This window comes from Nannobrachium achirus, assembly GCF_963921795.1.
Source record: "Nannobrachium achirus genome assembly, chromosome: 15".
In the NCBI taxonomy this organism is placed as follows: Eukaryota; Metazoa; Chordata; class Actinopteri; order Myctophiformes; family Myctophidae; genus Nannobrachium; species Nannobrachium achirus.
Window position 1 is genome coordinate 57743455 of NC_137822.1, and position 144179 is coordinate 57887633.

The 144179-nt window shown below is 42.2% G+C and overlaps 4 protein-coding genes across 4 annotated transcripts in view; 1 reads left to right on the plus strand and 3 right to left on the minus strand.

Annotated features, from left to right (window-relative positions):
- Positions 1-8111: 8111 nt before the first annotated feature.
- On the plus strand, positions 8112-20998 carry LOC308299982 (prostaglandin E2 receptor EP4 subtype-like; the record flags this gene model as incomplete). The annotated part of the gene is made up of 5 exons (XM_080743749.1): positions 8112-8204; positions 11275-11583; positions 15575-15904; positions 19210-19347; positions 20546-20998. 5 exons carry the CDS (start codon positions 8112-8114, stop codon positions 20996-20998), a joined length of 1323 nt encoding a protein of 440 aa, XP_080599875.1.
- A 13298-nt stretch (positions 20999-34296) lies between these two features.
- Positions 34297-66125, minus strand: ttc33 (tetratricopeptide repeat domain 33; the record flags this gene model as incomplete). Its single annotated transcript, XM_080743750.1, has 5 exons — positions 66074-66125; positions 64691-64952; positions 54486-54567; positions 45871-46002; positions 34297-34677 (listed from the first exon to the last, which is right to left on the minus strand). The coding sequence occupies exons 2-5, from the start codon at positions 64948-64950 to the stop codon at positions 34297-34299; spliced, it is 855 nt and encodes a 284-aa protein (XP_080599876.1). The 5' UTR covers positions 64951-64952; positions 66074-66125.
- Positions 66126-78940: 12815 nt separating this feature from the next.
- prkaa1 (protein kinase, AMP-activated, alpha 1 catalytic subunit) lies at positions 78941-104770 on the minus strand. Its single transcript, XM_080742496.1, has 10 exons — positions 104639-104770; positions 97858-97999; positions 92944-93037; positions 90497-90641; positions 89230-89317; positions 85558-85782; positions 83651-83813; positions 82757-83113; positions 80008-80134; positions 78941-79412 (listed from the first exon to the last, which is right to left on the minus strand). Exons 1-10 carry the CDS (start codon positions 104736-104738, stop codon positions 79117-79119), a joined length of 1737 nt encoding a protein of 578 aa, XP_080598622.1. The 5' UTR covers positions 104739-104770; the 3' UTR covers positions 78941-79116.
- A 17114-nt stretch (positions 104771-121884) lies between these two features.
- Positions 121885-144179, minus strand: part of aif1l (allograft inflammatory factor 1-like) — a gene marked incomplete at its 3' end in the record, with an annotated part of 45462 nt that continues 23167 nt past the window's right edge. The window contains exons 4-6 of the mRNA XM_080742604.1: positions 139846-139887; positions 136532-136694; positions 121885-121981 (exon numbers count right to left, since the gene is read on the minus strand). Coding sequence (XP_080598730.1) covers positions 121885-121981; positions 136532-136694; positions 139846-139887 — 302 coding nt within the window. The remainder of the gene's footprint in view (positions 121982-136531; positions 136695-139845; positions 139888-144179) is intronic.

Here is a 144179-nt window from a genome sequence, read left to right on the forward strand (position 1 = left end):
TTGGCTAACAAACCACAACCTCCACATGGCCCTCATAGTGCCACCATGAGGCCGATTCTTGCAAAACACATTTTTGGACACTGCTCCTACAGATTTCGCCCTAAAGTCACGCAAAGTGTTACACAGTATCTTTAAAGTTATGTCATCAACATGGATCTGTGCCATATCCCCATATAAGTTTGTGTATGCGACGTGACGGTTGTGTATCTCCCGATTAGGGAGTCTTACTGGTTTTCGTAGACCTGGTTGCTTATTTCTCTTGCAAAAATCTGGCAAAGCTTTCATCCAATCTCCATGTCTGGACCTCAGTCCCACCGGGAAGGCCATGGGAGGACACCCCCCACTCCCCCCCCCCCCCCCCCCCTCCCCCCCGACTGGACATGACAGAGCAGATTCTGCATTGCCTGCACAGGGTCAAGAGCTGACACCATGAGAATCACTTACACTGAAGTTCCCTAAAAAAAACAAAAAAACAAAAAAAAAACACAGCATTTCCCAATCTAATTCTGGATCAGGGCCCTGCTTGAAAATCCCGAAAGCGCTCCTCCCACCCATCTGGCAGCCGTGGATTCTATAAGAGCAACGTTTAATTTCAAACGATCAATCGGTCGATTGTGTTCCATCTGGGATCAATAGAATTGACGTGGTATACTTTTACATTTCAATCATCGACGTCGCAACAAAAGCTATTTTCTCAAAGTTCTAAATGCTATGTGTGGTGGAATTCAGATCAATCAATAATCAAAGAGAAAATGAGGAGACAAGACCATTATATTAGGTGGTGGTGTGGTCAAGTTTATATAACATGATATCATGGACAGAAGTAGGCCTACAGTTTAACACTCTGGGCTGTGGTAAGGTAGTTCTGCCAAGAAGAATGGTCAGACACTAGAGTTATACTGTGTGGCTTCAAGGCCTCTGGAACGAGTTGTACCATTTACCAAAACAATAGTTACTGAGGCCTACTGAAGACCTCTCGACTCCTAACTATCAAGTATTAGTATCATCATAAAGACCTAGATATTAACATAATCAATGAATAGTAATCTACTCTATAACGTCACACATAATCAATCATGATAATCTCTAATCTACTGCAATATTATTCTTTCCAATATTAATGTCATGTGATCCTTTTAGCCTGGATGTCTTACTGTACCACGCGCTGTTTACATGACTGACTGATAATGTTTATAATGATTAATTCGTGTTTTAGTGTTTTGCCAATTAGTGGTTCTACTTGCAATATTGTCCGACGCACCAGTGGGCCCCGGCCGGACCGCAGGTTGGGAATCCCTGCCCGAAAACAATTCACCCATTGTCATCCTTCTGATTGGTTACTGACTGACCAACCAGCAGGCTCTTTCTGCCTTGTTCTGTCCTGGATCCACCTTAATGAAGCTTCAGCGTTAGTTTATGCAGGACACAAGAGTCTCGCCCGGGAGAGTGTTTTTTGCAGGTCTTTCAGTCCGAGTGTATCAAAAAAGTTAAGGCAGCGGAAGCTTGTGATTGGCAAGAAACATGCAACCAATGGGTGCAAAGAGGGGCACAACCATAGGCGAGACTTGACAAAGAGGTTGGTTGACAGATACCGGTATGTGACCATGTGACAGATATTTGGCAATTTTCTCTATCCGACATACACAGTATATTATCGTAGGGTTTAAGCGGTGAGAGAAGTTGGAATAAATCCACACAGAATATTGCATGATCATAATTTACCGTACTCACATTATTAGGGTAACGTTATTTATGACGGCTCTCTCAGCATACGTCGCATTCCACGTTAAGGAGGGGGTTGCAAGATAAGGGAGAACAGAACAGAGTCTTCCCTACCACTTGAACTCTAGCATTCCTGACCCGGAATAGCCCATGAACGCATCACAACACGTAGAGCTGTGTCGTCTGCCATTTTCAGCAAAGAGATTTGGTGTGTAGAGCAGGGGTCTTCCACAGGGGGTCCAGGACCCCTATAGGGGGTCCTCAGAGTTACTAGAGGGGTTCCTCCAAATAGATACTTTTTTTTCCTCCTCCTTTTTTATATTAGTTAACCACTTGAACCCTATAGCGTCCATATTCAGAGAACTTTAGCCAAAAATAGCAGATCTACAAGCTCGTGAGCTTGTAGGTCGGCTATTTTCGGCAAATAGCTTTGGTGTAGAGGGGGAAAAGATCAGGCTAAGTACAGAGTAAAAGGTCAAGTTTATTAGGTATTGACGGTTCAAGAATCCAAAATACACTGATGATTGTGCTGTCAAAAGATGATACTATATGGAATCTATGAACAGGTTGTGGGGGTCCCATGCTTCATCTCTCTCTCAACTAAGGGGTCCTTGCACTGAAAACGTTGAAAACCCCTGGCGTGGAGGTTGGGAAACAACAGCAGACCAAATGCAGAGCCAAGAGAATTGCACGCAACACTCCAGATGAAACAAAAGTCTCAAGGTACACGGCTCAACAATGTCATGAGAGTGAGCTGTGGGAAAATAGCCTAAATGTTACAGTTTACAGTTTAGGCATTTAGCAGACACTTTTAATCCAAAGTGACTTACAATAAGCAGGTAATACACATCACTATAATAAGCAAGATAATATGTCAGTACATTAACAACAATATATAGGAATATCAATCTAGAAAAAACAACAACATAGGTAGACCACGCACCTAATCAGTAAAAAACATCTAAAACCTAAAAATGTTATCTAGCTGTTAAATAGACTAATAGACTCAAATGTTTGGGAGGGACTATAGGGAGAAGAGATCCAGTAGAACTAAATGACAAGTCATTTTATGTTTGATGGTGCTCTAGTAGCAGATCTACAAGCTAGATCTACAAGATCACTTAAAAATAAACGTAAAAAAAGGAAAGTAAAAGAAAACCAGCTCATTAAACACTTTGTTTAAGCACGTATAACCTTGTTGACTGGAGTCCCCCACTACCCCAGGGGTGGCCCCCTCCTTTTTCCCCCTCTACACCTACAGAGAATAGACCATCTACAAGCTCATACTGTATGTATACAGGCCATTAATACGTTGTTTTGTCATTGGATGTTCATAGTAAAGGGATTTTATAAGATATTTGACCAATCTGCGAAGTAAATTGTTACCAAGAAATTTCTTCACCAATGTGTTTCTAAAGGTGTGCAATAATGTGTACTAAAACTAACGGAATGTTTTTCGTGCAAAACAATGCTTGCAATGGATTCAGCATCATGAAAAACCCTAGTTTGACCCCTCACATGCTACTTAAAGCATATTTATTTTTTGTATTTTTTTCCTGTATAGTGAAGTTAATGGGACACAAACACGATTTTTTTTTAATGAGGTTTCCCCCGGGAGTTGAATTTCAACCTTTTAAGTACACATTATTACACACCTTTAGAAACACATTGGTGAAGAAATTTCTTGGTAATGATTTACTTTGCAGATTTTCATATGTTCCCCTTACTATCAACAACATAACAGTGTCAACTGAACTCCGTGACACTATACCACATGAACCCTAGTAGTGTCCCTATATTCTGGGCATGTCATGACAGGCGAAACATTTAACGAAAATAGGGGGGATTTGGGGGGAAAATAGCAGATCTGCAACTTCACAACGTGTTGCAACGAGACGTGTCTTCGGTCTCTCTGACCTGTGTGTGTCTGTGTGTGCGTGCGTGCGTGCGTGCGTGCGTTCGTGTGTGAGAGAGTGTGAGAGTATTGCAGCTGCTGCTGTTGTTGATGATAACAAGCCAATGCTTTTCACTTCAAACGGCGTGTGACCAGATTTGGTTAGTGACTAATATCCTTCTGAGCAGGAGTGTCAAGTCAGCACAGACTATAGACACGGTCCACAGTTAACAGACTGCTAGACCAGCTTTTGTTTTGTTCCAATGGTCCCCAAGTTTGATAGGCTGTCATTGTCGGGTGGAAACCTTGTATGTCCAAAACCGTTCATTTTGTATTTATCGTTTAAGGAATTATTTAAAATAGTGAACATAGCTGCTGTTTTTGCTAGTTTTGTGCGACATGCAAAAAAACATACAAATTTGACAATTGGAGATACAAGGTTTCTGCCCGACAGTGACAATATGCATTAGGAGGCCATGGACCTCATTGATAACCCCCTTTATATATAATGTATATATATCTGGGATCCCAATCTAATATATGCCTACCGTTAAATCCTCAGTGTTAAAAGGTCATTCTGGTGGTCCACTGGGTTCTAAGTGTTTGGAGACATATTAGTGTTTGCACATTAAGTTAATCATCTGGGGACCCACAGGTTGAGAACCACTAAAGAACACAGTCGACAGCTAAACTGAAAGTTCAATCAGAGGGGGTTGAAAAAGAAAAGAGAAGGGGGAAAAAAAGGGTACAGAAAGTATACCATAAACTTCCAGAGAATCACGTAAGTGCTTGTGTGAGTTCACAAACAGGATGTTGTGGTCAACAAAAGGCACTTGGTGTACACAGTGTGCTCTCATCTTAACCCGTGCTAAATGTGGAGGACGTGTGAATGTGTTTGAACTTAGTGTACAACTGTAGATAAATGTGAACTTTCATCATATGACGTTTATGGTCCTGACGTGGTTTGTCTATTCGCTACACAATAACATATCGTCGTTGTCGGGTGAAAACCTTGTATGTCCAAAACCGTTCGTTTTGCATTTATCATTTTAAAAATGATTCAAACTAGTGAAAACAGCCGATCTACAAGCACACAATGCCTCGCACCGTGAGGCGTTGTGTGCTTGTAGAGCTGCTGTTTTCGCTATACTTTTGTGCGACGGCCTTGTATGATGAAGCAGGGCTTTACTTTGCGAAAGAACGTACACATTTGAAACTTGGATATACGAGGTTCCACCCGACAACGACAATATACAGCATCAGCAGTTCTCGTGCCCTTTTTAGCAGGGATTTTGCAATCGTTAGTTGCGCAAATGTGTGCAAAAACAGACTTTTTTTTAGAATCGGCCTCATGTCTTAGGGGTTAAAAGGTTCTATGATCATTAAGAGATCAAACAAAAGATGATCAAAACCTCCACCGGATGTCTGTCAGTCAGTCTGTCAGTCAGTCAGTCTGTCTGTCCGTCACGTCACATCACACTTTTCCCTTACTCATATCTTCACCGCCGTTGACCCGATCCATGCCAAACTTTGCACACACACTCCCTCATTTCTCACATGCCCCTCTTCTAGCACCACCATCAGGCCAATTTTGGCAAAAAAAAAACATTTTTGGACACTGCTCCTACAGATTTTGCCCTAAAATCACACAAAGCGGTACACAGTATCTCTACAGTCATGTCATCAACATGCATCTGTCCCATCTAGCGCCACCATCAGGCCGATTTTGGCAACAAAAAAAATAACATTTTTGGACACTGCTCCTACAGATTTTGCCCTAAAATCACGCAAAGCGGTACACAGTATTTCTGTCATGTCATCAACATGGATCTGTCCCATTTTCCATATTCCCTCCTGATTGCCTAATTGCGACCATAGGTCGCATTTACTACCAAAACCTCCACGGGCTGTCTGTGAGTGAGTGAGTGAGTGAGTGAGTCAGTCAGTCAGTCCGTCACACTTTTGCCCTGCTCATATCTCCACAACCGTTGCCCCCATCCATGCCAAATTTTGCACACACACTCCTTGACTGCCAAACTACAACCTCCAAGGACCCCCGGAGCCCCAGGGACCCCCAGGTCCCTGGGGGACCCCCAGATGTAAAAAATGACCAAATGTGGTCACACGTCACACGTCACACTTTTTCCCTGCTTATATCTCCGCACCCGTTGACCCGATCCATGTCAGATTTTACACACACACTCCTTGCCTGCCAAACTACAACCTCCAAGGACCCCCGGAGCCCCAGGGACCTGTGCAAAAATGACCAAATGACCACCCCAACGGGGCTGCTCACGGGGAATTCCCGGGGACCACCGACTCCTGGTGCTCCAGAACGGATGCAAAAGTGGTGGCGCCCCCAGTGGAGGACCCCCTGCCACTGCAGCGCACATAAAATGCCGTAACTCGGGCTAGGAGCGTCCGGGAGAGCCGGGGCCGATACCTATTCGTCCGCCAAGGCAACGCGGAGACCCCACCCCTCATTTCTCACATGGCCCTATTGTAGCGCCACCTTCAGGCCGATTTTTAAAACACCTTTTTGGACACTGCTCCTACAGTTTTTGCCCTAAAATCACGAATATCACTACACAGCATGTCTACACTCATGTCATCAACATGGATCAGGAAGATTTTGGAAAAACAAATTTTTGCCCTATTTGTGGAGATAAGCCACCTACGGTCGCTTATCTCCCGATTAGGGAGTCTTACTGGTATTGCTTTCTAAAGTTTAAGAATGCGACCTGACGGTTATCTCAGAAAATGTTGATTATAGCCTATACTGTAGATTCCAAAGATGCCCCAGTGGTCTTCTGAGCTATAGTAGCAGGCAGGGGGGATTCTAGTGGGACTATATTTCAATTCCCTGTGAAATTATTGCAATGTTGTTTCAATATTTAACAACTACAAAGCAATTTCTCAAGTACAAACAGGCCTATGACATTTATACAGCTTAATTTAAACCAAAACATGTTCTCATATCAGGATCAGTCAACTTGAACGGGGTCCATGGCCTAATGGAAGCCAATGGGAGTCTATAGCAATGGTTCCCAAAGGTTTCAGCTCGAGACCCAATAGAGAAACTAGTAAAAACAGCTGATCTACAAGCACACAACGCGATGCCTAGCACTGTGTTGTGAGCTTTTTTTATGTAGGAAAAGAAAATGGGATTTTTACAATGCACAATGCCACGCCTTGTGAGCTTATAGATCTGCTATTTTCAAAAGATTCTTTATACAATTTATGCATTTGAAAACGTGTGAAAGGGGACATTCTGCATGAGGAGTAGGGGAGTGCCTGCACGATTGTAACGTTTTTTTCACATTTCAATATTTTACTCGGAGATTCTTTTACCTACATATGTAATATTTTCAGTCAAAGGACCTACACACGTCTGCTATCATAAACCACTTCAAGTTTTTCATTTTATAAAACAGGTCATGAGTTATTAAACCGAAAGTGGATGCTGTTCCGATGTCACATTTGAAGCCCACGTGGGATTAATTGTAACAGCATGATTTACAAATGTAACACAGCTAAAGAACCAACATCATTTTGATAAATACATGTAGGCCTACTTTTAAACTACATTTTGATTAATACATTGTACTTTTAAACTACCATTTGATTAATACATTTGTACTTTTAAACTAGATTTCAAATTCCTGACTTTTACTTCCTCATTGCAGAATTTGCAGTATTGATACGTTTGGGATGGGTAAAAAAGAACACAGAGTTCTTCCACAAAGCAAGTCAAAATCTGGGTTTCCGAGGCCACATGAAAGCAAGTAAAACCACTACAGGCCTACTTTTGTGCGTATGCAGAGGCGTCAATTGGGTATGGCAAGCTATGGCAGCTGCCATACCTTGGCAAGAGAGTATCTACCTTGGCTACAGGGGGAAATAATAAAAATGTACTTTTAATCGTGCCTGTTGCTAAGGTATGGCAACATGACTGGACACCAGTCATATTGCCATAATTAGCTTTTGCTGAACTGACGCCACTGTGCGTATGCCGCCCGTCCCCCCCAGCTTGACGTGTGTGCGCCCCTGTAAAGGCGCGTGGCTACACCTACATAAGGACCTGCTCTTTAGAGGAGTGGCCCCCATATGCACGGCACGCACTGAAAGAGAAGAGAACATGCACTTCCCCTGTCACTTTCTGTTTGGGTACGACGCGCCGCGCTGCTGTCACACACCCTGTCAACCCACCCAGCGGGATATACGACGTTTGTCAACCAGGAGAGTCCGGGATCTGGAACCTTTAAACCGTGCGTAAAAATGGAAATGGAGGAGGTATGGATTTGGGCATCGCTGGACAACTTGGAGAACGCGCCCGAGCGCGACGGGTAAATTACGATCTGGAGTAACTTGGACTGTCTGCGTTGACTTTGATACTGAAATAACCGGAGCGCGTGAAATGGACGCAGTTATGAATGACAACAGGACCGTCGCGGCACTGGCGCGGGCGCCCCGGTCCCCCACCGTCCCGGTCATCATGTTCATATTCGGGGTGGTGGGGAACGTGGTCGCCATCGTCGTCCTCCGGATCTCCCGCAAGGAGCAGAAGGAGACCACCTTCTACACGCTGGTTAGTACTGGGAATATATGATGATCATCGTGGTGGTTTCTATTCGCTACACAATAACATTACAGAATCAGCAATTCTCGTGTCCTTTTTTTAGCAGGGATTTTGCAATCATTAGTTGCGCAAATGTGTGCAAAAATACTTTTTTTTTAAGAATCGGCCTCATGTCTTATGTGTTTGTTTGATTGTTTGATTGATTGATTGATTGATTGATTGATTGAAGCCTTTATTAGAAGTTTGCATAGAAAAAGGTACAGTTTCATGACGCCACAGTTCATTGGTCCAAGGTCTGCTAAAAGGAGATCCTAGAAAAGACTAAGCTTATTTCCACAGGAAACCATTGAAGTATCTCATATAACATTGAATGACGAACGGACGAGTAGAACACAGTAGGCTACTATGCAGTAGATAAAGTCAGTAAAAAAAAGAAAAAAGAAAAGAAAAGTGAAAGAACAAAAAACAGTAAGTTTATACAAACAGAAAGTATACAAATGGTTAAACGGTTCTAATCGATCATTAAGAGAAGCAAACAAAAGTTAATCTATAGGCCTAAGTAACATCAGCAGAAAATGTTGATTATAGCCTATAGCCTACTGTAGATTCCTAAAATGCCCATCTGAGCTAGCAAGCAGGGGGGGTTAATTCTTGTGGGATTATATGTTTCAATTCCCTGTGAAATTATTGCAATGTTGTTTCAATATTATCAATTCCTTGCCATTTTTTATTCTTCTCCAACAATGTGTTTGTAAAGGTGTCTAGTAAAAGTAGCCTAACACATTTAACTACAGACTGAAATTCAGTTTCCCCATAGGCAGCAGCGGCGTCAGTTCAGGGGATAATGTGACAGCTGCTGAAAGTTGGGGTCCCATTAATTTAGCTACTATGCAGGGAAAAAATACAACAACAACAACAATACATTACAAAAAAATAAATCTGCTTTAGGTAGCATATTATGTGAGGGGTCAAACTAGTTTTTCATGATTCTTATCCATTGCAAGCATTTGTTTTGCTAAAACGGCCCAACAGCGCGCGCTCGCGCGCGCGCGCACACACACACACACACACACACACACACACACACACACACACACACACACACACACACACACACACACACACACACATTGTGATGACCTGGCTATGGGCGTTTTTACCCCAGGCCCAATGAGCGTTTTTCGTGCAAAACATGCTTTGACCCCTCACATGCTACTTGAAGCAGATTTCTTTTTTGTTCTTTTTTTTTTCTGCATATAAAGTTAATGGTAGGCTACCCCAACTTTAGCTGTCACAGATTCACCTATTGGGAAACGGAATGTAAATCTTTGAGATGCGTTTCTAGACAACTTTGCAAACACATTGGTGAAGACATTATTGGTAAGGAATAGGTCTGTCACAGTTATTACATAATTGTCTAATCGCAATTATTTGACATAATCACAATCCTTTTTTCATAATCGTTTCCATGTTCCAAATGTTCATATTTGAAACATTTTAAAATAAATAGTGAAAAATAGCCGATCTACAAGCTCACAACGCGTTGCTGTTCTTTTTTTAAGTATAAAGTTGTCAAATATGTCAGTCATTTCTTTGTATATTTAGGATATGACTTGTGTCATATCTGCCATGTGCAACTTCCAACTTCCAAGCCAAAATACAAAACAAGCCTAAATCGTTCATCGCAATTATTTGAGTGACAATTAATTGTCATGTAATTACAATTTTCAATTTTGGCATTTAGCAGACGCTTTTAACAATAAGCAGGTATAATAAGCAAGATAATATGTCAGTACATCAACAACAACATAACAAGGCATAGGAATATCAATCTAGAAAAACAATAACATAGACCACGCACCTAATCAGTAAAACACTTTTCTAAAACCTAAAAATGCTATCTAGCTTTCATGAGTGGTCATTGAGGCCAGGGGAGTGTTACAGTAGTGCTATGGGTTTAGGTGGAGTCTGAAGAGGTGAGTCTTCAGTCCACGGCGGAAGCTAGGGAGTGAGTCTGTTGTTCTAAGTGTGACAGGGAGTTTATTCCACAGTTTGTCCTGGGGTTTTTGTAAAATGTCCCAGGTTCAGGTTCAGTTTTATAGTCACACATATTATCCATACAGGTACAGATACAATGAAATGCTTGTGCCAGGAGCACTCTCAGCCTTATTACACAAAGACATGGTCACAGTGACCGACAGGAGTGTGGACCCACATACCATGCAGGCCACACAAGACAAGTCCCAACAACGACAATACCATACAGTGTACAGTTTAAAAATGCGTGCAGTGCCCATGTTTACATACGTTTCACTTCCATCCCTTCGTTGAGCAACCTGACTGCCTGGGCAAAAAAAACTACTGAAACGAGTGGTGTGCGATTTGATGCTCTGGTAACGTTTTTTGGATGGGAGGAGTGTGAACAGGGAATGGGCTGCTATCTTTCATGATGTTCTGAGTCTTTTTCTTGCAGCGTGTGGTATAGATTGTATGTATAAAATGTCATAATCACGACAGCCCTAGTATGGAATACATTCCAAGCAGTGTTGATTTCATCGACTAAAACTATGACGAAAAATGTTTGTCGACTGTGTTTTTTTCACTGACGAAAACTAAATGAAAACGAAATAAAAACAAAGCTGTGATGACTAAAACGAAGGCTAAACATATTGATCATTTCGTCAACAAAATAAAAACTAGAATAAAACATTAGGGAGGGATTAGTGCTGAAGAGAGTCATTTTATGTTTGGTTGCTCTCAGGTGTTGCGTGCTGAAAATAGCTGATCTACAAGCTCGTAGATCAGCTATTTTCAGCACGCAACCAAGTGTAAAATCAGTCATTACGATGCCTAAGGCCTGCCAAAATACATTTTAGTTGACTAAATCAACTGTAGATTTAATCTTAATGATATTTAGTCGACTAAGATTAGACTAAAACTAAAACCTTTCAGGAGACAAAATTATGACTAAAACTAAATGATATTTTATTCAAAAGACTATGACTAAAACTAAATCAAAATTTGCTGTCAAAAACAACACTGATTCCAAGATCTTTTTTTAATATCCCCCCGACTCTAGGTGTGCGGCCTGGCGGTGACCGACCTCCTGGGCACGCTGCTGGCGAGCCCCGTCACGGTCGCCACGTACCTGAAGGGCTCGTGGCCCGGCGGCGACCCGCTGTGCCAGTACTCTGGCTTCATCCTCCTGTTCTTCTTCCTGGTGCAGCTCGCCATCATCTTCGCCATGTCCATCGAGAGGTACCTGGCCATCAACCACGCCTACTTCTACAACGAGTACGTCAGCCAGAAGCTGGGCGCGCTCACGCTGCTGGCCATCTACGGGTCGTGCGGCGCGTTCTGCGCGCTGCCCAGCATGGGCCTGGGCCAGGTGAGTGTCAGTGGTAGGGAAGAAAGGGTAACCGGTCACGTCGCCAAAAATCCAACTCGCCAAATTGTCCACGCTCATTGGGCAGGCTTGTCAATGCTCCTGGATTTGCCAGGATGATTGGCAATTACATCTACTATGTTAAATATTTTCTGGTGGAGGACCCCCAGATGATAAGTCATTATTAAGTATGTACTTCATCAAATCTGTACACCTACATTTGGCATTTTAAGGCTGAAATTGTACCCATGCTAGTAAAGCAAGCCTGATAAAAGTATCAAACATGCACACAATTCAACAGAACACAGGGAAATATATCTGTTAAGAAGTTTTGGGGGGAGGACCACCAGACCCCGCATGTTAATGGGAATGGAACAGGCTCAGCTCCAGGATGAGATGACTGAGGAGTAAGGCTAGGCGATATTAGGAAAACCTTAGAATTTCGATAATGTTGTTGAATACCTCCATATCGATTTACTCACGATATTAGACGTTTTTATGCTTTAGGTCCACTGCCTGTCTAATTCAGATAATGAATAGCATATCCATGCATGCACACTGCGCAGTACACATAGAATAAATACATTAAATGCCTTATTTCCATTTTCCAACAATGGTTTTATTGAAATAACCACACCTGGTTACAGATGGACTGTTTTTTTGCATGTGCTACGTGCATGCATAGTGTGTCTGTTAATTCATTTGACACATACACCAATACCTCATTTCAAGCCGTCTTTGTTGATATGTACACTATACCTTGCATGTTGATACCTCAAGATCGATCATTTTTCGATATATTGCCCAGCCTTGCGGAGGCAGATGGAAAATGGGCACATAATTGTTTATATAGTAAAACAATATGTATATAAAACTTAAACCGAGGGGGCAGAATTTGTAACTGAGGGTGCTATGCCCCCTGGCACCCTTGTGGCACCAGGCCTGGAATGGAACGATTATTATTATTTTTTTTGAAATCCGCAAATGGCAGATTTCTCCAAAAAATCCGCTCCATTGCCATTGAACTGCATTGGCAGAAGCCGCTTATGACCGTGCCCTTACAAGTAAAAGTCTGCAATTGAACATTTACTCGAGTAAAAGTACAAACGTTGCCTATTGGTATCAAAATGTACTTAAAGTACCAAAAAGTACTCATTATGCAGAATTCATTTCACAAGTTTTAAATGTATAAATAAAAATGTCTTTGAAAATAGCAGATCTACAAGCTCACAATGGGCTATTTTCAAATGGCCGAAATATTTTATAGGGCTGAAGTGGTTAATGTGTGTTTTTTTTGTCATTTAAACAAAATCTACAAAGTAACCAAAGTAACTACAGTTTTCAAACAATTTTAGGGCAGTAAAAGTAGAATATTTGCCTTTGAGATGTAGTGGAATAGAAGCAAAAGCACAGCTAGAAGGTCCTGGGTTCGATTCCCGCCGGGGGACGCTGTGGGTGCTGGGGGCGTGTTTCTCCCTCCGCGTCATCAGCACCCACACCCTAGGTGGGGTCGGCGATAGGGCCTTTCTGTGTGGAGTTTGCATGTTCTCCCCATGTCTCTTAGGGTTGATACCCTCACAAAAACATGCAGTAATCCTGGTCTCAATAATGCCTCCCCCTGGCCAGCCGGGGCGCTTGATGGAGGGGAGAGGAACTGGTTGGAATAACGTGTTCCTTCCACGCGCTACGTCCATCCCGGGGAAATCCCCCCTGTCAGGTGAAAAGAAACAACTTGGACTACTCATGCATTGAAGGAAGCATGAGGTCAGTCTGTTGTCTCCCCAGGCGCGGCAGAGGGAGAGCAGAGCCCAGGATTACATAGGCAATTGGCACTGGGTGAAAATGGGTTGCAAAATCGTGGGATAAAAATGATATACAGTATATTAAAAAAAAAGTACAGAAAATTGGTAACACCAGTAAAGTAAAAGCACTTCAAAATTGCAAATGTACTTTGCACCAGCCACGTGCACACATAGACATCCAAGGGGGCTTGAGCCCCGGCCTTTTTATCCGTCTGTAAAAAGTGCCCTCTCCAGACCATGATGCAAATGCCCTCTTTCCATGCCATACCTGAAGGCAGCATTCAAGAGAATTGCCTTGTCCAAACTCTTGAATGCAGCATCTTATGTTGAAAGAATGTCCTTCTCAGTGTAGAAATCCATGCCGTTACGCAGAAACTTCCTTATCGGCTTGATTATGCTTTGTTCAGTGTTGTATCAAGCACAAAAAAAAAAAAATAGCCGAACACCAAGCGCACAATGCGCGTTGTGTGAGCTTGGAGGTCTGCTATTTTCGATATTTTCACCAAAAAGACCTTTTAGAAATGTCAGCCCATGCCTCTCTAACATTCTCTGCGCGTCCCTGTAGTGCTTCACACCCCTGGGTCCCAGATGAAGCTAGGGGTGGGCGATATGGAAAAATACAATATCACAATATTTTCCCAAGCTGTATCACGATACACGATTTTATCAGATTCTTTTTCACGTTGGCTTTTATGGTTATTTTTCAAGTTACTTGACAAAAACAAGACTCTCTGGGTTCCTTTTGGGAGGTCTAAATTGAACTTTACAGGTATGTAACTCTGACAGTATACAAACGAAACCAAATGGACCCTCACGGGTCCATTTGGTTTCATGTGTATACTGTCAGAGTTAAGTGGAGACCTTGACATTTTAAAGTTTGAGAACTACTGATTTAGACCAAAATGCAGGTTTAAATTAAATCCTGCAACGAATCTCTGTATTAACAATCAAACAGGATGTTTTACAAGGTATCACAATATATATACGATTCCTCTGAAAAGGCATATCGTGGAGACATTGTATCGCAGGGTTCCCCAATTAGTTTTCCCCAAGGGCTGAATTATGTCTAGGGTACCAAGCCGAGGGCCACAATATTGCAGGGGGCGACGGTGGCGTTCCCACTACTCCAGCGACAGTTTTCGTCATTGTCGGGTGAAAATCTTGTATGTCCAAAACCGTTCGTTTTGAATTTATCATTTTAAAAATGATTCAAACTAGTGAAAACAGCCGTTCTACAAGCACACAACGCCTCGCGGTGCGAGGCGTTGTGTGCTTGTAGATCGGCTGTTTTCACTACTTTTGTGCGACGGCCTTGTATGATTTGTGAAAGAACGTACAAATTTGGAGATACGAGATTTCCACCTGACAACGACGATATGCTAGTGTTGTTGCTGCTCTTATCCCACCATTATTACTGGGGTTGGTGTGGGCCAGACAGTAGCCCCCCGCGGGCCGCAAATGGCCCGCGGGCCGCCTATTGGGGAACCCTGTTGTATCGTCTCAACGATAATTATCACCACTAGCCCTTACCCGTTCAAAGATATGAGCTCCGAAATGATGTGCAGTGTGTGGGTTATGGGATGTGCACTGTGCACAAAGTATATGAGGGATGGAAAGTAACTTTAACTGGTGCTTACATGATAATATGTTGGAGCATCAATGTAAGAAATACCCGTTTCGTTTAATGGCTACAGAGATACTGTATACCTATCTGCATGATAGGTATACCCGCACCCACCCCCGCACACACACGCACACACACACACACACACGCACGCACGCACGCACGCACACACACACACACACACACACACACACACACACACACACACACACACACACACACACACACACACACACACACACACACACACACACACACACACACACACAGCTGGTTAAACATCTTGCCTCATGCTAGATGCAGAATAGATATGCCTCAAGCTAGATGCAGAATAGATATAGATACACCATAAAAATGCTAATATACAGCATATGATTTGTGAAACTGACAAACAGGCTTCACAGTTATGTCAGGTGTGTTCATATGCTAATGGTGATGCGATTTCAGATCAATTGCTCCAGCCACTGAGGAGAAACGCTGTGACAGACACTCACTCAGACAGACAGACACTCACTCAGACAGACAGACATTTGGAAAATTATATGTTTGATATCGCACACCCTTATAGGTGAAGCTACAGTTCCCGAACACCTGGTGCTTCATCGACTGGCGAACCAACGAGACGACCATCGCCGCCTTCAACCTGATGTACGCCGGCGTCAACTCCTTCCTGGTTCTGGCCACGGTGGTGTGCAACGTGCTGGTGTGTGGCGCGCTCATCCTGATGCACCGGCGCTTCATCCGCCGCACCTCGCTGGGCACGGACCAGAGGCGCGTGGCCGACCTGGGCGGCCGCCGCCGGAGCTCCTTCGGGCGGCTGGCCGGCGCCGAGATCCAGATGGTCATTCTCCTCATCGCCACCTCGGCCGTGGTCCTCATCTGCTCCATACCGCTGGTGGTGAGTAGATGTCGGCTCAGCGGTGGGTGTGTAAAAATAACCGTTGCAGGCTATATGCACGGCAGCCATATTGGAGAGAAGTTGGGTCTCTTCTCACTTCCTTCAAAGGTGTTAGCAATGATACTAATGAAGGCTCTGGTCCATTTCATGTAGCACAGTGGTTCTCAAACCTTTTATTTCAAGGACCCCCGTACAAATGTAACTATTTGTTCTTTCTCAGAGTTACACACATTTTAAGGGGTCATTTGGAACCCCCAAGGAACCATGAGGGTCCCTGGACCACCACTGACATGGCCCAACACCACACCACTGACCCACTCCACACCGCCCACTTGTGCCAGGTTTTCCACTACAAGGACCTGGGTTGAGTGGTGTGAAAGTGATACTAAACATGGTACTAAAAAGTATCCAATCCAGAGTAGGTCTGAGCTAGGCCAAACAGGGCCAAACACTTCATAATGACATCATTTTCATTTAGACCACCAGGATATAGTTGTAATACACGATAATAGATTCTATTGTGTTATAACAACTATTAATATAGTATAGTTATCATAGTAATACATTAATACTTTGTGTATTATAATCACAGTTATAATCCATTATAGTGCATTATCTTTAGGATAGTTGGAATACAACTTTATATTGTATTATAATCACAGTTAAAAGGGGCTTACATAGTTTCTTACATAGGGGTACTTTTGTGTAATGGAAAATGTAGATATTTGTATGTGGTGCGCAAGCCCCCAGAACGGCTTGTAAATATTGAAGCAGCTGCCCTACTGGCCAAAGCTGGAATTTCAGGCGGGGTGAAACATACATGCACGAGCATAAGAGCGCGGCGCTGGGGTCTACAATAGGGTTCAATGGACGTCGACGTCATTTGTGACGTTTTGGAACCAGCTCTGGTTCCAATTTCCCCCAGAATGCACCTGGATTAGCTACATGCTAGCACGTAGCCGTTGCTTCAAAACGCCACTGAGCACTTGCATTGAAATGATAGTGGGGGCGGGGCCCGTCCGCTCTCTATTTTATATATACTCTATGGTGGTGCGGTGTGGTGTGGTGCAGTGTTGTGTAGTGTGGTGCAGTAAGCTGCAGTCGAAAAGGGGCTAAAGAGACCCCCTGGTGTAGCAGAGTGTTTCCAGTGAGCCAACATGGCACAACATCAGCACCCTGACTCCGTTTGACCAGAAAGGAACAGAGCCTTCATTAGTATTATTGGTAACACCTGTGAAGGAAGTGAGAAGAGACCCAACTTCTCTCCAAAATGGCAGCTGTGTATATAGCCTATTGCAACATGCCTGTGTGCAACACCTGGGATTCGAACCCCAGTCTTCCACTGGGGCAAAGGGACATCCCTTTGTGTCAAAGGGGGAGATATTAACGACTTTTGAGGCGATCAGGCTGAGGCAGCGAGTCACTCTGCTACGTAAGGATAATGACTGGCTCCACGGTGGTTGTCCATACATAACATCCCGACAGCCTGATAACTCCACAAGTGTTGCGCTGGGCGTCCCCCCAGCGCAACACGCCGTCTTGGAAAACAAGGAAGTGCTGATTAGATAGAATCTATTTCTCACTTAAAATATTTTTTAAAACATTCTTGAGAGCAACGTTTAGTTGTAAATGTCGCTATGTGTTTGTTTACATGGCTGACATGTTGGTTACAGCACAAGATTCACGCAGTGCAGCCTGACTGCAGCAGGTGTTCTGAGCCTTTGATTAGGCAGCGGTCTGTTATAGAGCGGAGCGGTCTGTTATCCAGAAATATCAGGCCTCTGATTTCAGCGATTGACCAATCAGAATCAAGCATTCAAACAAGCAGGGTAATAAATGTGTGTAAAACAAGGCGGCATAATCAGACATAACAACTTTGACAAATTAAACATTATCATTAACGTTACTTAAAAAAAACGTATATACAAGGTTCTGTTGAGTTATAAATAAACAACCCGTCCGTAAAATGCACAGTAGGCTACTATTGGCCTCTGATTGGAGAGTGCATGAGAGCAAAGAAACATGGAGAGGATAAGAGGATGATGATGGTGACCAATGCTGCTTAAAAAATATTATAAAGTTCGAGTTTAATTTAAATTCATGTAGCATATTGTCAAATAAATGTTGTTTGTAAAATAGCCATAACATAATGTGATATAATACTGTCCAAGGGGTCCTACTATAACACTGGCAAACTATAGTGGATGCATTGCTTGATCTAGATCAAAATACTGAGTGTTGGTTCATTATTTCCAAGTATCTCTATAGTCTACACAGTCTTGCACATTTGAGGATTTCAACGCAGGATTTGAAAATGTTTCCTGTTGTTCTAGCAACTTCTCGCAACTCCTTGCAACAAAACAGTTTTAAGGCCATGTCTCAACCAATGCAACTCATTGCAACTGCCATTGGGAATAATGGTTGCGAGTAGTTGTATGTTTCAAGATGTTGTATTGTTAGGGACTGGCCTTAAAAGAGTTTTACAGAAGGAAGTACAGACTTTGAAGAGTAAAAGAAGTAGAATAATAGTTAAACAATGCTCAATGCTTCTCGATTATTTGGTTAATTGAAAAGGTAATTGTTAGAATACTCGCTGAGAAAATTATCAATAGCTGTAGCCCTTGATGAGTATTTCTTGCGTCGAAGAGAAGTACAAACCGCACTCACTAATTCTTTCTTGCGTCGGAAATGTATGCAATACGTTGAGTTGGCTATTTCCCAACAATGAAGGAGCTAGAATTCTTGTTTTCTTCCATGCAGTGTTAATTTCATCGACTAAAACTATGAAGAATAATGTTTGTCGACTACCCTTTTCCACTGACGAAAACAAAATAAAAACTAAGCTATGATGACTAAAGCTAAGAGTAAATATATTGACAATTTCGTCAAAAAATAAAACCTTGACTAAAATGTTAGGGAGGGACTAGCGCAGAAGAGATCCGTTAGAACTAAAAGACAAGTCATTTTATGCTTGGTTGTGCTCGGGTATTGCGCTCTGAAAATAGCAGATCTACAAGCTCACAACGCGTCAGTGCGACGCGTTGTGAGCTTGTAGATCTGCTATTTTCAGCAATGCAGCCAAGTGTAAAATCAGGCATTACCGCCAACGGCCCGCCAAATACATTTTGGGTCAACCAAATTAGATGTAGGTTAAAATCGTATGACCTTTTAGTCGACTAAAACGAGACTATAACTAAAACACGTCAGACTAAAACATCACTAAAGCTAAACTAAATCCTATTCGAAAGATTACGACTAAAACAAAATAAAAAAAAACTAACGCCGCTTCCGTCCTTTCTTCTCAGCTGAGGATCTTCGTGAACCAACTCTACCAGGGAGAGCTTCCGAAGAGAGCGGACCTGCTGGCCATCCACATGGCGTCGGTGAACCCCATCCTGGACCCCTGGATCTACATCCTGCTCCGCAAGACGGTGGTCCTCAAGGTAGGAAATCCACTCGTCCGAGACAGTTTGCCCTCCTGGCCCCCAAACTGTGGAATAAACTTCCTGTCGCACTTAGAACAACGGCCTCACTCGCTAGCTTTCGCCGTGGACTGAAGACTCACCTTTTCAGACTCTGCACCTTGACCCATAGCACCACTCAATGACCATACATGAAGCTAGTGCTACTGATTTTATTGTTTTAGATTGATATTCATATGCATTTGTTATATTGTTGTTGATGTTCTGATATGTTATTGTAAGTCGCTTTGGATTGAAAGCGTCTGCTAAATGCCTAAACTGTAAACTGTAAACTGTAGGGATGGGACGCTAAGCGACATTATCGTTTATCGTGATAAAAAAAACACTCGCGATAATCGTATCCTGGAGATTTAATGTATCATGATATCGTCCTCTGTCCATGCACTGGGATCAATTCACCTTTTATTTGCCGAGCTGCATATCCGGTACCACTTAAACCCTCTATTGGTAAAACTTATTTAAATATACGTACTTGATACAGTCTTTTTTTCACTCTCTATCAAATGTCTTTACCAAAAAAATGCCGATCTACAAGCTCACAGCGCGTTGTGTTGCGACGCGTTGTGAGTTTTTAGATCGGCTATTTTTTGGACAAATGTTCCGCTCCAGGATAATGGATGTTGGGTATGTTGGAGATATTTTGATTATTGCGATAATTGCGACCATCAGGTCGCAGTTACTATCGAAACCTCCACCGGCTGTAAGTCAGTCAGTCTGTCAGTCAGTCTGTCTGTCCGTCACTTCACACTCTTTTCCCCTACTCATATCTCCGCCACCGCCCCTATCCATGCCAACCTTTGCACGCACACTCCCTCTGGCTGCTAAACCACAACCTCCACCCCTCACTTCTCACATGCCCCTCTTCTAGCGCCACCATGAGGCCGATTCTTGCAAAACACATTTTTGGACACTGCTCCTACAGATGTTGCCCTAAAATCATGCAAAGCGGTACAAACTCATGTCATCAGCATGGATCTGTCCCATTTCCCATATTCCCTCCTGATTGGCTACGATTGCCTTCTAAAGTTTGTGTATGCGACGTGACGGTCGCGTATCTCCCGATTAGGAAGTCTTACTGATATCGTAAATTGGTGATTTCTTTTGTCACAATAACGGTGACGTGACATTTCCATATATGGTCCCATCCCTATACCTCCAGGTGGTGGAGCGGATCAAGTGCCTGTTCTGCAGGATGGGCGGCCGGGGGCGGGGCCGCCACCACAGCGGCCGGAGCCAGTCCTGCTTCACCGAGGGCCACGCCACCTCCTCCTTCGTGTCCCGCGACGACTCGCCGCCGCGGCTGGGGAGGGAGGCCGCCGTGCACACGTCGCACACCTTCCTGTGCCAGCCCGAGGGCAGCGACGAGAGCACGTCGGGTTCGGGAGGACAACAGCGACAGCAACGGGGCGAGGGCCCGCTGGCGCCCGCCGCCGGGACGGTTCGGAGTCCGGACGGCTGTCAGAAGGAGCACAAACAGTCGGTCGTGGAGCCCCGGGCGCCGGGCAGGCCCAGCGGCAGCGTTTCGGCGCAGAAAGACGTGGCGTTAGTCGACCGGGCCCTCTGCGTCACCTTCACGGATGAGACCTCCAACCTGCAAGAGAAATGTATATAATAGACGGGCTGTAGCGGTAGGCACGTGCACGCGTAGACATCAAAAGGGGCTTGAGCCCCTGCCCTTTTATCCGTCTGTAAAAAGTGCCCTCTCCAGACCATGAATGCAGTTTTTACTATGGAGAAAACAATGCAAATGCCACCTTTCCATGCCATACCTGAAGGAGAATTGTCTTGTCCAAACTCTCCTGAACTTGAATGCAGAATCTTATGTTGAAAGAACTGCCCTCTCTGTGTAGAAATCCATGCCGTTACGCCACGTCTCCAGTATTGACTTGATTATGGTTAGTTCAGTGTGGTATCAAGCACCGAAAATAGCCGACCTCCAAGCTCACGACGCGTCGCAGCGCAACGTCACGTGTTGTGAGCTTGGATTAAAAAAAATCATCAATATGAATTGATGGTCCCAAGGCAGAAGATGGGAATTTGTGAGTAGTAAAGTGGTGATCATGACAAAAGGGACTAAAGACCAAAAGTATATGCATTTTTTCAGATGTCTATGGGAGCCGTTCACAGCTACTACAGTGACAAATAGTTTTTCGTGGAAATGTTGCTGAACGAACTACCCATCGTCAAGCTATTACTCCTCAGACATTTCAAAAAAAGGCCTTCATAAAATGTAAGACATTAATATAATTATGGTAAATCTTAGCTGTTGTGTTTATCGGCAAGTATAGCCAAGTCGTCTCGTTGCACTTTGTTGAATCCCTGAACCAGTGGTTCCCAAACCTTTCATGGTCGAGACCCAAAAGAGAGATTATTAGACGTTTGCCCGGAACCGGTGGAAATAGCAGATCTACAAGCGTTAAATGAGCTTGTAGATCGACTATTGTTATTATTATATATTTTTTATTAATGGAATTTATTGTTTTAAAATGTATCAAATTATTCTTTTTTTTATAATTATAAAAAAATATATATATATAATATAAAGGATTTTTTCCCCCTTTTTTTTTTACTTGAGACGTGACCCATAAAGATTGGTCCGTAACCCACAAATGGGTCCTGACCCACAGTTTGGGAACCACTGCCCTAAACTACTGCAAGGTTGTTGTTGATGCTTATGCTTAGTATTTTGACTGGCCCTCACAGTTACTGCATAGCATAGTTTGACGTCAAAATGTGCACTGTGTCCCGTTTACTATTCATTTATTTCCAGAATGGAAGTATCTTGTATCGTCTTCTCTGTGAGAAGGTCCAGTATAGTTTCTACGCGTGTTTCCTAAACCCACCAGGATTGAGTTAAGACCCGCCTCTCGGAAGCGTCCCTCTCAATAATCTAAAGTATGAAAGTGCGTATGAACGTTAGTGCTGCTCGCTCAAGTGCAAAGCAATACTGTACCTACGCCTTACCGATCCATTACAATAATACACACAGCATAATACGCCCAAAGCCATATCCAAACTATAACAATTTAACTGATAATTAGTAAGAGTTTTTTTTATTTTGAGCACAGTAGTGACAAATTAATAGCTTTCTCAGTAAGTTTTTCTCTTTAGCAAAGTTACAAAGTTTTACCTTTTTTAACCTCTTAACAGGTCTGGGCCCGCCGGCGGGCCCAGACCTGTTAAGAGGTTAAGCACAACAGTACAAAGTAAGTTTAAATCTTTTTTCTTTTTTTTTGCACAGTTTATTTTGATCGCTGTTGTGACAAATTAATAGCTGTGCATTGTGCAAAATGCAGGCTTTTCTCAGTAGCCTACACGTTTTATATTGTCTTAATGCCTTTACTAGGTCTGACTTCATCCACCCTCCATGTGTCCGGCAAGGATTTCAGCCACTCCTGGAAGTCCTCGCAATCCTGGTGGGTTTAGGAAACACGCAGTTTCTACCCATTTCAAATTGGTACAAGAAGAATAATGTTCATTTTCTGGTACCTTTTTTGCATTGTCAAATATCACTGCTCTGGCAGCTCTATCATGACGTCATTGTCGGGGTGGAAACCTTGTATGTCCAAAACCGTTTTGTATTTGTCATTAAAAAAGAAAAAAGAAAAGTGTGAAAATAGCAGATCTACAAGCACACAAGCCTGCGAGGCGTTGTGTGCTTGTAGATCTGCTATTTTCACTAGCTTTGGGCGACAGTCTTGTATGATGAAGCAGGGCTTGTCTTTATGAGAAAAAATTAAAAACCTACACATTTGAAACTTGGAGATACAATGTTTCTGCCCGACAGTGATGATATGCAAGTTTAAAAATGTCATTTCAATGAATGCATGTTTGCATGAGCATCGTCATTCCAAAAGGCAGCTTTACTGTGAATTGTTTGCCGAAACACAAAAACGTTGATAAAAGGTCCAAAGAATAAGTGTTCTCTTATTATGTTGTCTCCAGTTCTAATCAGATATTATCAGCATGCTGAGATGGTGGACAAAAATGTTAGATAATTATTTCAAATTTTACCTTTTCCTTTCTTGAAAACGTTCATGGTTGAATGAATTTAAAGGAGTAGTTCACCCAAAAAATGACTTATTTGTTATCAATGTTGTTATCAAAATGTACTTAAAGTACCAAAAGTAAAAGTACTCATTATGCAGAATGTCCCATTTCATGTTTTCAAACGTATAAAAGTCATTTGAGAATAGCAGGTTTACCAGCTCACAATGCGTCGCGTAGATCGGCTATTATCAAATGTAAAAGTACAATATTTGCCTCTGAGATGTAGTGGAGTAGAGTTAAAAGTACTGAAAATTGGGAAATACTCCAGTAAACTAAAAGTACCTCAAAACTGTACTTAACTACAGCACTTGAGTAAAGCCCTTTGCACACAGGACAGTTGCGTTTGCTGCATGAATAAAACGGACGCATTGCATTTGGTGTGCACTGCAGGATCAATTCACCTTTTATTTGCTGAGCTGCATATCCGGTACCACTTAAACCCTCTATAATTGGTAAAAGGTACTTAATAATATACGTACTTGATACAGTCTTTTTTTCACTCCCTATTAAATGTCCTTGCCAAAAAATAGCTGATCTACAAGCTCACAACGCGTCGCGATGCGACGCGTTGTGAGCTTGTAGATCGGCTATTTTTTGGCAAATGTTCCGCCCCAAGATTATGGATTTTGATTATCGTGATATTGTAAATCGCGATTTCTTTTGTCACAATAATCGTGATATGACATTTTCATATCGTCCCATCCCTAGCTATGGGTTCATGCGGTTACTTCTGGAAGTGTAACCTGTAAACAGTCAAGTCTTCACTTTCAGAGGTCGGGGAATTAAGGTTGGGGATTTTGCTGTGGCATTAACCAGAATCAACCTAGTTGACTTCAACTCTTGATGCATGGTATGTATTATAGAACCAAAAATATGAATTTCAATGAAAATAAAACTGCAACTATTCATAATTTCATATCATCTATACATGTGTGTTCTTTAAAGTCTAAAGGTCTAAAAGCATTGGTTCTCAAAGTGGGGTCCTTGGGTGGGTTCCGGGGGGGGGGGGGGGGGGTCCCCAGCAAAAGTAGTTTGCTCGTAAACGTGGGCTACAAGCTCACAGTGCCGCACAAAAGTGACGTGCTGTGTACATCTGCTTGTACATCTGCTTTTTTCCCCAAAATATTTGAAAAATCTTGAAATTTGACATGAAAAAGTTTGAGAAAAAAATGACTTAGTTTTCTATAAATTTTACATCCCCAATTAATTTGTGGAGATGTATTTGTTTTTGTCGCGTTCCTTTAGCCGTGACCCATAAAAATGGGCCCATGAGCCACACTGCTTGGGGAACAGTGCGGGGTAGGAGACTTGCAGAGTCTCCTATGAGTCGCCTACCGCAGGTGCAGACTGCACCTCCTTTAAGACCACTTCTCAACGTGGGAGCAAATTTTTTTGACCGTAAACCACAAACTAGTAATTTTTAATCTGTTAAATTGTTAATGCACTCCCCCCTCGTTTTGTTCAATTGTCTGTTTTAATGTTATCTGCTCCCTTTGTCTGCTGAATATTGCTTGTACGGATTTATACTGTTGTTCCACAAACTGTTGGAGATATACATTTTTTCCACTTTCCATATGTCTTATAATTCCTAATATATTTGAGTTAAGTAAAAAACAAAATCTAATTCAACTAAATGAGGGGGGGGGGGGTGCATTAAGAATTTAACAGATTAAAAACTTCTGGTTAGTTTTTTTACAGGTAAATAAGACTGTTTTTCATCTCAGGTGCTCAATTATTATAACGTAAATGAGCTGGCTGCCAGTCAGTCAGTTTTTGTTACATTTAAAGATGTCAAGTGCCCTCCCACCTCGTTACTATAGCTACATTTCTGGTGTGAATCTGTGAAATGGCATGAGTGACCGCCACAAAAAGACCAAAGCGCCCCTTTTGTGAGGTTTGAGCACCTGCCCTCTCAGTGCTCTCTGCACAGCCCTGCCGGGGACCCAGGTAAAGGACTGGCGGTGTTGGAACCAAATGGACCCTTTACAGAGCATGTGGGTCCATTTGGTTCCACCTTCTACAGTCTCAGAGTTAAAAGAACACTGAGGGTTTTACCGTGTTGACTGTTGAGTATGACAATCACAGGTTTTGTGGTCATGATTCACCATCCTGGATAGCTTGATTCTAGGCTTAAAATAATTGATGTAAATATATTTGTAAAAGTCTATTGACTTGTAAACCACGGCCACTGCTATGCCATACAGCAAATACATCGAAGATATAAAGCACAGAGGACCCCTCTGCAAATCTGGTTGGTTTATTGGCTAAATTCACAAACCGACAACTGAATGAAATAAATAAATCATACAAGAACAATGTAAATAGCTCAACAAAAGTTTTTTTTCTTTTTCTAATTGCCACTTTCAACGCCACTTTCACTTTCAATTATTCACTCTTAATTACACGTGAAAACATCTGTAATCAACTGCAATCGACTAATCGAGGGCTTAAATAGTTGCATCAGATGTGCAATCTGGCCTGACTAGAAGTGTGTTGACGTGTTGACTGTGATTAGAGCAGTTAGAAACATGGCTAAATCTAAGGAATGGTCAGAAAGGTTCAGAGGAGAGATTATTGCTTTGTACAAAAAAGGAAAAGGACATAAAACAATTGCAAAGACACTGAATGTTCCAAAAAGTACAGTTTTGAGCATAGTTCGCAAGTTCTAAGTTAATGGAACACTGGCTACACTAATGAACACATTTGTCAGAGGGGGTTGAATAATTTCGAGCACAACTGTGCATCAGAAAACGAACATGCATTTTCACATGCTGAACAGTGGTCTTGCTGGGTCTCATCAGCAATAGGCCAAACCATCTCTGCTCAGCAAGCACTAAAGCCTGATTTATATTCAGATGAACGCCAGTGTTTGTGTGACAAAAGGAGCAGATCTACACGCCATCTAGGAGCGTCTAGGTCCACCATTTTCAAGTACAAATCAGGCTTAACTGAATACCCTGGGTGCATTATGGAATAGGCCTATTGATCAGATCACGAAGGAGGGGATTCAAATCGATACTGATTACCTGAGGTAAATGGATGCAAGTTAGATCACCATTAATCAGCTAAACCTATTTGACAGCATTATGTCCAATGCATGAGTGAAAGAGCGCTGGAAATGATTTTTCAGAAGGAAATAAAAAAAGGAAGATGAGAATATAATATGATTCATAGGATCGACTGACATGAAATAAATAATGACTCAAATGCAACCCATGAAGACATGGTTCATACTTTTCATGTTTACATTCATATAGCCTACTGAGGTCATATACCGGTACTGTACACCGGTCAGCTATCAATATGATGAGCAGGGTACACTTAACGTAGGCTTCGTGGTTATCATATAGCAATTTTGCCATAGTTTTAGTCATCATTGCTTAGGTAGGTTTTATTAGTTCTTCATAGTTTTAGTCGACAAAATCGACATTGCTTCAGTGTTAAGAGTGAAGCCAAGATCCTGCTCCTTTCCACTGATGGCCTTCCTGAGCGCAAAGTCCAGGACTGTGACGAAAAGGACTAGGGGCTAGGGTGTCTCCTTGCGTTACACCAGCCAAGATAGGTCAAACTCCTCACGGTTACCGTGGTCCTTGTCAGGGACATGCTGGGCCTCTGATTCAGCCCGGGAAAAAGAGTTGGAGAGGCCCTCATTGCGCCATTTCAGATCATGACAAGTGACAAGCCAGTGGGCCAATTACATGAGTTATATTTCGTTGTTGTCGGGTGAAACCTTGTCAGGTCCAAAACCGTTTGTTTTGTATTTATCATTTTAAAAATGGTTTAAACTAGTGAAAACAGCCAATCTACGCACACGCCTCGCACCGTGAGGCGTTGTGTGCTTGTAGATCTGCTGTTTTCACTACTTTTGTGCGACGGTATGATGAAGCAGGGCTTTGCTTTGCGAAAAAATGTACAAATTTGAAACTTGGAGATACGAGGTTTCTGCCCGACAGTGACGATTTACTTTGTTGGCCGCCCAGCCCCCAAAATGGAACGAAGGCCGACATTTTATTTTTATTTTTTTCCTAATGGCCGGCCTGGAATGAACCGGCCGTTCGGGAGTTGTCCCGCTTTTCCCAATGGCCAGCACGTCCCTGGCCCTTGTTCCTGCGTAGGCTACATGGTCTCTATTGCCAAGAGTAGGTTGGGAGGGAGTCAGGTTGTTCTTTTTCAGTGTTTTTTGCAGGCAGGGTTATACGCCGTTTTGTCTTGCGTGTGTGTCTTGCTCCCTACAGAGGTTCAGATGACACTTATTCCTTATGTTGAGCCGGGAGTCGGGGGGAACTCTTGTGGGATATTAGTTTTCTCTGTGCTTTTCTGCAGGTTGCTGTGGAAACCATATACAACATATAACAGGGTTCCCAATTAGTTTCCCCCAAGGGCCGAATCATGTCTAGGGTACCAAGCCGAGGGCCACAACATTGCAGGGGGCGACGGTGGCGTTCCCGCTATACTCCAGCGACAGTTCAGATATCGTCGTTGTCGGGTGAAAATCTTGTATGTCCAAAACTGTTCGTTTTGCATGTATCATTTAAAAAATGATTTAAACTAGTGAAAACAGCCGATCTACAAGCACACTGTGTGCTTGTAGATCTGCTGTTTTCACTACTTTTGTGAGACGGCCTTGTATGATGAAGCAGAGCTTTACTTTGCAAAAGAACGTACACATTTGGAGATACAAGGTTTCCACCCGACAACGACGATATACTAGTGTTGTTTTGCTGCTCTTATACCATACCACCATTATTACTGGGGTTGGTGGGGGCCAGACAGTAGCCCCCCGTGGGACGCAAATGGCCTGCGGGCCACCTATTGGGGAACCCTGCTGTATACTACATTATAAATCCATTGCTTGTGTGGAGGTTAAGTATTTTTTACAATACAATTGTATCTATGGAAAGGACAGAGGGGGAGAGGCTTGGGTTTTTGAATGAGTGACATTTTCCAATTAGAACAGGATTTCCACTGTGACCAAATAATGGCCCACTGATTAATGTTTACATGACATCTTAAGAATGTAGGCAGAGTAGAGGAAAATCAGACTGCGCTCGTGTTCAAAGCCAGATCGTACTTTCTATTTACACAGACGCAATAGGGAATATAGTGCTTTGTAAGAATTAAAGGGCACTTAAAGGACAACTTTAGTTTTTTACAACAAGGGTTCATATTTTAGATTGTAATTAGAAAAAAGAAAAAGTGAGTGTTAAAATGTTTTCATTTGCTTCGTTCTATTGTTTTATCGCGTTTACCGTGCTAAAATGTGGGGCATGCGTACGCATGGGGCACGCGTACAAGTGGCTAAATATGTCTTTTTAGACACAATAAGCCAGCAGTTTCTTTACTGCTATTTACAGTAACACTTCTAGCCCCCATAAGTCACATCCAACCATGAAAGGTTGGGTTGTATCTTGGGAATGGGCTTATTCTGTGTAAAATGACATGTACGCATGCCCCCAACCACTGAAATAAAAATCTCTAAAACAATTGAAAGAAGTAAATGAAATCAATTTAACACTCATCTTTTATATTCTTGAATTACAATCTAAAATATGAACCCTTGTTGTAAAAAACTAAAGTTGTCCTTTAATACGAATGATATTTATTGTTTCTTCTTCTCTACAAACATGTCCATTGAATACAAAGTGTATGCATGGCATGCAGCTGTAAAAACAAGTTTCTCTCATCTTTCTATTAATCAAATATTAAAGAACAAGTGGTTCCCCAAGGGGAAGGGAAATTACCAGCAGAAATTGATTTTGTTGACTAAAACTATTACGAAAAATGTTGGTTGACTACCTTTTTTAACTGACGAAAACTAAATAAGAACTAAATAAAAACTAGCTATGATGACTAGGCTATAATAACTAAGACTAAATATATTGACAATTTTGTAAAAGATAAATAAAAAACTAGACTAAAATGTTAGGAGAATAGATCCAAAAGACAAGTCATTTAATGTTTGGTTGCACACTGATATAGTAGATCGTCTATTTTCAGCATGGACAGCCAGCTATCATCTGTCATTCAATGTTATATGAGATACTTAAATGGTTTCCTGTTGAAATAAGCTTAGTCTTTTCATGGATCTCCTTTTAGTAGACCTTGTACCAGTGAACTGTACCGTCATGAATCTGTACATTTTCCTATGCAAACTTCTAATAAAGCCTTCAATCAATCAATTCAGTCAGCCCAGCTCCTCATCCAGACATCAGTCATATCAAAACTTGACTATACTCTCTCCTCACTGGTCTCCCGGCATGTGCACTTAAGCCTCTCCAACTGATCCAAAATGCCGCGGCACGACTGGTCTTCAACCAGCTAAAATTCTCACGTCTCCCCCCTTCTCCGCTCCCTCCACCTGCTCCCGGTTGCAGCCCGCACCTAATACAAAACACTGATGCTGACCTTCAAAGCAGCCAAAGGTACGGCACATCCATACCTCCAAAAACCTGATCAACCCCTACAACCCCACCCGTTCACTCAGATCAGCCAACACAGCGATGCTGACAGAACCCTCGCTAAAAACCCCAGGACAAAAATCCACTCGTCCTAGACAATTTTCCCTCCTAGTCCCAAAACTGTGGAATAAACGTCCTGTCGCACTTAGACCTACAGACTCATCACTCCCTAGCTTATGCCGTGGACTGAAGAGAGGAAGACTCACCTCTTCAGACTCCACCTAAACCCATAGCACTACTGTAACACTCCCCCTTCCCTCAATGACTAAACATGAAGCTAGATAGCATTTTTAGGTTTCAGAAACGTTTTTTACAGATTAGGTGCGTGGTCTACCTATGTTATTGTTTTTCTAGATTGATATTCCTATGCATTGTTATATTGTTGTTGATGTACTGACATATTATCCTGCTTATTATGTTGATGTATTACCTGCTTATTGTAAGTCGCTTTGGATTATAAGCGTCTGCTAAATGCCTAAATGGTAAATTGTGTAATATCAGCCATTACAACACCATTATCTCCATCAGGTCAACACATATTGTCTGCCAATTAGGGTGCAGTGTATTGTGACTCATGTTACAATAATTAAGCCCTGTTTTAAACTTCATCTTCAGGTACAGGATCAGGACCCAAAAGCGGACAGATTCCGTGAAGTACTTTTAACAAGGGTTTAATGTAGAATTAACATTTCACAGTTTATAACCAATTATTCAACACATTGAAATTCAAAACATTGAAACACAGGTGATCACTGAAATTCACAAAGACTGAAATCCAAGACCAAGAAAGTAAATACATAGCCTACAAAGCCCTGGCAGTAACATCCAGAGAATCAGCAATGGTAAGGTGTCAAACAAAATGAATGACCTGCAGGTGTGATAGTACAGTGGTTCTTAACCTGGCTGTGGGGTTTCCCACACGATTCTTTTTTATCCATTAAAAAAGAAAATGATGATGATAATAATAATTGGGGGGTGGGGGGTGCTTGTAGATCAGCTCTTTTCACAATATTTATCTGTAGAACAGAGTCAAACTAACTCCTATAATTCCAAGTGATTCCCCAGTTCAAATATGATTACCGTATTTTAGGGGATTCCCAGTTCAAATATGATCATTCAAGGGAGTTCCTAGTTCAAATATGAAGATTTTAGGGGTTCCCAGTTCAAATGTGATTATTTCGGGGTTTGCGGGCTGAGGTTGAGAACCACTGTAATTGCACACTCTGTTTTGTTAGATGGAAAGAGATTGCTTTAGTGTGTATGATGAGGTGTGTATCAATGATGGAGGACTGACGGGGCAGTTCCAAAACAAAGGTGAGAGGAGAAAAAACAATAAACAAGTGCAACCTCTCCTCACACCTCCTGGCAGACACGAAAGAAAGAAAAAAAGAAAGAAAGAAAGAAAGAAAGAAAGAAAGAAAGAAAGAAAACTCATGCCTATGCACAGCAGCAATATTGGGAGGAAATTGGGCCCCTGCCTTACTTCCTTCGCAGGTGTTACCAATGATACTAACGAAGGCTCTGTAGCATTTAGTGTAGCACAGTGGTTCTCAAACGCTTTGATTTCAAGGACTGTCATAATTCTGAGAGTGTACAAACGGAACCAAATGGACCCGTACGGCCCGTACGGGTCCATTTGGTTCCGTTTGTACACTCTCAGAGTTACATTTTGGAACCCCCTCAAGGACACTTTGAGACCCACTGGTGTAGCAGTGTTTCCAGTGAGCCAACATGCGCAATATCAACATCCTGACTCTGTTTGACCAGAATGGACCAGAGCCTTCATTAGTATTAAATGGTAACACCTGTGAAGGAATTAAGGAAGGGGACCAAATAATGTCATTACATAATGGCTGCTGTGCACAGAGCCCGTTTCCTGACATGCCCACAATACGTTGCAATGTGACGTCGTGTTGCGAGCTTCCAGATACGATATTTGTTTGCCGAAGTCCCTCGCCCCATAAATGGTTAACTTATTGCAAATACACGTTCCATTAATGCTGAGCACAAAACCAGCTTATTCAGGTTCTTGCATAACACACCATATGCAGCATAAGTGTTATTGTTGAAGGGACAGGAGCACATATTGCTGTTTGGAGTTTTTCCAGCGACGGCATTTGACGAATTAGCCACTTGACGTGCTCGAACGTGTTTATGTTGTGGTCTTGCGGCTCACAATGGTCAAATCTAAACGGTTGGTCGTTTTTCGAGGGTGGGTCACGGTTCATTTGAGGTCAGTACAGTAAGAACTGATCCTGTCCGAACGTGACCCCAGAAGAGGTTAACGTAATATGACGTGGCATTCCGGCACGTTATCGTAGACCTGTTAATCCTAAAAAGATTCTTCTACCCTTCACTCTATTTGTTTAACTTTTTGCATATAACGATGTGCCCAAAATAGGGACGTTGGGATGAAACTGTTTAAGGGACATTTGATAATCCCATGGGGTTCCCACACGAATTAGGCAATGTGTCACGATGTGACATCTCTATTGAGATAAATATGGGAAAACTAAAAAAAGAAAACACTTGAGGGAAGCCCAGAGAGAGAGAGAGAGAGAGAGAGAGAGAGAGAGAGAGAGAGAGAGAGAGAGAGAGAGAAAACAAAAAACAACTCTTGAAAGTGACATTAAATATATTTCATACAGTCATGGACTGCTGAGCTTTGAGTGCACTTTTCAAAAACAAACCAGCTTCACATTCCAACAGTTACACACTAAGACGACATGGAAGCCACACGCTCCTCAGCTACGATCAAGAGTGGCATCGGTTCTTGTCAGTTGGTTCTGTTTCTTCTCAACCTTTTCAAGCCGAGACCCCCAAAATAATCATATTTTAACTGGGGACCCTCCACCCTGACGAGCACTAAGAGTTGAGGGATAACATTTTGTATAACACGATTCTATTATGAAAATAGCAGATCTACATGCTCACAACGACTCGAGTTGCGAGGCGTTGTGAGCATGTAGATCTGCTATTTTCACAATTTCTGCCTCTAACATTTGACAATTTGGCCAATGTTTAATTTGTCATTTTAGAGGTTAGGGTCCATTTAAAGTCCTTAAATTGTCACCTTAGAAATGTGCAGATACCCTCTATAGTATACACTTAAACTAATACAGTATGTTGGTTTGTTGTTTACTGTTGAGAGAGAAAACAATGTTTCACAATAAGTCAATCATCTGGGGACCCCCCAAAATAATGTGGGGACCCACAGGTTGAGAACCAGTGCTGTAGACCGTATTAATCCTGCGGGGGAAATTCAGCTCCACCCAGCTGATGTCTGCTCAGATGGCCATAGGGAGCACTTGAGGGAGAATCTGTGTGTTACTGCAGTGGCTCCCAATCTTTGTAGCTCGAGACCCAAAAGAGAAATTAGGCGTTTGACGGGGCCCAAACTAGGTAAAAATAGCAGATCTACAAGCACACAACGAGCTGCTTCGCACCGCGTTGTGAGCTTGTAGATGTGATATTTTCACAACTTTTTAAACATAATTTATGTATTCACTTTTTATTCATGGACACATATTTTATTTATAAAATATTGTTTTTAATCCATGAAATGTATTAATTGTTGTACTTTGATAACAAGTTGCGATTCTCTCTCTTTTTTTTTAATCTTTAGAAATAATAATATATATACACACATACCGGTATATATTTTAAATGTAGGAATAAAAAAAAGAGTGGCTTCCAAATAAAATGTGTTAATATAGTGTAAAAGTCAGTTTAACCACTTTAACCCTGCACATAAACTATGTGAAGATAGCCAATCTACAAGCTCACAACATATCATCACTGTCTGGGCCAAAACCTCTCAACTCCATTTTTGAGGTTTATAACAGGTTTATAGAACGTCACAAAGATAGGCGCTATGAGCTTGTATATGTGCTATTTTGGAGGATCTGCTATTTAAAAAAAAAGAAAGAAAAAGAAAATCGTGAACATTTGTAAAGCTCTTTGAATATATATATTTTTACAACACAAGCGAACATTTTTAACTTAAATCTTTACTTCCGGAGGTCTCTGGAACACAATATATTGAGATGTGGTGGGTCTGCGACCAAATACATACATATCATTTTGGAGGATCTTTGACGTGACAAAGTGTGAGAGTTTTCCAGCAAACTGTTAGGATCGAGAAGACATTTTTCGAATCGGCCTCACATCAGGTCTTATCTATTTAGACCTGGAATCACTTTAACCATCATTCTATGCTTTAGCTATTGAAACATAGCAGATATACAAGCTCGCAGCGCTGCACTCGGTGCCGCGCTGTGAGCTTGTATATCTGCTATTCTCTTTAAATAATTAAAGCATAAAATAATCAAAGTAATAATGCGGCGTTCCCGGTCTTAATGGGATTCATTTGAGCGTTCTTGAGTCACCACTAGGGGGGGCTTCACGGCCCCCGCGCTTTGACCAGCTGCTGCGTGGACACCGAGGCGGCCAGCGCGTCCGCGTCGGCGCCCTCCTCCTCCCGGACGCTCCCGTCGGCGCCCAGCACCACGGCGGTGATCCTCGCCCGCGCCTCCTCCAGGCGCCGCTGCCTCTCGGCCACGGCGGCGCACGCCTCCAGCACCTCGTCCGACTCGAAGTCGTCGTAGTCGCGTTCCAGCTCGGGGAGGCGGGCGCCCTCCTCCTCCTCCCCCTCGCGGGCTTGCCTGGCCTCCTGGGTCTGGCGGCGCTGCCGCCGCAGCCGCTGCGCCCACGCCAGGTCCTCCTGCCACAGGGCGCGCTCCGACGGGCACAGGTGCACCGCCACCTGGAAGGACCTCAGCGCCTGCCGAGGGGGGAGACGGGTTCTTGTTTAGTTTGGTGTATATGTTACAGTTAGATTGGGTAACTCAGTCAGATCGTGATAAGAGCACTCGTTTTGCCGTTCACCACACACCAATCACCACCAGATGGCGACAACAGCCATTCACTAGTGTAGGCGCTGACGTCACTCGTTTGCGACTCTCTTTCGTTGTTTATTTACTAGCCTAGCTTGGCTGTGTTTAGCCATTAGCTTACTATGCCTAACTCTAACCCTAACCTTAACCTCAGTAAAACTATGCCTAACCCTAACCCTAACCTCCGTGGGGTGATGGGCTATCATTCCTGCCGACGCTACGTTGTTGTGGCTCAAAGCGACCGCTTGTTCCGCCCCGCGCCGCACGACGAGCGCTCCGTTTCTCTATCTAACCTTTTCTCTATCTAACCGTGACATATACATGCATCTATGATCAATGCAATCTACCAAATGGTTTTAATAGTTTCTTTTCGTTCAATTCTGATATTCATTCATATGTCACACGGCAATCAAAAGACCTTTCATGTACCTTCGTACTTCCCTCAGGCAGTTTTCAATAAGATTTAGAGGAGCTAATTTATGGAATGCCACCGATCCAAGGCTTAAAGGATCTTCATTAGAGGTCTTTAAAGCCAACTACAAAAACATGCTCATAGCTAAAATGTAGTAGATAAATGTGTATTTGGTTGTGTGTACAGGTCTGTAGATAGTTTGTAGTATACTGTATATGCATAGTATATATGCATGTACTTTATTGTATGTAGATTATTTAAATATGTATACTTATGTCTGTTTTTATAAATTAGGGGAAGCCTTTAGGCTTCTTAACTTCTCCTGCACAATATGTGATACAAATGTATTGTTTTTCTTATTTCAACTATGTCTGCTAATAAATGAATAAAAATAAAATATAATATAAAATGAAATATGGTTGCTATAGGCAAGTGTTTCTCAAAACTTTAAAATGTCAAGGTCTCCCCTTAAAGATGCAGTCCCATGATTTTTCCTCCCTAAAACATGATGATCAGGTATTATGATTATACTAGGAGGAAGATCTTTTCCAAAAAAGTCTACAGAAAGAGCTAAAATTTGGTTTTTATGTGGCCACACCCACCAGTTCATTAAGTATGCCTGGTTGTCATGGTGGGTGGTGACCCAGCTGAAGTTGAAATACGGGTGAAATACCTCATAATGTCCAAAACTGTTACCTCTCCTTTCAGGATTCACATTCAAAAGTGGAAAAAGTAGCAGATCTACAAGCTCAAAACGCATCGCTTCGCGCCGCGTTTCAAGCTTGCAGAACTGCTACTTTTGTGTGACGCTGTAGTATGATCAAGTAGGGACATTGATTTACAGAAAAACAAAAAAGGTTTAACTATGGCGATAAGAGTTTTTTGCCCAACAACAGCAACAAAATACTGGTTGTGTTTGATGTTACTCTCTATGATGAGACCAGTATGAATTGTCTGTTGTCTGTTTACTGAGGAATGGATTAAACATTTTACTTAAGTGTTTCCCTCTCTCTCTCTCTGTGTGTGTGTGTGTATGTGTGTGTGTGTGTGTGTGTGTGTGTGTGTGTGTGTGTGTGTGTGTGTGTGTGTGTGTGTGCGCGCGCGGCTGTGCGCACTCGCGCACGTGTGTGTGTGTGTGTGTGTGTGTGTGTGTGTGTGTGTGTGTGTGTGGCGTGCATTCCTTTGATTCAGGGAGGAGATTAAAAGAACAAACAAGAGAACAGACATACTTCTCTGGCAGAGCAACATAAATATCCTCACACTGCACTGCAAATCAGCTAGATTAACTGTTTCGTGAAGGAGGTTTATCTCTTACTCAGCTGCCTCTTGCATTTGTAGACGCATTTCGGCATTTATCTTTGACAGGGAAGAAGTACAAATGTCCCCTTCTGAATAGCTATGGGAACATTCTGCAAGTCATTCCTCCTGAACTTTGATAATCTGCAGTGATTGGAATTATTAACTTGTCTTGAAATGACATTCATGATGACTAATATGAAACACCACTGATGGAGAATGATAAGAGATATACACTAGTACCTAGTAAATTAGTAACAGTGTAATGTTTAACCTTTTAAGCTCTCCATTTTATACTTCATCATATGACGGAGTTACACAGTGACAAATAGCAGATCAACATGCTTCTATTATTGTTGTTCTTTATTGTAGGCATATGCCTCTTTGCCGCATTTCTTTTTCTCCTCCACATTCTGTTTCGGCCATTATCTCTGGAACGGAAGGTCCAACCTGCTCAGTTCAAAGCGTGTTGGATAATTATGTAACTTTGAGGACGTCAGTTGCACAATGACAGTTTTTCTGGGTTTTTGGGCCTAAAAGAATTGGGCCCAGTAGGTCTGGGCCTTAAAGGGGAAGACCACCCATTTTCAATATTGAACTATGTCATTAATATACCTTAGAGGAGTTGTGTGGAAATAAAAAAAAAAGTTCCCCCCCTTCTGTGTTGCCTAGAACTGGAGGATTGATTCTGGGGTTTGTATTGTAAAGTACAATGTGTGATGTCATCAAGTTGTAATTTACAATACAAACCCCAAAATCAATCCTCCAGTTCTAGGCAACACAGAAGGGGGGGAACTTTTTTTCTATTTCCACACAACTCCTCTAAGGTATATTAATGACATAGTTCAATATTGAAAATGGGTGGTCTTCCCCTTTAAGGTTCAGGCCCGTTGAGAACTCTAGTAAAGATACTATGGTGTAAGGACTGGCCACTATTCTAGAATAAGAATGAAAGGACATAAAAGCTGAATATAGATGATTGACATTTCTCATGTATAATTCTTACTTGAGTGACTTGAGAGCCATGCATGCATGCATACAGGTTAGGATAACTGGCCAATCCATCCATTCAAAGTATCTACTTGCAGATGGAAAGACAATCTTTTATAAGCTAAGGGACATTACCATATGAAGCTTATTCTGTGCATGACACAAAAGGCCAACATTCTGCCAATAAAAACAGACAATCTACAAGATCACAACGTGACGTGTTGAGCCTGTAGCATGGCTATTTCCGGCAAAGAGATTTGGTGTGCAGGGAAGAAAAGAAAAAAAAAACGGGACCAAGTACCGACCCCTGGGGGACACCACACCGGTCAACAAACTCTATAGGATTGAAGTGCATAAGGGATGTTAAACTTTGGGCCCCGTTAGCCTGTCGTCATACTGGGAAACCATCAGATGGTAACCATGGGAGAAAAGCCTTCTGGCCAGTTTGTGGTTAAGGCGAGGCTAAGGGAGTATCACGCATCAAACAAGGAGGCATTTAATGAAGGACACTAGAGCTCTGGACATATTGCCTCCAACTCTCTATTAATCCGCATAGGCCCCAATGGCTTTAGCAGAGAGAACAGTTGTATATTCCATCCTTTTTTCTTTGCCCTTGTCTTTTTAACAGGGGTGGGCGACCAACGGCTTGAAGATGGACCAGGATGTCTTGAAGGGCTTGTGCCCGAAAAGGTTGCCCACCTCTACTTGGATAATTATTTTATTTTTACTGAATAGCAGTGCAATATGGACAAAGTTTCTTCTTCTTCTTGTCATAATTCTTTATTGTGTTTATTTTTTAATTATTTTAAATAAACAGACAGACTTATTCTAAGCTTGTATTATTGGGACCGTCAGGTCGCAGTTACTATCAAAACCTCCACCGGCTTTCTGTCCGTCATCACACTTTTACCCTACTCATATCTCCGCCACTGTTGCCCCTATCCATGCCAAACTTTGCACACACACTCCTTGGCTGCAAAATCACAACCTCCGCCCCGATTTCTCACATGGCTCTCTTCTAGCGACACCATTTGGCCGATTTTAGCAAAACACATTTTTTAACAATGCTCCTACATATTTTGCCCTAAAATCACGCAAAGTGGTACACAGTATCTCTACTGTATCTCTGGTCGCTTATCTCCCAATTAGGGAGTCTTACTGGTTCTACTTAGCAGTATAACACATTTTCACTGTGGTACTGCAGGATGATCTTGCCAGCATTGGAAAATGGCTAAGTGATGTTGCACTTGAAAAGGTCGTCCGCCCTATAAACCTTTAAATAGACACCTCACATCACAACATTGCATTGAACTTAATGCACAACGACACTGGTGTATCCAACTGGTAGTTGCTACCGTCAAGTCGCAGTTACTATCAAAACCTCCACCGGCTGTCAGTCAGTCAGTCAGTCTGTTTGTCCATCACACGGGGGGTCCTTGACATATCTTTTCAAATGGGGGTCCACAGGCTAATAAGTGTCAATTTGGGGGTCCTTGACATGAAAAGGTTTGAGAAACACTGCTCGAACAATAACATAACAAGCTGTGTGAAGTATTGTCTGTTTTATTTAGCTGCTTCCCCTTGTCCCCAAAGTCAGATAGAGGGAGGCGGGAACGCCAGACAGACAAAAAACAGACTTGTAAAAAAAAAAAAAAAAAATACATAATTGGCCCAGGAATCTCAGTGTCTCTACTTTGTACAAATAGGTGCTACTCAAACCTGTTGATGCGCACAAGCTCTTGAAACTCGACAGAACACGTCTGACTAAAAATAGAACGCCTCCCCCCACCTCCCCTCTCCAATAGCTTCATTATACACGGGGGTGTGTCTATATTTGGCTAAAGCCTTTTAGCTCAAGTAACTTTCAACACTTCCCATTGTTGTCACAGGTAGCGTAGAGCGCCATTTCAGCAAAAGCTAGGGTATGGCAAAGATGGAGTCCTCCTGGATAAAGAGGCATTACATGTTGTGTAACACGGTTATATTGTGAAAATAGCAGGTCTACATGTAGATCTGCTATTTTGTAGATCTGCTATTTTCACAATGTCTGAAAAAAACGAATTTTGGTCATTTTTTTACACAGGTTTCTACGGTTTCTTGGGCTGGATATGTCAGCCTGGAACGGTTGTTCAAGTGTAGCTAAACTTGGCATGTTAGTAAACGTGCCACAATTAACAACAATGCATTGCACCTGTGCAGCTGACCTGCGGAACCTGGGAATATACCATGTTGTCAAGATGGGGATAAGTGTGGAGAATAGTTAAAGTGACCATTTTGTTACATTTTGCATTTGTAGTTATTTTACTGTCATTTAACAACATAATAACAAGCGCAGATAGACAAAGAGACATTCATGGATTTATTGCGACCGTCAGGTCGCACTTACTATCAAAACCTCCACAAACTGTGAGTGAGTCAGTCAGTCAGTCAGTCAGTCAGTCAGTCAGTCCGTCCGTCCGTCCGTCCGTCCGTCCGTCCGTCCGTCCGTCCGTCCGTCCGTCCGTCCGTCCGTCCGTCCGTCCGTCCGTCCGTCAGTCTGTCTGTCACACCTCACACGTCACACTATTGCCCTGCTCATATCTCCGCAACCGTTGCCCCGATCCATGCCAAATTTTGCACACACACTCCTTGCCTGCCAAACTACAACCTCCAAGGACCCCCGGAGCTCCAGGGACCCCCAGGTCCCTGGGGGACCCCCAGATGTAAAGAATTACCAAATGTGCAAAAATGACCACCCCAACGGGGCTGCTCACGGGGAATTCCCGGGGACCACCGACTCCTGGTGCTCCAGAACGGATGCCAAAGTGGTGGCGCCCCCAGTGGAGGACCCCCTCCACTGCAGCTCACATAAAATGCCGTAACTCGGGCTAGGAGCGTCCGGGAGAGCCGGGGCCGGTACCTATTCGTCCGCCAAGGCAACGCGGAGACCCCACCCCTCATTTCTCACATGGCCCTCTTCTAACGCCACCATGAGGCCGATTCTTGCAAAACACATTTTTGGACACTGCTCCTACAGATTTTGCCCTAAAATCACACAAATCGGTACACACTATGTCTACACTCATGTCATCAACATGGATCTGTCCCATATAGCGCCACCATCAGGCCGATTTTTTCAAACACATTTTTGGACACTGCTCCTACAGATTTTGCCCTAAAATCACACAAATCAGTACACAGTATGTCTACACCCATCTCATCAATATGGATGTCCCATATAGCGCCACCATCAGGCCGATTTTTTGAACCACATTTTTGGACACTGCTCCTACACATTTTGCCCTAAAATCACGCTGCGACCTGACGGTCGCTTATCTCCCGATTAGGGAGTCTTACTGGTATTTAAAAGTAACTTTTATTTCCCCCCCTGGACCCAGGGTATGGCAGCAGCATACCCCTGCCATACCCAATTGACGCCCCGGCTCTGACAGCCCGTCAGCTCCGGGGACATTGTGGGATGTGCTGGCACAGCACCATTAGCCCGGGGGGGCTTCTGAGTTCAGCGCTGTTTGCTCTCCTCTTAAATGGGACAGGCGGTGAAGCTTACGATCAGCAATTTTCATACATGCACACGTCCAGGCGTGTTTTTCCGGGGCACTTTGAGCAATCTTTCCATGCCCAGGGCTGCTGGGTGTTCTTTAACCCATGAAGGCCGGGGCAACCAAGTGCCAGCGCTGCGAGCTTGTAGATCTGCTATTTTTGTGCAAGTCTCTGAATAGTTTTGACCCGATTCTATAAATGTCTTCTGAATCCTTTTTTTCTGAATCAGTGGTTCTCAAACTTTTTCAGATTGCCAAGGACCCCCAAAATTACAGGTATTTTGCCGCGGACCGCCCATCTCAAAATATGTTGTTCCAGGGATGCCCAATGAAGCAGAGATCTGAGTTACAGAAGTTTGCTTGAAAAATATATATTCAATGATTTGGAAAAATAAAAAATAAATAAAAAAACAGAAGATCTACAAGCTTGCAGCGCGGCACTCGGTGCCGCGCTGTGAGCTTGCAGATCTGCTATTTTTCAATAGCTAAAGTATCGAATAATTCCAGGTCCTGACGGGTTAAAAAGAGGCACTTCAGAGGCAGAAGGTTGGCGACGAGTCAAATCCGCGTCCTTCGCTGACTGATATAACCTCGCCAGAAGAGCAGGCACCGACGAGAACTATCACAGACATTTGTAAACATCATTAGGCAGTAATGATGATTGTGATAATCGTGTGCCTTTTTTTCCCAGTGTATTCGCTTATACCTGAAATTCCTACTCTGCGTTTATCCATCCAGTCCTCTTTTTGACCACTTTCAACCAGGTGCCCATATGTTGCTGACAGATGGTGGAAATAAGACGATACTAGAAAGATGCAATTGGGAAATTGCAAGTGTGGTTGCCCTGACGCGAGTCACACTTGCAAACCTTTTTGGGGGGAAATTCATTCACTAAATACATTAATGGCCTATTATGTGGAGATCTACGTGTCCGTCCTTGTCCCCTTTATTCCCATATATGGAGATCCCTGAGGTCATCAATGTTAACCGATTTAGTGCCATTCCCGAGATATCTCGCGAAATGTACTCGAGTATCTGTAGTGCCATTCCCGAGATATCTCGCGAAAAGTAATATATTACTGTAACGGCGGATACATTACCGAGAAGAATGGCCGGAGGTCCGGAGACGAAATCCGTCGCTGATTTCGCATCATCACGGCTCCACGAGCACAAAATAGTCCCATCCATAACATTGAGGTGGACGGGGGATCTCATCTTTAATGTCCATTATCTCAAAACTACACTTTAGAAGCTAGGATGGAGGCAGATGCTCGCTTATGTTACACAGTTATAAAAGCTCCCGGTCGGCCATTACACAACTCCACGTGGACAAGGATCGGTTCCGGCGCAGGACCCGATGACGTCAGACCGGAAGTGATTGCGCTGTGGACTTCTGGCCTTCAAAATAAGATAACGGTGGTGATGCCAGCCTGAAGGTGGCATCGTGGACTTTATAATCCGTTAATTTCATGGGCACTAAATGAGTTAACACTTCTGTTGCCAACCCTGAGTTTCCCAAATTTATATAGGTACCCTACCTGTGCCAACCCAGAGTTTCCAGAGTTTGGGCCGTAAAAAAAAAAAAAAAAAATGGACCTCCAGAATGTAATAGGCATGATCGCGATCGCAAAATTGCATGTTCAACCCCCATACCAACCCATTCTTTCAAACATGGCAGCCATGTTTGTTTACATCTGAAGAAAACATCATGGCTGCTATATCATGAATGCCTGAACGGATTTCCAAGCAGATTTTTTTGTTTGAAAACTGTTAACAGCGTGCACACACGTGGTGCATGATCTAGGCATGGGCGTGCACGATCCGTGCACTATGAATTACGTGGAAGTCTATGGAGACCATGGCATCTTGGACCTTCAAAGAGATTTAATTGATTGCAACTTAAGTGTTAAGCCCGTATCTTGGAATGGCCAAATATCGACATACTGTGTCAGTCTCATGTGGTCTATGATGTCAGACATCTATGATGTCAGTCATCTCCATATTTGGGAAAAGTTAATGGAGAAAGTTATTATTCACAAATACAAACTATTATAACGTAACTATATTATAATTATAATGCATCTCTTAGCAAAATGCACCCCTGCGTGTCCCGATGAAGCCGGTCGATTTGACATAATGGCCAAAGTGCGTGGAGTAGTGCGGCAAAATAAGGTTTATCTAGAAAGATCATGGAAAGATGGATGGAAGGAAATAAAGTCGGACAAGTACTATAGTCTGGTTGACCTGCAGGCGCAATCACACTATTAATTTGCTTCATTCAATATTTTTATATTTGATGTAAATGTTATCAGGCCCTCCAGGCCCAGGGCCTAGAGCTTAAAAGTTCAGCCCGAGCCCGACGGGACCCGACGGGTCGGCGCGGCGCGGGCTGGGCCGGGCTCAATTTGTCACGTATATGTCGGGCTTTGGGTCGGGTCGGTCTTTTATAATCCGGTAGGCAAGCGCAGCACGGTAACGTGATGTCTCTGTGACTGTGTAAGCTGCGCTGCACCGCTGCGGCGCAACTTGACACAGTTGAGCGTGTGTGACTGTATGTGCGCTGCTGCGCAATGTTCAGACAGTTGAGCAACGTTCAGTTGAGAGTGTGCTCCCGTGTGTGTGTGTGTGTGTGTGTGTGTGTGTGTGTGTGTGTGTGTGTGTGTGTGTGTGTGTGTGTGTGTGTGTGTGGCGGCGGCGGTGGCTGCTATGGCCAGTGGGTGCTTCTCGTTCTCGCTGTGGCAGAGCGGAGCGGAGGAGATCGTTGAAACCATTCACAGACACTTTTGGATTTCCTAATAATATTATAGACGTAGTGTGAATGTTACGCCTGCTTCCTGATTTAGCGACGGCCGTCAGCTGTGTTTTCCAGCGAGGCTCCGACGTTTTTTTTTCTTCCATAATTAGGACGGTGCTTGCTACAATGTCTTTTATATATAGGCTCTATAAAGACAGTTGGAAAATGGTAGAATGACACTGTTCTTAACGAATCACCAATATTGTATGAGGGAAAAAAGGATGCTGCCGTCTGCATATAAGCTTGTTGTTTAGAATGTCGGTCTTCGGGCTGGGCCGGTCTCCAATTGTCAATTATGTATCGGGCTTGGGCTCGGTCCGGGCTGAAATTCTGTCGGGCTGGGTTGGGCCGGGCTCACTTTTTTAGGCCCGATTTAAGCTCTACCAGGGCCTCTCCACATACACACCCATTGTAACTTCAAACTCCATTTTAACCATGATAGATTCATTAAAAATAACCATTATTTTTTTCTGGTGACTCATACTACCCTCCTAATACGTGAGCAGGCAGAGTTTTTTTCAATAACTTTTTTCATTTATTTTTAATAATTCTTTTGGAAAATGGAAAAAAATAAATACAATAAAATATTATTACAAATAAATGAAAAAAGTTATCGAAAAAACATGGCCTGCTCACGTATTAGGAGGGTATTATGAGTCACCAGAAAAAAATAACGGGTGTTTTTAATGAATCTATCATGGTTAAAAATGGAGTTTGAAGTTACAATGGGTGTGTATGTGGAGGCCTCCTGCAGGAGGAGGACCAGGTAACATTTCAATCAAATATCTAAATATTGAATTAAGCAAATTAAAAACTGTTCAGGGTGTTCATAACAGCCTGATTAGACAATAAAATGACCAAAAGTTTTTTTGAAAGTGAAATATCCCTTTAAGTGTCTCTCACACAAACTTTGTGCTAGCGGGTGTTTGGCTGGTTTACATCTCGGAGGTGAAGAAGAAAGAACTGCCAAACAGACCGTTGGCAAGGTGCTGCCAAAGTTCATTACGACGTCATTTTGTTCCTGTTCGCTTGGCATGTGCTGCAGGCAAGTGTCTTGCTCAGGGGCACTTCTACACACAGCCAGGGGGAGGCCGGGGGCGAACCAGCGACCTTCCATTCTCACAGCACACTTAGAGCTACGGCCACCTTACCCCATTAAGACCTGAGATCTTCTAAGTCCAGTTAAAAACTGTTTTCTGAAAAACCTTTTTGCTCAGTTGTGCGCAAAACCTTTTCATGTCAACGACCCCCAAATTATATGTATCTGGCCTCGGACCCCCATCTAAAAATAAAAAAAATAAATGTTCCAGTATTGATGCTTTTACTTGAGTAAAACATTTGAATACTTTTTTCCACCACAGATCTAGGCTCAGTGGTTCTCAACCTGTGGGTCGGGACCCCCAGGGGTGGTCGCCAAATTATTTTGGGGGGTCTAATGTGCAACATTGTTTTCTCTCTCACCAGTAAACAAACCAACATAATGTTTAAGTGTATAGAGGGCATCTGCACGTTTCTAAAGTGACAATTTAAGGACTTAATACCTCTAAAATGACAAATTAAACATTGGCCAAATTGTCGAATATTAGAGGCAGAAATTGTGAAAATAGTTGCGAGGCGTTGTGAGCATGTAGATCTGCTATTTTTAACACGGTTATACAAAATGTAATTACTCAACTCTTAGTGCTCGTCAGGGTGGAGGGGGTCCCCAGTTAAAATATTATTATTTTGGCGGTCACGGCCTGAAAAGGTCAATGTTTAATGCAAATTTCTGCCTCTAATATTCGACAATTTGGCCAATGTTTAATTTGTCAATGACACATTTCTGCCTCTAATATTCGACAATTTGTCAATGACACATAAACATTGGCCGAATTGTCAAATATTAGAGGCAGAAATTGTGAAAATAGCTGATCTACATGCTCACAACACTTCGCGTTGCGAGGCGTTGTGAGCATGTAGATCTGCTATCTTTAACATGGTTATACAAAATGTCGCGGTCAGAAAAGGTTGAGAACCACTGCTCTAGGCCAGCAGCATCCATCCTACTCACCAAGTCTACCTCTCCCATGTTGATCTGGGCACGGCCGAGCGTCTGCCAGCCTTCCCACCAAGCGGGCTGAAACTTCACTGCCATCTCGGCGGCCTTCACGGCCGGGAACGCCTCCTGGAGTATCGTCAATACCTGTTAGGTTAAGACATAATTAATTATGGCATTCAGATCACTCTGTGGCGCTCAATTAGGGCTGTCACGATTATGACATTTTACATGACGATTAACTGTCACTCAAATGATTGCGATTAATGATTTAATTGTGTTTTTGTCGTTGGCAATTACATTTCTGTTTGGCTTGAAGGCTTTGAAGTTGCACATGGCAGATATCACACATAACCTAAATATACAAAAAAATGACTGACATATTTAACAACTCTATGCTTAAAAAAGAACATTGAGAGTGGAAATCGCCGATCTACAAGCTCGCAACGTTGTGAGCTTGAACCTTGAACACTGATAGTGGAAATAGCCAATCTACAGGCTCACAACGTTGTGAGCTTGAACATTGAACACTGATAGTGGAAATAGCCGATCTACAAGCTCACAACAAAGAACATTGATAGTGGAAATAGCTCACAACAAAGAATATTGATAGTGGAAATAGCTGATCTACAACCTCACAACGTTGTGAGCTTGTAGATCTGCTATTTCCACTATTTTTTACTTTAACACTTTGCAAGCCACGGGGAGCCCCTTAATATTAAAACCGGAATATACCGGACATCTGAGCAAGGAGTCTCAGCCGCGCCGTCTTTTACCGTACTAGGTCATTAAAAATGAAATAAGTGATAATGATAAAAAAAAAAAAAAAAAAAACGATCGCTACCCCTTCTCTGTCTCATCACCCGTCTAACCAATTGCATCATTCTTCTCTGCACATGAACCGGATGTTTTCGACCAGATCAAAGTTGTCACAGGGTCTTCATATTGACGGGATTACATTCGTTTACCGCGATGTGCACGGATCACGCACGCGAAGCGCCACGGGGGGAAGACGACTCGGCCAAAATCCCCACTCTATGCCAATGGAAATGAAGATAGTTATGGTGAGTTCACGACTGGGGGACCTCAAACCAAAACAAACCGGCGGCGCTGGGGGAGGGGGAGAGGGAGTGCGCTAATATTTATTAACATAATATTATGTCTCAGATCATAATATAATAATAGAAATTTCACGGCTAATCTACAACAAGCCATTCTATTTCGGCTGGCGAAGTGTTAAGAAGTATATATGAACATTTTTCAACATGGAAATGATTATGACGATTATGAAAAATAATTGCGATTATGTTAAATAATCGTGATTATGTTAAATAATTGCGATTAGACGATAATTTTGACAGCCCTACGCTCAAAGTGGGACTGAGTTACCAGGGCCCAAGGTGGAGGGGCCTCAAATATTTTATACTTTAGCTATTGAAAAATAGCACATGTAGATCTACTATTTTTGATAAGTCGTGAAAATGTGTGCAAATCTTTGAACATATGTATTTTTTAAGCGAACATTTGTAACTCACATTTTGCTTCTGGGGGGTCCCTGGAACTAAATATTTTGAGATGGGGTTCCGTGGACAAATACATATTATTTTGGGGGTCCTTGACATGAAAAAGTTTGAGCACCACTGACATAGAAAAGTAGGTTTTTCAGAAATATTCAAAGACTTGCACAAACGTTCACGATTTTTCAAAAATAGCAGATCTACAAGCTCGCAGCGCGGCCTCTAATATTTTATTTGGCCACTGTTTAATTTGTCATATTAAAAAGTCCTTAAATTGTCACTTTAGAAATGTGCAGATAGCCTCTATACACTTAAACTTTATGTTGGTTTCTTTACTGTCGAGTGAGAAAACAATCTTGCACATTAAGTTAATCATTTGGGGACCCCCCAAAATAATTTGGGGACCCCCCTGGGGGTCCCGACCCACAGGTTGAGAACCACTGCGCTACATGTATGTAAAATGTCTTCAGACACCTTGTTGACAAGATCCTCACTAATGTTCATAAAATAATTGCAAAAGAAACAATCTACTTGGTCCCAGTCTCTTAGGAGAGCTGTGGGAAGTTCAGAAATCCATAGTCTTGTGTCATCAACGGGGAATCCAAGCTAATAGAAAATGCAGGCTTTCTATTCCTGAACAGTTGCAATGTTAAAGTGGAAGCTATTGTTCTTGCGATAATAAAAAAATATATACATATTTTTTCAAAAATATTGTTTTAAAAAAACAATCTGTCAAACGATGATGTCACAAGACTATGGATTTCTGAAGTTCCCACAGCTCTCCTAAGAGACTTGGACAGAGTAGAATGTTTTGCAATTTTATTATGAACATTAGTGAGGACCTATTATATGAACTGGCAGCAGTTCTGATGAGATCCATGTGAAACGCTTCCAACACACGAGTCTGGAGCACCAAATAAGACACTGTCGACTAGGGACGGGACGATATTATCGTTTATCGCGATAAAAAACACTCACGATAATCGTATCGCGGAGATTCAATTTATCGTGATATCGTCCTCCGTGATGCACTGGGATCAATTCACCTTTTATTTGCCGAACTGCATATCCGGTACCACTTAAACCCTCTGTAATTGGTAAAAGGTACGTATAATATACGTTCTTGATATAATATACGTCTTTTTTCCACTCTCTATCAAATGTATTTGCCAAAAAATAGCCGATCTACAAGCTCACAACGCGTCGCGTTGTGACTCGTTGTGGGCTTGTAGATCTGCTATCTTTTGGTAAAAGTTCAGCCCCAGGATAATGGATTTTGATTATCGTGATAATATCGTAAACCGCGATTTCTTTGGTCACAACAATGTTGTTTTTTAAGCACATTTTGATTTAGTTTTAGTCATAGTCTTTTGAATAACATTTCATTTTGTTTTAGTCATAATTTAGTCATCTGAAAAGTTTTAGTTTTAGTCTAATTTTTGTCGACAAAAAAATGTATTTTGGCAGGCCTTGATGGCATCGTAAGGACTGATTTGACACTAGGTTGAATGCTGAAAATAGCCGATCTACAAGCTCACAATGCGTCACGCAGCTTGTAGATCTGCTATTTTCAGCATGCAACACCTGAGAGCAACCAAACATAAAATGACTCTTCTACACTAGTCCCTCCCTAACGTTTTCGTCTGTTTTTTTTTTATTTTGTTGACGAAATTGTCAATATATTTAGTCTTAGTTTTAGTCATCACAGCTTAGTTTTTATTTAGTTTTCGTCAGTGAAAAAAAAATAAAAAAAATCAAACACTTGGTCACAATAATTGTGATATGACATTTTCATATCGTCCCATTCCTAGTCGACGCTGCGTGTAATCAAACACATTGGGACATAATCTAATGGGCACAGCGGAAATGGAGAAGCGGATGCCTGCCTTACGCATGTTGGTTCTGGGTTTGTCTGTGTGCAACGCATGTCATCAGGACCTTAACCCATTTAGAACGGGTACACATTATTCACTCACATTATTTTATGCTTTAACTATTGAAACATAACAGATATACAAGCTCACAGCGCAGCACCGAGTGCCACGCTGCAAGTTTGTAGATCTGCAATTTTTGAAACATTGTGAAAATTTGAATTTTGACCTGATTCTATAAGTGTCTTTTGAATCCTTCTAAGGTTTTTTGAAAAGCCTATGTTTCTATATGTCAGCAATCTGGCGAGCCATCGTCAAAGAAAAGGTCCTTTTCACTTAAGTGGAGCTCAGTTAGTCTGTTCTTGAGAGACTACTGTGTCAGTGGTTCTCAAACGTTTTCATGTGAAGGACCCCCAAAATGATATTTATTTGGCCACGGACCCCCATCTCAAAATATTTAGTTCCAGGGACCCCCCGGAAGCAAAATTTGAGTTACAAATGTTCGCTTTGAAAATACATATATTCAAAGATTTGCACACATTTTCACGACTTTTTTCAAAAATAGCAGATCTACAAGCTCGCAGCGCGGCACTCGGTGCCGCGCTGTGAGCTTGTATATCTGCTATTTTTCAATAGTTAAAGCATTCTAATAATTCTAAGCCTAAATGGGTTTTAATTCAAGAGTCACGACGAGGAATTCCCAAATGCTCAGAAGAGAGCAGGGTAGGCATAAATTCATTTTCCTTGGCCGGCTCCCGTAATGACTTCCGTCTCGAATGTCCTTTAATGGATAATGTCGAGACAAAACTCTGCCAGAATGTGACATGAAAGGTTAAGGCAATGAGGGGAAATACCATCGTGCTACAGATACAGCACGGGAAAATAGATACAGTTACACATACAGATAGATGAGACAATGGGGATTAGGGAAGAATTTGGCTTTCTACGTAAACTTAGCACAGAAAGATAGGAAAATTGACTTGCCCATTATATCTCCCCTTTAATAATAATAATAACGTGTTTTATATCATTTTTATTGTTGTTTCGTCACCTTTACAACAAGGTACAGCTTGTATGCATCGGGCATTTGTGGAATAAGCAATACAGCCAAATGTTTGGGTAGCGCCGACAGAGATTTTGCCAAAATGGCTTGCAATATACTGTTCTGCTGGCATTCACTCTCGTTTTGGGCTTCCCTGACACTGAGCTTAAAATTAACAAAGAGTAAAAATGGCCAATATGTGCTGTTTTTTCTTTTCTTTATTACTGTGGGAGAGTGCAATTATTCAATGAACAACAAAGGTGAAGAACAGTATTGCAGGCCTCCCATGCCATTTTGACCATTTTTGGAGGGGAGCTAGCCACACGTTTGGCTGTGTTGCTCATTCCACGAATGCCAGATCCTTACAGTCTGTACCTCCTTGTAAAGGTGACGAATCAACGTTAAAAATGATATAAAACGCAATACAAATTCATGTTACTAAAGGGGAGATATAAGGGACCAAGTTTCCTTTCTTTTTGTGCTGAGTTCTCTAGAAATCCCAGTTGTGCGTCCCCAGGGGTCTATAACTGGTTCACTCTTTTTTTTCCACAGAAAATGTCTTTATCGGCCTAGTCGGAATGTGGGGTGAAAACTTTCACGGAAATCGCATAGTGTGTTCATGATTTGAGGCATTTTGTTCAAAACGGAGCACTTCTGCAAACTTTGGAAGTCAATCTCAGCCAATCAGGATGGAATATGACAAATAACTCACTGACGAGCAGATGTTCTACTGATGTGGAAAAGGCGATCCTTTTGGCAGGGCAACGGGGACCAACAGTAACAGCAATTCATGAGAAACTAACAGATAAACTAAGTACAAGGTTCACTACATTTGGTTCCTAAGAAAAAGAAGGACGTCACACACACACACACACACGCATTGTTGTTTCTGTTTTGTTGTGTTTTTGTTTGTTTGTTTTGTGTGTTTTTTCAGTTTTGTTTATGTTATTATATGTTTTTCTGTTTTTGTTTGCTTATATTCTTTCTAAAATTAAGTTTATTTACACGTTTAAAAGGGTAAGCATAATAAGCTCAGGCTTCAGCTTATACCCTTTTGGTCTGATTTGCTTTGTTTTTTTCTCCCTATGAAAGGGAAACAATGAAATGTATTGTTTTTAATCTATCACAAAAGACCAAATAAACTACTACTACTACTACACGCACGCACGCACGCACGCACGCACGAACGCACCCACCCACTCCGTTCTTTATCTGGATAACCACAGAGAACATCTCTGACATATCCAGCTTGCTAACATTCTCTCAAAACAAGTTGCCACAAGTGAGTCATGCTACGCTGGTCGATGCTTTCCAATGAACATCCTGCCCATAAATACAACCTGGCACATTGTCCCAGATCTGCACTTAGAAAGACACACACCAAGCATGCACTCAGCTGGTAAGACACCCATGTGCCAAATGGTTGGGGCACGTGATGGGTGCAATGCCCAGATCAGCGAGTCCCCTGGTTTGATTCCCGGTTTGACCGGGGCTATTTTCTGAATGTCATTCCTCTACTCTCTCTCTCTCTTCCTACTATCGCAGTCAATTAAAGACTTAAAATGCCACCACTAAATAATAATGTAGTATGGTAGTTAGGGGCATTCCGGGGGTTCCCCAGCTAAATGTTAGATAGTTAGGAAGGAACCAAATGGACCCATATGGGTCTGTAACTGTACAAAAGGAACCAAATGGACCCATTCCATTTGTACTAGAGCTTAGAAATTCAGCCCGAGCCCGACGGGACCCGACGTGTCGGCGCGGCGCAGGCTGGGCCGGGCTCAAATTTCCACGTATATGACGGGCTATGGGTCGGGTCGGGCTTTTATAATCCGGTAGGCAAGCGCAGCGCAGTATCATGATGTCTCTGTGACTGTGTAAACTGCGCGCTCATAACTCTATCGCTGCACCGCTGCGCAACTTGACAGTTGAGCGTGAGTGTGTGTGTGACTGTACTGTGTGCTGCTGTCACTGTGGCGTGTGCATGCATGCGCTGCCAGCGCTGGTCGAGCAGAGCAGAGCGGAGGACATCGTTGAAACAGTCCACAGTTTTTGTATCCTAACAATCATAATCATAATAGACGTTGTGTGAACGTTGTATAGCTATGATAGCCTGTACGCCTGCTGCCTGATTTAGCGGCGGTCGTCAGCTGTGTTTTCCAGCAAGGCTTTTTGATTGATTGATTGATTGAAGAATTAGGCTCCGATGTTTATTTGTTCCATAATTAGCACGGTACTTGCTACAATGTCTTTTATATATAAAGACAGTTGGAAAAGGACTTTGTTCTTAACAAATCACCAAATGAGGAAAAAAGGCTGCTGCAGCAATTAAGCTTGTTTATAATGTCGGGCTGCGGGCTGCGTCGGTCTCCAATTGTCAATTATATATCGGGCTTTGGGCCGAGCTCGGGCTGCCGTTCTGTGGGGTGGGTTGGGCCGGGCTCCCTTTTTTTAGGCCCGATCTAAGCTCTAGTTTGTACACTCTTAATATGATTTTATAATATAAATTGGGGAGCCATCGATATATAAATGCCATTAAATGGGGGTTAGTAGCCTAAGGCATTTCAAACTGTGAGTCTTTGAAATTCAAATGGTTGAGAATCATGAGATGGGAGTCCTCATGGATAAGAGGCATTACATGTTGTGTAACACGGTTATATTGTGAAAATAGCAGATCTACATGCTCACAACGCCTCACGCTGCGAGGCGTTGTGAGCATAAGCGCGAGGCGTTGTGAGCATGTAGATCGGAATTTGGGCCGTTTTTTTTTTACACAGGTTTCTACGGTTTCTTGGGCTGGATATGGCAGCCTGGAACGGTTGTTCAAGTGCAGCTAAACTTGGCATGTTAGTAAACGTGCCACAGTTAACAATAATGCATTGCACCTGTGCAGCTGACCTGCGGAACCTGGGAATATACCATTTTGTCAAGATGGGGAGAAGTGTGGAGAATAGTTAAAGTGACCATTTTGTGACAATTTTGCATTTGTAGTTATTTTACTGTAATTTAACAACATAATAACCAGCGCAGATAGACAAAGAGACATTCATGGATTTATATTTAAAAGTAACTTTGTGTCGCGACACGTTGTGAGCTTGGAGGTCGGCTATTTTCAGTACTTGTTGTTACCACACTAAACTAAGCATAATCAAGTCAATACTGGAGATGCGGCGTAACGGCATGGATTTCTACACAGAGAGGGCAATTCTTTCAACATAAGACGCTGCATTCAAGTTCAGGAGAGTTTAGACAAGGCAATTCTCTTCAATGCTGCCTTCAGGGTATGGCATGGAAAGAGGACATTTGCATTTCTTTCACCATAGTGGAAACTGCATTCATGGTCTGGAGAGGGCACTTTTTACAGACGAGTAAAAGGGCAGGGGCTCAAGCCCCCTTTGATGTCTATGTGTGCACGTGCCTGTGTGACAGGTCTAGTTGACAGTGACTAGGGCTGTCACGATATGACATTTTACATGACGATTAATTGTCACTCAAATAATTGGCGATTAACGATTTAATTGTGTTTTTGTCGTTGATAATTACATTTCTGTTTGGCTTTTAGGCTTTGAAGTTGCACATGGTAGATATGACACATAACCTAAATATACAAATACATTACTGACATATTTTACAACTTTATACCGTATTTTCCGGACTATAAGGCGCACTTAAAAGCCTTTAATTTTCTCAAAAAACTACAATGCGCCTTATAGTCCAGTGCGCCTTATATATGGATCATTCATTGACATTGACATTCCCTTTAGCACAGCTCCATCTGTTGGATGCATAACGCAACGGTAACGTCTATTATGTGCGCCTTATAGTCAGGTGCGCCTTATATATGAAAACAGTTTGAAAATAGACCATTCATTGACAGTGCGCCTTATAGTCAGGTGCGCCTTATAGTCCAGAAAATACTGTACTTAAAAAATAACATTGATAGTGGAAATAGCCGATCTACAAGCTCACAACGCGTCGCGATGCGACGCGTTGTGAGCTTGTAGATCTGCTATTTCCACTATTTCTGACATTTTTCAACATTCACGATTATGACGATTATGACAAAATAATTGCGATAATGTCAAATAATCACGATTAGACGATTATGTAATAATTGTGACAGCCCTATTGACAGTGACTGATCTAATGCTCCAGTGGGACAGACAGGAGGAATACAAGGCGTCAGCGTGGAAGGTGTACCTGTGACTTCATCTCATACAGAGCAGCGTTGTCTGGAGTCAGCTGAATGGCCTCGTCCCACTTCTTAATGGCCTCCCGGTGTCTATGGAGGACACGCACGCACGCACACACACACACACACACACACGCACACGCACACACGCACATGCACACACACACACACACAATGTATTGCGCTAATCCATATTTGGGCAATCATAGGACCAACGGCCACTTTCAAGATTTGTCAAAAATCTTCAAACACTTTCAAGATTGTTTTTTTTTTTTTTTTTTTTTATCCACAAGTTTCCGCGGGAGTTTACTGGAGACTATCAGGACCAAACTTCCGGGTTTAACAGCAGACATACAAGCTCACGTCGCGTCGCAGATGCAACCCGTTGTGAGCTTGTAAATCGGCGGCGGAAGATCGATGCAAACGTTTGCGCAATGCACTATGGGGCGTAGGAAACTCGTGGATAGCATATGTACGAGCTCGCACTGCGGCACGAAGTGGCACACTGTGAGCTTGTGTATCTGCTATTTCTAAAATGGATATCTATATAAAATATCTGCACAAAACTAAAATGACATTTTCCCAGTTTTAATGGGATAATCTCAACAAAGTTAATAGATAGTTGCAGATAGGGATGGGAAGATACGCAATATTATCGTTTATCGCGATAATCGTATCGTGGAGATTTGATTTATCGTGATATCGTCCTCCGTCATGCACTGGGATCAAAATTCACCTTTTATTTGCAGAGCTGCATATCTGTTACCATTTAAACCCTCTATAATTGGTGAAAGGTACTTATAATATACGTACTTGATAAAGTCTTTTTCCACTCTCTATCAAATGTATTTGCCAAAAAAAATAGCCGATCTACAAGCTCACAACGCAACGTGACGCGTTGTGAGCTTGTAGATCTGCTATTTTTTTGGCAAATGTTCCGCCACCAGGATAATGGATTTTGATTATCGCGATAATATCATAAATCACGATTTCTTTGGTCACAATAATCGTGATATGAAATCTTCATATCGCCCCATCCCTAGTTGCAGCTATATTAGTGGAATCTATATTAGTGGATGTATGACATTGGTCAAGTGGGGGCTGAGGTTATGCTGGGGCACTGTCCTACTGAGCACTTTAGTGATGCGATTATGGGAACACTCATCTGACTCATCCTACCTGGAAACTCCTCCGGTCAATATTGACTGAAGACGGACTACCGTACCTAGACTCTGAAGAAGGTCTCCAATGTTTGCCAAGTCCCTGTTTATGAAAACGGATATCCTGATTCAGTGTCAAACTAGGGCTGTCGTGGTCGATTTTAGTAGACAAATGACTGCGATTAACCCATTTAGGCCTAGGAATTATTGACTGCTTTAACTATTGAAAAATAGCAGATATACAAGCTCACAGCGCGGCACCGAGTGCCGCGCTGCGAGCTTGTAGATCTGCTATTTTTGAAAAAGTCGTGAAAATGTGTGCAAATCTTTGAATATATGCATTTTCAAAGCGAACGTCTGTAACTCAAATTTTGCTTCTGGGTGGTCCCTGGAACTAGATATTTTGAGATGCGGGTCCGTGGCCAAATAAATATCATTTTGGGGGTCCTTCACATGAAAAGGTTTGAGAACCACTGACATAGTAGTCTCTCAAGAACAGACTAACTGAGCTCCAGTTAAGTGAAAAGGACCTTTTCTTTGACGATGGCCGGCCAGATTGCTGACATAGAAACATAGGTTTTTTCCAAAAATCTTAGAAGGATTCAAAAGACACTTATAGAATCGGGTCAAAATTCTAATTTTCACAATTTTTCAAAAATAGCAGATCTACAAGCTCGCAGCGCGGCACTCGGTGCCGCGCTGTGAGCTTGTATATCTGCTATTTTTAGTTAATAGTTAAAGCATAAAATATTGCGTCATAATGTGTTCAGGCCTAAATGGGTTAATGGTTTGATCGTGTACCTGTTGAGAAGTGACCTTGTGTAAGCCCTATATATGTTTCCTTTCTCATCTGCACTTATTTCTGTCTTTTAATAATTGAGTACCTGAGATGAATAACATTTTTTTTTAATATAGATATTTTTTTGATTTACCAGACTGTAAGCCACAAACTAGTCATTTCTAATCTGTTAAATTCTTAATGCACTCCCCCCTCATTTTGTTCAATTGTCTGTTTTAATGTTATCTGCTCCCTTTGTCTGCTGAATATTGCTTGTACGGACGTATACAGTTGGGGGGGGGGTCCCCAGTTAAAATATGATTATTTTGGGGGTCACAGCTTGAAAAGGTTGAGAACCACTGCTGACACAATGTGACATAGCTCTGTTTACACAATGCTGTACCCCCTCCAACTGTATAGACCTTCCCCATTTTCAATCGTTTTTATTATATTTTGACACTTGGTTTGTCAATGTAAACGTATGTTTTCTCATGCCAATGAAGCTCCATTGAATCGAAGATTAAATTGTATTTTCAGACAGTTAACCACTTAAACCTTCACTAGTTGGAAAACCTTTTTCCGAGCTTTGCTCCCTATGTAATAAATAAATACAATAAAAAAAAAAGGTTCCTATCACACAAATATTTGGTAGCGCCCCCTGCAGCATCTCTGAGGACCCCTTAGGGGTTCTGGACCCCCTGTTGAAGACCCCCGCCTTAGACCCACATATCCAAGAGGAATGAGTCATGGTAAAAATCAGTTGACACTGAAGCAATCATGAAATACTATTTCACGAACAAAAATCCTGCACTCTGCTCTTGCTCTGCTTGCTCTGCTCATTTCGGTCCCTCCAGACCTTCATCAAGAGTGTAAGACATTTTGAAATGAAAACGAGCAGCTGAGCAAGGGCAGAGTGCTGGATTTTTGTTCATGAAATAGTATTTCATGATTGCTTCAGTGTTCACTGTCCCAACGCGCCTGCATCCGAATCCAGTGGATGTGCGAATACTCCCTTTACATACAAATCAGTTGACGAACATGAGGAGGTCATGAGGCATAGCTTCGATTAGGCCACATCAGGAGCATCTAAACCAGGCCTGGAATTTCGTCATTTTAGGGGCAAGGCCACTTGGCCTTTGTCCATTGTTTGAGGGCACAACGGCCAAATGCCAGGGCAGGAAGGCCATCAAATAAAGCAAGATTTTAGAATTTAGTCCATTGAAAGAATGAATTGATTTTAAATGTAATGTAGTCTATATCTGCTGTGACATAAATTATGGTATTTACAATCTAATCCATGCTCAGCCATGCTCCAATCAAAGATGCTGGATTGTTTTAAAGATGGAGACTCAACAAAAGACACTACATGAAAAGAAAGAGACAGCGGTATCTACTGTCTACATATTGACAAGACAGAGACAGAGGAGAAAGTAGTCTGGGATCACTTCACTTTACGGGGTTTGATCCGGTCGGGAGCGGAAACCACTTTACGTCATGTTGTAGTCCTAGACGGACTACACTTTGGCCGGAACTATCAACCGGATTCAGTTTTAACCCCAAATATTCCCCTGCACCCAAGGACATAGTTTTAGGGCCTAGTTTTGGTATGTGCATCTTTTAGTCCAACTCGTAGCGACTGGCAAGACTACACTAGGCTTCTCAAGCATTTTAATAGTGATTGGGGAAACAAACGAGGGGAACTAAATCAAAGCGACGCCACTTCGAGTGGTTTCTGCGCTTTAGGCGGAAACCAAACGGTCTGTTGTGAACGAACACCAGGCTTTCTCCCCAGAAAGACTGGTAGGCGAGGTTAGGAGAAAGTAGTACAGTCAGCTGGGCTGGGGCATTAAGGCCACTGTGGCCTCAGGTCATGCCATTGGATTGGTTTGAGGGGCACAAGGCCACACTGAGGGCAACGACGGCCATGGCCTTCATGGCCTCCCTGAAATTCCTGTCCTGATCTAAACCAGTCGTTATTTTTGTTATTATTATATATTTGGTTAATTGGAAGACACAAATAAGGGGATTTAAACTCGCGACCCACTGGGAAACAGTGATCGAACCCAGTGGTCCTCAACCTTTTCAGGCCGCGACCCCCCAAAATAGTCATATTTGAACTGGGGACCCCCCACCCTGCACAGGCACTTGGAATCGTAGGGAGTTGGCATTACATTTAGTTTGACTCGATCGATTCCATTGTGAAAACAGCAGATCCACATGCTCACAACGCCTCACAACACGAGGCGTCGTGAACATGTCGATTTTGCGACATGATTTGAGCATGTCGATTTCACGATTTCTGCCTCAAATATTTGACAATTTGCTCAATGCTTGACAAGAGGAACTAGAAAAGGTCTTTAAAGTCCTTAATTTGTCACTTTAGAAATGTGCAGATAGCCTGTATACACTTATACTGTATGTTGGTCTGTTTATTGTTGAGTGAGAAAGCATTAACCCATTCAGAACGGGTACACTATATTGTGTATCATTATTTTATGCTTTAACTATTGAAAAATAGCAGATATACAAGCTCACAGCGCGGCACCGAGTGCCGCGCTGCGAGCTTGTAGATCTGCTATTTTTGAAAAATCTTGAAAATCAGAATTTTGACCTGATTCTATTAGTGTCTTTTGAATCCTTCTAAGAATTTTTGAAAAACCTATGTTTTCTGTGTCAGCAATCTGGCCAGCCTTTGTCAAAGAAAAGGTCCTTTTCACTTAACTGGAGCTCAGTTAGTCTGTTCTTGAGAGACTACTATGTCAGTGGTTCTCAAACCTTTTCATGTGAAGGACCCCCCCAAAATGACATGCATTTGGCCACGGACCCCCCATCTCAAATTGTTTAGTTCCAGGGACCACCCAGAAGCAAAATTTGAGTTACAAACGTTCGCTTTGAAAATACATATATTCAAAGATTTGCACACATTCTCACGACTTTTTCAAAAATAGCAGATCTACAAGCTCACAGCGCGGCACAGAGTGCCGCGCTGTGAGCTTGTATATCTGCTATCTTTCACAGGTTAAAGCATTCAATAATCCTAGGCCTAAATGGGTTAAGCTAAACATCTGGGGACCCCCCCCAAAAATCATTTGGGGTCCCGACCCACAGGTTGAGAACCACTGATCCAACCTGCGGTAGCGGCAAAATGTCACAGGGGTCAACGTGGTCAGAGGAGAGGAAAGGGCTTAATGTCCAGACATGGTTTCAAATCCCTCAGCAGCCGCTGTGCGCCAGAAAGACATCATTTCCGCAGCAGAATCCACTTAGTCCTCACAAACACAATTACAGCCAGTTAACGCATCGAGACGGAGAACACATTATTACTTTAACCATCGTTTCATGCTTTAACTATTGAAAAATAGCAGATATACAAGCTCGCACCGCGGCACCGAGTGCCGCGCTGCGAGCATGTAGATCTGCTATTTTTTTTAAAGTCGTGAAAATGTGTGCAAATCTTTGAATATATAAAGCAACCATTTGTAACTAAAATTTCGCTTCTGGTGGGGTCCCTGGAACTAAATATTTTGAGATGGGGGTCCGTGGACAGATTCATATCATTTTGGGGTCCTTCACATGAAAACCACTGACATAGTAGTCTCTCGAGAACAGACTAACTGAGCGCCATTTAAGTGAAAAGGACCTTTTCTTTGACGATGGCTATAGCCAGATTGCTGACATAGAAACATAGGTTTTTCAAAAGACACTTAGGCCGGCTTTACACTGCAGTCAAATCCAGCCCAAATCCGATTTGATGTCAAATCTGATCTTTTGGCCAGAGTTTTCACACAGCATTTGCAAGTGACACAGATCTGATCTGTGCGTTCAGACAGCATTAGCCCAAAGCTGCCCTGCAGCGACATGTATGCTTTGGTTACCGTGGTAACGACGTAGGCGTCATGACGTTACGTCACTACGTCGACGCTGGTTGATTACGTTCGGGAAATGCGACATAATAGACCATAGTAAACACACGTTAATATTGTTTTTCTCTCTTCTTTTCTTTACTCTTTTGTTTCGTTCTTCTCTCTCGTTTTCACTGTTTAGCTCACGTGTTTTCTCTATTCTCTTTTGTTTTTCTCATGTGCACAGTGCACTGTAATCAAATAGTAAATACTCGCGCTCTGTAATGATGTAATTTACAGCCGCGCTCAGGTCGCGCTGCTCGCGTAGCAAGTGACGCTTGGCCAGTTTGATGTGACTTGAATGTGACTTGCATATAACTCTATGGGGTGGATGTGGTTGCTGCTTTCAGACTGAGTCAGATGTCCTCAGATCCGATATGGATCGGATTTGAAACTACCTCTGGATGTGGTTTTTCAAAATCGGATTTCATGTGACCTGAATGTGACATGTTTGGATTTAGACTATTTTAAAAAAAATCGGATTCCACTTTTGAAGTGACTCAGATCTGATTCAGGCTAGATTTCAGTGGCAGTGTAAAGCCGGCCTTATAGAATCAGGTCAAAATTCAAATTTTCACGATTTTTTCTAAAATGGCAGCTTGTAGATGATATGCTATTTGTCAGTAGTTAAAGCATAAAATAATAATACACAACAATGTGTAGCAGTTCTGAATGGGTTAACTATTGAAAAATAACAGATATACAGTACAAGCTCGCATCTGCTATTTTTGAAAAATCATGAAAATGTGTGTCTTTGAATGTTTTGACCCGATTCTATAAATGTGGCCCAAATCCTTCTTCTAAACCCGTGTTTCTCAACCTTGTTCTTGTCAAGGACCCCCAACGTTACTTGTATTTGGCATCAGACCCCCCATCTCCGAAACATGTTGTTCCAGGGACCCCCAGTAGCAAAGATATGTGTTATGTGTTTTCTTTGAAAATACTATTCAAAGGTGTGCACACATTTTCAAAGCTTTTCAAAAAATAGCAGATCTACAAGCTCACAGCTCACACTGTGAGCTTGCATATCTGCTATTTTTCCAATCTTAATGGGTCTTAATTGGTTAATGTGGACTCTGTGTCCAGTGTGTCCACAAGACGAGGGCCTTCACAAACTGTTTGGGATTTTAGGTCAAAAATAATAATACAATACAAAAGATCAATTGTAACGGGATAAATATCGAAGAACAGGCTAATATAATATTTCCTTATTTTATTTAACGGCACTTGTCAGCTAATCTTAATTACCAAATGTATAATCACATCATTGCTATTACTGTATTATCTTTTCTGAAATATCCATCTAGCTCCTGTGATAGTGGAAAAATACAGTGGCTTACAAACTGTGCAGTCTGTGCTCTGTACAACAGCGACCTCTTTTGGCCATTTTTGATGGTGAAAAAGCAAGCTTCTTGATCAATCAAATCACAACTGGGGTTCCCTAGACCTAGAGCTTCCTAAATTGGCATTGGCAGACACATGCAGGGTTTCCACACATTTTCAACGATCAATTTCTAAAAAGATTCCGGAAGTAATTTCCGGAATTAATTTAGATTTAGATTTATCTACCCGTATACACTTGACTGGGGCACCCAGAGCTCTATAGTAAGTACTACGAATCCATCTATGAAATCTATTAAACTTTTTTATACAGTACATAGTAGGGTATTCACCAAATATTCGAATATCAGTCACTATTCGACGTTGTTCACCAAAGTCAAATATTCGCCTTTTTTTTCTCTCTTTAAAAAATATATAGTTTATAAAGCTTGGCTAGATAGGAAGTCATAAGAATGAGTTGTCAATGCCCCTGGTGGATGAATTTGTTAATGCTCTATACCAGGGGTTCTCAGACCTTTTTAGACCCCCAAAATAAACACATTTGAACTGGGGACCCCCACCCTGACAAGCACTTGGAATTGCAGGTATTACATTTAATGTGACTCGGTTCCAAAGATAAATATTGTGAAAATAGCAGCACTATTCGAATACTTTGAGGTTGAATAATTCAAATACTAAAAATCACTATTCGTGAATGCCCTAGTACATAGTGGGGGTCCCTGCTTCATCTCTCTCTCTCTCAGCTAAGGGGTCCTTGGCCTAACAATTGTTGAAGACCCCCTGCCTTGGAACAGGTTTTCTCTAAGTGGGTGCCGTGGCAACCTAAGGTACTGTGATGGAAGTCCAGGGGTGCCGCAGAATACTTTCATAATCCCTAAAACTAATTCACGCAGAGACCCATGGGGTCTGGAGTCACATGGATAGGGTCTCACTAGGGCTGGGTGCAATAACCGCAATACCGCGGTTGTGTAATGCAGGGGTTTTCAAAGCGGGTGACGGAGCACCCAGGGGTGCCGTGACGGCAGTCCATGGGTGCTGCGAGATGATTTGATAATATTTGGAATTTATTTGGGCAATTGAAAACATATTTGGCATCATTTTAAACTTGAAGTACAAAGTTATTTTCAGTCAGTTCTAACCAAAATGGCTATTATCTCAACGTCTTCCTCACAACATAATCACTAAAATATCGTCACTGTCGGGCAGAAACCTCGCATCTCCAAGTTTCAAATGTGTACGTCTTTTGGTAAAGCAAAGCCCTGCTTCATCATACAAGACCGTCGCACAAAACTAGTGAAAACAGACGATCTACAAGCAGTCAAGCACACAACGCCTCGCATCGAGGCGTTGTGTGCTTGTAGATCGGCTGTTTTCACTAGTTTAGTACATATTTTAGATGATAAATACAAAACGAACGGTTTCCACCCGACAACGACTATATGCTATAAATACAAGGTGCTGGGAGTGAAAATTATAATGTAGGGGTGCCTCGGATTAAAAAAATATTCATGGGGTGCCCTGAGACAAAACAGCTTGTGAACCACTGGTGTAATGCATACCATGGATTCAAGTTCATAACCGCAATTATAATTTGTAATCATTTTTATCTAAATGTATTAAAATTGATTTGAAATTTGAGTTGCCATGTACTTTGGTGCATTATTTTTCAATCTACACCTAATCTCCAAAAACAACAGATCTACAAGCTTGTAGATCTGTTATATTTTGGTGACTGTTCCCCCCAGAAAAGGGATGCTGGGTTCAAGTGGTTAAGTATAAAGTTCATTTCAATATGTCCTATAATGGAAAACATATATGGTCTAAGATATCAAGGGGAAAGATTTACATGTTTATGTACCGTAATATGGCATAGATGTAAGGTGTTATAATTCAGGTGTGTCCGAATACGTTTTATTTTTTAAACCAGCTCCCAGAGTGAATAAATCTGAAGATGCTACCCTCGCGTCTCAAATGAATATGCATGTGTCCTGTGTGGACACACCGGACACACACACACACACACACACACACACACACACACACACACACACACACACACACACACACACACACACACACACACACACACACACACACACACACACACACACACACACTAGGGGTGTAACGATATAGTAATTGAATCGAAAAATCGATTTTAAATTTGCAATGATCTACTATATCGTTTCCAAAAGCAAAATATCGTACCGTTTTGGCTTTGTATCGTATCGTATCGTTTTAAAATGCAGTAATCAGTATCGAATCATTTTGCAATGCAAATAATTGATTGTATGGAAACTATGTATGCATGCCTTGTAATTGGCAATTTTAAGAGGGAAAATTAAAAAAAGATGGGTCTAATTACTTTTCCATTCCATATAGCTACTTTTGGTCTATCGATAAATGTGTGTAATCTCTGTGTTCATGTCAAGGTGGGTTTGTCCATATGTGTTGAAATATAATGTCCATGTATTTGCTAGATAATCACAGCGTTTACTTCCATATTAATAGATTTTTTACATGTTTTACACAGATTTAATTTCTTTGCTAGTAAATAGTTACTATATCGATTTTAAATCATTGAATCGAATCTTATCGCCATGAATGAAACAATATCGTCCATGTATCGTATCGTTTACCATGTATCGTGATGCGTATCGTATCGCTGTTAACCCATTTAGGCCTACGATTATTGACTGCTTTAACTATTGAAAAATAGCAGATATACCATCTCACAGCGCGGCACCGAGTGCCGCGCTGCGAGCTTGTAGATCTGCTATTTTTGAAAAATCATGTTTTTTTGCAAGTCTTTGAATATATCTACTTAAAAGCGAACATTTGTAACTCAAATATTTGCTTCTGGGTGGTCCCTGGAACAACATATTTTGAGATGGGGGTTCGTGGCCAAATACCTGTAATTTTGGGGGTCCTTGACATGAAAAGGTTTGAGAACAGCATGATTTAGAGGAAGGATTTAGAAGTCGGGTCAAAGATCGGGTCAAAGATATTCAAAGACTTAGCCTCAGTCTCACCTGCTCTGCTGGGCCAGGGCGGCCCCCTCCTCCTTCAGTCTCGTGCTCTTGGCCGTGCAGTCTTCTAGCAGCGTCTCCCGACGTCGCTTTGTGGCGTGGAGCCAGTCCGCCTCTTCGTCGTCGTACTCGAGGTCGTCGGCGACGACGGCGACGGCTTTCTTCTTACTCGTCGCGGTCTTCTCCGCCTCGGACTCAAACTGCAGCACTGTGGATTTGGACACCTTCTCGCCCACTTTCCTCTTCCAACCGAATGAAGCCATCTCTGAAGAGAGATCACAGTAGGGGTTAGGGCATTCACCAAATATTTGAATATTCGAATATCAAAGTCACTATTCGACGTTGTTACCCGAAGTCAAATATTCGCTTATTTTTATTTTTTTATTGTTTTCTCTTTAAAAAATATATAGCCTAGTTTATAAAGCTTGGCTAGATAGTAAGTCATAAGAAGGAGTTGTCAATGCCCCTGGTGGATGAATTTGTTAATGCTCTATACCAGAGGTTCTCAAACCTTTTTAGACCGTGACCCCCAAAATAAACATATTTGAACTGGGGACCCCCACCCTGACAAGCACTTGGAATTGTAGGTATTACATTTAATGTGACTCGGTTCCGCAGATAAATATTGTGAAAATAGCAGATCTACATGCTCACAACGCCTCGCAACGTGAGTGTATATATATATATATATATATATATATATATATAAATATCAGTATTTTTTTGAGCGGTGGTAAACCGCTCCATAGAGTGGCTGTGCGTGTGTCTGTAGCCTTTTTCCTCAGCGTTCTGCCATAGCAAAACATGTAGTATAGCCTGTACATCCTAGACTCAAATCCTAGTCTGAACTGAAGACGTTATGCAAGCACGACCACCGCTCACTTCACATTGGGTGTGATTTTCTTTTTTGGTATATTTCAGTAATTTGTCATAACTGCAATTTGTGACTGTGTTCATCGATTGATTAATTGAATACTTTATTAGCAGTTCCCATAGAAAAGCACAGTACAGCACAAGGATTTTTAAACCCAAGAAAGCACAATGGCTTGCTTGTTTACATTTGGAGTCCTTTTGTTTAGTGTGAAAAACACAATTCAAATCGTGCAAGCGCAATTATTTGTGTGACAATTAATCGTCAAATTGTAATCATGAGTCATGACATCCCATATTATTGAACAGCAAGGCACAAGTTAGGCTGCAACTACCTTATTTACAACGTGCTAGCATGGTACAGTAGCATTATTAGCATGAACATCAGGTCTGTTCAGCCTGAATCACTGTCAGTAGGTTGTATTTGATATAAAACCACTAGCTACATATTGGTAGGTTAAAGACAGTGTCATTGTTTCATTGTAAATGTGTCAAAACGTAGCATTTAAGACAAACCTTAACCTACACACCAGAGATGTGCTGTTGTTGTTGACATCTGACGTTGTCGATTCTTCTTCTTCTTCGGCTTAATCGTTTCATCGGCAAACGACCATTACTGCCACCCACTGGCTTGGAGTAGTGTGAACAATGGTTCTCATCCTGTAGGGACCATCATAGGGACCACCAGGGGGGTCCCCAAAATTATTTGGGAACCCCCAGATGATTAACTTAATGTGCAACATTGTTTTCTCACTTTCTAATACCTCTAAAATGGCAAATTAAACATTGGCCAAATTGTCAAATATTAGAGGCAGATATTGTGAAAATAGATCTACATGCTCACAACGCCTCATGTTGCGAGGCGTTGTGAGCATGTAGATCGGCTATTTTCACAATACCTTCTTATATTGTATATATATATATATATCTTAAAATATGATTATTTTGGGGGTCGCGGCTAGAAAAGGTTGAGAACCACATATAGACCAGTGGTTCTCAAACTTTTTCATGTCAAGGACCCCCAAATTGACACTTATATTAGCCCACGGACCTCCCATTTGAAAAGATATGCAAGGACCCCCATAAGGAGAAGTGATTCTCAGCCATTATAATGTCAAGGACCCCCGTTTGACATGCATTTAAGGCTACGGAGCCTCATTTAATGGTATTTCCATCTCTGGGACCCCAATTTATATTGTAAAATCAATCTCTGAGAGTGCATAAATGTACACTCTCATAAGTTACAGGCCCATAAGGGTCCATTTGGTTCCTAACTATCATTTAGCTGGGGACCCCCTGCAACACCCTCAAGGACCCCTAGGGGTCCCCGGACCCCACCGGTATAGACTCGAGATCACTGGTTCCCACACACTGGGTCGGGACCCATTTGTGGGTCGAGGACACATTTTTATGGGTCCCTTATTTCAGGGCAGGGCCGGTTCTAGGCATAAGCAACATTAAGCGGTCGCTTAGGGCCACAACCACTAAGCGGGCCACATCACAGGGAGAAGATTGCAACGCATTTTGAGCTTGTAGATCAGCTATTTTTCACTATATGCATGGTGGCCCTCTGGAGTGAGTGTGAAATAGTGGCCCTCTCATCATGTGGCCAAAGACCTTCACTTAATGCGGCCCGCAGGTTAATATCGGAATACTGATATATTTTTGATTTCAGCTTGTTACAATTCCACATATAAATGTATTTGAAATTAAATAATAGGCCTAATGTTACTTTTCAGGATTCCAGTAAAAAAATGGCTAAAAAGAATTAATTCCAATAAAAAAAAAAAAGTAAAAATAGCAGATTGTAGATCAGCTATTTTTGACTATGCATTGTGTCCCTCTGGAGTGAGTGTGAAATATAGTGCCCCTCTCATCATCAAAGTTGCCCACTCCTGCCCTATCAAAAAAAAAACTACTTTTTATTTTAATATGCAATAAAATTAAGATCTCACAAGAGACACAACAGAATAATTTGATATGCCACATGAAAGCAAATTGCATTATGCAATCCACCTGTGGCCCACAGGTGGATTGCAACCAACAACTTCACTCTAGGAATTTGAGGTCCTTTTGCTCCACTATTTCAAAGCAAATGTTGTGTCACCGTTGTGTGGTTACATTCTGACTGTTACGTTATTTCCGTATCTAGAAATGTTATTGTCATGTATTTCTGTTAAGGAGAGTAATTCAGAAAAAGTAAAAGGGCATGGGATTTAAAATCCAGTCAGTATTTACATGTTTATTTTATTTCAAATAAAGTAAGAGTTTTGTTAATTCACTTCACTATCTCTGTGTGTATGTGCATTAGGGCATTAACGACTTTTTTGCAAGTCGACTCGACTCAGTAAAAAGTTGAGTTGAAGTCTACTTTATCGTTTGATCACGTCATCACATCACACACAACCCCCCCAATTACTTTGGGGGTCCCCAGATGATTAACTTAATGTGCAACATTGTTTTCTCACTCAACTGTAAACAAACCAACATACATTTTAAGTGTACTATAGAGGGTATCTTCACATTTCTAAAGTGCCAATTTAAGGCCTTTTTTAATACCTCTAAAATGACAAATTAAACATTGTCCAAATTGTCAAATATATAGAGGCAGAAATTGTGAAAATTTGAGAGGTGTTGTGAGCATGTAGATGTGCTATTTTCAAAACTGGTGGGAGTCGACTTGTGTAATGAAGTTGACTGAGTCGACTTGTCGACTTTTCCGTTAATGCCCAAATGTGCATCATTGCCCTGCTAACTGTATAATCCAGCAACATGGTTTTGGCAGTGTTGCCATGTCTCAATAATTAGGGCTTTGTTTTCATACACCTGGTTGCTTGCTTCTCCAGCAGAATCTGGCAACAACGCTGGGTGTGCGTGTAGTACAGTGTTTCTCACAGGGGCGTCAATTGGGTATGGCAGGGGTATGCAGCTGCCATACCCTGGGTCCAGGGGGGGGAAATAAAAGTTACTTTTAAATACAAATCCATGAATGTCTCTTAGTCTATCTGTGATGGTTATTATGTTGTTAAATTACAGTAAAATAACTACAAATGAAAATTTTCACAAAATGGTCACTTTAACAAGGTATTAGAATTGTATTCTCAATTGAGCAGTGATGGCTGAGTGGTTAGTGTCCACACCTAGGACTCCGGAGACCCCAGAGGTCACAGGTACGATTCCCTGCTCCAGCCATCACTGCTCCCCCCCTCGCGCTCCTTGTGGGCTGCACTGGGTTCAGCTGGGTTAAGCTGAAAAAAAGCAGCTGGGTTGGGCTGCGATACCCGAATTTCCCCCGCGGGAGGAGTAGGTTGACGAGATGGTATATTCCCAGGTCAGCTGCAGAGGTGCAATGCATTATTGTTAATTGTGGCACGTTTACTAACATGCCAAGTTTAGCTGCACTTGAACAACCGTTCCAGGCTGCCATATCCAGCCCAAGAAACAGGAAAAATTAAAATGTACTTAAAATGTAATAAATGTATCATGCCTGTTGCTAAGGTATGGCAACATGACTGGTGTCTTGCACGCGCGCCTTCCGTCATGTTGCCATACCTTAGCTTTTTCTGAACCGACGCCACTGGTTTCTCAAGTTAACCATTGTGCCTGGGGACCTTTGGTGTGCCCCTGAGAAGGCTCAAGTGTGCCCCTTGAAACTGCTTGAAAGCCACCCCCTCCACTGAAAGAACAATGGCTTTCACCCAGTTAAAAAGCATTGGGTCTAAAATCATTGAAATGTGTGCAATTTAGCTGTTTATTAGGCAGTTGTGTATATAAATGATTTCAACACTGTCCATTGGAATTTACATCGGTCATTCTGCTAACAGGGTCCCTTTACACACCAAACAAAAATAGAACAATGTTTATCAGAAGCAGTTGAGACTGATACGATGACACTTCCTATAAACCAGTCGTTCTCAACCTTTTCAGGCCGCAACCCCCACATTTTTTAACTGGGGAACCCCCCCCCCCCCCCCCCACCACCACCACCACCCTGACAAGCACCAAGAGTTGAGGCATTACATTTTGTATAACATGTTTCTAGAGGCGTCGTGAGCATGTAGATCAGCAATTTTCACAATTCCTGCCTCTGATATTTGACAATTTCTGATATTTGACAATTTGGCCAATGATTAATTTGTCATTTTAGAGTTATTCAATTAAATTTCACTTACATTGTCACTTTAGAAATGTGCAGACACCCTCCATACCCTTAAACTTTGTTGGTTTTCAAACCATGTTGCACATTAAGTTAATCACCTGGGGGTCCCGACCCAGAGGTTGAGAACCACTGCCATGAATAGCCCGCTTTAAGGACCAGCCACTCATAATACCAGAGGTTGTTCAAACATCATGGTTTCACACATACAAAAAAACAAAAACAAAAGAAGCTTTAACCACTTAAACCCTATATGGTTGACAGGAGTCACCAGGACTTTGGTGTGCCCCTTGAAACTGCTTGAAAGCCAGTATTGTATTTATCATTTAAAAAATGATTTAAACTAGTGAAAACAGCCGATCTACAAGCACACAACGCCTCGCGGTGCGAGGCGTTGTGTGCTTGTAGATCTGCTGTTTTCACTACTGTTGTGCGACGGCCTTGTATGATGAAGAAGGGCTTTACTTTGCAAAGAAACGTACACATTTGAAACTTGGGAGATACAAGGTTTCTTCCCGACAGTGACGATATTTACACCCCCGTATTATGTCGGTGTGCCCATGGATTCTTGGGACATGAAAAGTGTGCCCATGCAGAAAAAAAGGTTGAGAAACACTGCTCTATACTAGTCTTTTCTGTTTTTGGTTATCGTGGGAAAAGCTTCCGCTTCAAATAAGACGATCCACAAGCGATTTTCTGTGAAGGCTTTTACCACAAAACGGGTGCCGGGGTTGAAGTGGTTTGAAATCCTGCTAATATTTTAAAAACCACAGAGTGTATCTTTACCATGATCAATATAGTAGTTCAAAGACTATACATTAAAACAAATATTGATCCTTAATCTTATGGATCAATATTGGCCAGTTTTCAGTCCTAAACATACAGACAGGACAAGCTGTAAAAAGCTACTCATGGTCACAATTTCTGTCTCCCCTTGCATTCCAAATAATTCCTGTCAATTACAGTATACATGTGTCGGTCACTTTAGCACCATTGCAATGCCAATGCTACCATTTATCTTGTGAATTTGACTTAAATGTAATGCATTAGAACAGTCTTAAGACAAAAGCACTGAATGCTAAAAGCTACAAATAGTGGGGACAGAAATGCTGTTCAGTCGCAAATACTTCTGTAAGAAATGTGTCCATACAACTTTATTTCCAGTTTTATGTACGCTCGCGTCAAATACTTGCATGCGTGCATCCAACTACATCGTACAAATCTGAGTTAATTCAACTGAAGGGTGTCCATGGAGTCGAATTAACAGATTTGTACTGAGATGAGAGGGTTCTCACTAGGGCATTCACCAAATATTGGAGTATTTGAATATCAAAGTCACTATTCAACGTTGTTCACAGAAGTCGAATATTCGCTTATTTTAATTGTTGTATTGGTTTCTCTTTAAAACATATATATTTTATAAAGCTTGGCTAGATAGGAAGTCATAAGAATGAGTTGTCAATGCCCCTGGTGGATGAATTTGTTAATGCTCTATACCAGGGGTTCTCAAACCTTTTTAGGCCGTGAGCCCCAAAATAAACATATTTGAACTGGGGACCCCCACCCTGACAAGCACTTGGAATTGTAGGTATTACATTTAATGTGACTCTGTTCCGCAGATAAATATTGTGAAAATAGCAGATCTACATGCTCACAACGCCTCGCAACGCGAGCCGTTGTGAGCATGTAGATCGGCTATTTTCACAATGTTCACCTCTTGCTTACTTAATATTTGACAGTTTGTCCAGTCCTGTCGAATATTCGACTATTTGAATACTTTGAGGTCGAATAATTCGAATACTAAAAAACACTTTTCGTGAATGCCCTAGTTCTCACTAGTAGATCCGCTGCAGACATTCATTAAAATTGACCTGATTATAACCGTTCCATACCTCAGAATCATCAACAATAACCCAGAGAGCTCATTTGGATCAATTTGAAGGGTTTGGACAGAGTAGACAGGGCAGGACAACAGTGGTTCTCAAACTTTTCCACGTCAAGGACCCTCAAATTAATGCATTTGGCCGAGGACACCCATCAAAAGATATGTTGTGCCAGGGAACCCCATACACGATTAGTGTTGTTAAAATGATTAAAAGATATTCAACATTCTTAAATCCTTTGACTTTTGGGTTTGGGTTAGGATTAAATTCAATGTTAACAGGGATGCAGAAAAATGCATTTACCTCGGATTCTACTACAGATTGTGTCGATCGCCAGGCAAAGCTTTTTTTTTTCTCAACGTGCCATATTTATGCGGCGGATGGGCGCTTTAACATTTTCTTTTCTGGGTGAAAGAAAACGCTGTTCGATGTTACAGCAGTGTGAATTTTATGAAACATGGACACACTTGTGGCTTCCGTGGATCTTCAAAATAAGGTACAATCAATGAGGATCAATGCTGGCAAGGTCTACAGACCTGAATTTAAAAATACCTGTACCGAGCAATCTTCGTTCCTACTCTCACCTATGGTCATGAAGTGTGGGTCATGACTGAAAGTATAAGGTCGTGGGTGCAAGCGGCCGAAATGGGTTTCCTCAGACAGGTGGCTGGTATCTCCCTTAGGATTAGGGTGAGAAGTTCAGTCACCCCAGAGAGACTTGAAGTAGAACCGCTGCTCCTACACTTGGAAAGGAGTCCGCTTAGGTGGTTCGGGCATCTAGTACGGAATGGATGCCCCTCGAGCGCCTTCCTAGGAAGGTCCTCGATGCACGTCCCACTGGGAGGAGACCCCGTGGCAGACCAAAGACCAGATGGAGGGATTATATCTCCAAACTGGCTTGGGAACGCCTCGGTATACTCCCTGAGGGAGTGGAGGAAGTTGCTCGGGATAAGGAAATCTGGAAGTCTCAGTTGGAACTGTTTAGGTGGTTGCACATTGCTGCGTTTTTCGGGCCGAATATCGGAGTGAATTTCGGAGCGCGTGAATAAAAAAAATCAACCTCACGTTATGTCAGTCACGTTTGCACACAGCCGCCCGTTTCGCGCACCACTCGGTCCCTTTGCTCTCCATCTCTCTCTCTCTCCTTGCCCTGAAAACGCAGCAGTGTGCAACCAGCTTTACCCCCGCGAACCGATTCCGGATAAGCGGTTGAAGATGGATGGATGCAGAATGGGTTAAACAATTTAGCCGGGGACCCCCTGGAACTCCTTCGAGGACCCTCGAGGGTCCCTGGATCCCACTTTGAGAACCACTGACCAAGAGAACATGCATCATTGTGATAGTGCCTTCATTAAACTACAGTTAACTAATTCCCAGATTGTAATTAATCGACAAGTGCAAGGAGATGACAATATTGTTTCTCACAGAACTGAAAACCAACAGTGCTGATAAGAAGGCAACCGAATGACAAGACGTTTACTTAAGAAAATCATCTGGATAACATATTGGGGATACAACTCATAATATTCATGATGTACAAAATAAAATAAAGACACTTCTCCCAGGGTGACTCAGGTTTAACACTCAAATACCTGGAACGCGCCCGAGTCGCGTTAGATTTGAACCACTTTTAACCATTATTTTATGCTTTAACTGTTGAAAAATAGCAGATCTACAAGCTCACAGCGCGGCACCGAGTGCCCCGCTGCGAGCTTGTAGATCTGCTATTTTTGAAAAATCGTGAAAAACGTGACCAAGTCTTTGGATATCTTTGACCCGATCTTTGACCCGTCTTCTAAATCCTTTCTCTAAATCAGTGGTGGTCAAACTTTTTCATGTCAAGGACCCCCAAAATTACAGGTATTTTGGCCACCGACCCCCATCTCAAAATATGTTGTTCCAGGGACCCCCCAGAAGCAAATATTTGAGTTACAAATGTTCGCTTTTAAATAGATATTTTCAGAGACTTGCAAAGAAAAAATCATGATTTTTCAAAAATAGCAGATCTACAAGCTCGCAGCGCGGCACTCGGTGCCGCGCTGTGAGCTTGTATATCTGCTATTTTTCAATAGTTAAAATGGTCAATAATCCTAGGCCTAAATGGGTTAAATATGTAAACCTTCATCTTAAGTCGTCCCCCAAGGGAAAGAGAGGACAAAATGCACCCTTAACAAAAAACAAAACAAAAAAAAGAACCAGCACATCCATAGCACATGTAACAATGACATTAGGTATGTAGGCTATTCCTTGCCAAAATACATTGTCTACGCACTGCATGTAGCCAAGTACTAATCGCATTCAAATTGGTCCTGGGCCCCATGTATATATTTTCTTTATGGATTGGCGTGTAAAAGGTCCAAGTGGCAGGAACACAAACTTCAATGTCATTACAGAAAGGCATGTCATTCGCTAATGCTCCTATATTTTAATATTTCCTATTAAATCTGAACGACGCAAAAATAAAAGTAACGCAACAGAATAATAATCCCGTCACGACGCGATTCTGTCGTGACGGACCTCTCGTGAGTAGTGAGTGTTCATTTTCGTCCGAAAGGACGATCGAGGATATCAGAATAAGTGTGGTTAAATTAAAAGGAAAACGTGATAATGATGATTCGAAAGGCAGTAAAAAAAAAAAAAGCAAGATCATCCAGCAATAGTCCTTAACACAGGCGTGTGTGTGTGTGTGGGGGAGGAGGGAAATATGTTCATAATTCTGCTTCCAATATAACATTCACAACCCCCACTTAAAGCACTGATAAATATATTCAATTCTTTATATATATATATATAAAAAAAATTAGGGGACAGACAATTTCAGACAAATCTTTACAACGACAAAAAATAGGAAGAAAAAAAAATAACATGGATTTCTTATCTTTAAAAACCTCAATCAAATTCACAAAAAGGAAAACCTCCAAACAATTCTGACAATGCGCTCTTCTTCTTTTTTCTTTGTTTTCCCCTGACAGTGGAGAGAATTACAGGGGGTCATTGCACTTCTTCAGAGTCCAGTGGGCATCGTCGTCGTCGTCATGTGAAAACAGCCGATCTACGAGCACACAATGCGAGGCGTTGTGTGCTTGTAGATCTGCTGTTTTCCCTTGGTCGTGACAGCCCTCATTAAAGCCAGTGCAGGGCCCTGGGAGGACGCCTGACACCGCTCCTCTGATCTCTAAAAGCCTGAGTTACACTTGGCTGCACACTGCGTCGCACACCGCTGATCTACAAGTAGAGATCGGACGATAATCGTGATTATCGTTTATCGCGAAAAAACCCCCCCAAAAAAAACCCTCAAATAATCGTATCGTGGACATTTAACCCATTTAGGCCTAGAATTATTGAATGCTTTAACCCATTTAGGCCTAGAATTAGAAGGATTCAAAAGACACTTATAGAATCGGGTCAAAATTCTAATGTTCACGACTTTTCAAAAATAGCGTGCCGCGCTGTGAGCTTGTATATCTGCTATTTTTCAATAGTTAAAGCATAAAATAATGATACACAAAATGTGTACCCGTTCTAAATGGGTTAACCAGTGAAAAATAGCAGTGCGGCTGCGAGCTTGTAGATCTGCTATTTTTTGAAAAAGTCGTGAAAATGTGTGCAAATCTTTGAATATAGGCATTTTCAAAGCGAACGTTTGTAACTCAAATTTTGCTTCTGGGTGGTCCCTGGAACTAGATATTTTGAGATGGGTGTCCGTGGCCAAATAAATATCATTTTGGGGGTCCTTCGCATGAAAAAGTTTGAGAACCACTGACATAGAAAACTGCATCAAATGGCTCCAAATAGAGCATGAATTCGGACTACTTTATACTCCATACTGAGCTGTGAAACAAATGTCTTGGCTCTTGTTTCATGTAGTCATAGCTATGAGGCATAGTCCTAACTAATTGCAATAATTAATCTACAAAGTGTATTTGTAATTTGTGCATAAACTTAAAAACAGTTAGCGAACTGTAGCGAAACATCACAGTTTCAGTTTTGGTGTCCAATTTGACCTTGCCCATTTCTCCACAGATGCCAAGTCAACCGTCCATTCTAGATGCTCTGGCAAAACCAAAGCCCGTTTCCAAGAAGGCTTCGTTTGACTCCAGTGACTCGGAGGGAGAGGCAAAGAAGAAATCAAAGCCTATTGCCAAGAAAGCCACCAAGACGATCGCTTCGTTTGACTCCAGCGACTCTGAGGGAGAGCCAAGAGCCCCAGCAGCCACGGTGAAGCCTGCCCTCAAGAGGAAGAAGGATGTGGAAGACGATAGTGACTAGGGCTGTCACAATTATTACATAATCGTCTAATCGTGATTATTTGACATTATCGCAATTATTTTGTCATAATCGTCATAATGGTGAATGTTGAAAAATGTCAGAATTAGCGGAAATAGCAGATCTACAAGCTCACAACGCGTCGCATCGCGACGCGTTGTGAGCTTGTCGATCGGCTATTTCCACTATCAATGTTATTTTTTAAGTAGTAAGTTGTCAAATATGTCATTAATTTCTTTGTGTATTTAGGTTTTGGGTCATATCTGCCATGTGCAACTTCAAAGCCTAAAAGCCAAACAGAAATGTAATTGTCACAATGACAGAAACACAATTAAATCGTTAATCGCCAATTATTTGAGTGACAATTAATCGTCATGTAAAATGTCATATCGTGACAGCCCTAATAGTGACGATAGCTCAAACAACCTCATGGCCCGTCTCAAGGGCAGAACGACCACGGCTGCCACCAAGGTCAGTTATGTTCAGTGGTCCTCAACCTTTTCTGGCTGTGACCCCCAAAATAATCATATTTGAACTGGGGACCCCCACCCTGCACAAGCACTTGGAATTGTAGGAGTCGGAATTACATTTAGTTTGACTCGATCTATAACATTGTGAAAATAGCAGATCTACATGCTCACAACGCCTCGCGTTGCGAGGCGTTGTGAGCATGTAGATCTGCTATTTTCACAATTTCTGCCTCTAATATTTGACAATTTGACTCATGTTTGACCAGAGGTACTAAAAAGGTCTTTAAAGTCCTTAAATTGTCACTTTAGATACCCTGTATACACTTATACTGTATGTTGGTCTGTTTACAGTTGAGTGAGAAAACAATGTTAACATTTAGCTAAACATCTGGGGACCCCCCAAAATCATTTGGGTACCCCTCTGGGGGTCCCGACCCACAGGTTGAGAACCACTGAGTTATGTGACTTAAAGGAGTAGTTCACCCCCAAAATGACTTTCTTTCTATGGATTACTCATGCAATGGAGACTCAATAACTTCAATAACATTTTCAGTTTTACCGTATAATGAATTTACCCCCATTGTTCCAATTGTTTCCGTATATCAATGGGGGTAAATTTACTATAATCAATTGTTTGTCTTAGGAATGCAACAAATAAAAAAGAATATTATTGAACTCAAGTCTCCATGGCGTTAGTAATCAATAGAAAGTCGTTTTGGGGGTGAACTACTCCTAAGACGTTACACTTGTGTTTTTGATGGCAGAGAAAAGGAATTTAGTTTTGGGTGTTTTACTTGGCCAGGCGGTTTTGTGTTTCCTCTCGCAGAGTTATAAGTGCATGATGACAAGCACAGCAGTAGTCTCTCAAGAACAGACTAACTGAGCTCCATTTAAGTGAAAAGGACCTTTTCTTTGACGATTGCTGACATAGAAACATAGCTTTTTCAAAAAAAATCTTAGAAGGATTCAAAAGACACTTATAGAATCGGGTAAAAATTCTAATTTTCATGATTTTTCAAAAATAGCAGATCTACAAGCTCGCAGCGCGGCACCGTAGTTAAAGCATAAAATAATGATACACAATAATGTGTACCCGTTCTACAATGTAATGTACTAAATGGGTTAAACACATTGGTAAAAGCACCTGGAAATAATTGATAAAGTCTCTTTTTTTCCACTCCTCTTATTTGCTTTTTTCCAAAAGGAGTCAAATGGAATGTGTCTGGCAAAACTGTAGTTTGCAGTGAATGGTAAATACATGTTAATGCAGATACATCTGATCGCGTACAGGAAACGATTTGTATTCTCGAGTTAATTTTACCTTTTGTAAAGAAAATAAATTGTGATGTATCCTTATATTTTTGTTTATTTGAGTTTGCCTTTAGATGGAAAATAATTTTACAAGCTCACGACGCGTTGTGAGCTTGTAGATCTGCTATTTTTTTTTGGCAAATGTTGGTGCACAATCAGCTGAAAGCCCCTGCTGTAGAATATAGTATTATAAATTACTGGTATTAAGCCATTTAGGCCTAGAATTATTGAATGCTTTAACTATTGAAGGATAACAGACCTACAAGCTCACGGCGCCGCACCGAGTGCCTCGCTGCGAGCTTGTAGATCTGCTATTTTTTGAAAAATCATGAACACCTGTGCAATTCTTTGAATATCTCATTTTTAAAGTGAACATTTGTAACTCAAATATTTGCTTCTGGGGGGTCCCCCGATACAAAATATCTTGAGACGGGGGTCGGTGGCCAAATACATATCATTCTAGGGGTCCTTGACATGAAACAGTTTGAGCACCAGTGACGTATTACACCTTAGAAGGATTTAGAAGACACTTATAGAATCAGGTCAAAATTCAAATGTTCATGATTTTTTTCCAAAAATAGCAGAACTACAAGCTTGTTTGTAGATCTGCTATTTTTTTAATAGTTAAATCATAAAAGAATAATACGCAGTAATGCGTACCCGGTCTAAATGGATACATTATTGTACCAGTAACCAAGCCAGACGGTGTCTAGCGTCATACCATGATATCGATGTTAACATCGATACATCGCTAGCAGAGCGGCCATCTCCGGTGTGCGGCGCGGCGTGCAACGGAAGCATGTCAAGCCCTTAACGAGAGAAGAACAGAGCAGCAAGAGAACAAAAAAGAAAAATGTGCAAAAACGTGCGTCCTGCACCCTTTACCGCGGTGGCCACTGCCTGCCGTACTCACACCTCAAACATGTGTGGCTTCCTTCTGCGACTGCAGGCCCAAAAGTTGTCGTTTTGTTCTCTAGTACTGAGAAAGGAACAGCGACGCTCACCCACCTACAGCACAGGAAAATTCAGTGTAATCACTCACAACTTAACATAACGTAAGGTTGTCGATTCGTGGGACGTGATCAAATCGGGTAAGGTGGTCGTCCGCTAGAAATATTCTGATCGTGAAAATGTTAAACCCTTCTCGTAAAAGGTTATGCTGTCGTTATCAAAGGACCTTGCCGTTCGTGTTCCCCCCTTGGAACCCCTCACCCACACCCCTCCCCAACTCCTCCGACATCCTCCAGGCCAAGCCAGGCTCCGTATACTGTACCCTCCCAGCAGTCTGAGGAGGACGTCCGACCTCGTGTCAGTGCCGTGGCGACAACCATGTCATCCCGTGCTCGGGGGAGGGGGACGGGTTACTCCAGCCATGAATCAGTTGCATGCTTATTGCTTATAAAGACACTCTGTAAGGAGGAGGAGGAGGAGAAAAAACAAAAAAGAGAAAGGCTAGCGATTGTGCGCTGCGAGCTATCGTGCGAGCAGTTTGATAAGGTTTGCGCACATCTCGAAGAACTCTATGGTGTGGCTGCCCGGCCGGGCGATGTCTAGTTCCCCCCCGCCGCCGCCGCCGATCGAGTCCACGGAGGAGGTCAGGGACGACGCTATGGAGCCTTCCGCGGGGGCCTTGGCGGGGGTGGCCATGCCCGCGGCGTCCCCCTTTCCTTCTTCCCCGTCCGCGTCGCTCTTGATGGCGCTGCGGTAGTTCCCCACGGAGCCGGAGCGGTGAGGGGTGGCCGTCCCGGATTTAGTCTCTAGCATGTCGTCTGGAGGAAGAAAAAGAAAACACCCGGAGAGGTTAGGCATGCCATAGCATAACTCGAGTCATTCGGGTACAGATTCTTGACAAGGCATATTAGAGAATGCTGTCTGGGCTAGGGCATTCACGAATAGTGATTTTTAGTATTCGAATTATTCGACCTCAAAGTATTCGAATAGTCGAATATTCGACAGGACTGGCGAAACTGTCAAATATTAAGTAAGCAAGAGGCTCACAACGCCTCGCGTTGCGAGGCGTTGTGAGCATGTAGATCTGCTATTTTCACAATATTTATCTGCGGAACCGAGTCACGTTAAATGTGAAACCTACAATTCCAAGTGCTCGTCAGGGTGGGGGTCCCCAGTTCATATATGTTTATTTTGGGGGTCACTGCCTAAAAAGGTTTGAACCCCTGGTATAGAGCATTAACAAATTCATCCACCAGGGGCATTGACAACTCATTCTTATGACTTTCTATCTAGCCAAGCTTTATAAATTATATTTTTTTTATAAAGAGAAAATTAAAACAAGCGAATATTCGACTTCGAAGTCGAATAGTGACTTTGATATTCGAATATTCGAATATTTGGTGAATGCCCTACCGTCTATACTGCGGAAGTCCAGGAGGTACGTCCTGCTGTCCACCTGGTAGAGCTGAAGGCTCATCTTGGCCTGCATGCTGGTGATGGGGTTCTTCCTCCTCACGCGCAGGTAGTACGGATTCACAACCTGAGAGTCAACACACATTAACAACCGTTAAGATCTGGAAGTATTTAGCTATTGAAAAATAGCAGATCTACAAGCTCACAGCGCGGCACCGAGTGCCGCGCTGCGAGCTTGTAGACCTGCTATTTTTTAGAAATCGTGAAATCTTGGTAAATCTTTGAATATATCTTTTTCAAAGCGAACATTTGTAACTCAAATATTTGCCCCTGATACATAGCATTTCGAAATGCGAGTTGGCCGGCCAAATACATATAATTCTAGGGTCCTTGACATGAACAGGTTTGAGAACCAGACATAGAAACATGCATTTTTCAAAAACCTAAGGAGTTAAAAGAGATTTATAGAATCGGGTCAAAATATTCAAATACTTGCACAAATCTTTAAGGATTTTCCAAAAATAGCAGATCTACTTCCCAATTCCCATCATAGGTAGTCTCGCGTGGCCAGACTGTTGCCTCCGCGATTTTGTCAAATGCTCCCGGCATACAGTCTGGCAAACCGGGGAAGAAACGATGAGTGCGAGATAAAGCGGATGTGACGCAACCGCTCCCTTGGTGCAGTAACAATAACATGTCCTACTGGGAGCGTTATGTCTCCTTTCAACATTTCTGGGGGCTTTATTTCGTCTTTCTCTGGTGTTATTGGTGTCACCTTCATGATGTTTTCAAACGTTTTCTTAAACTATACACTCATAACAATAATAGGCAGCTCGAATGACTTTGTCTGAGCTATAGTGCTTCTGTTATGTTTCCAATGGGACTACAGTTCAGTGCAGCACTGGCTACTTCCGATACTCGCCGCTCGGGAGCTGCTCTTCCAGACTCTATATAGCATTCGGAGATTGTGGAATAGTTGTCTGGCTACGCGAGACTACATCATGGGTAAATGCAAAACAGGAAATGCATTTACCTTGTAAATTGTCCTTCACAACAAATTCAAATATGTGGGCCAACTGAATGACGCATACTCACTTGTTATCTAAAGATTACACAAGTTAAAAGTGCAATGACAACATTCCATTCTAGGTCAGGTGGAAATATACCTCTGACAAAACAGGACAGCAACCATATTGGGTCAATATTGACCATTGAGGCAGCTTATTATTACATAATAATCGTCTAATCACAATTATTTGACATTGGTTGCAATTATTTCGTGTTCATACATTTTCAAACAGATCTACAAGTGATCTACAAGTGATCTGCAAGATCACGACGAGTCGGGATGCGACGCGTTGAGAGCTTGCAGATCAGCTATTCCCACTATCAATCTTTTTTTAAGTATCACGTTGTCAAATATGTCAGTCATTTCTTTGTATATTTAGGTTATGCGTCATATCTGCCATGTGCAACTTCAAAGTCTACAAGCCAAACTGAAATGTAATTGTCAACGACAAAAACACAATTAATCGTGACAGCCTTGGCTACACTACTTCAATTATACAGCTTTATATTTGGCAGTGTATCTCTCTCTCACACACACAAGCTTACGGCATGTCGCAAAGTGACACATTGTGAGCTTGTAGACTGGCTATTAGCAACCAAGAATAAAGCAGGCATAATAAGTAGGGAGTTCTTGAAATAAAAGGTTTGAGACCCAATGTGCTACATGAAATGGAACAGAACCTTCATTAGAATCATTGGTAACACCAAAGATATTTAATTAATGAAGATAGCTCATCCTCATTGGATCCACTAGAGTGCGACATGGTACACAAATCCTACAAATAGACTCCTAAGTGGGCGCCGGCTCTGACGGCAAATCTCGCGCACGTCCTGTTTACTGGTGCTATAGATCCCGCGAGAGTGTGTCGCTGGGACAGCTAAAGAGCAATAATGAAGTTGATTTTCTCAGTTGTTGTGTCGCTGAAAAAAGCCACTTTAGTATGACAATTTTGTTAATATTATGTGGCTTGTGATGATCTGGTCCAATATTTAGTTCAGTGACCATAGCTTCTGAACTATTATTTTGCTCTGTGTTCACGTTAGCTCTCCCATTGTAAATGAATAGACTCCAAACATGCTTCCGCCTCCTAAAAAGGTATCTACCTACGTCACACAGAAACGGGAAGTACAGGTCTTTTGCACCCTCTTGCCATCGCCCTCTTGGGTAACACCTTTGAAGGAAGTGAGAAGAGACCCAACTTCTCTCCAATATGGCTGCTGCGCATATAGCCTATATCAGGGGTGCCCAAACTTTTTTTTGATTGAGAGCTACTTTTAAAATGACCAGCTCAACATGATCTACCCACCCCCCAAAACAATAAAGGGCATGCACATGCATAAAGGGAAAATCGAGTGGCAAAGTGAGTTTAATGAGTGAGTTTAATGAGTTTAATCAGATAGGACTTTTCTGTTTGGATGTATGGGCTGTCAAGGCCAGAAAGTAGTTCTTTTTTTTGCCACTCAGTAGGCATTCCCGCATAATTTCCGGGTATGATGATGATGTCACATGCTCTATTACCTGAGGGTTTTGTAATTTTTGCTTATAAATATCTTTCTTTATATTTTAATTAGATATCTTTGGGAGGCATGTCATGTGGTCTACCTGCACAGCCTTTGTGATCTACTGGTAGATCACGATCTACCTTTTGGGCAGCCCCTGGCCTATATCGACTGATCTCACCTTCCACTCGTAGTCCAGCTGCTTCATGGCGCGGCACACCTCCGACATGATGTCGTTGGGTCTGCTCTGGCTGCGGATGCCCAGGTGCCACTTGGCCCGCCGGACGCCCGAGTGCTTGGCCTTCTGGGGGTTGAGCTCGTCCAGCGTGTGGCGCGGCCGCGGCGGCGTCTCCGCCAGCAGGAAGGGCGCCACGCGCTCGGGGTGGGGCTTGATGGAGATGGCGGACGCCCCAGAGGAGGTGAGGTGCTGGTCGTCCAGGAAGGAGTCGGGCGGGCTGGAGGCCAGGTAGAAGTCCTTGGCCTCGTTCATGATGCGCCGGTTGTCTATGATGAGGTGGTAGGCCACGGCCAGCGGGTCCTGGGTGGTAGGGGCGGGCCATATGGGAAAATTACAATATCACAAGATTTTTCCAAGCGGCATCGCGATACACAATCTTATTACGATTCTTTTTCATGCTGGTTCAAGTTACTTAACAATACAACCATCTACAAGGTAACAAAAACTACAAGAAAAAGGAGTAACAGACCATTTAGACCAGTGGTCCCCAAACTGGGGTCAAGGGACTCTCTGGGTTCATTTTGGGGGGTCTAAATTGACCCTTACAAGTATGTAACTCTGACTGTATACAAATGAAACCAAATCCATTTGGTTTCATTTGTATACCATCAGAGTTAAGAGTTAAGGGGAGACCTTGACATTGTAAAGTTGGAGAACTACTCATTTAGACCAAAATGCAAGTTTAAATGAATTCTGCAATCAATCTCTATATTAACAATTCAACAGGATTTTTTATAAGGCTCCCTCGTTATATCGCGATATATACGATATCTCTGAAAAGGCATATCGTGGAGACGTCGTATGGTCTCAACGATATTCATCAGCATATCACCCTACCTGGTGGTTGCGGCTGTACAGGCAGGTCAGCACCTCCTCCTCGGTGCACTCGAACTTGTCGCAGACCTCCTTCAGGGCCTCGTCGTCGATGACGTTGTTGGTGTACGAGGGGTCCTCGGGGAAGAGGTACTTGGGCTGGTCCTCTTTGAACCATTCATCCTCCCTGTGGGGCCAAAAAAAATGGGTCAAGCTTTTGATACGACAGAGAAAACAGCAGGCCAGGACTAGCACAATAATGTTAAAGAGTTTCACGTTTGGCTTTACAATTTAGGCATTTAGCAGATGCTCTTAGGTGCCGGCTACAAGGAGCTGGATATTTCTGAAGCTAGACATTTCTTTGTGCGGTTGGGGCTTGCAGCCACACAAAGCTGGATATTTCGGCCGCGAACTGGATATTTTTTAAACCGGAAAAATAAGTGAAGACTCACTGGATCCGTGTAGGCATGGAACCCGGATATCTCTGAAGAACCCGAATATCTCTGAAGACTGTGGGGCCTTTTCCACCGGCAAAAAGAACCGGTTCCAGAACCAGTGCCGGTTCAACTTGCTTGGGAAACTTGGTTCGTTCTTGGGAACCGGCTTGCGTTTCCACCAGATTGAACCAGAGCCAAGGATTTCGCTCTGGAACCACAAAAACCAAGGATTTTGTGGTTCCGGTTCCGAACCAACTTTAACGGTTCAGAACCAACTCCGGTTCTCGGTGTAAAAGCTCACCTCTGGTTCATCCCATAGGCGGGAGGAAGAACCAGAACCGCTTCTTTGCCGGTGGAAAAGGCCCCCGTGTGTGTGCTTGTCCCCCTAGTGGAGGTCTGGGGACTATTTTAGACCTATTATTTGTCGTGTGGATCTAGATATATGTGGATATCTGAAAATCTGGAATATGAAACATCCAGCTCCGTCTGGCTTAGGCCTTAATCCAGAGCGATTTACGATAAGCAGATAATACATCAATACAATATAATAAGCAAGGTAATACATCAATACATCAAATGCATAGAAATATCAATCTAGGAAAAATAAATACATAGGTAGACCAACCACCTAATCGGTAAAAATCTAGCTTTCATGTATGGTCATCGATAGGCAAGTGCTACGGTCGGTAGGTGCTATGGGTTTACGTGGAGTCTGAAGATGTGAGTCTTCAGGCCACGGCGGAAGCTAGGGAATGTGTCTGTTGTTCCAAGATGTATTAGAATCGTTGGATAATTTTAGAGGTGCAAAAGTTGATATATCTACAAGATGTGAGTTTGTAAATCTAAGTTTGATATATCTACAAGATGTGAGTTTGTAAATCTAAGTTTGATATATCTACAAGATGTGAGTTTGTAAATCTAAGTTCGCTCAGATCAGCCAACACAGGGATGCTGACAGAATCCTCGCTAAAAACCCCAGGACAAAAGTCCACTCGTCCTCGACAATTTGCCCTCCTGGCCCCCAAACTGTGGAATAAACTCCCTGTCGCACTTAGAACAACAGACTCACTCCCTGGCTTCCGCCGTGGACTGAAGACTCACCTTTTCAGACTCCACCTTGACCCATAGTACTACTGAAACACTCAATGACCATACATGAAGCCGTTAGCTTTTTTAGGTTTTTAGAAACTTTTTTACTGATTATATCTTTTTTCTAGATTAATATTCATATGCATTTGTTATATTGTTGATGTTCTGACATATTATCGTGTTTATTAGTGATGTATTATCTGCTTATTGTAAGTCGCTTTGGCCTAAACTGTAATCTGTAAGCATAAAATATGGCTAGTGGTTAATCACACTATCAACAATATATAATAATTAAAATGATCAATTCGAATAATCAATCAATGTAATAATTGCTAAAAAAATAAACAATAGCCGCAGCCCTTATTCAACTGAATTATAGATGGAAAGCGATCCACTGAAGCTCACCGGATCTCTCTGATGGTGGCCCTTTTCATGGGGTCCACCTGCAGCATGTGTTTGAGGAGGCTGATCACGCTGGGGTTCAGGTACTGCGGCGTGAAGAAGATGCCGTCGCAGATCTTCTTGAAGAGGGTTGGCACGTGGTCGTCGTCAAACGGGAGCGTCCCGCACAGCAAGGCGTAGAGGATCACCCCGCTGCTCCATATGTCCACCTCTGGACCCGCATAGAGCCTGGCGGAGCACAGTGGAGCATGGATTAAAGCCATTGAACGCATAGATTTTAACCACTTTAACCGTTATTTTATGCTTTAACTATTAAAAATGTGCAGATATACAAGCTCACAGCGCGACACCGAGTGCCGCGCTGTGAGCTCGTAGATCTGCTATTCTTGAAGAATCGTGAACATTTGAATATTTTTGACTCGATTCTATAAATGTATTCTAAATCAGTGGTTCTCAAACGTCTTCATGTAAAGGACCCCCGCAATTACATGTATTTGGCCGCAGACCCCCCCATCTCAAAATAGGTTTTTCCACCCAGAAGCCAATATTTCACTTTTAAAAAGATATATACAAAGACTTGCATTGCAACACATTTTTCAAAAATAGCAGATCCACAAGCTCGCAGCGCGCGCTGTGAGCTTGTATATCTGCTATTTTTCAATAGTTAATTCTAGGCCGAAATGGATAAAAAGTGGTTTTCAACCCCATTGCATATCAAGGTCCATTATTTATTCAGCATTTTCGCCCACCATTTGATTTTGCCTCTTAGACGCCACAATTCTATGCTGCTCAATGGGCTGTTAAGTATGACATCATTTTGTAGGCAGAGGAGAATTTCTGCCCCCAGTTTCCATGAATCTTTTGACTATTTTTACTATTTACACATTTTTCTTCTCTTTGTTGTTGAAAGGAAAGTGTTAGAATTATACTTTAGTCGTTATTTTTGTCTCGGATCTGTTGAAATAGCGAGGGACAGAAAATGATCTGGGGGCAGAGTTCTCCTCTGCCTACAAAATGATGTCACGGCTTAAAAGCCCCATAGGAGAGGCGTTGATCAAAATAACAATTCTTGTGAATTTCACTGAAATGATTTGTCGTGGCGACTGAGAACTTTTAATCCGTGTGTTTTGTGTTCATGGGGCACACAAAACATTAAACAAAGCAAGCTTTTTGGAGATATTCCTGCAACAAGGAGGTGCGATTTCACATTTCTGATTATTCCATGAATGTTTTTTTTGATATACATCTTTTGATGTTTATTCTATTGGAAAGTAATCCTTTAATTTGAGGGTCCTTGATATGAACATGTTAAACGAAAGCCACTGTAATTGACAGTAGTTAGCCACCCCACAGTGTGTGACTCCAGTAAATCCCCATTGAGTCCCACTATCCCAGAACGACCCAGTTAATCACACACACACACACACACACACACACACACACACACACACACACACACACACACACACACACACACACACACACACACACACACACACACACACACACACACACACACACACACACACACACACACACACACACACACACACACACACACACACACACACACACACACGTGTGTATGTCAGTGTGACTCATGGAATAATCATGACACGCCATGGAAAGATACAACGATAAAGAGTCCTCTTCCCGGTGAAAAAAACCCTGAAGCGCTTGAGCTTGAAGCTATACCCGCCCATAAGACAAATATGGGTAAATTCTCCGTCTAGAACACTAACACCCAAGTGTGGAATTCCTTGACCCCTTGCCTTATAACATGGCTTTCTTCATAACTGCCCTGAAAATTCATATAGAAACATAGGTTTTTTCCAAAAATCTTAGAAGGATTCAAAAGACACTTATAGAATCGGGTCAAAATTCGAATTTTCACTATTTTTTATATTTAAAGCATAAAATATTGCGTCATAATGTGTTCAGGCCTATGCTACTTTATATGTTGATGAATTGAATACCAAGGACCTCCAACGGAAACAAGACCACAAGGACTTTTTGGGGTGTTCCTTTGAGGCATTTTTTTGTTTGTTTTGACTGTACTTGTGCGGTTCATTTTTGTCTAAGAAAATATTCAATCAATCAAAAAGCTATCATACTGACACACACATGGGTGCATTTCTTTTTTGCCCTCAAGAAGTAGAAGTTATGAGCGCTGCTGGTGCATGAGAGCCATGTTGGGAGCTGCGCACTCTCATATCTTGATCACCAACTGCGTAGCCTACATTTACAATTATGTTCTACATCTGTGTCTAAGGTTCCGTTTTAGATGGTTTACTCATAGAAACCAATGTCGCACTGCTTTGTCAATCTCACATAACTATTTCTTGTAAGCCTATGAATATACTAAGTGTAAAAAAGTAAAAAAGAAACATGTAATGCTTTCTTCATGTCATAACGTGTCAAGTTAAAAGATCTTGTAGGTGCAGCAGAGACTGAGACGACGTGAGAACAGGTTGAAAAGAACCAAGAGAGTTTTTGCACAACCGGTGCTGCCTAGCCTAGTTCCAGACCCTGAATCGCTAGCCACACCCCTTTAATTTTTTTGTTTTGGCGATTCAGGTCTAGCATCGCTCTCAATGAAGAGGCCTGCCTCGGTTGAAAATCCGATCGGCAAATCAGCGTCGTGAATCAGCGTCTTGTGATCAGCGTGGGTGGGGGTTTCCCAGAACTCATGTGTTTCCAAGTACACCAGCGCCGCCGCCGTACCGTACCGCGTCGCGGTAAAATGCGGTAAATTGCGGTAAAATGCGATCGTATCGATCTCGCTATGAAACACCAGTAGCAGGCATGTTATGTTGTTTTTGATTACTAGTTCGTAGTGCTCCTATTCTGACTGTTTCTTTGGTTAGCAAGTAGCACTAGCAAGCAACAGGCTAGCCACTAGCCAGCCAGTCATGTGCTGGTCGGTGAACCAATCGCTGAAGACTGCCTCTTTTTGGCAACGCCCATCCCTGCAATCGCCCTGGGGGGAAGCGAGTTCAGACTGAATAATGAAGTGAAACGAAATGTCAATTCAGGCTGAGTGTCAGGCTAGGTGCTGCCCGCATTAAAATTATTTTGCACTGTCTGGCCCATGACACAAAATTAGCTTGATGCCCCCTGCAATAGCCCATTTAATTTACCGTAATATAGTTAAAGCTATACTGTGTAAGTTGCTCAACTAGTGGTCAGTAGCGTCCGCGTCTTTCGGCCGTTTTTCGCCGCGGACCGGGCCTCACACCCCCGCGTCACCCCCGCGTCTGCCTCCACCTCGCCGAGATCTATCTTTAGAGGGGTCCCTGGTTCCTGTGCGTTCAGGCATTCCGGAGAAACGGAGTGTTTCACCCGAGTATAGATAGAGACACACGGGCGCCTACAAATATGGCCGCCCTATTGTGATAGCTAGCGACCCCACTTCAAGATGCGCTGTGATTGGCCGGCAGTGTATAACCCTCGCTGTGATTGGCCGATAGTGTATGATGACGTAATTTTTGCGCGAAAACCGGACCCCGGTCAGGATCATAGAAAACATATAAAGAGAAGGCTTCAGAAGCTGAAAATAACGGAGTGGGTGTTCTAAAACTTTAGCGATTTAAGAGTTAGGACAATTTTAAGATTTGTTTTATAAAAAAAGTTACATGGTATAACTTTAACAAAAACTAAAAAAAAAAACATTACCTCCCCGAGATGACCTCTGGAGCAGCATAATTGGGAGAACCACAGCTTGTTCGCAGGAACTCTCCATCCGACATCATGTTTGATAAACCTGCACAGCATCATACAAATTGATTACACAATGTTAGTTTGCATTATGCATTATGACGCCCTGTGACCACAATAAAGAAGGGTGAGACTCAAAATTGGGACAGCTTGCTTGTATGTGAGAAATCACTGACTACAGATACAGTGTGTGTGTGTGTGTGTGTGTGTGTGTGTGTGTGTGTGTGTGTGTGTGTGTGTGTGTGTGTGTGTGTGTGTGTGTGTGTGTGTGTGCGCTAGGGCATTCACGAATAGCGATTTTTAGTATTCGAATTATTCGACCTCAAAGTATTCGAATAGTCAAATATTCGACAGGACTGGCCAAACTGTCAAATATTAAGTAAGCAAGAGGCGAATGTTGTGAAAATAGACGATCTACATGCTCACAACGCCTCGCAACGTTGTGAGCATGTAGATCTGCTATTTTCACAATATTTATCTGCGGAACCGAGTCACATTAAATGTAATACCTACAATTCCAAGCGCTTGTCAGGGTGGGGGTCCCCAGTTCAAATATGTTTATTTTGGGGGTCACGGCCTAAAAAGGTTTGAGAAGCCCTGGTATAGAGGATTAACAAATTCATCCACCAGGGGCATTGACAACTCATTCTTATGACTTCCAATCTAGCCAAGCTTTATAAACTATATCCACGAGTTTCCTACGCCCCATAGTGCATTGCGCAAACGTTTGCATCGATCTTCCGGCGCCGATTTACAAGCTCTCAACGGGTTGCATCTGCGACGCGACGTGAGCTTGTATGTCTGCTGTTAAACCCGGAAGTTTGGTCCGGATAGTCTCCAGTAAACTCCCGTGGACTCCTTGTGGATACATATTTTTTTTAAGAAAATAAAAAAATAAAAATAAGCGAATATTCGACAACAACGTCGAATAGTGACTTTGATATTCGAATATTTGGTGAATGCCCTAGCGTGTGTGTGTGTACACATTAATGCCACACAGTTGTTCGCAAACCTTTTAATTCCAAGGACCCCTCTAAGAGTTACAGACCTGTAAGGGTGAATTTGGAACCCTAAGGGTCCCTGGAGCGCACTTCTAAGAACCACAACTCAATTGGAAAAGGATAAGTTACCCAGGGGTGGGTCTTTTTACCCTTTCCAGGACAGTCCAATGTGTGCATCTGTGTGTGGTGTGTGTGTGTGTGTGTGGGGGGGGGGGGGGACTTGCCAAAGTCTGCAATCTTAGCGTTCATCTGGGCATCGAGCAGGACATTCTCTGGCTTGAGGTCTCGGTGGACGACCATGTGTCGGTGGCAGTAGTCCACTGCCGAGATTATTTGCTGGAACAGCCGACGGCTCTCCTTCTCGTCCAGCTGTCGTGGCAGAGCAACAAAACAAGTACAATGGATGAGACATAACCCATTGCCTGTGCATTGCAGTAGCGCCGTTTCCTGGTCTACATACTGCCAACCAGGTGAAGAAATCAGATCGAGGCTTTAACCTTTGCTTTTTATGAAATATCCAAGACCATTAGGGGTTTATGGAAGATGCTGATGATGTATATAATTTGCTAGTTTGCCCACTTCAAATGTTATAGTCTTAAAATGATAACCGGAAGTAGTCCATCTACAAGCTTCATGCGTCAAAGCTTGTAGATGGGCTGCTTACTTTTTGGAATCCAAATGACTGAAATCAGTCGTAGCGACTGAGAACTTAAATCCATGGTGACTTTCTCTGCAAGTCATGCCTGATTCACAGTCATACTTGGCTGCCTGCCAGCGTCAGCCACCGTGAACAGCACATGTACAAGCTCACAACAAGTCATGACAAGCTGCAAGCACAAACAACTTGAAAGCCATCGTTAAGACTTTATACATTCACTGTGATATCCTGCACATTTATATCACAAAATACCAAACTCCTAAAGACTGTTGTATCGTCTATTTAGAAGTACAAACACCTCACAATTGTACCCAAGTACGGTACTTTAGTACAGTGTTTCTCAACCTTTTTTCTGCATGGGCACACTTTTCATGTCCCGAGAATCCATGCCATGGGCACACCAACATAATACGGGGGTGTAAATATCGTCACTGTCGGGAAGTTTCAAATGTGTACGTTTCTTCGCAAAGTAAAGCCCTGCTTCATCATACAAGGCTGTCGCACAGCAGTAGTGAAAACAGCAGATCTACAAACTTGCTAAGCATGTAGCAAGTTTAAATCATTTTTAAAATGATAAATACAATACTGGCTTTCAAGCAGTTTCACACTTGACCATTCTCAGGGGCACACCAAAGGTCCCCAGGCACAGTGGTAGAGAAACACTGCTTTAGTAAATGTACTCCGTTACTTTCACCACTGCTGAGTGCTGACATCAGGTGGGATCAGGTTGTGAAAATGTATGTATTTGTTTATCTAAGCAACTAGCAGCCTTGAAACTCGAGATACATAATTCAACACACTGTACATTAATTCTGTCCTTGCCGCTTGTCAATGTTACGTTAGGTAAGACCTTAATGTCTTTATTATTATGCATCTAGGGCTGTGTCAGTTTGTCATGTGACAAACATTGACTTGAAGATGTTATCCTTCCATGAACTTATGATTATGTTCCGATATAATCTGAATATTATAGAGTCAAGTTCATGCTAGCCTGGTATTTAGCGAGTACAGCACTCTATGACACAACCTCCCCTCTTATGTGTATAACAGACATTGGATTAGTAAAAAAACAAAACACTTTGCATGACAAATGTCACGATTATGACATTTTACATGACGATTAACTGTCACTCAAATGATTGCGATTAACGATTTAATTGTGTACTTGTCGTTGACAATTACATTTCTGTTTGGCTTTTAGGCTTTGAAGTTGCACCTGGCAATTATGACACCCAACTTAAATATTCAAAGAATTTATTGACATATTTGCCAACTTTATACTTAAAGGGGCACTCCACCACTTTTCAACCTATGTTCATATAATTGTTCCTCACTCAAAAATAGCTTTTTTTTTTTTTTTTTTTCAGAGGATGGCTGTGGGCAGGTCAGAAACCCATAGTCTTGTGACATAATCGATTGCCAATCCAGCTTATAGAAACTGCAGGCTTTCTATTCCTGAAAAGTTGCAATTTTAAAGTGGAAGCCATTGTTCTCGCGATAATAAAAATATATATTTTTTTTTTTCAAAAATATTGATAATTTTTTTTTTTGGAAAATGATGATGTCACAAGACTATGGATTCTGAACTTCCCACAGCTCTCCTAGGAGACTTGGACTAAGTAGAAAAAAATTGTGATATTTTATCATGACCATTAGTGAGGACCTATTATATGAAGACAGGTTGAAAAGTGGTGAACTACTCCTTTAAAAAAGAACATTGATATTGGAAATAGCCGATCGACAAGCTCACAACGCGTCGCAATGCGACGCGTTGTGAGCTTGTAGATCTGCTATTTCCACTACTTTTTGAAAGTGTTTTAAACTACAGTATATTAACATTTCTCAACATGGAAACGATTATGACGATTATGCAAAATAATTGCGATTACCTCAAATAATTGCGATTAGACGATTATGTAATAATTGTCATGACAGCCCCTGATGACAAATAGAGAACAAAAAACAAAGGCAGATCTACAAGATCACAAGAATCAGCAGCTCCAGATGTATTACCTTTCCATTTTTGCAGATGTAGTCAAAGAGCTCTCCTCCTGAGACATATTCCATGACCATGAAGATATCTGTAGGGGTGCTGATCACCTGATACCTGCAGGGATAACAAACACATTCACAAAACCATCAGCACATCTCGCCACACATTACTCTTTGCAACCCAAGTTCAAATTGGACCATGATATACGTAAAAAAACAAAGAGAATGCATTATTTTTTCTGTATCATGTCTAACTAATATGACAGCCTATGTGACATTAACATTGCTTATTTCACTTACAAATCAAATAAGCTTTCTCAGTTTATAGAGTACAAACAAACAGTACATAGAATAGTATTATCAAAGATTTTCATTTAACTAGTCTGACTTGTTTTAATCAGGTTTTCAACAACTAATCCTGTTTTATGAGATTACTGTACAGTGTCTAGCTCCACCAAGGTCACTGTCGTCAACTTGGAGGACACAGGAGTTAATGAAAAGCGAACATTAACATTTTTGTGCAGGACAAGGAGAAATGTTAGATCACATAATTTTAATAAATTGTGAAAGTAATATATATAGATCGGCTATTTTCAAATAGCAGGTATGTAGGCTACATATGTATGTCAGAAATACATTTATATAGGGTTGAAGTTATTTGTAATCATAATCCAAATGACAAAATCTACATAGTTAACTCAAATGAGCCAGTCTTTTGAACGGCTCTTTGAAAGGAACGGATCCGAGATCCGGCTCACTTCAGAGAGCCATAAATCCCATCTCTACTGTGTGCACTGCAGTCGCACATGCGCAGTAGAGTGGGAGGGGGGTCCTAGCAAGAGGTGGCTAAAATATATGCCTGTATAAAAAATTTCGTTTTATATTAATTGTATGACAATTAAGTACAATCATGGCGGCAAACATAGCTTAGTAGCTTGCCAGAGTATTGAGCAGTGTACATGCCAAGCGGGGAACCGTTACGTTTACTGGTTTGCTGGGAATAGCCCTTCATGGCCTCCATGGCCTCTCTCACAAATAATATTATAAAGATATATATGATAGAGTAATATATATATATGCACCAATTTCAACAGTGCCACATGCCGGAAATTGTGAACTTCAAGCTCACAACGTATCACGGATGTGATGCACTGTGAGCTTATAGATCTGCCATTTTCAGCCAACGACACCGCCATAGGACAAAGTACTGTAAATCGGGCTGTACAGTAATTTAAGTGAAAGAAAACGTCAGCATAGTTTTCGCAAGGATGAATAACCTTTGCGTCGGTGTGTGTGCAGTGCGGTGGAGCGCAGCAAAAGTCACATTTCGGCCAAATTACAAGAGCCGACATTCCAAATGCATCTAAGCTGATGTGACAGTCTGCGCTGCACTGACCTCAAAACAACACAGACTAATTCCTCAAAATTCTCCAGAATAGCTTTACTAGCTAGCCTACACTAAACAGGAGAGACAGGGCTTAGCATTATGTAAATAAACACTGAACAAATATCCATCTAGGAAAACAAGCCTACACAATGTGAATGACGACTGCAATTGATCACACACTGCACTTCAGGCCACAAGGTACACACAGTAGCGGTTTGTGTCAACACAACCAATGACCGTCCCTTTCTTCATAACACGTTGGTAGTGGTTATATAATTGCCTTAAGGTGACTATCGTCATACCACAAGCCACACGGCGTGAACAACAACAATCCCAGACTTCCAGGCTGGGACTCTCAAGACTAGGGTTGGGATCCGGAACCCCGTGGGATCGGAGGAACTGAATTAAAACATTGAGGAACCGGAATCGGAAGGGTTCTTCTTTTCATACTCCTCTCTTCAACGTTTTCAGGCAAAGGACCCCTTAGTTGAGAGAGAGAGATGAAGCAGGGACCCCCACAACCTTATCATAGATTCCATTGTTTGACAGCACAATCATCAGTGTATTTTTGATTCATGTCAATTTGTGTTTACAGATATTCAACCACTTGAACCGTCAATACTTAATAAACTTGACCTTTCACTCTGTACTTAGCCTGCTCTTTTCCCCCTCTACACAAAACCTCTTTGCTGAAAATAGCCGATCTACAAGCTCACTTGTAGATCTGCTATGTTTGGCCAACGTTAGGGTGGTCAATATAAAAAAGGAAAACAAAAAACTTTCTATCACTCAAAGATTTTGAGGAACCCCTGTAGTAGGTAACTCTGAGGACCCCCTAGGGTTCTCAGACCCCCTGTTGAAGACCCCTGCCTTATAGGAATCGATAAAGGGACGAGTTAAGGAATCGGACCGTTAAGGAACAGGAATGTTTCAAATCCTAAAAGATCACAACCCTAATGAAGTTTAAGAAGGACAAACAATATTGGGGTGTCCAAAGTGCAGCACAGCCCGATGACACATTTTAACAGCCCACGGCTTCATTCCTAAATTGTACTATAAACGGCCCGCCAGCCACCGTCAAACAAGAATATGTTATAGTGTCATTTGTCAGGATTCCTTGCTGTCTCATTCTGAAGGGGTCAAAGAAAGGCTATTACCTTGCACGTCTGGCTACATTTGGTAACGCGGGTTATTTGTGTTTTGTTTAGAGCACACACCTGATAAAAGTCCAATGATATTAACCCATTTATTTTAGGCCTAGGAATTATTGACTGCTTTAACTATTGAAAAATAGCAGATATACAAGCTCACAGCGCGGCACCGAGTGCCGCGCTGCAAGCTTGTAGATCTGCTATTTTTGAAAAAGTCGTGAAAATATGTGCAAATCTTTGAATATATGTATTTTCAAAGCGAACGCTTGTAACTCAAATTTTGCTTCTGGGTGGTCCCTGGAACTAGATATTTTGAGATGGGGGTCCGTGGCCAAATAAATATAATTTTGGGGGTCCTTCACATGAAAGGGTTTGAGCACCACTGACATAGCAGTCTCTCTAGAACAGACTAACTGAGCTCCAGTTGAAGTGAAAAGGACCTTTTCTTTGACGATGGCTGGCCAGATTGCTGACATAGTTTTTCCAAAAACCTTAGAAGGATTCAAAAGACACTTATAGAATCGGGTCAAAATTCAAATTTTCACGATTTAAAAAAAATAGCAGATCTACAAGCTCGCAGCGCGGCACTCGGTGCCGCGCTGTGAGCTTGTATATCTGCTATTTTTTTTATATTTAAAGCATAAAGTATTGCGTCATAATGTGTTCAGGCCTAAATGGGTTAAAGATTGATGATGACAGTTAAATGTATGATTGGTTTGGATACGCCTGCCATAAGTCGGTGCACTATATAGTATATACAGTACCACATGTGGCTAAAGCCTCAGCAGTCCTGTGTGATCTATCATTGAATTTTTAACACACTGTTGCAGGGCAAAGTCCAGTATGTATTCATCATAGTTAACTTAAAATCGGTGATCTGATTCCAGTTAAAATCTCTTTTGGTTTATAAAGTCAGCTTTGTCTTACGTGTTATCCGCCCTTAACTCATTGCATATCAGGCCCGATAGTCCCGAGATTATTTCAATGTCTTTCCCTGCCAGGCCCGATAGTCCCGAGAATTTCCGCCATTTTGAAAAAAACATTTTTTTTTTTTTCAAAACTTTTTTTTTTCAATTTTTTTTTCTGACCCCAAAAAATGTAGTAGGCATGATAGAAATCGCGAAATTGCATGTTTAACCCCCATAGCAACCCCATCTATCAAACATGGCAGCCATCTTTGTTTACATTTTAGGAAAACATAATGGCTTCCATCTCATGAATGCCTGAACGGATTTCCATTCGGATTTTTTTGTTTGAAAGCTGTGAGCAATGTGGACACACGTGGTGCATTATCTAGGCATGGGTGTGCATGATCCGTGCACTATGAATTACATGGAAGTCTATGGAGACTGGAGGCATGGTAGAGTACGAAGGTATTGTTAAATGGCGGGGAATGTGTTAAAGGCCCACTTCACCTCTGGGACAACCAGATCTTATTTCTTGTGTTCAATCTGTGTTTTGAGATATTTTAGTATTTCAGCATGACTAGTGATGCATTTTGCATCATATGATGCAAAATGCATGCAAATATCTGGTTGTCCCAGAGGTGAAGTGGGCCTTTAAGGCCTATATCTGGTGCAACAGATTTGTATTCAATTTTTTTTAAGAAAGAAATGCTAGTCACGTTTTGTAAAGAAAAAACAAAATCTGCCCTCAAAGCACCGGTGCAAACACCAAAGAGGTCAACGGAGCAGATTAACAATAATGAACAAATAATGGAGAAAGTGCAAGAGATTGCAGGGGAAAAACGAGACTGGGTCAGCCACAAATACACCATTAAAACCTTGAAATAGCCACAGTTAACTCAAATACCTGGAACGCGCCCGAGTCGCGTTAGATTTTAAACACTTTAACCATTATGTTATGCCTTAACCATTGACAAATAGCAGATATACAAGCTCACAGCGCGGCACCGAGTGCCGCGCTGCGCGCTTGTAGATCTGCTATTTTTGAAAAATCGTGAAAATGTGTGCAAGTCTTTGAATATCTTTGAACCGATCTTTGACCCTACTTCTAAATCCTTCCCCTAAATCATGTTGTTCTCAAACTTTTTCATGTCAAGGACACTCAAAATTACAGGAATTTAGCCACGGACCCCCATCTCAAAATATGTTGTTCCAGGGACCGCCCAGAAGCAAATATTTGATTTACAAATGTTCGCTTTTAAGTAGATATATTCAAAGACTGGCAGAGAAGAATCATGATTTTTCAAAAATAGCAGATCTACAAGCTTGCAGCGCGGCACTCGGTGCCGCGCTGCAAGCTTGTATATCTGCTATTTTTCAATAGTTAAAGCAGTCAATAATCCTAGGCCTAAATGGGTTAAGTGGCACCAAATGTGGCAGTGGGGGGGATTACAGGGGCAGCAAGCAAGGCCGTAAAATGGAGTGGACTTACAGTTTAATTATGTGAGGGTGTCTGAACAGCTTGAGGTTCTGGATCTCCCGGCGGATCTTGCCCACCACGTCCAGACTGCGGATCTTCTGCCTGTTGAGGATTTTCACTGCCACCTGGTGCTTGGTCAACTCGTGCTGGCCCACTGTGGGGGGGGGAAAGGTTCAAACAATTACCACCACTGGTTCTCAAGCTCAATGTCGGGTCCGGGGGACCACCACCAGGGGTCCCAAATTGGACCCTTACAGGTGTGTAACTCAGAGAGTGTACAAATGGAACCTAATGCAGTGTTTCTCAACCCATGTGCCTGGGGACCTTTGGTGTGCCCCTGAAAAGGGTCAAGTGTGCCCCTTGAAACTGCTTGAAAGCCAGTATTGTATTTATCATTTTTAAAATGATTTAAAGTAGTGAAAACAGCCGATCTACAAGCACACAACGCCTCGCGGTGCGAGGCGTTGTGTGCTTGTAGATCTGCTGTTTTCACTACTTTTGTGCGACAGCCTTGCATGACGAAGCAGGGCTTTGCTTTGCGAAGAAACGTACAAATTTGAAACTTGGAGATGCAAGGTTTCTTCCCGACAGGGACGATATTTACACCCCCGTATTATGTTTGTGTGCCCATGGATTCTTGGGACATGAAAAGTGTGCCCATGCTGAAAAAAGGTTGAGAAACACTGACCTAATGGACCTTTACAGGTCTGTAACTCTTGAGTATGTACAAATGGAACCAAACGGATCCTTACAGGTTTGTAACTCTGATAAGAGTACTACAAATGGAACCAAATGGAATGTAGATTGGGATGACAGACAGACATAATTAGCATTAAAATGTCTACATGGATTTCATGCAGAGGATGTTACAGAGTAGATTGGGGTCCCAGTCCCAGATATTTAAACAAATAAAACACACCTAGTGTTAAGTGAGTGGTGCTATTTATGAGTGAATTTTTAAGCGTCCCGCAAAGCTTGGCCAATGTAACCCTGGGCTGGGCGTACAACAAACTGTGGGCGCTTTGTGCAAAGATGTAGGCCAGATGTAGACCAAGCAAGCACCCCACAAAGCTTGGCTCAAGAATCACACCGAGTGTGAAAAGAGCAGTGCTTGTTCATTTCATTAAGGGTCCCACACAAAGCTTGGCCAATGAGCCAAGTGTGGACTGGGACATACATGCGTACATACAGACAAAGCCAGATGTAGGAGCGGTTAGCAACGCTCAAAAAATGATCAAATGGGTGTCCGTCCGAGGCCCAATGCATATCAAACTGTGGGGTCTATTGAGTGCACATAGAAAACAATATGCACGGGAGAGAAAGATGAGACAAAGTTAGGAGGCAACCTTTTCATGAGACAAAGGATCATGCAACCATATACAGAGATAAATATAGGCTAATTGAATAAGGCAACCACAGCAGCTCAAAGCTTGACCACCGTTGAACATTGACAGCAAAACAAATCTGATCCAGGCAATCTGACAATTCCTCGATAAAACGGAACTGGCAGTGGAAATTGTAAATCTGGACACAAAGCGGGAAAGAGAAGCTTGCGATGCATTTAACTTTTTACTGAGGGGTCAAATATTAACCCAAGTGCCTGTCGTCAATGAGTCATTGAGGAAAAATGTCATGCAGTGTTGTTTGTGTGGTCATCTCGAAAGAGATTTCATCAATGATTCATTAACTCATTAGAATCTACAAATAATATTGGGTAAATAAAACGCATTTATACTGTGACTCGTGTGAGCTAAGCCATGGCTCTGTGAGTTGAGCTGTAAGCCATGAGCCCTTGGCTTGGCCAACACAGTATAAATTAGGCTTTTGTTTTCCAAGGAACGCTGTCTGGCGAAAGGCATGTCATTTGCAAGCCAAGCTAACGTACAAATGAAACACTAAGTGGCTAAGAGGGTCCCTAGCTAAATGATTGATAGATTAGGAACCTAATGTATTGTAGCCTACAGGTCTTTCACTCAAAGATTTAACATTGAGGATTTTTACACCAAATCGAATGGGGGTCTGTGCCGTGGCCTAATGCATATCAAACTGGGGGTCCTTTAAATTAATAAAAGTTCAACTTTAATTGTACAGACCAGGAGTTTTCAAAGTGGGTGACGGGGCACCCTGGGGTGCCGCGATGCCAGTCCAGGGGTGCCGCGAGATAATTTGATAATATTTAGAATTCATCAATATCACTACATGAATATCACTTCACTATGCTTAGTAAAACAGGCCTGATTTGCACTGTACTTGATGAGTTATTTTTGAGCGGTGGTAAACCGCTCCATAGAGTGGCTGGGTGGCTGTGTGTCTGTAGCCATTTCTCCTCAGCGTTTTGCCATAGCATTGTGTGTGTGTAGGGTTGGAGGCGGTAACCGCCGTACCGCCGTACCGCGGTATACCGAGGTCTACCGCGGTGTCATTGTGCTTACCGCGGTAAAAAGACAAAAAAAGGTCTATTTTTTATTGGAAAACAAGCGAGTTTTAAAACGGGGGAGAAGCGAGGACCGCATGCGCTCCATGCCGCTCTGCTCTGGGCCGTGTACCACACGTTGGAAGCCACATACGTCACTCACACACAGAGACCTGCAGTGTACACAGTGCACGGCTGCACGCAGGGCATAGATAGAGTACGGAGCACAACTCTTTCTCTGTAATCCACTCGACACAAGGATGTTAATACATAGGCTACCTTGTGTTGTGGCATATCTTTTTTTATTCATACGGATTACTGGCGGAGCGCGGGCCGCGTGGACTAAAGCCGAAAATGAAACTATTTCTCCACCGCGTCGCACGTTGTGCTCCGTCCAGCGGCGCGTCGGCGATTTTATAACCTTTTCTGTCAAGTCTTGTAACTAAAACCTGTATATAGCAGCACTCAATCACTGCGATTTGAGAGTTGAGACGTGACGTGACGTGACGTGACGTGACGTGAGTTTACAGAATCACTGTACACGATCTGACAACCCTTCCTTCAGCTGTTTGTGTCTGAATAGCCCAAGTAGCTAGCCTACGTAGCTTGCCTACGTTACTATGGTAACCCGACAGTGCAGATCTAAAAGCTCAGAACGCATCGCGGATGCGACGTGTTGTGAGCTTGTAGATCTGCTCCTTTGAAAGCCAGACACGCTGTGCTGTACGGAGAAGTATAACTCGGGCAGTCAGGCTGTGTCGCCTCTCCACTGTGGAGAAACTATTTTACTTTCTCCGTCGCACGTTGTGCTCCGTCCAGCGGCGCGTCGGCGATTTTATAACCTTTTCTGTCAAGTCTTGTAACTAAAACCTGTATATAGCAGCACTCAATCACTGCGATTTGAGAGTTGAGACGTGACGTGAGTTTACAGAATCACTGTACACGATCTGACAACCCTTCCTTCAGCTGTTTGTGTCTGAATAGCCCAAGTAGCTAGCCTACGTAGCTTGCCTACGTTACTATGGTAACCCGACAGTGCAGATCTAAAAGCTCAGAACGCATCGCGGATGCGACGTGTTGTGAGCTTGTAGATCTGCTCCTTTGAAAGCCAGACACGCTGTGCTGTACGGAGAAGTATAACTCGGGCAGTCAGGCTGTGTCGCCCCTCCTTTTGGGAAGATGATTGCAATATTTTGGCTTATCGCCGAACCTTAATTAATAGATACGGGGGTGCGGTAATTACCGCAGTACCGGCGGTAAATGGGAAGACGGTAATCGCGGTAACAAAATGTCCATACCGCCCCAGGCCTATGTGTGTGTGTGTGTAGCATAGCCTGTACATCCTAGACTTAAATCCTAGTCACAACGTGACGCGTTGTGAGCTTGTAGATCTGCTATTTTTGGTGAACCTTCCCCCCAGAATAGGCATGCTGAGGTTCAAGTGGTTAAACGTCAAGTATAGAGTTATTTTCAGTCAGTTCTGATGGAAACGGATATTTCTCCAATAGGATGTAAGATTCTAAAAATGAACAGTGTAACTCAGGGGTGCCGTGGATGAAAAAGTTATTTACAGGGGTGCCCTGAGTCAACAAAGTTTGAAAACCCCAGGTATAGACCATTAATAGACAGATGCAGGCAGATGACACCAGTCAGTGTGTTTGAAGTAAGGAGTGAGTGAGTGGTGTCGCCCCCCTGGCCTGGACTGGGTTGGGCGGAAGTCAAGTTCAAGCCAAATTCAACCCCATAAGCCCTGATACATGTGTACACACACAGACTTAATGAATATGCTCCTGATCAGTGCCAGAACCAGAGAGGTTTAGTTGTGCCCGGGTCATGATTCATATGGTCTTCCAGAGATGTTGAAATAACAGGACAAATGGAGCTCCAGTTAGTAAGCAATGGTAATGGCAACAGTCCATGGAGCCCCAGATAGTTAAGCAATAGTCAATGTGTCAATGGAGGTACAGTTAGTTGGCAACACTTAACTCTGGTCCCCAACGCTATGGACCAGAACTAAGCAACGTTCAGCAACTGTCAATGGAAGTCAGTCAACCACAAAGATCCAGCCAGTTCAGTTAGCAACAGTCAATGAAGCTCTAGACCAGTGGTTTTCAAACAACTAGCCCTTACCCGTTCAAAGATATGAGCTCCAAAATGATGTGCAGTGTGTGGGTTATGGGATGTGCACTGTGCATACAGTATATGAGGGATGGAAAGTAACTTTAACTGGTGCTTGCATGATAATATGTAGGAGCATCAATGTAAGAAATACCCGTTTCGTTTAATGGCTAACCCCCCCCCCCCCCCCCCCCCCGCCCGCCCGCCCGCCCGCCTGCACACACACACTCCCCCCCCCCCCCCCCCCCCCGTGTGTTTGTGTGTGGGTTTGTGTGTGATTGTGCATGGCCTGAACAACAGCGCCCCTCCCTTAACATGTGTGGTCAGAAAAGGTACTGTAGGCTAAATAGATATAGATACACCATAAAAATGCTATTATACAGCATACGATTTGTGAAAGTGACAAACGGGCTTCACAGTTATGTCAGGTGTGTTCATATGCTGATGGTGATGCGATTTCAGATCAATTGCTCCAGCCACCGAGGAGAAACGCTGTTTCATACAGACAGACAGACACTCACTCAGACAGACATTCGCAAAATTATAGTATAGATGGCCCTCGAGGGGGTTCCAGGTGGTCCCCAGCCAAATGGAGAGTTGGTAACCAAACGGACCCCTATAGATCTTAGCAACAGTCATTGAAGCTCCAGACCAGTGGTTCTCAAAGTAGGGTCAGGGGACCGCCAGGGGTCCTTGAGGGAGTTCCAGGGACCTCAGCTAAATGATAGTTAGGAAACAAATGGACCCTTATGGGTCTGTAGAGAGTGTACAAATGGAACCAAGTGGACCCGTTCCAGAGTTAAATTAACATTGATTTTACAATACAAGTTGGGCTCTCAGAGAAAGAAAATCCATGAAATGGGGGTCCGTAGGCCAAATGCATATCAAACTGGAGGTCCTTGAAATTATAATGGCTCAGAATCACTGCTAGAGCCGTAAGAAATCTTCTCTTATGGGGGACCCCTGACGTATTGTTTTCAAATGGGGTCGGTCGGTTGTCTAATAAGTGTCAATTTGGGGGTCCTTGACATGCAAAGGTTTGAGAAACACAGCTGGAGTCAGTTTAGTTAGCAAGCCACTGGAGCTCTAGTCCAGATGTTCTCAAAGTGGATTCCAGCCCAGGGACTTTTATGGGGGTCTAAATTGACCCAGAAGTCTGACAGTATACAAATGGAACCAAATGGAACCTAACGTGTTCATTTGGTTCCATTTGTACACTGTTAGAGTTGAGGGGAGAGGGAGACCTTGACATTTGAATGAGAAACACTGCTCCAGTCGTTTTAAGTTATCAACAGTCACTTTGCTTCCTGGTGGCGCTCCTGCAAAAGTGACTTCACGCTCGTTAGCTAGCTAGCCAAATCAATAACAGCAGAACACTTCTGCCAGTGTGTGTTCTACACTCATTACAGGACAGTTAGCTGCCGTTTGGAGTCGAGCACAAGCGAACACAAAGTTGCAAGACGTCCACGACAGTTGTAAATGAGAGCTGACGACTGCAGTCGGGCCAACAAGTGTGTTGGCGTTTGCGTAGTGAAAAGTTAGCTTTGACAAACCCTGGTCCTGAGCGTTAGCGAGCTCTCTCTGACGCTCTGCCAGCCGGCCGGCTCAGATACAGCGCAAGGAATTCCATTGCCATGCAAGGGCTCGACTTCAGTAAACAAAATAAACAAAACTACAAGGCTATTCAACTAAATAAATACAGTTTTGCGTTGTTGAAAGTCTATTCTCCCGGGTGGGAAGCCTCTCGGCATCCCGCCTTCTCTATTAAATACACTTTTTGGGCAGAACATTAAATTATGTCCGCCAGACGGGAATTATTGTGGTGACTCCACAGCGGCCCCTACAGATTATGGTCAACGGTAATATGTATGGACGAGATCTGTGGGGGGCGCTGTGGAGTCAACACATTTAATTTCCGTCTGGCGGACATATTTTCATTTTCTGCCCCAAAAGTGTATTTTACAGAGAAGGCAGGGTGCTGAGAGGCTGCCCACACGGGAGGACAGATTTTTAGCGACGCAAAACTGCCTTTGTTTAGGCGAGTAGCGAGGTAGTTTCGCTGCTTTTTACTGAGGTCGAGCCCTCGCGGGGTAGTGGAATTCCTCGTCCTGTGTCTGAGCCCAGCTCCTGGCAGAGCGTCATGGAGAGAACCCGCTAACGCTCTGGAGGACCAGGGCTAAGGCTACGCCGGGCTACAATAGCACGGTTCCAACCTTTGTACCCTCCTCCTCCTCCACGACACAACGTTCACCCCCCACGCACCTTTAACCTTGCCAAAGGTCCCCACGCCGAGCGTGTCCCCGAGGATGTAGTGGCCGATTTTGACGTTCCCTTCGTGTTTCTTCTTGTCCGTCGTCGCCATGGTCCCGCAGTGGCCTTGCCGCGGTGGAGCTAGCTAGCTAGCTGCGGGTGGAAGTGCTCTGCTACAAGGAAGGAAAGGGAGGCAGGGTGGGAGGTACCCACTACCCAGTGGTGTAGAGTAACTGAGTAAATGTACTCAAGTACTGCACTTAAAGGAGTAGTTCACCCCCAAAATGATTTTTTTTTTTTTTTCAATTGATTAATCATGCCATGGAGACTAATCAATAGAAAAAGTATTGATACTTTTACTTAACAAAGTAGTCTAGCCTACTTTTTTGGGAGGTACCGGTGTCCGGTCTTCACGCTTGAAGGTAAGGCTGTGTAGACAGGCATCCATTTGCTTTGCAAGTTGTCCGTCCGGTCTGGAAAGAGAGCGGATACGGAAACGGAGCCTGGCTGTTTGTGTACAAATCTATGGTACACATTACGCGTGATTCCTAAACCCACCAGGCTTGAGTTAAGACCCGCCTCGTGGAAATGCAAGGACTTCCAGGAGTGGCTGAAATCCCTGCCTGACACTAGCCTCGTACCCGCCCCTCTTCCAGAAACCATATCATTTCCTGGATAACGGAAGTTGGTTGTTTACTAGGCTAGCCTGACACATGGAGGGTGGATAAAGTCAGAGGCATGAAGACTTGTTCTTGAGAAAAGCCTGCATTTGCACAACTAGTCCTTACCCGTTCAAAGATATGAGCTCCGAAATGATGTGCAGTGTGTGGGTTATGGGGTGTGCACTGTGCACACAGTATATGAGGGATGGAAAGTAACTTTCTGGTGCTTGCATGATATTATGTAGGAGCATCAATGTAAGAAATACCCGTTTCGCTTAAGCATGGACGGATGAATTTTTTTTAGGGCCCCACCATAACCCCTCCTCCCTCCCGACGCACACTATCCAGCTTGGATTTTAAGCCATGATGATCATCTGTGGGCCAAGAAAGCACATGTAGACAACAGAGGAGGGGCCCACACATTTGATTTTTGATTAAATTATACATTTAATTTTTATAAATTGTCAATGACCTCGCGGGCCAGTTCCCCCAAGGGCCCCTGAGAGCCAAGGGCCCCTGGCAACGGCCCCACCGGCCCAATGGTTAATACAGCCCTGCGTTTAAGGCTACAGAGATACTGTGTACCGATCTACATGACAACATCTGAAAGAGGGCCAGCCAACACCCCCCCCACCCACCCACCCACCCACCCACCCACACACACACACACACACACACACACACACACACACACACACACACACACACACACGCGCGCGCACACACACACACACAGAGCTGGTTAAACATGTTGCCCCATGCTAGATGCAGAATAGATATGCCTCATGCTAGATGCAGAATAGATAGTAGTTACACCATAAAAATGCTAATATACAGCATATGATTTGTGAAAGTGACAAACGGGCTTCACAGTTATGTCAGGTGTGTTCATATGCTAATGGTGATGCGATTTCAGATCAATTGCTCCAGCCACTGAGGAGAAACGCTGTGACAGACAGACACTCACTCAGACATTCGCAAAATTATAGTATAGATGCACTATTAATTTCTCACTACAGTGCTCAAAATAAACTGTGCTAAAAAAATCTTGAAACTGACTTAATTGTACTGTGCTTAATAAAGGGAAAACTTTGTAACTTTGCTAAAGAGAAAAACGTACTGAGAAAGCTATACATTTGTCACTACTACTACTCAAAATAAAAAATCTTACTGATTATCAGTTAAATTGTTATGGTTTGGATATGGCTTTGGCCTATTATGCTACGTGTATTATTGTAATGGATCAGTAGGTAGTAGGTACTTTGCAGAAGTTTCACTTGAGCAAGCAGCACTAACGTTCATGGGCACTTTCATACTTAAGATAATCGAGAGGAGGCGGGTCTTAACTCAATCCTGGTGGGTTTAGGAATCACACACAAATTACCGAAAGCGGTAGGCGGGCTCTAGACCGGATCTGCGTTTCCCAAAGGGTCTGTGGCCTTAAAGGAGTAGTTCACCCCCAAAATGTTTTTTTTTCTTCCTATTGATTACTCACGCCGCCATGGAGAGTAGAGTTCAATAATATTTTTTGTTTTTTGTCATATTCCTATAGGACAAAAATTTTATTCGAGTAAATTTACCCCCATTGATTCCGGATGGGGACCCGTTTCGAAATGGGTCCCCATCCGGAACGAATGGGGGTAAATTTATTGTTATCACATTTTTGTCTTAGGAATGCGACAAAAAACTAAAAATATTATTGAACTCTAGTCTCCATGGCGTGACTAATCAATAGAAAAAAAGTCATTTTGGGGGTGAACTACTCCTTTAATGCAGAATAGACCGAAATCTAATCTTTGCTTCCGGGGGTCCCTGGAACAAAATATTTTGCGATAGTGTTTTGACAGTGACACTTGCTTTGGCAATGTAAATGTATGAGTTGTAAAGGGGACCCTATCACCAAAAGGTTTTTATCTTTTTAGTTGACCTACCTGTGAATTAGGCTACATTTTCCTATGCAAACCTATAATAAAATATTCAATGAAATCAATCAATCAGTCTCTTGCCAATAAAGCTCAATTGAATTGATATAGGCTACGTTTGTTCACTCTCAGTTAGGATTATTGATTTTTCTTCTTTCTCTTTCTTTTTTTAATTTTCTACGTAAATGTCAAGCCACATAGCTCCCATTTATGTAGGCTATTTATCATTAACAACAACAGCAATTACAAGAACAATATTTTTGGCCAAGTTGAAGATAAAACGACAACTTTGGGATCTTTTTATCAGAGTCAACGCTGTTAAAGTGAAATATTTGATGCAGAAAACAAGTCTTGTGAAATCTTCCTTGAGAAAATTCAACGGCACATTATTATTAGACTATTATTATTGAAGTCCTCAACTTTGTGTCAGTGTGGCACATTGTAGCCGACTACCACGCCCGGATAGCTAGCCTACACCCTCTTTCACCCTTTGTTAGCCTCCTGGTTGGTCCCTGACTGACCAACCAGCAGGCTCTATCTGCCTTGTCCCGCCTTTTTTATGTTGAATTAGCTAAAACATAAGTTTTTGATAAATAAAAACATTTAAAAACATGCTGATTACCTCAATAGTGCCAATTAGTCCCTCTCGCTTGCATGCTGGCCGTTATATGAAGACCATTATACCCTGGATTTTTCGGGGCGGCCGTAGCTGAGCGGGTTGAGAGGCCGACTGGGGATCCAGAGGTGAATGGTTCGATTCCCATGGTTGGCTCAGACTCGTCCTGCTGCGTCGAAGTGTCCTTGAGGAAGACATTGAACCCCAATTGCTCCCCCGGCGCCGTGAAAATGGCAGTCTCAGAGTTAATAGCTCTGGGCAGACGGGGTTATTGTTGTTAAATATGTAGTTAGATGGACTTATTTGTTGATGCCAAGTTGTGTGGTTTTTAAACGTAGCTGTTTATTAATTGACTGACTGACTGATCTGAATTTATTCAAGACCTATATAATTTTTGATGTAGCACTTTGAGATGTCTTTCAAATATAAAGTGCGTCACAAATAAAATGTAACAATGCAGTTATAGCCGGAGCATTCCACATAATTGGATTGCTCTTACGGTTTCACACCACTAGATGTCATAGTTTGCATAGTTTACAATTGTTCAAAACAAGGCTGTATCAAGCTGGGGCTCCTCTCTCTCTATCTTCTGGATGAAAAAAGAATGAATAAGGGTAATAATAATAATAATAATACAACTTAACTTCAATTTACGGCTGCCAAAGCAAGTGTCAAAAACATGAATAAAAACAACAAACACTGGTGTGCTTAGTAGCCTAGTAAGCTACATTTGTTAAACGTTATGAGAACCCATGTGGACCTCAGGGATTGTAGCTATAATATGAGAGAAATATTTGATACAGACTTTACAGAGGATAGTGAAATCTTACTTGAGAGAATTTACCCATATCTGTACCTATGTAACGTTAGCAGGTCGTGACTGTGAGTCACCAGCAGAGGGCCATGAAACAGCCAGTGGAGAATGGATATTATGCTTACAAGGTCACTGACACACGGCTGAACCCTATAGGCTGCATTATACTGTAATAACTCAGGCATTATAACCCAGTTACTGTTCATTATCCTATGGAATGGCACATTCCTGAATAAGCCTACCAAGACACAATCCCTGATGCAGTGATGGAAAGTACATTACTCAAGGCCTATAGTATTTAAAAGTTTTCTATAGGCCTACTTTAATTACTTTACTCTGGAGTATGTCCAATTTTCAATACTTTTTCTACTTCTACTCCACTACATCTCAGAGGCAAATATTGTACTTCATACTCCATTACATTTATTTGAAAACGTTAGGCACTAGGTACTTTGTTGATTTTGATTACATCAACCACTTACATCAAATACTTTGGCTATTTGAAAATAGCCCATCTACCTTTTACCCCAAAACATTTTGAATTGTGGACTTTTAGTTGAAACAGAATATTTCTACGTTGCAGTATTGATATTGTAAAATTCATTTTACTTTTTCCACCACAGCCCTGATGTCATCAATATGTCATAGTACTGACATCATAGACTGGCCTCCAAGTTATGTGATACAAATAAAGGGTAATATATATATATATTATATACAATAATTGCGACCGAAGGTTGCAGTTTACTATGAGAAGCGGCACAGCTTGTCCGTGTCCATGTAGAAGTGTACACCTTTTTGGGTTTGCCGCTCTGACATCACGCTCTGGCTTCACTGTGATGTCACAATAACAGAATCCCTTTCATGCCCATTTATGGAGTTCCCTGCATGTCATCAACATTAACCCTTCTTGTGCCGATCCCGAACAAGTTCGGCTTTTTTTCAATACAATACAATTTTTTTTTGCTATTTTACTTACCCTGAGCTGCTTGTAGAGATGTGGGTGGTCCTGGCTCGTCCTACGCTTTCCAACGACCGATTCTAGATTGCCCGACGATTTATTCCATTGAAAATGGTTTAGAATAAAGTTTAGAGCCCCCCAAAAAAAACTCAATCTATACTGTCGGCGGCGCGACGTATTCCGGGGTGCCGATCCCAAATTAGATCGGATTTTTAATAAAATTAATTAATTAATCGGAGGCCTCAACGAAGCCCCGGTCTAGCCCCGGATCCAGGCCGCCTAGCGCGCTCTCTTTCCACCGGCCCGTAATCGGCTAACACCGCCACACCTCGCCGCCGAATCCAATACATAGTCACATCTTTAGAGACCTTTTTCTCTGAATTGTGTTCCCAGGGCAGCGACAGAGTTTTATTTACGGCTAAATCGCCAAAAATCGATCTTCTAAATGAGTGTTAGCCTATAGCTATCTTGAAGCCATTTAGCTATCTTGAAGCCATTTTCATCCGGGTCTTTTTCATCACATGCACAAACGTGAACACGCACGTCACTGCTACGTGAGTCCCTGTATGTTGCAACGCTCGTCTATGAGAGGGACCCTAGCCACTCAACAGACTTTGGCGCCCCCAAGTGGCCCGGCACCAGATTTAAGCCCATATCTAACAGGACTTCATATGGGAATGCCCATATATGGAGGCCACATCGGCTAGATACCACACTAACAGAATCCATATATGGCCAAGACTGATGGCCAAGACAGCCCATATCTGTGTGGCTGGTTCTACAGACAAGGATCTCCATGTATGGGCATAACAGGGTATGATGTCAGATGTCATAGACATCATAGGACTTTCACATAACGAATAACTGAGTAAGCATGTTTGGGCTCTCACAGCATATCTCCGTATACATTACATGGATCTCCATATTTGGGTACCAGGGGTCTCCATATATGGGTAACTGGTCCGATATAGAGGTCGCATGACGCCCTGAGGCGTCTTACGAATAATATAATACCGGTACTAACCTATGCCTTGTGAGCTCGTAGATGAGCTATATTGCGCACAACACCATTGTACAACGATTTGACCATAAAATAGGGCATGAGTAGTTAATTGAGGGTAGTATTTAAACTGACCTGACAGTAACAACTGATAAGTGTTCTGTCAAGTCAATGTTCTCCAGTTGACCCAGTAGACCTGACCTCAATAGACCTTGTGCTGAGCTAACCTAGATTTCATGACTTTTCTTTGAAGAAGGAAGTTGGATGAAGGCCAAAGGGTAAAGTGTAAAGCTGATTATATTATTTGATACACTGCACAATCCTCAGTGTTAATTTAACAGTGTGTAAGGGTCCATTTGGTTCCCTTTGCCTTTGAACACTCTTGGATTTAGAGACCTGTGCAATGCGAGGCGTTGTGAGCTTGGGGTTTTCAAATAATTGTAATGGAGTAAAAGTACAATATTTGGATCCGAGATGTAGTGGAGTAGAAGTAAACGTAGTGGAAATTGGAAATACTCAAGTAAAGTACAAATACCTAAAAAAATTACTCAAGTACAGTAGTAAAAGTACTTTACTGTTACTTTACACCACTGCATTCATGAAGTACATATGGTGGCCAAACAGGACAGTTGTTATTCAAAGGCTGGGTGTCTGTTGCTTCTATACAATATCCAGGCTTTTAAATGGTAGGCCTAAATGGTGCATCCCATTCACAAATCTCAAGTATTGTACTTAACAATTTAACATTCATAATACAGATGACAGAGGACACTTGCTCATCAGGAGCAATTAGGGGTTCAGCGTCTTGCTCAAGACACTTCGACACTAACTCTCAGAGGTGCCACAAAGGGGTGGAAAGTGGGACTGAGTTACCAGGGCCCATGGTGGGGGGGCCTGGAATTATTTTATCCTTTAATTATTAAAAAATAGCAGATATACAAGCTCGCAGCGTGGCACCGAGTGCCGCGCTGCAAGCTTGTAGATCTGCTATTTCTGCTTAAGCGAACATTTGTAACTCAAATTATGCTTCTGGGGGGTCCCTGGAACTAAATATTTTGATGTGAGAAACATAGTTTTTTTTTATTTTTCAAAAAACCTTAGAAGGATTAGAAATATTCAAAGACTTGAACAAATGTTCACGATTTTTCAAAACTAGCAAATCTACAAGCTCGCAGCGCGGCACTCGGTGCGGCGCTGTGAGCTTGTATATTTGCTATTTTTCAGAAGTTAAAGCACAAAATAATGCGTTCCCAGTCTAAATGTGTTAAACCCCCTCCCCCCTATGAAGAACATTCATGGGGGGCCCACAGTGAATCCTTCTACCCAGGGCCCAGAATTTGGTGCGACACCCCTGCTAACTAAGGGGGAGCCCGGGATCGAACTGGGAACCCTGTGGTTCTCCATCCAGCCGCTCTACCCCTGAGCCACTGCCGCCCGTATGTAGCCTCGTAAACCAGTCTCCCTTTGAAGATGGGAGGAGTCAGTTTACTAGGCTAGCCCGTATGTGCATATTGTAAACCTCCAATTCTAGACCAGTGATCCTCAACCTTTTTGTTCGATCAGGGTCCTTTTGAAAAGCCACCCATCCATCCATCTGACCTCTTTACACTCCAGCAGCCGTCCGACTGCCATGTTAAGTGGTCAGACGGGTGGGCTGGATCCATTTTCAGAGCATTGTTTACTTTAATGATCAGTCAATCGATTGTGCTGTGGCATTGGATCAATGGAGTTAACGTAGCATATCGTCTCTGTCGGTTGGAAACGTACAAGTCCAAAACTGTTACTTTCAAAATCAAAAGTTATTTTTGTTAAAAGGTTGAAGCACTATATTCTGACAGCAGTCATTGCTGTAGAGTGTTAGTGCAGTAACAGGAATCTCCCGGGGACTGCCCATAAAAGTCCTACATCTCATTAGTTACTTTGGTTAGTGTTAGGTTTTAGGGTTAGGTTTAGGCATAGTTTTACTGAGGTTAGGGTTAGGTTTAGGTTAGGCATAGTATTATTATTATTATTATTTGGTTAACATTCACCATATTCTGGTTAACATTCACCAGATTCGGACTAATGGGATGTAGGAACAATGAAATGTGGGACCAATGCCATGGCACCGTAACAGGAATCTCCCTGTCTCTCCAGCTCTTTAGTAAACAGGGGAAAAAAGTGTCAGCCAATCAGTTTATCAGTTTCATTGTTGTTCCTGTTCCAATTTTGTCTGCGCATCACTTCCAATTTTTAATCTGTATCCTATCCTGACTGAGTTCTCTATCCTGATTGGATAAACTTGGTATCAGGACCTCAAATTGTATTTTCTGTTTATATAAAGAGCAGGAGAGAGACATGGAGACTCCTGTTACGGAACAAACACTGTAGAGCAACAATGAGCACTATCAGAATATATCCACAAGTTTCCGCGGGAGTTTACTGGAGACTATCAGGACCAAACAAAACCGGGTTTAACAGCAGACAATAAGACATACAAACTCACGTCGCGTCGCAGATGCAACCCGTTGTGAGCTTGTAAATCGGCGGCGGAAGATCGATGCAGACGTTTGCGCAATGCACTATGGGGCGTAGGAAACTCGTGGATACTATTTAACAACGTTTTTATTTTTTTTCATGCACAGTTTTACAGAGGATGATGATGAGTGGCATGAGAGTGCTACAGTAGGCCTATAATTGTTACTGTGTAGCCTATACCATACAGCATCTCGTAATATATTTTTCCAAAAAAACTGGCAAAACAGGAACTGTAACCAATTAATGGCCCGGTGCTGGCCGGTGCCAAAATATATAAAAGCCTGTTACCAATAGCAGCCTGGTCTCCAGTGGCGTCAGTTCAGAAAAAGGTGTCTTGCACACGCGTGTGCAAGACACCAGTCATGTTGCCATACCTTAGCAACAGGCATGATACATTTATTTTAAGAAGTACATTACATTTTTCCTCCGTTTCTACGGTTTCTTGGGCTGGATATGGCAGCCTGGAACAGTTGTTCAAGTGCAGCTAAACTTGGCATATAAACGTGCCACAATTAACAATAATGAATTGCACCTGTACCATTTTGTCAAGATGGGGAGAATACAAGTGTGGAGAATATCATTATAATACCTTGTTAAAGTGACCATTTTGTAAAAGTTTGCATGTGTAGTTATTTTACTGTAATTTACAGTAAATTTTAACATAATAACCAGAACAGATAGACAAACAGACATTCATGGATTTATATTTAGAAGTAACAATTATGTTCCCCCCTGGACCCAGGGTATGGCAGCTGCATACCCCTGCCATACCCAATTGACGCCCCTAGCTGGTCTCTTTTAAACGCCCAGGGTCCAAATCGATTTTGCATAATAAACGCCCAGGCTAGTAATTGGTAATATAGGGTACTGGTACGTCATTTTATTTTCTCGAAAACAGTACGCGCATGTTGCAATGTGATGCGTTGTGAGCTTGTAAAGGTAGATCAAGTATAAAACAGGGCTTGTATGTTTTTGTATTAATCGCAATCTGCAAAGTAACTATTAACTAAAGTTTTCAAATAATTGCAGTGGAGGAAAAATAATAGTATTTGCCCGTGAGATGTATTGGAGAAGAAGTATGAAGTATCCAAATGATATGGAATGACAGTAAGATCTGCTGTATTCACCATATTCACATATTCTCTCGTTTTTCATTGGGGCACACTCCCACCTCCGAGTTTCAACCACATAATTGTTCGAAAAGGAGCGTTAGGCTTCCTTCCTACTCCTTTTCGAACAATTATGTGGTTGAAATTAGTATCATTATTCAATATTATGGGCGTTAACTTTTGTTTTGCTTTTGTTGTTTTGTGTTTTAATTGATTTTTTAATGCATTATTATTATTATCGTTGTTGTGTATTGATTTGTATTCTATTTTCTTTTTAAATGTTCGAAATAAACATTCATTCTTTCATTCATTCAAAAGTAAGGTAATGTGGTAAATCTCCCCTTTATTCTGGAAGTAAAATCTCAAGACTCAAAATGACCTGCAATTATACAAGTGATTACATATAGCCTATATGCACACAATGAACCATTCAAAGGCAAAGACGTTGGTGAAAAAGAAATTTAATTCCTTTGGTGTTTGCAAAAGAACAAAACAATGTGCATCTTAACTGTGGTTAAATCAAACACTAAAAGACCAACCATATTAGTCCTTAATACACTGGCAATAAAATAACGAAATGGTTCAAAGACGTGAATTCAAATACTACAGTTACCATTTCATGTTCCATAGTACGTAAAACAAAACAAAACAAAACGTAATAGTGATATCTAAGATATTTGAGGCACAAATCACAGAATCAACATGACAATAAACACAATGGAGTTGGGTGGTGGGTGTAAAGAATTGACGCAACTAAGAGGAAAAGGACTTTACAAAACAAATATAACCATCGTTTGTTTTGATACAACATAAAAAAAAACATATGCGGGTTATAAGCAGCCAAAATGGGAAATCAGGATTACACAAACCTTTTTTTAACATAGCATGAATTACGAGACCCCTTTTTTATCCCTTTTTTGTTCTTTTTTCTTTTACAGTAACCAGAAACACCACACCAACAATAATAATCAACTGATGCAAAACTCAAAACTGAACAAACGCGATTCCATGGTATGTTGGAGCTTATTGTTGTGAGCTTCTAAACAGACTCCCTCCTCTGCCCGCGTTTCTGCTCTACAGTATCTGGGATGTTTAGGCACTTGGAAATAATATGATTCATGAACATACATAATACCAAATGTAATGTTCTCAAGGGTTTCTCAAAGCCCAAAGGTAGCGTGAACCATATACAGTAGACCAGGGTTCTTCAACGTTTCCAGGCCAAGGACCCCTTAGTTGAGAGAGAGATGAAGCAGGGACCCCCACAACCTTATCATAGATTCCACATAGTTTCATTGTTCGACAGCACACTTGTGTATTTTGGATTCATGTCAATGTGTGTTTTCAGATATTTAACCACTTGAACCGTCAATAATCTTGACCTTTCACTCTGTACTTGAACTTGTACTTTTTCCCTGTACACGGTTCAAGTGGTTAAAGGAGAAAAAAAAGCTTCTATCACACAAGATTTGGGGGACCCACTGTAGTTACTCTGAGGACCCCCTAGGGGTCCCGGACCCCCTGTTGAAGACCCCTGCAGTAGACTTTTAAACCAGGGCACAGTTTGTTGTTGACGTACGTTAATTGCATAAAGGATGGTTAAAACAACCGAGTTCCACTATGATGAAGGATTGACCGAGCTGGTTGACTTGACAACATGATGTTCCACACCAGGGTAGACCTTATTCACACCGTGGCCATCTTGGATCACATGACCACACGGGGTGGCAGCCTGCATTACAAACCATTGTGAACAATGGAGCGATGGTCCCAAAATATGAGTTCTGTTCAACCAATTACTTTTTTTTTTTTTTAAGATTTGTTTTTATGCCTTTATTCGATAGGATAGTAGACTGACAGGAAATGGGGAGAGAGATGGGGAATGACACGCGGCAAAGGTCGTCCGGATCGGGCATCGAACCGGCGACGCCAGCAGGCATCATAGCCTAGTATGTGGTATGCACCTTGACCACCAGGCCAGCGGGCACCCCAACCAATTACTTTTGACCGAATTGACAAATGGGCAGATGATAACTTCTGCCACTTTTGCCTGATGAAGACGTACAGTCGAAATGTTGCAGTTGCCTATAATAAAAGTATGTTTTTGGAGCATATAAACAGTGTGCGGGTGTTCTTCTCCATCCATCAGATAGATGATAACTTCAACATCCTCCAAAGGATTAAATAGAAGGTCTACGGTAACTGGATTGATTACATCCACGGTAACAATATTCAAGTTAGGTTGCAACCATAATGTGTACAAAGACTTGCTATCTGTGCAGTGCTTGCTCTGCCATCATATTAACTATTTGTTGTTAGATTGTTCCTGATTAATATGCAAAAATTACAATACCGTAAGTTAATATGATGGCAGAGCAAGCACTAGTCTGCACAGAGATAATGTAACAAGTCTTTATACAGAGTAACATTGCAACCTAACTGCCATGAATATTGTGGATGTACCCTTCTATTTAATCCTTTTGGGGATGTTGACTTTGTCATCTGCCCATTTGTCAATTTGGTCAAAAGAAATTGGTTGAACAGAACAATTTTGGGACCATAGCTCCATTGTCCATAGTTTACAATGGTCACATGTGGTCATGTGATCCGAGATGGCCGCGATGTGAATAAGGTCTATTGGGATGTACAGTATTGTACCTACACGTGATCTAAAATAAAATGACCAACACTGGACTGCCAGTAAAGAACGTATCGAAGAAAATTCTGTGCTCTATTTTCCCTGTGTTTTGTTAAAAAAAACATAATGCTGCTTTCATACCAATACAATATCAAAAATCTTTAAGAACAAGTTAAAAGTGGTTTGAGGAGGTGGCATAATGAGGAAGGGACGCAGTATGGGTGACACGCTGCAAGCATTAAATGCACACATTCTATTCCTGACTTCCTTCAGGAGGAATAGGTGTTACCAATGATACTAATGAAGGCTCCGTTCCATTCTGGTCAAACAGAGTCCGGGTTTGCAGCTGGAAACATTCTGCTACACCGGTGGGTCTCAAAAGTGTGGTCCAGGGACCCTCTTGGTTCCTCGAGGGGGTTCCTAACGGCTACGGGTGTGTAACTTTGAGAGTGTACAAATGTTGGTTCCATGTGTACACTCAAGAGTTACGGGGGTCCTTTAAATCAAGAAAGGTTTGAGAACCACAGTGCTGCACAAAATGGAGCAGAGACTTCATTTGTATCATTGGTAACACCTGTGAAGGAAGTAAAGGCCTGTCCATACTCTCTCCGAAACCAAACCTTTCGTCGGGGAGTTCCGACTTTCCGACGTGCAGCTTTCCGAACACTAATTCGGGGTAATGGTTTTCAGAAGTTCCGAGTGACGTCAATTTGCAGTTGAACCGCTACCGGACCTTTCCGACAAAAAGTTTGGTTTTGGAGAGAGTATGGACAGGCCTTTAGGAAAAGGCCCAATTTCTTTCCAATATGGCTGCTGTGTGTCAACACCTGTTGACTGCGTCTCTCAGAGCTCGGTTCCATTTTGGAGTGTTAACGCGTCCAAAACGAGCAGCCTCTTTGAATGAGTTCAGTTCCCGTAAAGTGAGTCAAATCAAACAGCAGTGTTTCCCTTAAACCAGTGATTCGCAACCTTTTTTACATTTCAAGGACACCCAGTTTGATATGCATTGGTCCACGGGCCGCCATTATAAAAGATTTTTCAACACTGGGACGGCAATCTACACCGTAATAGCTAGTTTAGCTCTGGTGAGTGTATGCAAAAATAAAAAATAAAAAATCGGATCCGTAAGTAGCGATGCACGTTATAGAGATTTTGGCCGATATCTGATATAATGCAGGTCCAAATCGTCCCGATACTGATATATTGCATTGTTATTATTATATTTATATTGAGCTCATTACTGAAATATTCAAAGCCATTGACGGTCACATTGCGTCAATACCGGTGAAATATCGGATATGCTACCAATAACGATATCGTGCATCACTACACGTAAGGGTCTATTATTTGGTTTGTGTGTATCAATCATTTAGCCAGGAACCCCCTGGAACCCCCTCAGCTTTGACAACCAGTGCCTCAAACCATAACCACGAAACCGGAAAACTACAAAATTCACTTAATCCAACTACGTTTTGATGCTATCAATGCTACATTTTTTATCCATTAACGTAAAGAAACAAGATGAATAATATTATTCACAGTAAAATATCACAATAAGTTTGTTGTGGGCTCAGCCCTTTCCGAACAATAGACTTTCAGGCTTCGCACACAACATACGCACTATTAATACATCCTCGATCACTGGTCACACACACACACACACACACGCACACACACACACACACACACACACATACACACGCACACACACGCACAGAAAACAACAACACTGCACATATTCAGAGAACATGTCAATTCCACAGTTATCGCAAGGGTTATTATGCATGAGCGTGAACACTAGTCCAAAATATTATGCCGCTTCTCAGCATATTCATCGTCAATATAAATATTTACATACTTGTCATTAAAAAAAGAAAGGACAAAATAAAGAACAGAAAAAAGAACGGATATAGTCTACCTCGACTTTTCTTTTCACAGCAAATGTTATGATGACCAGAGGCCTGTAGTACCAAGTAGGATTTCGTCTCTACGTTTCTTTTAAGCCATAAGCCATTTAGACCGGGTACATGGCCACGGACCCCCATCTCAAAATATTTTGTATCAGGGACCCCCCAGATGCAAATATTTGAGTTACAAATGTTCACTTTAAAAATTAGATATTCAAAGATTTGCACAAATTTTGATTTTTCAAAAATAGCACATCTACAAGCTCACAGCGCGGCACTTGGTGCCGCGCTACGAGCTTGTAGATCTGCTATTTTTCAATAGTTAAAGCGTTCAATAATTCTAGGCCTAAATGGGTAATGATCAATCATTCTCCGAGATTGTGTTCCACATTGGATCAATGGAACTAACATAGCATAAGTTCTTATTTATAGGCATCCGTTTTTATATATTAACCTTATATCATCATTAAAATCGTAAGCATTTTGCCAATTATTTGGGGGCCCTTTGCAATATGCAATACCGTACATATGCCCCGGCCCACAGGTTGACAAACACCGTATTAGCCTATTAAAACCGGGAACGCATTCTGCGTCGTTTCAGATCTTTGCATTGAGTCGACTATAAAAGAAAAAATATAGTAGATATACAAGTTCACGGTGTGTCATTTTGTGCCATGCTGCGAGCTTGTACATCTGCTATTTCTTTTTTACATTTTTGAAAAATCTTGAAAGTGTGAGAACTGCTGATTTTTAATGTAAAAAAAAAAATGAGCAACCCCTAGTTAGATCCCTCACATGCTACTTAAAGAAGATTTTTTGGGGGGTCTTGTTTTCCTGTATAGTAAGTGAAGCAATCGTGAAATGAACCCCTTGGGACGATATTTCAGCCTGTTACCTGTCAGAATCTTAAAATATATCCTTTAAGGATTAAGAAAAAACAGGTGGCGAAAAAAAATCCACCCTAGTATGCGCGTGGACCCCCCTTTCCTACTAGACTAATTATGTTGTAGAAGCGGCCTCGCGTCTTGATGGGTTAGTCAGATTAACCACGTATATCTTGCTTGGTAGTACAGGCCTCCACTCTACTGCCATCAGTCCCATGGGGCGGACCAGTCTACTGGACATAATGCCTACATATGGAGTTAAGTGGGTCAGCTAGTGTCTTGTAGGGATGGGACGATGGGAACATTTCACGTCACGATCATTGTGACCAAAGAAATCGCGATTTACGATATTATCGCGATAATCAATATCCCCAACATCCATTATCCAGACGGAACAGTTGCCAAAAAAATAGCGGATCTACAAGCTTACAACGCGCTGCGACGCATTGTGAGCTTGTAGATCGGCTATTTTTTTGGCAAAGAGATTTGGTAGCGAGTTAAAAAAAGACTGTATCAAGTACGTATATAATAAGTACGTTTTACCAATAGAGGGTTTAAATGGTACCGGATATGGACAATTTCACGATAAATTAAAACTCCACGATATGATTATCGTGAGTGTTTTTTTATCACGATAAACGATAATATCGCTTATCGTCCCATCCCTAGTGTCTTGTACCGTGGCGAGCCTCCCTCCCCATTCACAAATGTTATGCTTAACAACATAAATATAAACAAAATCATGCTTAAAAATGCATTACTGTTTCGTTATTAATTGTGCTTAACCTTCTAAGAGCAATTCACCCTATATCTCCAAGCTTTAGTACTATGTGCTTTGTCCAAATCAGGGAACAATTTGAATTACGAATTTATGAAATCCTAATTCCGAAATACACTAATGTTTCTTGAAGAGTTTAAGCAACACTTGACTGATTCCAGTAGAGCATATATATATATATATATATATATACTGTATACATACATACACATATATACATATATATATATATATATATATATATATATATATATATATATATATATATATATATATATATAATACCGGTATGTGTGTGTGTGGGTGTGTGTGTGTGTGGGGAGGCTCTCTCCATTCCGACATGTCGCCACTCCGAAATGGACTTCTTATTGTCGGAGTGGCGACACTCCCCATGGGCCTAAGGTTTAGGGTAGGGGTAGAGATAGGGTTAGTGTCGGAATGGAGACATGTCGGAAAGGAGACATGTCGGAGTGGAGAGATGCACCCGTGTGTGTGTGTGTGTGTATGTGTGTGTGTGTGTGTGTGTGTGTTAGGGTTGTCAAAATGAATGCATTATAGCATCTGATTTTACGTGTTAATAATTTAGTTCCAAATTGGAAATGCTATTATTCACAGCAATTTGTGCAATTCACTTGTTATTTCTGACAACCCTAATAGGTCATTGGCGACCATTTTGTGGTTCCACAGATAGAAAGCCCAATCATTTTTCCCATAGAGATTTCAGAAAATATCCATATAAATTATTTTAAGCCTGTCATGACCATAACACGTTGATTCTGTGTGGAAAAAAAAGTATTTGAACATTGAATTATATTATATACTATATTTTGAAAAAATACCCTTTTTTCAATTTTCAAATATTTCTGCACACAGAATCAACAGGCTGAAAACTAGACTGCGCCTTGTGCACTTGTGGCCATGTATGGCCTTTTTGTGAGCCATCAGAGCGTGCCGTGTTATTTATATATCAGACTTGTGGTTGGTGACGCCACCAAGAATACTGGTCCCTCATTGGCTGTTGATGGTGACATCACCAAGAATGCTGGTCCCTGATTGGCTACCGGCGTACAAGTAAACACAGACAGATACGCGACAGATACGCCACCGAACGCATTACTTGCGCAATAAACCTACGGTCGCAATAAACATTGAAATATTTTCCAAATCTCTATGGGAAAAAAAAGTTGTGGAACCACAAAATGGCCGCCACTGCTATGCCCTGTGTGTGTGTGTGTGTGTGTGTGTGTGTGTGTGTGTGTGTGTTGTGTGTGCGTGCGCGTGTGTCCCTCCTCCTTAACGCACACTGCGGGGGAAGGTCTAATTTCTCAGAAATTGGTTGTCCTCGTGTCCTGAGGTTTAGACTACAGGTAAAGGCTATGTACAGTAACACGTCCCCCTTAGTGATGCCTCGAAGCCACATGTCCCTCCTCTGGAAGACTGACTCGTGAGTTTATGGCAGGCTGGAGATGTCCCTCTTCGGAGGGGGTCCGCCCGTCTTACCGCTGGCCGTGCTCGCCCCGTTGGCCTTATCCTCAAAGACCAACACTCTGTGGGGGAGGAGAGAGAGAGAGAGAGAGAGAGAGAGAGAGAGAGAGAGAGAGAGAGAGAGATAGATTGGTGTCAGTGGCTGGGCTTAGGCCGGCTTTACACTGCCACCGAAATCTAGCCTGAATCAAATCTGAGTCAAATCAAAAGTGGAATCCGATTTTTTTTTAAATAGTCTAAATCCAGACAGGTCACATGCAGGTCACATGAAATCCGATTTTGAAAAACCACATCCAGAGGTGGTTTCAAATCCGATCCGGATCTGAGGACATCTGTCTCAGTCTGAAAGCAGTAACCACATCCACCCCATAGAGTTATATGCAAGTCACATGCAAGTCACATCAAACTGACCAAACGTCACTTGCTGCGCGACCAGAGTGCGGAGCGCCGACAGAGCGTGTTATGATGGGCAATCCCGTTCATTTCAGTGAACGGATCATTTCGTTCACGTTCACGGTAATGATCCGTTCAAAAGATTGGTTCAAATGATTCGTTCATAGCGCGATCGTCCCGTGAAAAACACAATCGCGGGAGCGTTTTACGTCGCGAGTACAGCCCGCCGTCGCGTCCTGTCTGTCGGACGGGGCTATTAGGGGGAGGGGCGGGGGTGTGAACGAAAGTGTGAACGACCCATTTCAGGGATTTGAACGAATCGTTCACAAGTCATGCTAATGATTTGATTCTTATGAACGAATCACTCATGAACGACACATCACTTTAATGATTACAGCGCATATTACAGTGCGCTGAGCACATGAGAAAAACAAGAGAGGAGAGAGAAAACACGTGAGCTAAATAGATAAAACCAGAGAGAAGAGCGAAACACAAGAGTAAAGAAAAGAAGAGAGAAAAACAATATTGTAACGTGTGTTTGTTTTTGCTTGTCTGTTATGCCGCATTTCCTGAGCATAACGTAACGTCATGACGCCGACGTCGTTACCACGGTACCAAAGCAGATACGTAGACGCAGGGCAGCTTTGGGCTGCCGCTGTTAAAATCAGTCAGAACGCACAGATCCGATCTGGTCACTTGCAAATGCAGTGTGAAAAGTCGGGCCAAAAGATCAGATTTGAGAACCAAATCGGATTTGGGCTGGATTTGACTGCAGTCTAAATCCGGCCTAAGCACCTCAGAATTCCGTGGACATTTGTGATAATCAGTGGTGGAAAAAGTAATCAATCGTTTTACTTAAAGGAGTAGTTCACCACTTTTCAACCTGTCTTCATATAATAGGTCATGTTCATGATAAAATATCACCATTTTTTCCTACTCAGTCCAAGTCTCCTAGGAGAGCTGTGGGAAGTTCAGAATCCATCGTCTTGTGACATCATCATTTTCCCCAAAAAAAATATATATATCATAATAATATTTAGATTTTTATTATCAATGAGAACAATGGCTTCCACTTTAAAATTGCAACTTTTCAGGAATAGAAAGCCTGCAGTTTCTATAAGCTGGATTGGCAATCGATGATGTCACAAGACGATGGGTTTCTGACCTGCCCACAGCCCTCCTCTGAAAAAAAAAAAGAAAAAAAAAAATATATATTTTTGAGTGAGGACCAATTATATGAACATAGGTTGAAAAGTGGTGGAGTGCCCCTTTAAGTAAAGTATCAATTCTGCAATATAGAAATACTTTGTTACAAGTAAAAGTCCAGAATTCAAAATGTACTTGAGTAAAAGTACAAAAGTATTTTACTCACAATTGGTTCACAATGATGCGTCGCGATCCGCTATTTTCAAATAGCGCAGGTATAAAATAGGGATAAAGTGGTTAATGTATGTTAATATTATAATTTATATCTGAAAAGTAACTAGTAGCTAAAACTTTCAAAGAAATGTAGTGGAGTAAAAGTACAATATTTGCCTCTGAGATGTAAAAGTAAAAGTACTGGAAATTGGAAATACTCAAGTAAAGTGCAAAAACCTCAAATCTGTACTTAAGTACTGTACTTGAGTAAATGTACTTCACACCAGTGGTGATAATTAAGTCAAAAGTCAAAAAATCTAAGCAAAGTCACATAGTATGAATTTAAATGATACAACACATGAGGGGGTCTGTTCTAGTGCAGTTAATTGATCGGCCTGCATAATCGATAATCTGATCACCTGCAAATAACAGTGCTGAAACTGAGTAAAGGCCAGTCAATACTCCAAATGGACGGAGAGTTCCGACTTTCCGACGTCCATCTTTCCGAACTCTAATTGGGGTTATTGCTTTTCAGAAGTTGCGAGTGACGTCATTTTGTATCTGAACCGGACCTTTCAGACAAAAAAGCTCACAGCGAGCTTGTAGATTATTGTAGATTATTGCTATTTTTGAAAAAAAAAAAAAAAAAATGTGAAAAAGGCTCTAGCAACTCATAATGTAATAAGGGCTTATAATGTAATAAAAACATGTAATAAAAACTCATAATGTGATAATCAGCTCATAATGTAATAAAAAACAAGCGCATAATGTAATAATTAAAATGTAATAAAAGCTCATAATGTAATAATCAGCTCATAATGTAATAAAAATACATTATTACATTATGAAGTTTTATTACATTATGAGCCTCCTATGTGGAGGTTCTTAATGTAACACATTATTACATTATTACATTATTGAAAAATCCATTATTACGTTATGCGCTCGTTTTTTTATTACATTATTAGCTGATGAGTTTTATTAAATTTTTCTTATTACATTATGAGCCCTTATTACATTATGAGCCGTTATTACATTATGAGTTGCTACAAAGGCTTGTGAAAAATATATGTCAGTGGTGCTCAAACTGTTTCATGTGAAGGACCCCCAAAATGATATGTATTTGGCCACAGACCCCCATCTCAAAATATTTAGTTCCAGGCAGGGACCCCCCAGAAGCAAAATTTGAGTTACAAATGTTCGCTTAAAAAATACATATATTCCAAGATTTGCACACATTTTCACGACTCCCACTCAAACTGGACACACTAACCCAGGGGTCTTCAACGTTTTCAGGCCAAGGACCCCTTGAGAGAGAGATGAAGCAGGGACCCCCACAACCTTTTCAGATATTCCAAAGTTTCATCGTTTGACAGCACAATCATCAGTGTATTTTGGATTCATGTCAATTTGTGTTTTCAGATATTTAACCTCTTGAGCCGTCATTACCTAATAAAACTTGACCTTTCACTCTGTACTTAGTCTGCTCTTTTTCCCCTCTACACCAAACCTCTCTGCCGATCTACAAGCACACAAGCACACAACGCCACACAAGCACACAAGCACACAACGCCTCGCAGCGCGAGGCGTTGTGAGCTTGTAGATCGGCTATTTTCGGCTACGGTTCTCAGAATATGGACGCTAGGGTTCAAGTCGTTAATATAAAAAAGGATTGGAAGATTTGGAGGGCCCCCTGTAGTAACTCTGAGGACCTCCTAGGGGTCCCGGACCCCCTGTTGAAGACCCGTGCACTAACCACAAGGCCACAGAGCTGGTTTTGTGGGCACCAAGTCAGTCCCAAATAACGCACCAGGAAATAAAGGAGAAAGGCAGTGAGAGATGCAGTAATGTGAGGGAGCTGACATTACATTAGCCATTCCAAGCAATGCCTGGCTAGCTGTGAAAAATCTTTACTTTCCTTTTTTGGAGAACCTCTCCAAAGCTCCTCTAAGCCCATAAGGAGCACTGATCCAATGGACCCGGCAGTCCATCAGCTACGCAGACTCACGCTGTCTGCACCGACTGCCGACTTACTCTACTCGGCAATACTGTCAATCACGACCAAAGCTACAGTATGTCTGCAATATAAGCCTTGAATTGAATTAAACCCATTTAGAACGGGTACACATTATTGTGTATCATTATTTTATGCTTTAACTATTGAAAAATAGCAGATATACAAGCTCACGGTTGTAGACCTGCTATTTTCAGCACACAACCACATGAGACCACATGGGACTGACACAGTACATCCATATATGGGCATTCCACTATATGGGCTTAACTCATTTAGTGCCTCCCCGAACTAGTTCGGGATAAAGCCCGAATAGTTCGGGATTTATACAGTATATGACTTTATATTATTGATCGTTACCGTGCCGCCGGATGCATGCGTCGGTGCGTGAAGCTTTCGAGTTTAAGCCATTTAGACCGGGTATGCATTGTTACGTAGGTTTAGTTAGCAGATATACAAGCTCACAGCACGGCACTGCGAGCTTGTAGATCTGCTATTTTTGAAAAATCGCGTAAATTTGAATTTTTACCGTGTCTTTTGAAATCTTCTAAGGTTTTTTGAGAAAAAACTATGTTTCTATGTCAGTGGTTCTCAAACTTGTTCATGTGAAGGACCCCCAAAATGATATGTATTTGGCCATGGACCCCCATCTCAAAATATTTAGTTCCAAGCACCACCCAGAAGCAAAGTTTGAGTTACAAACGTTCAAAGATTTGCACACATTTTCACGACTTTCTTTTCAAAAATAGCAGATCTACAAGCTCGCAGTGCGGCACTCGGTGCCACAGCCATCTGTAGGATTAGGTTTAACCTTCTTCTTTTCCATCACGTTCTCAGAAAAAAGAAAAGAAAACCAAGGTTCAAATGTGTATGTGTTTGGGGGCCCAGCACCCAAACTACAAAGGCCAGCATTTGGCCTCGAGACCTGGCTCATTTGCGGAGACTGACCTACGGTATTATTTCCGTCTAATGGCGGCTAGTCAATTGTTCCCCTGCCGAGAGCCCTGCCTAACACTAACATACATTAAAGCCATTTTGTTCCCAGCCCTCTCCTTCCAGTCTCCTGTCTCTCCCTAGAGAAGAAAAAAAAGAATGCAATGGAAAAGGTTTGCCGACCTTGTACTGTAGTGCAGCTGGAAGGTGATGTGTGCAGTGCATTCAGAGCTGTGTAGTGGGAACCCGGCTTTGAAAAGCAAATGTTCTCTAAACAGGCATATTCGCTCTCGGATGAAAAAAAACAAAACAGTCAAGGTCATTTAATAGGCTTATCTGGCTGGAAATGTTAGAAGTCAGGGAAAGATCCGGAGCACCAACGTGCCACTTTAGCAAAAGAAACCTCCCTTTCTGTCTGACTAGGGACAGCTATCCTACAGTGGGATGTCATTATCTACAAAGGGGACACACGCTTCAAACCTTCAAATCGATCTGCTTACTTCACCTCATGGCTCTTTTTTTTAATAGACCTACAGCGTCATTTTGACCACAACCATATATTTTATACTTTGGCTATTAAAAGACACACCCAGAGTGAAGTAAGTGTCGTTAATTTCTTGCGAAGCTTGGCCAATAAATGGTAAAAGGTGCATTTATATAGCGCCTTTATCCAAGGCGCTTTACAATGTGCATTACATTCACCCATGGCCAATGAGCCAAGTGTAGTGTAGGACATACATACAGTACATACATACAAAGATGGCATCTATACAACCTTGCTTCCGCTGGTGCCTGAATTTCCCCCCGCAGGAGGATCAATAAAGGTCTATTGTGTTCTATTCTATTGCATTCTATTCTACCATGCTATTCCCTGCTGAAAGGGGCGTCACAAGGGGGGGAAAAGTGGGACTGAGTTACTAGGGCCTTAATTATTTTATACTTTAGCTATTTTTGTGTTGTGAAAGTTGTGAAAATGTGTGCAAATCTTTGAATATATGTATTTTTAAGCGAACATTTGCAACTCAAATTTTGCTTCTGGGGGGTCCCTGGAACTAAATATTTTGAGATGGGGTCCGTGGCCAAATACATATCATATACGAGCTCACAGCGCGGCACTCGGTGCCGCGCTGTGAGCTTGATATCTGCTATTTTTCAATAGTTAAAGCACAAAACAAAGCGTAATAATGCGTTCCCAGTCTAAATGGGTTAAACCCCCTGCGACACCCCTGCATACTGAAACATGAACCCTGCCATTCTCTCCTCGACGATAATTACAGACACCACGCTCCCCTGTGATGAGTAGGCCCTTGAAAATTACAATGTGATGTGGACTACAAACAATAGCCAGAGGGGAGGGGGGAGGAGGAGGTGAGGTAAGGTGAGGGAGGCAGTGGCGTCAGTTCAGCAAAAGCTACGGTATGGCAACAGGCATGCTGAATTTATTTTAAGGAGTACATTTTATTGTTTTCCCCCCATGTAGCCACGGTATGGCAGCTGCCATACCTTGCCATACCCAATTGACACCTCTGGAGGGAGGATTCAACCACTTGAGCTGACCGGTGACCAGACGTACAGCACCGGTTGGGGCCTAAAATGTCCCATTTTGTTCACCACAATTAAAATGACTGCACTGGTTTTGAGTGCTTACACAACCACACTGTAAACTGTCCCCCACCCTGATTTTTTTTAGCAAGGCCCACCCGCGCGTGTGTGCGTGTGTATGTGTGTGCATGGCATGCGTGTGTGCACAGCGATATTGCAGGCTACATACAAACATACACGCACGCATAGGGTGCGTTCGGAAATGCGCACCAGGTGTGTGCTCAGTGTAGTGAGTGCAGTGGGCGGTGATGTTGTAGAGTGCATTCAGTGTGGCTTATTTATGAACGACCAGTTAAAAGGCAGCTGTGCGCTCTTTCAGTCGGAAAACTTTCTGAAAAGCAGCAGTTGCTATTAACGTAACGTTGCTATTGAAAGGTAATTTAATTCATAACATTGGCCTACATGCTGCTAGTTTACACGTTTATGCGTGTGTAACAATAAAGCCCAAAGGACTAATAAAGCAGCAAATGGTGCATTTTGTAGTGCAGTAGTGCTTATTTTCTGAGCCCTATTTTTGCATAGTGAGCCATGATTGTTTTTAGTCATGTTAATCAATTTGTGTGATTAAAACACCCCGACTTTAACTATAGGCTAGCGTTCTTATTGTTATGGGTAGTACATTCGGCGAAAATACAAATGAGCTTGTAGATCCGCTGTTAGTTCACAGAAGATATTTAGTGTATCAGACAAAAAAGAAAAAAAGGATGGGGCCTCGTATAGACCCCTGGGGGACTCCGGTCAGCTAAGTATACTTTATAGAGTGGTTATGTAAGGAAGACCACGCACGGACTAACAGTGGTGAATGTAAGTGACTTGTGTTTTCTCTGCTGATTCATATATTTGGGATTGAAAAGAGTCCAGTCAGCTTAGTGCAGTGGTCCTTGAGGGGGTTCCAGGTGGTCCCCAGCTAAATGATGGAGAGTTGGTAACAAAATGGACCTTTATTAGATATTTAATCCCTGAAAGTGTAACATTAAACCAACTCTACGGTCTCAAGAGTTAAATTATTCTTAAACATCCGCATTACTTAATTTAAAAGAAATCTTATCCAACGATAACAAGATATTCTAGGTTGTGGGTCTGAGAGGCTAAATCTCATGGACATAATGATATGAAATGGATCTTGATATGAAAAGGGTTGAAAACCACTGGCGTAAGCTGCTTGCACACTGCTGCGTTTTTTCGTTGCGTATTGGAAATCCAAAATCCACAAAACCGTTTTTAAGGCCAAGGAGAGAAAGAGGAGAGAGAGAGAGTAAGGGACCCAGTGGAGACAGTTGTCCCTGGTCCGAAAATAAATACGAAACCGGTGGCAGTGTGCAAACATGATTGACATAACGTGAGGTAGATTATTTTATTCACATTCGCTCCAATATTCGGCCCAAAAAAAAACGCAGCAGTGTGCAACCAGCTTTAGTGCACCAAAGCTGACATACAGTCCAGACACTGATAGACCAGGGGCTAATAGTGATATTTTTGGTACCACCCAAGGTGACCGTAAGTTTTTTACATTTTTGTCTTCCTACATGTCTCTAGTTTATGTTTTGGTATGATAACCCTTTCTGAGAAGTAGCTTAATTGATGTTATCACCCTCTAGAGTCCGTGTCCCATTAACTTTACTATACAGGATAAAAAAAGGTAAAAAATGATCTGCTTTAAGTAGCATATGAGGGGTCAAACTAGGGGTATTTCATGATTCTGAATCCATTGCAAGCATCTGTTTTGCACGAAAAACATTCCTTGCGCTAAAAACTACGGTTTAGTGGTTTGAAAAAGGGATGAAAAGTAATGAGTCATCACTTTTCACATGTTTGAGGGGGCCTTTTTAGCCCAAGGAATGTTTTTGCTTGCAATGGATTCAGAATCATGAAAAAAACCCTAGTTTGACCCCTCATATATGCTACTTAAAGCTTTTCCCTGTAATGTAAAGTTAATGGGACACCGACTCTAGCGGGTGATAACATCAATTAAGCTACTTCTCAGAAAGGGTTATCATACCAAAATATAAACTACAGACATGTACGAAGAAGAAAATCCAAAAATGTTACGGTCACCTTGGGTGGTACCAAAATTTGTATTAGCCCCTGTACTATGACTAGGGCTGTCACGATATGAAATTTTACATGACGATTAATTGTCACTCAAATAATTGGCAGATTAACGATTTAATTGTGTTTTTGTCGTTAATAATTACATTTCTGTTAGGCTTTTAGGCTTTGAAGTTGTACATGGTAGATATGACACATAACCTAAATATACAAAGACATTACTGACATATTTGACAACTTACTACTTAAAAAATAACTTTGATAGTGGAAATAGCCGATCTACAAGCTCACAACGCGTCGCGATGCGACGCGTTGTGAGCTTGTAGATCTGCTATTTCCACTATTTGGGACATTTTTCAACATTCACGATTATGACGATTATGACAAAATAATTGCGATAATGTCAAATAATCACGAATAGACGATTATGTAATAATTGTGACAGCCCTAACTATGACAGGCCCCCCACACAGCTTCCACCACTCCGATCTGTCCCATGGCCGTTTGAAAGATCTCACAGGCTGTAATAAACTGCCTCTGCCGCGGGTGTGAGGTGTGATCTTTGTGAGGTGCGGTTTTCTTCTTACAATAATAAAAAAAGCAATCGTTTTGGATATACGAGGTTTCCACCAGACAGAGATGATAAATATAGGCCTGTGCCCAGATGTGACAAGTTTGACCCCGTCATAATAACCACTGACCTCTGATAATGTGCCCAGGGACACATTAGCACGTCTGTTAACTCTATACGTTCATGCACTCAGCAGCACCACACTGCATGACCTCATACACAGGGCTGTCACGAATCACGATTATGACATGTTACATGACGATTGATTGTGACTCAAATAATTGCGATTAGCGATTTTTATGGTGTTTTTGTCATTGACAATTACATTCCTGTTTGGCTTGTAGGCTTTGAAGTTGCACATGGCAGATATGAGACATAACCTAAAAAAAATATACAAAGAAATGACTGACATTTGACAACTTTATAATTAAAAAAGAAAACTGATGATACCTTTTGAAAGTGTTTTAAACTATAAGAACTTTTCTCAACATGGAAAGGATTATGATGATTATGAAAAAAAATATATATTGCGATTACCTCAATTGCAATTAGACGAGTATGTACATACATGTAATACTTACATGTATGAACAGGCCTAAGCAGCGCCACATGACCTCATACACACCTGACACCTCGATCCATCCATTCCACTGGTCCAGGGGTGCCGCAGAATAGTTTGTTAATTTTTGAATACCACTTCAGTTTATCCACTTCTTAGACCCTCTAGTAACCTGAGTTGCACTGTACTTGGTGTGTTCTTTTTCCATCTATACCAAATCTCTTCTAAAGAATATATAAATATATCAGCTCTACAAGCATACATTCCAATTTGACGACTAGTGAGTTCTCCCTCCTGATTGGATGAAATTTATATCCCGACCCGAGCATGTCTTTTCTGCTTATTAAAGAGCTGGAGAGACAGGGAGACCAGGGGGAGACTGTTAATAAACTTGCACTCAGGCACGTTCAGAGTGCAGAAAGACTAACTTTCTAAAAGGGCCTTTTGGTGAAAATAGCGAAAATAGCAGACCTCCAATACAAGCTCACAACGTGTCGTGCTGCAACACGTTGTGAGCTATTTTCAGTGCTTGATACCACACTGAACTAAGCATAATCAAGTCAATACTGGAGATGTGGGTGTACAGCAAGGATTTATACACAGCGTGGGCAATTCTTTCAACATGAAGATGCTGCATTCAAGTTCAGGAGAGTTTGGACAAGGCAATTCTCTTGAATGCTGCCTTCAGCTATGGCATGGAAAGAGGGGGCATTGGCATCTCTTTCACCATAGTAAAAACTGCATTCATGGTCTGGAGAGGGCACTTTTTACAGACAGTTAAAAGGGCAGGGGCTCAAGCCCCCTTTCATGCCTATGGGTGCACATGCCTGCTTGCACTGCTGAGAGGAAACACGTCAGCTATTCATGGGTTGCATTTGTAGTCCTAAACCGGCCATATTGAGGACCAACACAGGTGTTCAATTTGTCTGATTGGCATAGAACCAATGTTCTACGTTAATCAAAACACCTGTGTTGGTCCTCAAAATGGCTGGTGTAGGACTACAAATGCAACCCATGTATCTCTCGTTCACTGAAGAGACGTTTAGCTCATAGCCGAGTTACTGGTGGTGGTGGTAGTGGTTAAAGTACCTAAGCTATTAGCATGTACCTAAGCTCCTGACTGAGCATAAGGCCCGGGTCTGACTAATGACTGTTTCATGGCCGTGGTGATTAAAGGATAACAACGCTGACGGGTGCTAGTGGGTGACATCACCACCTTGGTCATCCCTACACGAGTGAGAGATAAAGGATGGGCTGACGCAGCACATGACACACAGTCACACACCTCCTCCTTCTGGCTCATGCACATTACAGCAGTGGTCTGTTCATGTCAAGAACCCCCCAATTTATCTGTATTTAGCAGTGGTTTAAATTTAACCCATTTAGGCCGGGTACACATTATTACTAGGGCTGGGATGCGATTCAAATTTTTAATCTAATTAATTACAGGCTCTGTGATTAATTAATCGCAATTAATCACATTTTAATCGCACATCAATATTTGACCTGAGAAGCATTTTTTTCAAGTAAAACACATTTTGTTGTACGTGAATCAACGAGTAAGCAGGCCAAGCGAAGCGCTCTGATCGGCTACTTCTCCCTTTGTGTTTGTTGTCTCTTCTTGGTTGATGCATCGCTATGATCGGTATGCCCGAAACTGAAGGTTCTGTGGTGCAAAAACTAAGTGCGATTAAAATGTGTTAATTTTTTTTAATCGCGTTAATTTTCTGTAATTAATTAATCACAATTAATCAGTTAAAGTCCCAGCCTTAATTATTACATATTATTAGTTTATGCTTTAACTATTGAAAAATAGCAGATCTACAAACTCACAGCGCGGCACCAAGTGCCGCGCTGCGAGCTTGTAGATCTGCTATGTTTGAAAAATTTAGAAAATTAGAATTTCACCCGATTCTATAAATCCTTCTAAATCCTTCTAAGGTTTTTTTGAAAAATGCATCTTTCTATGGGTCGATTCCGAGTCTAATAAGGAGCCTGACTTATTTCAGTTCGGGAGGGCTCCCTGACCCGAAATTATTTAGGTTTGGGACAGTCCATTCATACTTTCTTAACGGCTCGTGCCAAAGTCGCTTGTAAATATTGGAGTTTCTTGGCATGAAAACGTTTGTGGCCGATAAATGAGCGTTGCAGGGTGGATACATATTGTGTATTTGGCCGCCGACACCGATCTCAAAATGTTATGTATTATTTCACCATAGTAAAAACTGCATTCATGGTCTGGAGAGGGTACTTTTTACCGACGGATAAAAGGACAGATGTCTATGTGTGCACGTGCCTGCAAACCGATATATCAGGCTGGCTCAAATGCCATATCAAGTTGGTGGAAAACTAAGATTATCAGTTCCCACCTAATAGCAATCAGCTACTTACTAGCGCACCAAGCAGGGCAAGGTCATTTCTCATTTCCTGACAGATTATGAAAGTGCAGATCGCAATCTTTCAAATGATGTCTCACACATTGATATCTGAAAAGAGCTGTAGGCGCTGTAGAATGTGAAGAATGTGTGTGGGGAATTCTGAGAGGTCTAGGAGGAAGTCAACAGAGTGTGTTATAAAGAGCAGTCTTGCAGCCACAATCATCTCTCTATGGAGCAGTGGTTCCCAAACTCTTTCCCAAAAGAGAAATTCGAGGAGAAGATAGCAGATCTACAAGCTCTCAACGAGTCATTTCACACTGTGTTGAGAGCTTGTAAATCGGTTATTGTCACTACCTATTCATAAAAATATATATATATAATATTATATATATATATAATTATATATTTTTTTCTAAAATGCGTTTGTTTGTTTAAAAATACATGTATTTCAAAAGATTTTCCATCCTTTGAAAAATATACATTTATTTTTTGTAGGAAAAGAAAATTAGATTTTTACTCGAGTTGTGACCCATAACTATTGGTCCGTGTGACCCAAAAATGGGTCCCGACCAACTGTTTGTGAACCAGTGCTATAGAGCAGAATGTGTCAGCACCGCGTCCAAGTTTTTCCCAATGACCCTAAGCGCGACGGTGGTAGCGCGGGGGGCTACAAGGGAAAGCAGCGCATGTTTTCGGTGATGACGACGGAGGCGCGCCGTCTCAGGCGACCATGAGCCACCTGAGACACCGCCGAGCGAGCAGTAGCGAGCGAGTCACAGTGTCGAGCGGTGCGACAGTCGCATGAGCCGACTCAGCGTCGTAACCGAGTTACAGTATGTGCCGTTTAGGGGTGGGTCGGTATCGACATTTTTTTATCGCGGTTACCGTCTTCCCATTTACCGCCGGTATTGTGGTAATTACCGCACCCCCGTATCTATTGAGTGCCAATCCCGAACTAGTTCGGCTTTATTAGCGTATCGTAGAGTGCCGATCCCGAACAAGTTCGGCTTTAAAAAAAAAAAAAAAAGCAAAAAAAAAAAATTGAATTTTTTTTTTTTTTTTTTTTTTGGACCCCATCAAATCTGGTGAACATGATTTCAATCGCGATTTTGCATGTTCCACCCCCATACAACCCCATCTAACATACAGGGCAGCCATTTTTGTTTACATTACATGTAAAACATAATGGCGATTATCTCAAGAATGCCTGAACGGATTTCCAATCAGATTTTTTTGTTTGAAAGCTGTGAACAAACTGCACAAATCCACTCCAATGCAATCCAGGATTGCATTGGATTTTTTAGAGCTCATTCTTCTCTGTTTTTTTCCCATGCATGAGGTGTGCAAGGTTTAATCATGGCTAAGTTGACGAAAATAAGGCTTCTAAAATGCTTGGTAGCCAATAGCTAACTTCAAGCTAACTTCATCCTCTTCCTGTACATGCACAAAGGAAAGTGTTCAGGCAAGTCATGGCTCCAGGGCTTGGGCATGCATTACCAGCATATCTCTATTATTCTCTGGTCACTGGGCGCCCTCTAGTGGTGATAGGCTGGCACTCAATGAGTTAATTAAGTTTCGGCGATAAGCCAAAATATTGCAATCGTCTTCCCAAAAGTCGCCTCTCCACAGCCTGACTGCCCGAGTTATACTTCCCCGTACAGCACAGCGGGTCTGGCTTTGAAAGGAGCAGATCTACAAGCTCACAACACGTCGCATCCGCGACGCGTTCTGAGCTTTTAGATCTGTAGTGTGCACTGTCGGGTTACATAGCTGTGTGTGAACAAACCTGAAGAGAGACGGGTAGTCAGATCGTGTGCAGTGATTCTGTAAACTCAACACTTGACAGAAAAGGTTATAAAATCGCCGACGGGGCATAACGCGCGACGCGGTGGAAAAAGTAAAATTGTTTCATTTTCGGTTTTAGTCCACGCGGCCGCGCTCCGCCCGTAATCCGTATGAATAAAAAAGAAACTGCCACAACACAAGGTATGTATTAACATACTTGTGTCGTGTGGATTACAGAGAAAGTTTACGATGCTCCGTCCGTACTCCCCTACGAGGCTGCTGCTCCCCTGTCTGTGCAGGTCTGTCTCCGAGTGACGTATGTGGCTTCCAAACATGTGGTTCACGGCCCAGAGCAGAGCGGCATGGAGCGCATGCGGTCCTCGCTTCTCCCCTGTTTTAAAACTTGCTTGTTTTCAATAAAAAATAGACAATTTTTTTTTGTCTTTTTTTTTTCCGGTACGGCGGTACGGTGGTAAGGCGGTTACCGTCCCCAACCCTAGTGCCGTTATGGACAGAATAGTAAATCTTCGTCCCCCTGACTTTCGGCACCTCCGTGCGGTGGCGAAGTGCTCCCTACCTCCTTGCCCACCACTGGCCCCCACCGTTGCGCTCAGGGTCCCGGGGAAACGCCATGTCGCGCTAGTACCAGTAAACACAGAAGCACCCGGGAGGAAGTGGACTAAGAAAGGGGAGGAGCCTCGGAGGAAGTCTTCCGGGAGGAACACGACCCGGTTTGTCCGGGATTAACCCGCTTTCAAGCTGCGTGTCCCGAGAAATATGGCTACGATATTGTCCCGGTTTTCTCCAGAATTAAAATAATTATTCAGTGGGGCATAGACGTTTACCTTGTAAACTGTTCATGTAGAGTGTAGACCAACCAACCAATCAGAAAACAAAACAAAAAGCAGATGCATTGCATGTCACGCATGCACGCACACACAGTACACACAGCACACAGTGTTGACTCACAGTTTGAGCACGGCAGAGCGCTTCCCCAGCATCATCCGTACAAAGTCCCTGTAGTTGATGGTCTGGCTGGTCCCTCCCGTCACCTCCACGATCATCTTCTTCACCTCCAGGTGGGTCTTGGGGACCCCCAGCTTCTCCATCATCTGCTTCAGACCCATGATGTCTGAGGGGACAAGATCATTCTGCTTACAGGGATGTTCCACTTTGGGTCATTTTATCAACTACTCAGGCTTTATAGTCTTGCATCAGTGTCACTCTAGATCAGGGGTCTTCAACAGGGGGTCCAGGACCCCTAGGGGGTCCTCAGAGTTACTACAGGGGGTCCTCCAAATCTTTGTGTGATAGCACTTTTTTCTAATTTTTTTATATTAACCTCTTGAACCCTAACGTGACGTCCATATTCTGAGAACTTTAGCCAAAAATAGCAGATCTACAAGCTCACAGGTCAAGAGTGAAAGGTCAAGTTTATTAAGTATCGATGGTTCAAGTGGTTAAATATCTGAAAACACAAATTTGAACAGTTTGTGGGGGTCCCTGCTTCATCTCTCTCTCTCTCTTTCTCGACTAAGGGGTCCTTGCCCTGAAAACGTTGAAGACCCCTGCTCTATGGTTTATATAGGAAGGGGGCGTGTCTGATCAAAATGAATATCAAACATCTAAATACTGAATTGAGTATGACCCCCTCCCCCGACACAAACACACACACACACACACACACACACACACACACACACACACACACACACGCACACACACACACACACACACACACACACACACACACACACACACACACACACCTAACTACTTCTCCTGCTCGTCACACACCTGTTATCCTATTATACAGCCTGGGTCACTAACAGGTGTGCGCAACATAATACAGCCAGTGACACCTGACCTGACGCAGCCTTAATTAGTGCTCTCCTGCCATGCACAGGCTCAGCCGGCTTGTTTTGACTGGGATGCTGGGTGGCGCTAAAGTCTGGCTAACATGACCCTGAACTCTGTGTGTGTGTGTGTGTGTGTGTGTGTGTGTGTGTGTGTGTGTGTGTGTGTGTGTGTGTGTGTGTGTGTGTGTGTGTGTGTGTGTGTGTGTGTGTGTGCGTGCGTGCGTGCGTGCGTGCGTGCGTGCGTGCGTGCGTGCGTGCGTGCGTGCGTGCGTGCGTGCGTGCGTGCGTGCGTGCGTGCGTGCGTGCGTGCGTGCGTGCGCGCGTGCGTGCGTGACAAAGAGCAAGGCCAAACAACTTGCTAAATATTGCTCTGTTTTAGCAGTTATATGCAGTTTGTTTGTGTTGTAGGAGAAGGTGCCGTGTGTGTCCTTAGGTGTCCATGAGCTATCCACCCTGTTAACACAATTAGTGCTGCAGGGTATGAAGGGTTAACTTTTCTTTGACGCCACGCAGATCTGCCCATTAGCACACGCTCTTATTGTGAAAGGCCTGCCTGGAATGTGTGTACACACACGGACTGTTGAATGACATCAACGATTACGTCATCTAGTCGCATGACATGTGTCATGTGACAGTGTGTCATGGCGGCCGCCAGGCTTGCCTTGCTATTGTTGTTTGGAGCTGTGCTTTGGGTTTAAAAGTCTTATTTGGAGTAAATGAAGTCTCTTTATGGGCCTCTCCATTGACTTAACATGGAGGAGCTTCACTTCGCGTGCACGTTTTAAACAAATCGCGGACATTACCGATGCGGCCGCGACCGGAGCTACATACTGTAAGTATTAATACATTTACTGTAAATACAGTAAGATTGACGGTGAGCGCTGTCAATGGCGTCGTGTAGTAACCGGTTTTAATGACGGTGAGGATCGTCAAGGGCAGCAGAACAGTTAAAGAGGTATTTCACTTTTAAAAAAAAACTTTTGTCATTTTATCGTCTAATCAGGACAGTTTTTAATTTGCTTCATTCAATATGTAGATAGTTGATGCAAATGTTACCAGGCCCTACTCCTGCAGGACGCTTCCCCATAAACACCCATTGTAACTTCAAACTCCATTTTAACCATGATAGATTCATTAAAAACATTCATTATTTTTTTTCTGGTGACTCATACTACCCTCCTAATACGTAAGCAGGTGTTTTTTTTTTTTTATATAACTTTTTTTCATGTATTGTTAATAATCTTTTATTGTATTAAATGTTTTCCATTTTCCCAAAGCATTATTAAAAATAAATTAAAAACGTGACAAGTGAATGGGAAATGTAGAGACACTGTGCCTCAAAACGTTAATGTCAAGCCCTTCTACAAGCTAGTATAGATATCCCCGATCCTCCCAACATGGCTGCCGGGGGGAGGAGCAGCCCAGTGTGACATCAGCCTTGTCATCTTCATAAATGGTGGTCAGCTACAAACTCACAGTTACAACAACTGGCCAATAAAAAGATATACCAGTTCTGTTCAGAATTTATCTCAAGTCTCTTTCCACAAAATAGAAAACGCTCAATAGTGGGATCGATAAAAGCCTGTCACGTTGTGAGCTTGTAGATCGTCTATTTTTTGGTGAACTTGGGGTTCGAGTGGTTAAACGTAAAGCAGGGGTCTTCAACGTGTTCAGGCCAATGACCCCTTAGTTGAGAGAGACACCAAAGCTCTTTGCCGAAAATAGCCGATCTACAAGCCCACAACTCCTCGCAGCGCGAGGCGTTGTGAGCTTGTAGATCTGCTATTTTTGGCTTAAGTTCATAGAATATGGGCGCAAGGGTTCAAGGGGTTAATATAAAAAAGGATATTTTTTTTTTCTAACACTCAAAAATTTGGTGGACCCCCAGTAGTAACTCTGAGGACCCCCTGTTGAAGACCCCTGACGTAAAGTATAAAGTTATTTTCCGTCAGTTCTGATGGAAAAGGTACATATTTACGTAGCATAATATGATGTAAGATTAGAAAGAAAGAAAAAATAAATAATAATAACAGTGTAATTCTCACCCTCCCGATGAGTACTATGGGGATTAGCAGGGATGGGTATAGAGTAGAGTATGGGAATGGGAGAATTGGCTTAACACTAAATTGGATATATGGAGGGGAAAAAAATGTTTTCTTTTATTTTACTTTATGGGCAGGGTCTCTTTTCTTCATACTGAATTTGTACCAACCGTGATGGCCTCAGATCGTGTGCTATTTTGTACCAATTATTGTGATGAGAATGGGACTTGGGGGTGTCATCAATATGTGTGTGTACCTGCCTCATTGTTACACTGTACCTTAATAAAAAAAGATTTGAAAAGAACAGTGTGATTCAGGGGTGCCGTTGATGAAACGGTTATTTCCAGGAGTCAAAAAGGTTTGAAACCCTGATGCTACTCACCAATCTCTCCTTGGTCGTTTAAGTCAAACTCAGCGTATTTATCTGCAAAATACAAACACAAGACATTGTCAGTAACAGGCACGTGCACACATAGACATCAAAGGGGGTTTGAGCCCCTGCCCTTTTATCCGTCTGTAAAAAAGTGCCCTCTCCAAACCATGAATGCAGTTTTTTACTATGGTGAAAGAAATGCAAATGCCCTCTTTCCATGTCATAGCTGAAGGCAGCATTCAAGAGAATTGCCTCGTCCAAGCTCTCCTGAACTTGAACGCAGCATCTTATGTTGAAAGAATCGTCCTCTCTGCATAGAAACCAAGCATCGAAAATATCCGACCTCCAAGCGCACAGCGCGTTATGAGCTTGGAGGTTGTCTATTTTCGATATTTTCACCAAAAGGCCCTTTTAGAAATTTCAGCTTCTGCCTCTCTAAGATTCTCTGCATGTCCCTGGTCAGTAATTACATTAACCAATGCTCATTTATTATGTCACTTCCTCCCTCTCTCTCTCTCTCTCTCTCTCTCTCTCTCTCTCTCCCTCTCTCTCTCTCTCTCTCTCTCTCTATTCAATTGGGTCTTATTGGCATGGGAAACCTACAGCAGCATTACATTGCCAAAGCAAGCGTGAAAAAATCTCTGTATGTATCAGCATGGATTCTCCCTCTGTCTCTCTCTCCCCCCAATACCACAATGTATGAACTCTCTCTCTCTCTCTCTCTCTCTCTCTCTCTCTCTCTCTCTCTCTCTCTCTCTCTCTCTCTCTCTCTCTCTCTCTCTCTCTCTCTCTCTCTCTCTCTCTCTCTCTCTCTCTCTCTCTCTCTCTCTCTCTCTCTCTCTCTCTCTCTCTCTCTCTCTCTCTCTCTCTTATGGGGGTCCTTTAAATACAAGTTTTGAGAACCACTGTGCTACATGGAATGGCACAGAGCCTTCATTAGTATCATTGCTAACACCTTTGAAGGAAGTGGTAAGAGACCCAACTTCTCTCCAATGGTATAGCCTATTAGGACCAACTGGGGAGACTAACTAGAAAGATTCAATTGGAAATAGACTAATAATATAGACATGAGGCCTGATTACAAATGAGCTTTAAATCTGAGGAAGACATGAATTGGCACTATGAAAACTTGAGAACATGAACATAAGACAGAAAAATACAACACCTAGACAAGAAAACAGGCAAGATATGTGCCTGTTAACCATTCCTGTCCATGTCCATTCGCTGCCTTTCACTTTTTTCTTTCTTTTCTACCAGCCATGGCAGGTATTGTTTTCAGCCTGTGTGAGTCAGTGTGTGGACAGATTGCATCAACAGATGAAACATTGTCATCGGTCCCAGTATGCCGCTTCAGTTCATGGAAACGACATTCTAGAACACTGGTTCTCAATGTCTGGTCCAGGGACCACTAAGGGGTCCAAATGGACCCTTGGAGTCCATTTGGAGTCCGTCTGTATTCTGTAACTCCAAATGTAGGGCTGTCACGATTATGACATTTTACATGACGATTAATTGAGTAACTGAGACGAATAACAGTCTATGTCCATATATTCATTTTTTTATATAGATATTTTTTGATTTACCAGATTGTAAACCACAAACTAGTCATTTTTAATCTGTTAAATTGCTAATGCACTCCCCCCTCACTTTGTTCAATTGTCTGTTTTAATGTCATCTGCTCCCTTTGTCTGCTGAATATTGCTTGTACGGACTTATACTGTTGTTCCACAAACTGTTGGAGATATACTGTTTTTCCAAGTATTATGTCTCATAATTCCTAATATATAGCCTATGAGTTAAGTAAAAAAAAATCTAATTCAACAAAATGAGGGGGGAGTGCATTAAGAATTTAACAGATTAAAACTTCTAATTTGTGGTTTACAGTCTGGCAAATATATATATATATATATAAAAAATATCTATATTAAAACATTTAAATTATGGACTTAGACAGTTTTTCGTCTCAGGTACTCAATTGTCACTAAAATAATTGCGATTAACGATTTAATTGTGTTTATGTTTTTGACATTTCAGTCTGAGAGTGTACAAAACTAGAAGGTCGGCCGGCTACGCCGGCCTCCCCTCTAGGTTGTCGCGTTGCGTCTATAGGAGTAGATATTCGTCGAAAACAAACCCCTGAGGTACAGGGTGGCCACGATCTGATGTATTGTTTTATACTATTTTTGCGGCAGTGTGGTGTGTGTAATGGCCAAATATGTTTTTTTTTTGAGAAAAAAAAGTTTTTTGAGAAAAAAAAGTTTTTTGAGTAAAAAAAAGTTTTTTGAGAAAAAAAGTTTTTTTGAGAAAAAAAAAGTTTTTGAGAAGAGAAAAAAAATTGAGGAAAAAAAAGTTTTTTGAGGAAAAAAAAAGTTTTTTGAGAAAAAAAAAGTTTTTTGAGAAGAAAAAAAATTGAGAAAAAAAAATTTTTGAGAAAGAAATTTGGAGAAAAAAAAAGTTTTGAAAAAAATAAAAAATAAAACGTATTGGTGATGCGATGACGTGGTGTATACGGATGTTACTGCGATTGAGGTGAAAGAGAAAAGTGGAAAGTTGTGAGCTAACTATTAGCTATTTTTGTGTGTGTGTGTGTGTGTGTGTGTGTGTGTGTGTGTGTGTGTGTGTGTGTGTGTGTGTGTGTGTGACACAGCCCTCCCTCTCTGTTGTAAATGTAATTCGATACACTGCCCCGCTCCTCTCCCCTTCCCTCTCTCTCTCTCTCTCTCTCAGTGCCTGTGTGAGTATTAGTGATGGGCAATCCCGTTCATTTCAGTGATCGGATCATTTCGTTCACGTTCACGGTAAAGATCCGTTCAAAAGATTCGTTCAAATGATTCGTTCATAGCGCGATCGTCCCGTGAAAAACACAATCGCGGGAGCGTTTTTATTACATCGCGAGTACAGCCCGCCGTCGTGTCCTGTCTGCCGGCCGGGGCTTTTAGGGGGAGGGGCGGGGGTGTGAACGAAAGTGTGAACGACCCATTTCAGGGATTTGAACGAATCGTTCACGAGTCATGCTAATGATTCGAATCTTATGAACGAATCACTCATGAACGACACATCACTAGTGAGTATAGGCTTCAAACATGTCCGTTTTGTGGAGGCTTCATGTCCGTTGCTTGGAGGCTTCATGTCCGTTGCTTGAAGTGGGCTGCTTTAAGCCAATTGTAAATATAAGATGGAACCAAATGGTCTCAGAGTAGATTAACACTGAGTATTGTGTAGTGTTTGCACTGCACGCTCGAGAGTTACACAGACCCGCGCCAAGGGGTCCGTTTGGACCCCTAGAGGGGCCTCGGAGCGGACGTTGAGAAACCCTGTAAATCTGGAGTGTCTTCTGAAGTGAGGAACCAGAGGCACACATTCTGCCCTTCAATCTCAACACCCCCCCCCCCCCCCCCCCCCCCTTATGCATGTCCTTCATCCCATGTCTACTGGCTTTCCTGTCACAATGGTGCCTCTGTGTCCCGAGAGAGAGAGAGAGAGAGAGAGAGAGAGACAGACAGACAGACAGACAGACAGAGAGAGAGAGAGAGAGAGAGCAGTGGAAAACGTACTCACATATTTTACTTAAGTAAATGTATCCATACTGCTATGTAGAAATACTCTGTTACAAGTAAAAGTCCAGAATTCAAAATGCACTTGAGTATTAATACAAAAGTATTGGCATCAAAATGTACTTAAAGTACCAAAAGTAAAAGTACAAAATGTTTGAAAACTGCAGATCTACAAGCTCACAACGTGTCGCGGTGTGGATCGGCTAGTTTCAAATAGCCGTATGAAATAGGGCTAAAGCGGTTGATGTGTGTTTTGTAATATTATAATTTATATCTGCAAAGTAACTAGTAAACTAAAAGTTTTCTATTAAATGCAGTGGAGTAAAAAGTGCAATATTTGGATCTGAGATGTAGTGGAGTAGAAGTAAAAGTACTGGAAATTGGAATTACTCAAGTAAAGTACAAATACCTCAAAATTGTACTTAAGTACAGTACTTAAGTAAATGTATTTAGTTACTTTACACCAGAGGAGAGAGAGAGAGAGAGAGAGAGAGAGAGAGAGAGAGAGACTATGGAACTGTGTTGCCATATGAAGCCAGGGGGGATGGAAGGGAAGCAGACAATGCCAGCCCTGTTCGTCAACTTCTTTGAGTCCCCCCGCACACGCACACGCACACACGCGCATCTATTATCAACTGATAAACACCAAACAACAACAATACAACCAGCTCTGTGGAAAAAAACTAAAAACAAAACCAGTAAGACTCCCTAAATCAGGAGATAAGCGACCGTCAGGTCGCATACACAAACTTTAGAAGGCAATGGTAGCCAATCAGGAGGGAATATGGG

Bases quoted from the DNA above. Each gene is read 5' to 3' on its own strand.
- prkaa1 (XM_080742496.1), bottom strand. From the start codon at position 104,738: ATGGCGACGACGGACAAGAAGAAACACGAAGGGAACGTCAAAATCGGC. The intron at 90,642-92,943 runs GTAATACATCTG...CTGCCACGACAG, and splicing joins ACATCTGCAAAAATGGAAAG to CTGGACGAGAAGGAGAGCCG. The intron at 83,814-85,557 runs GTGAGCTTCAGT...TTGGCCCCACAG, and splicing joins GCCACCATCAGAGAGATCCG to GGAGGATGAATGGTTCAAAG.